Below are 144,179 nucleotides of genomic sequence, written 5' to 3'. Positions count from 1 at the left end.
TGACCGTAGCATCAACATTCGATCAAGCTCTTATCAACTGCTTCAAGTTAGCTCATATCCGTTGATAATGTAGGTAAATAGAGTAATATAATTATACGATCTGTAAGAGTTAACGTCACACAAACCTTTCAAAACTGGCAGAAAGTAAACAAAGTTCCTTATTTCAAAAAGAGGGAGCGGGACTGTCAATGCTGCTTGTGTGAAATCTTAGTACGCTGTCAACGTTAAATACAAAAAGAAAGGGGTGTTATGAATTGATTTGTCCTCGTTAGGTCACTTAATGCCAGGAAAAGACAGCGCCACATTTGGCTTCAACATGTGTGCAGGCAGAGTTCCTTGGAGGTGTGTAACTCCAGAGTTTACAAAAGTTTGATCCAGATCTTGGCCGACTCACTAACCTTCGGGCGCTACCACCTGAACCTAACTTCGACAGCTAGCTGTGTGACAACAGAGGTAACAGTCACACCATCACGATCTAGTCATTCGTAAATATACAGACAGCTCCTCTCGCGTATACTTTCGCCTGGAACTGATTAGACATCAGATAAATCAACCAGTCAATGATATTTATCAATAAGTGAAGATGATTAGCAGACAATACGCATTTTAGAACTGATTTATACTTGATGACAGCTTATAATGGCATTCAGAAAGTCGGTTGGATTTGGTGGTCATAGTGAACATATCCTCACTCTTTTTATATAAAATTCTGGAGTACTTGCAAAGTGTGCGTTAATGGTAACCCATATCTTTTATTTTTTCGCAATATACGTACAACACTATTAAAAAAATGAAAATGGGACATATTCATGGGGAAACAGACATTATTGGAACAATTTATTGATATTTCAACAAGCGCTATTCCAAACATCAATGGTCGTCCGAAGTTTGGAATGACTTTTATTGTTCCTCATTTGTTCCTGACTACAGCTTTACATGAAGCGTCCACTGGTTCTTTTTCAGTCGAGACTGACTGTTTGCGCCAAAACATGAGTTGGGAGGGAGATCTGCTACATTCACATCGGGGCAATAACCTAAAGGTTACCTGTCGCTCCAAGACCGACGACAACAGCGACAAAGGATTTCGACGATACCGGGCCGAGCACATTCCAAGCCTTCGCTTCCGAGTTACCAACTCTTCAAGGACCATCGTTCAGCTTCCCTCACATTTCCGTTCTCCCTCATAGCACGCGCAGCAAGAGGTCATTTACAACGAGAAACATTTAAATGTCAAAAATGACAGATCAATCATTTAAAGACATCTTTATCTGGGATAAACTAAGATTAATTCATCGTCATCTGCAAAAACCCTTAGGGATTCACCTCAAAGACCTTACTAGTATCTGGCGCCCACAGTAGGGAATGTTTTTGTTGTTGTTTTGGAGAAACAGATTAATATGTGTTTTGCTATTAAAGAGCTTTCATCTGTTTTGTATCATGTATTCTGAATACGTATGTCACATGTACAATGTTAAGTATGAGTGATGAAACCCTAGCTCACGGTAATGCTTTTCTACAGAAAACTTGCGTCATGTTTCTTTGAAGCAACAGATTTTCAAACTCTAACATGCTCGTTGCTGACATGCCCGCAATCAATTCATCATTCCATTCTATGTATTCTAGCTCTCCTCATATCTCATCGAGATATTGATCGTAAATTGTTTTGAAGCACGAATATCAAATGTCAACATTTGCAAATTTTGAACCAAACACAAACTATCGAACATTGACTGATAAGCAACTGAAAAAAACAAACCAGAATTACAATTCTAGAAACAATGCCATCATAACTAGGTGCATGTGCAGGGCTCGACATTAGCGGGCCCGATTGCCCGGTGGCCCGGTGGCCCGGTGGCCCAGTGGCCCTGTGGCCCTGGGCCAAATTTCCAAAAAGGCCATCTTTCAATAGGCATATCGTGCACTGATATTCCAAATGGATCGTTATGTTTTCGTTTATTACATTTTTTTTTCGGGCCACCAAAATTTGAAATCTTAATACAAGTGTCCAGAACGGGACACTAGAGAAAAAAAAAATAGTGTAGAGCCCTGCGTGAACCTCCCCTAAATGATAGATTTGCTCTCTTAGGTCAGTCATTTTGTTGCTACAAGAGATATATGCCTAACCACTCACAACCACACAAGGTAGGCCTTTGAAAGCAAGGAAAGATGTGTGGAGAAATATAAACTACTTTGGAGCAGGGAGTGTGAGAATGCACAGAAGACTGCTAATACTAAACGTTGCCCATTGGCCCCGTCCACCCATAGTTGGGGAAAGTCAACTTCTACGGTGACATTAGCTACAGTCAGGCTAGAACCGGCTGTTGAGTGCAAATTCGTACCAGCGGTGACATTTCTTTAAAAAAAAAAGTGCTTTAGGTGATGATCATAATTTTTGATGATCATAAATTTTGATCGTCAGCAGATGTTGGTAACCGTGGCAACAGATGAATAAGGTTTGTTCTACTTCTGTTAGTCAAAATGAGAGCTTTTATTACTGAAAACAATAAAACCCTGAACAAAAATGGTACATGCACGTGGTTTTTTTTTTTTTTTACATTCCCTGCATGCCTGTACTTCCCTTGGAAAATGGGAAAAAAGGGAGAAACACTGATTTAAAAAAAAATGAAGGGTCACTATTCAATTCGGAATGATAAAAGAAAACAAAAAGCGTTCATGAATATCGGACTATCAAGAGGCCTTGTCCTTTCCGAGCGAAGAGATAGATTCCATAATGAAAAAAAAAAAAATTAATTTCAGTGCAATGAATTGTTAATGTATCATTATATAGTAGAAATGTTGTACTGCCTATTTTGTGTGTATCCACTAAACATTCTTTAATGATAGTTTATCCTATCCTGCTTAGAGTCCAACTGGACATCTGCATCATATTTTGCACAGCCATGTATGAAGTCATAGTATTGTATATATATATATATATATATATATAGGATGTTAAGTCACTGAACTACACATGAGGTACTATTCTGACTATTCTGTTCTGTGGATGAAACTTCAACGGTTCATGTATTTACCCCCCCCCCTTGCACGCAATGAGGAGTGAAAAAAAAATAATTCAATTTACATACCATGAGTCGAGGGGGGTAATAATGAAATAGACCATCTACGAATTATGTTTAAATGATCGGATGTGAAGACGAAGAGCAACAAGTTTGGGAGAAAAAGAAAGAAAAAAGTATATTCATTATAAAAGAATAGGGCCTATACTAGATTGAATTGCTCAGCTCAAGGATTAATAAATGCAACCCCCTTCGACGAACTGGTAGATCTTAATAAATTTCTCACTTCAAAATAATTGAAAGTTTGTGATTGCTACACAGACGCTCATTTGATTATGTATTATGTTTTTATCAGGTCAAGAAAAAAAAAACTATATAGCGCTTCGAGCAGTTTTCTCAAAGAACTGCACAAATCATTCCTTTACGACCAATGGTTATTTCCATCAGTATACTACCATCATTAGGCTCATTTCATGAAATCACCTTTATTCGGAACAATTGAGGTTTCTTACTTGGGCTAACAAGCCATCCAAAGTACACCTGGCAAAACTTTCCATGTAGGATCTGGGTGTTGTTGTTTTGTTCTTTTTTCCCGTCTTTGGCTTCTTTTCACCCTGCTAATCCACCAATTGGAAGGCTGCAGCGAGACGTAAACAATTAGCTTATAAAGAAAGTAGCCGGGAACAGCGAGCAAAAAGGGCTGTGAATACACAGTTCCGTATCCGTTGTCGGAGTGTTTTCTTGGTCTCGGAAACGGGCTATGAAACATCAAGCGCGCCGCCTCCACCAGTACGGGACGTGGTGGGCTCCCTCACGTGCAAGCCGCCCAGCCGGCTCGGCGTGGCGGGAGGAGGACGGGAGGAGGAAGGCCCCCACAAAATAGCTGTGGGGCAGACTCACGTTAAATCACAGTTGTAATTGAATGTCTTGTCGGGTCTTTCACGGGTAATGCGCTCACGCTTCAGCGGAGATTCTAAACGTAAATTAATAACAATTTCCTACGCCTTCTTTCGAAAACAGCCCAACTTGGTCGCGGTCCCACAAACCTGCCAAAGTTCAGCTGCACTTTTGTTGTACCTCCTCAACGGGAGCCTAAGGGCTAACACTTTGCACCAAAAAACACTTGAACGGTGCCCTTACTTAAAAGGGGGATAACACGGTGAGAGGCTAAGGAGACAACCTTACCAGGAGAAAAAAAAAAAACCTTGAGAAGTTGATACGATAAGGTAAGGTGGGCGAAAGTACAGAACTTAAAAACGAAAAAGTACATTTCACCTGCAATTTGGGTCCCTTCTCGAATCTTTGCCCCCGGATCAGTTGACACCTTTTGTTGGCGTTTGATGTCGCTGATATTTCCGAACTAAGGATGCAGTAAAGCATGAAGGAAGTTTACGCCAATATTACTCGCTTTGCCTTTTGCCTTCACTCGCAAAATCATACAGTGCACCCGAAAAAAAAAATCAATTCATATTCCTCGCAAGAAAACGGCGGGGGACAAAAGACTATATAGAAAAAAAGTGCAATGGAAGAGGTCGTGCTAGGGAGGTAGACAGCTGGCCACAGTAACAATCTATCGCAATCTAACCAATATGGCGCAATGCATCAAAACTTACCCTTTGATAGCATGTTGGTTAAAATATCTATAACTATGCTCATTCATAAGAGAAAGTAACAGCTCACTCATAATATTCGAGTGCGACTGGTATAAAAACTACGGAATAGTTTTTGGAACAGAAATTCACATAGAATGCCTTGGGTAAAACAATGGGCGAAGGAAATGATAGACATACTTTGATTATCTATACCTAAGATAAGATAGGCTAAGTCATGGCATTGCTAATCTTACTTTCCAGGTTCTATCAAATGATATGATAACTTAGTTTCAACGTTCTTTGTGAAAAACCTGATTGTGTTCTTGTACACTTCTGACCACTAAAGCCTACTTATTGCAATATTTATCAGTTCTCTTATTGCTTACACCGGAGCCTTTCAGAGCTGTTAATAATTCCAGGCATGCAGTCTAAAATTATGATTTTGTATCAAATCACATAAAACAGGCACCATTAAATTCCATGTCTCCCTAGACTTTCACAACTCTCAATCGACCAAACATTTCCTTCGGACCTCATAGTGTTTTACGACGGCCGTACAAAGGACGTCAGTCGCGGAGCTCCTTATAGCCGGCGATCCCGCAGAAATGCGGACTTCGTGCTAAAGATTGCAGTCACACGGGAGGTGCGTACTGCACGGTGTTTGAAAAGCAGCGAGCCTCTGGAGGATGTGGCGCCCCGCTTTGTGATGAAAAGGGGTTCAGCCACCCCCTTGGTAGGCACATCTATACACCAACCCAAGAGTAATTAATGGGCTTCAAATACTGTTTCTCTTTCCACGCAGTGACAGTAGGAGATTGTTTGACCACTAGAATGGAAGAGTTAATCGTGTCGGTGCCTATCGCTGAACACAAACAATCAGCAATACTTTTACGCTGATATTATATACTTCGTGGTAAATGTTGGTGGTTTCTAGCTAATTCTTCATATTCACAGGCTATGATGGCAAGTGAAGTGACGTTTGACGTACCAGCCAATGATTCAGACATGGCTACAAATTATACGCGTATAGCAATGAGCACCATTGGTAAAATGAAATTCCTGGATCTTGTCTCTGGTGATATCTAATTCTCGAGGACATGCTCGCATTCCATCAAACGATTAAGCTTGTGAAATTACGGTGATGAAGATGAGTATTTTCCAGTGGGTCGTTTAGAGCAATTTGTAAAGAAGAATCATAGCTTTTCTTTTTGCAGACCGTATAAAGGTTCCGACGAAATTTTTTTAGTTTAGACCACACTCGATGGCTCGTGCACCATTTCATGCAATGGCCTTCTTGGTGTTCCTTTGACCGCTGAATCGGAGATTTACTTTTGACATTCTTGTGTAGAGATACAATAGATTTCCACGAGTCTTTCAAGGCTATGCAATCCCATGAGAAAATCAAAGCCGAACAGAATACTGGATCGACAGAGACTGATTTTCTTTTTGTTTCTAATTACGAGAAAATTCGAAAACATTCTACATCTATTCAGAATACAATTTGGAGAGTGAATTAGAAACTTGAGGCATGCAGGCGGTAAGCCCATAATTTCATTTGTTCGAGGTAAAATTGCATGTTCAAATAGAATTTGTGCTGCAATGGTACGATGAATTAAGAAGCGCATTAAATGAGAGATTGCCATTTATAAATGCGGTAAAGCCATACAACAGAGGTTTTTGAAAGTATTACTTCATCAGGGGTTTTCATATTCTCACGCCGCGTTGAAAGAGACAATTGGAATAATGCAAGAAATTTGTACAATCGATTCTCAGGCTTCATATCGTCACAATAAAGGAAAATTCGCCGCCAAAAGAGAGTACGTGGTTAGTCGCAACCATCACGAGGCAAGCGATAGGTTGATATCGTCAACACTCATGATGCTATAATCGAGAACTGACAGAAGCTAGCCGAGTCTCGAGTGAGTTGTATAATGTTAATACCCATAACACATGGGTTTCATTAGTAACGAGGAGGGGCTCTCCCGAACCCTCCAAGGAATCATGCTTGACTCAAGGGAGAAAGAAAAAAAAAACAACAGTTTGCATTGATGCGAAAAAATATTGACCAAAATGCCTATTCCCTGTTCCCTTAATTTCTCATTTTCAGCGAAGTATTCAGATCTTTAATAAGATACAACAAATTTCGAGCAGCGAACATCGGAAGAGTAAATGCACTTTTTTTTTTTTTTTTTTTTGCAAGAGGCCTGTTCGGCAAGAGAACCGCTGTTTAATGGGTGCATAAGTTTCTGCATGGCGGCAGAGTTCGGCAAAAGTACAGTAGTCTGAGTGGTATGGCTTAAGTGTTGCTCCGTGGACACAATGCGTACAAAGAACCAAGGGTAACTGAGATTTTGACAACTTCATTTGGATGAAAACTTTTGAAGTATCTTGAGTAAAAGAAAAAAAAAAGAATATTTTGCGTCATCATTTACATACAGTGTATACGATGTTACGGAGATAGTGCGCCGTATCCCACAGGATTGTAAAAACTGTATAGTCTAATGTGAGACAAAGCTACGTTTAAAACTGCGAGTGTCTGTACATAAGTAAATTGATAATAGTTCGACAGGGCTGCCCTACACCCTATATCACAGTGGTGTAAAACTTAAATTAAAGTAGGCCTACACCGCAATTAAAATCTAGCCATTTTGACAACCATTAGATAAGTCACAAGGAAGGCTGCAATTCATAGTCTACTGTCAATGATTTAGATAACAGATTCATACATCACAGACGACATAAGTCATCGAGTAAGTCCTATAACAATAAACTATTTTTTTAGATTAAACAGACGCAAGTCAAACTGATACCACACGTCCTTTGCATATGCGTTATCATCACACTTTTTTGTTTGACATCCTTTTATATTTGTTATTTCTACGGCCATCCTTCACTGGAATTGTGTGCCTCAATCTCTCTTTATTCACCTTGTTTCTCATAGTTGTCTTTATTCCGTAAACCAAACAAAAATTTGTCACACTAAATGTAGATTTTTTCATTCGCGAGTCAATTAGAGAAACTAATTTAGAATGAATTTCATTGACTAATGCAGCATCCCACCAGTTACCAGCGGTGAGAAAAGCGATCGTTGATAAAGCCGTCTATTGATTCGTTCACGGGATGACACTGCAAGCCGACAAATAGCGATACGTATTCTTGTCGCGACGAGGTGGACAAATGCCTCATCTTCCGATTTTACAACGACCGCTGGAATCATTTCAGACGGTTCATCTGGCAACTTTCTATTCATCAAGTGTTCGTTCACGTATCATAGCTCTCTTTCGACACTGATTAACAGGAGAAACAGCAACATCGATTTTTAGAGGGGATTTTTTCATTTTTACAATTGTTCTTGTTTTGTATAAAGTGACTGGACGTTGAAAGTAAATTGACGCTATTTGTTCGTCAAAGCAGTAACCAAAGAATGAGGTGACACCGTCAGCTGGTAGGGATCTTTTTTTTTTTTGTTACCTCTTTTCTCTATTTATATGCGACATTTAATGAAGGGTCTCAGATTTCGATTGCATTTCTACTGCTAATCCATGTCAGAAAATTCCTCGTGAGTACAAACACATATCATAAATACAATGGAACAATTCTTGGTTTGTGTATCTATCTGTTTGTTTGCAGTCAATGGCTACGGTCTCATCAGTGACTTATTTCTACATAAATTCCTAATTTTGAGACACTATGACCTTGACGGTGAGAGAAAGTCTAAAGCCCGCCGCACACTATACGACTCACGACCTCACGACTGACAGACTTTGGATCCGAAATAAAAACTAATATCCTCAGAATAAACACCCCTTGTTTAATTCAGATCCAAAGTCTGTCAGTCGTAAGGTCGTGAGTCGTATAGTGTGCGGCGGGCTTAAGTAAACTTATATGTATAATTGATTAATGGAAAATGTTAAAAGGCAAGAGACTACATTCTAAAGGTATGCAGAGCAGTCCATAAATAATCCAATATTACTAGACAGCTGCAGTCAATCATACAGCAAGTGGTAAAAAAAAATCAATCCATCTCAAATCTTTTAGAGTTGACCAATGACAATAAAGGCAGTACCTTAACGTTGTTCTTATCCCTACCTAACATATTCATTATAACCCGTCACAATGTAACTTCATCGACGTCATCACTTTCATCCATACTCCAAACATGAAATCTAGCTCAAGAAATGAGGACATCCAAAGCATCCTTTGCTTCCTTTATTCATATTACTTCTTGAGATGATATCCCGGCATTGTATAGACTATGGCGCGTGTTTTGACGTATTTTGTGGAGGGAAATGAATATATGCTGAGGTCGAAGGTCATGGATTGTCGCCGATGATAGGCCTGGATTGACTGTCACTATTTATTTGCACTGTGACAGTTATCTTCTGTGCGGTCATTTATCTAACCTCCTTCACCTCTCACAACTTCCATCGATTTTTACGATTCTCGTTCTTTCCTCTCCCTTTGCTTTGAGCTGCTTGCTGGACATGAAATATCTGGACGTCATCTTTCTTTCGGCAATTCGACAACCTTATCAAAAGCAAATGGACGCCTTATCACGTTTGACTTTTATCATAAAGGTATTAAAAACTGATATTTCCTTACGACGGATGCAGATGATTTTAAAAGTGACTGTTGGAGCTAGCGTTTGAATGTGGTCATAATACTCGGGTGACAGGTCTTCAATACAGGAAACCTTAAATGTTGCCTAAAAAAATCAAATCTGTGTTAATTGTTTCCGTCGAACGTCACGTGTTATTATAATTTTTCCAGATTTTGCGAGATGACTTGCATAAAAGTGCGAAAATATACAATTTATTGATTAAGCAACAAATCAGCAGCCTTATACATGATCAGTAGGAAGAGCTGAAAACTATTTCTTTATTTGCTGATGCTGCTTTCGTTCTTTATTTTGATGGAACACACAGGTGACACAAGATATCGACTGTCGTACAAAATCATTAATAACGATGTTATACGACAGTCTATATCTTGTGTCTGTTATTCATGGCTTGATTATCATTCATTACCAGTTTTTCCGAATTTTACGTGACATAATATAAGTAGCTCCAACTTGGCTGCAAGTAAAACAAAACGGTGTAGTCACAACCCCTGCTGGTATATACTGCAGTACAAGTATAGTATTCAGTCCAGTCAACACCTCCCTATACTGTAAAGTCCAGTCCTCCCTGTACGGTTCAAGCAAGGAAGCCCATACAGTTAGAGCATGTAATACTATTATCTACTGTGGTATTCACCCTTCATGATTTAAAGTGATTAGCCAAGTCATAATGGCGTCCATCTTCTTGACAGACAGCCGTGGCAGCATCTGCTGGGGAAACTTGACTTCTATAGGCCTACCAACAATAAAGCCAGAGCACAGGGGATTCTTTGCGGTAGGCTTCAGGCAACTTGCTGTTCACCAAACCGCTCGACTTCCGACCACCAAATCACAACAGAGTTATTATGGCCGTTTCAGACCTCACCCGACTTGCAGCCATCATTTCATCGGCTTTCTTTCGGTGTGGACTGAGAAGGACAAGGTATATAGGAGGGGAGGATGTTTTGGCCAAACGAGGCGCGATTAATCGCTTGCAGACATGCGTGCTGGCTTTGACCGTCTCTCTCTCTCTTGCGATTTACAGATTTTTCCTTCAGCCTTAACCTCTTGCAGCAAGAGGTCAAAGGCGCTGATATGATGATGATTTAGGATTGGAAGGGATGAAGATGGATTGATGTGGGTGAGAAAGATGAGTGATTGGCGCGCCTCTTGAGACAAGAAGCAGTCTACGATCATTTGGAGAACGACTTTGAGGTAGCTGATAGTATGTGACACTGTATCATCAATCCAACGTCATAGACGTCGTGTAATTCTCATCATTCTTTTCGTCATCTTCTTCATATCATTAAAGCTGCATGTCTTCATCCATGCATGCATATGAATTTAATTATGTATTCACTGTGTTGCATAATTAGAAAAAGATTCCATCAGACCTCGTGAATTAGATATGGGTTTACTTTTTCCTTTATATGTACGCTACAAGGGTTACCGACAAAATGTGACGACGATTTATACAAGAGAAACATTCTATCTAGATCTATTCACTGTTGAGAGCACGTAAGACTACAGCATAATTAAAATGCACAAAAGGCAAGTTCTCTGACTTCAAAGAACTGAGTGTAAGAATCTTCCGAGGACATTTCATTGCGTCACATGTTACATTACATGTTTGAAGACAGTCTCATATAACTCGGTGGACAGCAAGAATGTAGAATTAATGGGCGCTATCTTTGTTGCTGTTTTTTTTTCTTTATTTTTATGTACATTATATAGAGCAACTTTGCGCACAATTATCGAATATTGAACATTGAATTCTGCTTGTTCCTTGCTTTAATGTGTGTGTGCCTATCTACAAAGAGTTTGGAAATAATGCGTAAGGGATTGATTTTGATGTCATTTGTACCCTTTATCTCATTCAAGGGGACATGTTGTTTACTCGAGCAATGCATGTTGTAAGAAGTAATTAAAAACACTTTGGCTATACATAAGATGATAAAATATAAATCTAGATTCTGTTGGCTTCGATTTCTTTATCTACGTGCACATTATGTCTTGTTTCAGTTTCAGTTCAGTAAGTTTTATTTTTCCACTTGTACATAACAGAAAAATAAGTATAACAATAATCAAACATATTATTCACAAGTCATGAAAATATGAATAAGATTTCACGTTACATATATAAAGTATATCTTTAAGTGTACAGGTGGGGGAGACCGTTATCAATAAGCAGATTGCTTGACTTGGACAACGGCCTCTGAACATAATGTATGCCTTGTAACATCTTCTTTTTTAACTAAAGGAACGGAACACACACACGTAGAACAAATAACGTAAATCTTTAAAATATTTTAAATGTCATTTGACCAAAAAGGACAACACAAGGTGGATTGCATAAAGACAGAAATATGATAAAAACACTTGAGAATCTTTGCGGAAAGTCTAATGAAAATTTATTCAGAGATCATCTAAGCACGCTGAACGTTTACTTTGATTTTTTTTTTCTCTAACATGTCTAACTTGAATTGTCGTTCAAATTGAACGTGATTAAAGGTGTGCTAAGATGGGACTTAATATACAAATCATGCTGAATGACAAAATCTTCGTTTGTATGTTCTCACCCTACTTATTTTAATCTTTCTAACCAGTTAGAACTTTGAAGGAGCCTAAACGTCTGTTCTACTTCGATGAACGAATTGTACACTGGAGTTTGTCAAGCTTTAAAACTTTGTTGAAGGCGTCCATCCAGGTGAGTTATGGCAAAGTCACATCACTGGTACACCTCCCCCCCCCCCAAAAAAAAAAAAAAATTGTCGAAAAAAAAAACAATTGCCGATAAGAACTTAGTTAACCTAGGGATAATCTCAAATTTAGAGACAGTGTTACAACCCAACAGTTACAACCCTTTTTGTAGAACTATCCTGACAAAGTAGCATTTCATGTGTGGCGGTGTTTTACACTGCGCTATATACCCATGCCTGGCTGACATTTTGAAGAAAAAATCTTTACCCTTGGTAAGAAAAAAAAAATGATTGCCAAAGTAACATTATTTTTGTTTATAATGAGCATGATGTAAAACATGTCACCAAATGAGAAAGGGTGATACTGCTTATCACTGGCATACACGACACCGACATGTCGGTATAAAAATGTACAGAAAGAAAAGGATTTATCATTTGTATATTATGTTCTGTGTCACATCAAATCATTTCTGTATTTGTTCTGTATTGTACGTACACAGAACATCATAACACGAACTAAATTGACCTGCATTAAACACACTTCTTTGAAAGATGATCTTACACAAAACAGATATATTATGTAAGGACATAATATTGTACTAAAAACGATAACAAAAGAGCTCAGAAATAGCGCTAAATTCGACAAGTGCGTTCATAGTGTAATTGAGATTTGAATGTTATGACTTAATCGACACACTTTGAGCATGGAAAGCATTGGGCTTCTTTATGACGTCCTGAACCTTTGTATATAAATATGTGCTACGTGTGTCAGTCGTTTTTTTAATGATTTGTCCGGTTTTTGTACCATTTCAAGTTTAAAAATAATTGTTCAGAGATACCCTCTCCTTCGATTTTGTTTCATATTACTAAAAATTAAAACTTATCAAAAGAAAAAAAAAGAGGAAAAGCTACTATCCTATATGGTTTTATTGTTTAACGACAGGAATGACACATGCGAGAGAAAAGAAAATTGGGGATGAAAATGAAATTTACCCAAGCAAGATGTGAAAATTTCTGCCAATTTGTAATTGGCTAGATAATAAAATCTGCGTGTCCATACAATACAAGAGTTACTGGAGCTTTCTTTTTCAAATAATATTGGCACTGATGTATGTACTTAGTACAATCGTCAATTCGACATTAATTGCGTACTGTTCGGGCTCCGGAAGAGATAAATTGTCACATTATTATATCATCTAGAATGCCTCAATTATAGCAGTCTATGTGCATCCTTAGGACACTCACTCGTCATAGATCATAGAGAGAATGATCATGAACAAGAGAACGCATGTCCTCAATAAGAAGTTTGTCCCTGAAAAAGAAATGAAAGAGCAATAAGTTTGTTAAATCTGATTTAAATTGCCATTTTGTTACAATTTTTGCGTCGGAGATTCAAATCATGCGGAGGGAGGTATCTCACTAGAACTTTCCTTGTTTGCACTTATACAGCATTGGAGAAATATGATTTAGATTAAGAATATTACGTTTATATTCACTTATCATTAAGTTTAGATTAAGATTATTATAATATGTCAAGACACGTCTATGGAAATCAGTGAATTTTCTCCATGCATTTTTTTTTTTTTAATTCGAGTGATAGATAAAAACATATGGAGTACGGTAGTATGGTCACGTGACAGCCATCCATAGTTTGAAAATATCTCTGGAGATGTTTAATGGTTTATACTGACAATCTGACACAGATTTGATTTCTCTCATATTTCTTTTTTTAAGCTTATACGCAAACACACACCAAAAAAAAAAATGCTTCTGTGCGGGCAAATTCTCTATGGAACACAATTATCGCCCATACTTTTAGCATTTGTATTCAAAATGCTCAACTCGTCTCCCACGTTGTAAATGTTCTTCATTCTGTGGTTAAAAAGCTATTGCTATTTCTTTTCATTTTATTTCATTTCCGACGAAAGAATACAATATTACATTTGCATATAAACAGAGTAAAGTACAATGTGACTTTTACATATTCAAATGAGATTTGAATGCACGCCATTTTTTACAATGTGGCAAAACATACTTTTAAATAAAGAAATGCATGGGCAAACTAATGTGTGTGTCGTCGTGCTTTCTCTGTAAGTATGGATGGAAGAGATATTGTACATTCTATTCGATGATATATGAAATAGAGCCGGTATACAAAGAATAAACAATACAGTGTTTTTAATACAATAATTCATTATACAATACTTGCCAAACTAACTTGCGTCTATATGATGGCCCCTGCAATTACAAATGTAAGCGCATATGAGAATGGGTCACTCATTTCCTTCATAGTTAACACTGACCCATCCTGTCGTCTTGTGATGAGGTATATACAAACAACAATAGCTTCATCTTAGTGAGTAAGATGAAATGGTCCACGATGCGCCCCGAATTATTCTTTGGAGTTAAGATATTTGGATACCAACATTATTGAAAGCGAGTTCAAGAATGTGCAGCATAAGCAATTAAGTTAATGAAGTAATCCAAAACTAAAAGAAAATTGTTTCACTGGCTAGAATATTAGGCTTTCTGGCTCACTTTCAATTATAAATTTTCTGTAATTGGCACATCATATATAATATGAAAATATAACCATGCCTTGGTCTACAACGAAAAAAGAGCGTGTGCAGCACCAGTCTGTATTGAGCCGTTTGGACATTGCTACGCGTTTGGCAAACTGGTCAATCAGCCCGAGGTATTTCCGGTCAATGGTCAAGACTTTGCAGCATATGGGAGTAAAGAGCAGAAACTCGCGACCAACACAGTGGATATATGCTCAGATGAGCGAGTGAAAGACGCTATATTGACCGGTACGCTTCACAGGTAATTGCCTAATCTTCGAGCTGGTTTAGAATTTTATGAAGTGCTGGTGGAGTAACAGGTCTGAGAGAGATTTTCAAAACCTTCTGGTGAGATTTTACAGATTTTCTCCGCCTTACTCTAAGAGACTATGGCAAATTAATTCAGTCATGCGACAAAATTTCATTCCGCCCGAGACTTTTAGCCCAGCATATTAAATCGATTATCCCCGCCTTCAAGACTTCCCACCTATAGCGCTCTCAAACGCACAGACAGCTTTTATGGATGCGTCAGCAAAGTCGAATTAATATCGTTAGCTTGATAATCACATGAAATATCACAGAGGATTTAAACGAGCACGTATCACCAACTGTGCGACAACAGTTCTTTATTTGACTAGGATTGGTCGGTCACGCCTACTTGACAACTGTCTCTGCGAATGTGACTATAGTGGAGTCTTAAGTTTTACTCGTTTGCATCTTGTTTAAGTTATAGATAATGATTTTTGGGAAAAATATTTACATGCACATAATTATAATATCCCATTTTCATATTCACTGTCAACTCATTGTAATTACATCCCTCTGCCCCCTAGAATAGGTCACTAGATCGATGACGCATTCCAAATGCTGTCTAGATTATTAGTATTATTGTTATCATTATCCTTATATTCATGATCATGTTTTCTCAATCTTCAAAGAGCAAGATGGGAATTCTGCTCGAAGGAAAAAGGAGATGTTCGTAACTTGCATCCTGTCATAATTATGCACTGCTGAAACAAATCGTGACTTCGGAGTGTTTGACATTCCGTATTTCTCCGCTCAGTATCTTTTTTATGAATAGTTTCAACATTATTTTGCTGAGGTGAGAATATCTCGATAACTGATGTATGATACAATGTGTCCCAGAGACGTGTGCTTCTGTCACAATTTAGTCCCAATTTCCTTCGCCAGAAGGAAAAGATGAACGATATCAGCACTCTGTCACAACTAACGGCTAAAACAGAACTACATAAAATAAAGTTACGCGGGGGCGAGAGAAAAGTCAAGATGCGATATTTACTGTCGGTATCAATACAAAACTGCATGGGAATGATAGGGTAAATACGAACAATATCAAACAGAGGGAAACAAACGCCAAAAAAAAAAAAAAGACACAAGACAATGACAAAATAAACCCCAGTAATTCATGTTTGATGAAAACATTGGAGACATACACTAATGCGTGCTGGATATCTCACGGACTTTTCTTACTAATCATAGGCCTACTATACCACTAGTATTATTTACACTCATAATAACGAATGTGCCCTTCAGATGACGAAGCTTTTCATTAATGTGTTAGAATTTGTGGCACAATACATTTCAAGAGCAACTTATTATATTGTTAATTATCTAATTGTGTAATAACATACACTTAGGGTGAAGCGTTGTTTTTGTTTGTTTTTTTTTTATTCTTAATCTGCCAAAGAACATACAACTATTTCTATACTGGATTTGCTACAAGATGAGGTAAAACTGAAGACTGTTGGAAAAATCAATGTGAATTACTATATGGGGTTTAGTGTGAACGGGAAATGATTTTAGCGGCAGCAACTGCCAAAAAAGAAAGAGAGAATAAGTTACGTACCTGAGACCTCAGGCTGGTTTCTGTAGGGATCGAATCCCTTGTGGGTTTGCACTGCGATTCCATTCATAGCATAGATGGCTCCATCGGTGGTTTCGTAGTATAGTCCTAATTCCTTGGCCTCGTTCTCCTCCTGAGCTTGTTGCCTTCTCAAAGCTACCTGGGCTGCCATCACCCGCTGCCTCTCCGCTATCAGGGTACACTTGGCGCAGATACAGTCCCGCCACCGACAGTACCGCTTGTGGCCCTTCAAAGCGGACACCACACCGTGGTTTCGGCACCGGGCGCACTTCGGTGTACGTGGGTAGGGCTTCTCGGCGCGCAGCAGCAGTCCCGAGGCTTGCGGTGGCGGCATTCCGGGTTGGTGCATGTGAGCGGGTCGGTGGATGTGATGTCCGGACTGCAGCTGGGGCGGGACTACAGGCATGTCACTGGTAGTAGATGTGTTCGGCTGAGAATGAGGATCTACCGCACCGCCAAGATTCATGGCACGAGCACAAATAAACGGCAAAATCACCTAAAAACTCCGCTTTTCCTCACAAACAACTACAATTCAGAAAGGTGGCAGAGACATAACGCAGTTTAAGTCCAGTTAAGTGTCAATGTATTGAACTAAAATCCAGTATTTGTAGTGAGATCAACTCGAAATGGATGATAACAAATGTCATGAAGAAAAGTCCAAAATATGCTAAGCAAAATATATCGGCGAGTCTCTCAACACACTGACGCAGTCTTTCTTGTCAACAAGGAGTCGTTCGCAGCGAGAAATTGCCCGCTTTACAGATTTTCCGCCGTCAGGTAAAATGGCATAGCTTAATAATGATCCATCCAAGGAAAGAAAAAAAGAGATCTCCACCGCAACTTTGTCGCACATGCTTTTCAACAAGAGCTCGTGTCACCGTTTCTTCGCGGCCAGCTTAGTACAAAACACCTTCTTCCATTCATCAGCCTGTGGCCCCGTGCGAATGCAGCCACAGCGCGGAGCGACGGCTTTGTAACGCGTCTTTTGATTGGTCGGACCACACGCTGGGCGGCGGACTGGTAGGCATTGAAGTCTCGTGACGTCACGCGTTTTTGTCGCGCATTATTAGGATGTAGGCAAAAGTCACTGATTACCGCATTCACGTCGGCAAAAACGACAGATAAGTTGGAGATATTTTTCTCCCGGCATTTGTGAGTTTAGTACAATTATTTTGCAATCGCATCTGCGTCCACAATTTTATCCCATAAAAAAAATGTCTTCACGATAATTCTTTCCTTTGCTTAAAAAAATGAGAATAAAAAGATAAAAAAAGAAGCTCTCTTATACCGCAATTTCTCTTCCGTGTTATGAAGGCTATGTTAATAAGACAAAAATCGTTTAAGTACATTGTAATGTAACTTGCTTAGCTTTTCAGCTGTCTATGACATTCACTGTTTTCATTTTTTATGTATCATTTATATATCCACGGTGTATATATATTTGGCGTAATATGTGTACAATTGATATGTATAGTCTCATCGATTTTCATATTTGGAGCTGCTGTGTTTATTGTTTCCATGCCTCTGTTACAAATACCTAGGCTATATCTCGACGTGATAGCATGCATTGTGGGGGGGGGGGGGATTATTGCTGTGAATCTTGACATGACAACAGAATGCGGGTTATGTAAGTGCGTCTCTTTTTTTTACATTCTGTATGCGCACATTCATGCATAGTTATTAGACCACTCCTCCCTTCCAATTTAGAATTGTACTTCTTGATTATCTTGTGTTGTCCATTTTAACACTCCATCTTTCGCATATAGATATAAAGAGGAAATTGATATATAATTTAGGCCTATTATACATAGCTGTCAAAAGTACCTCAGTTGCATTTGATTTACCGAATATAAACAGTGACTTAGCCAGTTTTTTTATATCTCGGGGTTTTTTCAATTGTATTTAAGCATACAATTACTTAGGCCTAGTGTCTTCCCTTTTTTCGTAAGAAAATTGATTGCAATCTAGAGAGAGAGAGAGAGGGAGAGCAGACGTGGGACCATGGATGCGACCTCATAAAGTGGCTAAAGAAGACAGTCCTTTTGTCCCCCTTTGAAAGTGAGCCAAGAAAACATTGACACATCCGTCCGAGAGGCAGAGTGAATGCTTTATGATAAAATTATATTCTTTGTCAGCTGATGCTATAAGCTACATTACCGCTGATCTCAAAACTGTGATATATAAAGAATAGTGTGGTCATGTTTAGCTTCTTTCTCCTACCCCTTTTTATCTTTTTCTTTTTCGTCTTTTTTTTTTTTTTTTGCTCACTGATACATTTTTTTTCACATAACATTTCTTATTCATGCTAACCAATCCTTTTAAAAAAATCATTGTTGATAACTCAGTGCAACATCCTGCCCTTAATGAAATTTCGTTACATTCGTGCTGAAGACGCCGTGCATGGTTTTGATATATTCAGAATGATGTACATCTCATATCATTTCTTAGATGACAAACAACATGCTCGTTTCAATCTCACTTAAAGGGACTATACAGTACTGGCTGAGGTGAGGATTCAGCTTGTAACGTTTTGGAAGATATTTAGAAACCTCTCTATGGAATGTTAAAGAGCATACAATTCTAGGGGGAATTAAAAGTTTATTTGATGAAAATTGTTTTTGAAATGACTGAGATATCCAAAAACAAGGTAAAATAAAGAGATCGTAATAAAAGTCGTGGCCTGTCAATCTTATTAGGATCGCTTGTTTTGATATCTCCGCCATTTCATAACCAATTTTTATCGAATAAACGTTGCATCCTTTTTAGAATTACATGATCTTTAATATTTCATAAGAGGTTTCTTATTATCTCACCAAAAAATGTTATACACCTGATGTTAGTTCTCAACCAAAAATATACAATCCCTTTAAAATTTAATTTCATATGAGGACATTGGATCTATTCACTGTAATGATAAACATATTTTTGCTTGTTGTTCCGATCAACAATTTATGTTTTGATCGTCACCGTGTTTAATTAAAACATGCTCTGATTTTATATAAGACTCTGTTCAAATCTTCAAGCAACACAAGACTCACCTGTTGCTACTTGTATTGTCGAAGATTTGTGTGTGTGTGGGGGGGGGGGGGGTGAGGGAAATAGCGAAATGAGCTGACCTGTAGTTGTTATTTTAGCGCTGTTATCCAGAAGAGAAAGACAAGTGAAAACTTATTCTGTAACATGCAGCTAAAAGTCTAATGTGGACAAGAGACGAAGTTCTTTTGCCTGAATTGTGATCAATTAGAGCTTTCTAGTTGCTACTGTTTTGGTGAAACTTGATGGTTATGCATGTATGTCGTCAAAACAGGATCTCGTACTACAAGAAGTAGCCTTTCTCTTTAAATCAAAATCGTATAAAACATGGGTGAATGGTGAAATCTAAAAGGAAAATGAAGGTTTCAATTTACGTAGCATTAAACGTGTTTCTCCTGTAGAGGCTCTTCCCTTCGAGGAAGCGCTATGTGTTTTAATGACATGATAAACTTTGCACGCTTTTAATTCCTTGAAATACTTTTTTGTTCCTGAAGAAGATCAAACTCATGCGAAAGTCCCTAAAAAGCATCACGATTACCGGTCTTTACACGAGTATAATGTCAGTGAAACAGCATAACTGAAACTTCAACAGGTTAAATGAAACCAAAGATAGACACTCTCTCCCCTTTTCTTTCTTTTATCTCTTTTACTTTCCCTCCTCCTTTCTCTCTCCCTCTCTCTCTCTTTCACTCTGACTCTCTCTTACAAGGAAACACCTATACATACGCATACACTCTTCCATTATTGAAGCATATTTATCCACAGGTATATTTTTTTCGAATGGCAGGTTAAAAACAAGCGCTCTAGTAGACGTAAAGAAAACAGGAGTTGCGCCTTTAGCGAGGTGGGAAGAAACCGTGTTGTGCTAGGAATACCGATATAATTCGTACGAGGGCATGTAATGGGATCGTGGCTGACCCGTGGCCTGCTCCAGCGAGCAAGAAATACGAGTGAGCCAGTGCGGCAGGAAACCCTCTAGCGATCTACCAATTTTTTCCTCCTCTTCTCTCGGCCTCCCTCTTCTTTCTCTCTTTGTATTTTCACAGAACGTGAGACACAGCCAAGTTCATTTGCACTTTATACTTGCCCCTCCTTTTTTCCGCTTTCAGTTTCTTTGCTTCGCGTCATAATCGCAATACTTTGTCCTGTTTGCCTGGCCAGGGAGTGATGATTGGCATGAAAAAACTTCCGATCTGTTCAAGAAAAAAAAAAGAAGAAAGAGGGAAAAGTTTACTCTAGCAGCTAAGATTTGAGCCTGTGCTCTGGACACTGTTACAACGGCGTCTAGAAAGAGAAAGGGACAAGTGACTTTGACAGAGAGAGATCCTAAGCTAGGAAATATATTGAGCAGATGGAATGAAATAATTTTGATAAAAGTTCCTATGTAATTATATCATAGTTAAAATGGCAATTAAATCATGCGTAGTGTGTATGTATGCAATCATTTTCTATAAGTACCCTAATCCACAGAGCCTGCGTCCATTTGAGAACTGTTTCTTCAAAACCACATGTCATGCGTAATGTTGTCATCGCCGGTTCTTGATACTCACTAAAGTTGTTCTTCAAGCTATAAGGAGGTGGCTCAGCTGAATAAATTTCGACCATTTACTCGCAAAGATACTTTAAATTCTTGATATATGTGAGATTTACCTATATCTGAGGGATACAAGTCCATAACAAAAAGGTTTCTCATGGGATTTCACAGATATAACTATCGAGACAGTGCATGGATGATACCTACATAATTTCACTTAGCAGCTGACCACAGACTGTAATCATTACAAAACTGAAGTTTCTTGATTTAATCCACTTGCCACTAAAATAAACTTTGCTACTCCTAGAAACATGGTAATGATGATGAAGACATGGTGATGATAATCCTAAGCGCACGACGTGAGGGAACATTTTTGGCTCTTGAAAGACACCATAACGAGCTCAACGCATGAGTCCTCTGAGATAACTGAGTCTTAGATTACTGAGTTTGAGATTACTGAGTGTGAGGTTACCGAATCCGAGATTACCGAGTCCGAGATTACTGAGACTGAAAATACTGAGTGTGGGATTGCCGAGTCTGCGATAACTGAGACTGAGATTACTGAAAATGGGATTGCTGAGTCTGAGTTTACTGAAGCTGAGATTACCGAGTCTGAGATTACTGAGTCTAACATTACTGAGTGTGAGATCGGTGAGTCTGATATTACTGAAGTTGAGATTACTGAGTGTGGGATCGCTGAGTCTAAGATTAATGAGTCCAGGGGCCCGTTTCATAAATCTTGTCATCAGTGACAACTGCCACATTTCTATGACAAATTTGCTCTCAGCCAATCAGATGCAAGGATTTCAGTAGCTTGTCACATCTATGACAACTTGTCACTGATGACAAGTTTTATGAAACGGGCCCCGGGAAGTCATAATTTCTCTTGCTAAAATGTAAGTTTTATGCTTGAGACATATTTTAACATGATAAGCTCAACTTCTTGCAATTTGATTTGATATTAGATGTAGATTTATTCTTTTGCTAGATGTAGTAACTTCTACAGTTTTTTAGGGGGGCTGGGGAGATGTCTGACAAGCACCATCAGTAACAGCGTTGGGCTCTGCAGGACCACCTAACACCATCCTTAAATAATAACGATGTTTTGTTTCCACTTTGGAATTTATTGAGTAGAGAATGCGGTATCAACGTGAATGGGAAATGAATGGCGTCAACTAGTCCACGTACCAACTCGAGCCGCTCTCCTCTCCCTCCGCGCAACTCACCCGTGGAGAGACACGGGATATGTGCCGAGAGTCTGTACATCGAGAAGAGTCTCTAAGACAAAAAATAATGACCAGGTCATTGTCTGTAATAATACGTTGGGTTGAACTCACGCATGTACTCTATAGCACTTTACTCACAAATATTGATCTCAATATAAAGCAGTCGTGAAGGTTGTACGGTATTCTATTCATAATATATGAAAATGATAAATAAATTGTTTAATGACATCTAATTTTCATCAAAGAAGGTCCTTTTGATTTCGTCTTAAATTTCTTCTGGATGATTATATATATATATATATATATATATATATATATATATATATATATATATATACTGGCATCAAAAGACTTGACCAAAACATGGCGGGCGGTGCAAGAACAGTAAATCTATTGACATCAAATCTTGCACATTTGAAATGTATAGTATATGAGGCTAGTTGAGTTTAGTATGATTTTATACCTAGGTTGATTTTATTTATACGTTGTTGTCATTGACTGTATAGATCCTGAAGAAGGGCTTTTCGCCCGAAAGCTCGATGATTAAAGGGGTGCTACCCAACACCAGCCACGTCTATTAATGTGCAAGATTTGATGTCAATATATATATATATATATATATATATATATATATATTATTTGTACATTAAAAAAAAAAGAAAATTAATCAGTTCTCTCTTAAGAAAATGTTCGGAAGACTGAAGGATGAAAAGGGGAATGTCGCCAAAATGAACTCCTTTAGTGTTCATGTTAAGTCGAAGGCAAATGTAGGCAGATGATTACTGACCAACCAAAAGCCCTCCAGGTCCGTCACAACTGATTGACAAGCACCCCTCTTTAACTGTCTCCAAGAGAACTTTCAATCAAGGTCCTTGCGACCACCACCTCTGCCCACCTCCCTATAATCCCCGAAGTTTGAAGATGTTTTCTATCAACACACCAAGGATTACAGTTAGAAAGTCGCAACAATTACCGTCACAGGGTGCTCACAACAAACAGGAACATTTCTCTTTCTCTCCTTTAACTTCTGTTTCAACAGATTTCTTTCTGTCTCTTACCAGAAGGCCATTATTTTTGGCGTCTCCAAATCGTAAACACTTAAAAAACACCTACCCAAGTCTTCAAAAATCTAAGGATGACTGCATGCCAAATGGTGGCCTCCCCGGAGCGTCCCGCTCGACTGACCCATCAACAGCTCCCGGACAAAGACGAGGCTACAAAGTCCGCCAGCCGTTTAATTTGAGGCCATTTAATGATAGATAATGACAGGCTTTATAATCTCACTGACAATATCAGCAAATCACAACAAGAAAGTGAAATGTTACGTCAGTTTAAGGAATAGGCACTATTAAAGGTAAAACCAAACGCAAATTGAATCCGAAAAAGTCTTCAAGTAAAACCCAGAACCTACCCGTGTTCCTCCACACGAATGTACTATGTTACTACTGTGAGTTTTATCTATAGGATTTCTCCGGGACATGTTACTCTTTTGTCTAGCGTGATGTTAATTTCCTTTGATTCGTTGTTTCAGTAGGATTTCTTTTCGGTTAAGTTTCTATTTGTTTTTTTTTTTCGTGTTCTATGGATTGTGTAAAGATTCGTATTACATTCGTTTGATCATTGTTCCATTGAGAAATAAGCCAACGAAGTTTGTTTGTTTGTTTGTTTGTTTGTTTTTCGTTTACGAAAGTCCCAATCTTATTGCACTGATCTTAATGAGATAACACTGTGGAATAATAAAAAACCTCTGTATTTTGATATTCCTGAGACAGATATTTGATTTGATTTGATTTGATTTGATTTGATTTGATTTCTATATTCCTTTTTCATGCAAGAATATAACGCAGAGTCAATTGAACTTTAAGTGTATATTGAGTTATATCTGAACAGAGGAAATACAGGGAAACAGGTACTAGTGAATGATTGTTTTAAATGTGCAGCACTTTTTTCTTCATAATACAAAACCAGAGTGTTCCGCTTTAACTCGGTTTACTTGCAGTATGTTTGAGTGATAATAATGACATGACTTTCTGAGAGCACAGTGCTTATGAATATCATGTCATGATAAATAAATATTTTAAAAGGAAAAAGATGATAGGATTTAAAAATCGAAACTGATATACCCTGTTTTAAAGCTTACACAAATTACTCGCCAATGTTCTTTCCACTTTTGCTGATTGATACATGACTTTTTGTTACTGTCAACTGTGAAAACTTAATGTTGTTTAAGAAACAATTAGAGTTAATTTCTTCGGACAGTTTCGTAACTTTGTGAGAGCTCTAACATGCCGTCAAGTTCAACACTCGTCGAAAAGCATAAAGTAGACATGGCATGACAACACCTTATAGCATCATAAGTCGATAGAGCCTTTAAACCCTCGCATTGGATGGCACTTCACGGAACATCACTGCCATTGGGCCGATACAAGGGCGTGCTCCTCCCCATAGATTACGGTAGCATCGGGGGCTATCCGCCTTGGTTCTCAGTAGACCGCTTTGTCACCTTATACTATTACGGGGCGCCATACAATGATAGACTATTTAGCGTGACGGAGACTCGAAACGAGCTGGACCACCGGCGTAAAATGTGTCAAATTGAGGCCCTTTGTGGTGAATAAAGCGACCATTGCCTGTTTGACAAATGAGGGTACGTTGAAGTGTTATACTGCTGTAACCGAAAAATAAATAGATTTCTGCTTCCCCTCCCACTCCCCTTTTGCAAGGTGGAGGGGCTGTCATCTTATGAGAGTACTTGGGGAGGTAAGAGTGTATCGAATATTTTCCCCGTTTTAAAGGTGTGATTCATGCGCGTCTTGGAAAATTAGATGGGCGGGGAAAAAAGATAGCCCACTATTCTTTCTCATCCTATAGGTTGCTTATATTAGGGTCTTGTTATCTCATAAAGAATCAGTTCAAATCAAATCAATCAAAGGGCAATAATTCAACAATATGTATTTTTGTAACTTATTGCGTTTACAGGACATTTGATAGTAATCTCATGATTCCACTTGACATGACAATATCGCAGTCTATTCACTATGTCAACATGAGCCTCCCTGTGAGTTATGGTCAGATTGCGTCTCCACAAAATAGTAATATTCATGAAAAGCTATAGGCCTACTTTGATTGCCCGGTATCAAGATTGTTCCACTGTAATGAGGGTCTTCTTCACAACTCTCGAATCTACGACGCAAGTCGCAAGACGCAGGTCTTCTTCACGACTCTCGAATCTACGACACAACTCTCGAATCTACGACGCAACTTTATTGACCAGAGCGCTGAACTTGAAGCGGATTCAACTAGATAACTCATAATAGACAAGGTCCAGAAGGGGTGATAACTAATTCTAACAGAAAAATAAAAGTGGACATAAAAGTTACTATCATCGAATAATGACAATTATGACAGTGAAAATGATAACGATGACAGGAAATGACAAACGGGCCCACTTCCGTTATACCTACGCTCGATGTCGGAAATTTATCATTCTATTTCTTTTTTTAATATTATCTTTTAAAAAGGAAAACACAGGATATTCAAATTCACGAAATTCTTCCGTCGGAAGAATTTCATGAATTTGAATAACAAAGCAGTACCCACTGCATGCTATAAGGATTAGAACCAACACTTGCTGTCGGGCGAAAGCTCGGTGGTCTAGTGGTGATGACGCCTGTCCGGTGATCAGGAGGTCGTAGGTTCGAATCCTGCTCGAGTATGTACGCCCATGATTTTTTATCATGGCTACCACTAAAACACTTATCAATTCAGTGCTTATTTACGTCGATGTAGGGCAATTTGTCAATCAGCTGCAGAGAAAACATCTCGACGGAAGAATTTCATGAATTTGAATAACAAAGCAGTACCCGCTGCATGCTATAAGGATTAGAACCAGCACTTGCTGTCGGGCGAAAGCTCGGTGGTCTAGTGGAGATGACGCCTGTCCGGTGATCAGGAGGTCGTAGGTTCGAATCCTGCTCGAGTATGTACGCCCGTGATTTTTTTATCATGGCTACTACTAAGACACTGATCAATTCAGTGCTTATTTACGTCGATGTAGGGCAATTTGTCAATCAGTTGCAAAAAAAAAAAAAACCAAAAAAACACACAGGATATATTGTCATGTGTCAACAATCCGTTGTATTGGGCGATTATTCATGAAAAAAAAAATTGTTGCTGTGTCTTTAGTTGCAAGTTAAACAAAACTGACGATCATAGTTATTCTATCTTTATCTTCAATGCTCTTTAGACGTCAATCTTTTTTGTTGTTGTCTGTGAATGACGTCTACGAGGTCAATTTGCTTCCACAATGTGACTACACATACCACACATCCATCTTGCGCACACACAAAATTCTTGTCATCATTTCATTCATTTCATTTATTTCATTTCCAACAACATTTTCATACACAAAATAACACAACATCAATGCAATGTAGTAACAAAGAAAAATACGTGAAGTTGACAATACTACGCATCACAAAGGCAAAGTAAACAATGAAAATTGAATTGAAACTAAAGTTGCAGGAAATGGAGGAGACATGCTAAAATCCTTACTAAAATATACACATGTCGTTGCCATTGTTGTATTTTAACTCACTTCATCCCGATTTTGGATCTTTCGATCGAAATGTTGATGGCTCAGATCATTGTGTTCCACTGGCAACCAGTTATTTTATTAGAGCCTGATTCTGTTAACCAAACGGATTCTCTGTCTACATCAGTCATTTTAAACTTGACGGATACACCAGATCATACAAAAAGCTGTTCTGTAGCACGAAGTCGGAGCTTACTGCGATATTTTAACAAGTCACAGTCGCTGAGCTGACAGTCATCCAGATGTCTGCAACATGAAAAGAATTCGACTGGGAAATTATTATCACCTACTAGTAACATTTGGTACAAATTTTCGGCCGACATATAGCCACGAGCATGCATCGCTCCCACGTAGACTGCAGCTTGAGGTGAACGATCATCCTCACGGGATTTGAACCCGTGATATTCTGAAGGGAATCAAAATCGTTCATGTTTCAGATTAAAGGCAAATCAACAGAAAAATTACACTTCTGAGATTCATGTAATTTTATCCATTCCATTCAAACTGTACATTGAAAGAGGTGAACTGTCTTTGGCAAAGATTTGCTGGTACAGTATAGATCAGACGTGTACAACAACAACAACAACAACAACAACAACAACGAAATATGACTTTTATTATTGATTGTAGGTCGTTAGTCGACATTAAAGAGCTTGACATATGAAGAGTTTTATTGCAAAATGAGCTAAACGCCATTTTTAAACATTTCAAAATAAGACCATAATTATATAGAGCGAAATTAAACTTTTCCAGTAACGCCTCACTTGTGACATAACTTGTTATATTCTAGAAGTTATGAATTAGATTTCCTATATTTTCTTATCATTTTCTTTATTTTTAGCAGCTTTAATCACAAATATCTCAACTTAACAAGAATGGAGTTTGCTCGTTCTGCGATAAAACTCTTCATATGTCGTCGTACTCCATAAAACAGCGCACATGAGTGTTCATACTAGTATTTGCATGAGTGATTAACAGTCGGAGAAAACTGAGTGTATTATGTCTATTCGTATACCAAGAGTGAAATGGAGTGAAAAAAAAAAACAACAAAACTTTTGAACAATCAGGGAATGAAACTATAGTGTACCTTTAAATTTCTCAGCCCAATCATTAAGGGTCAGTTGAGCTCATCGACCTTGCAAGGGATTTGCTCACCTTTACAGATCGCAGGTAGGAAGGGCCGTTAATGAGCCCGCCATGTCGGCCCCATACAACAGGTGTTGTCTCGGATATTACCTAGTCAGTGCGCCCTCACATCTCTATGTGTTGAAGTCTGACATTGTTCGGTCTTCGCTATAGATGTAAAGATACTTAGATACAGTTCTCTCCTAGCCTTCTTTTTATAAGAAAGAAAAAATCACAATACATTCCTTTTCTGTCCAGATCACCTTTAAATTTCATCCTTCCTTGGGCACCCCACATGCGGTGATTAATGTCGGATTAGGCATCCCATTGATGTATACTTCGAATACATGATAACTTTACAATGTTATCGACAGAGTCAGTTGATAACTAATGTCAGATTATTAATTTCGGTTAGAATTCAAATTGCAATTTGCTGTTTTCTGTAGATCAGATGAGACAGGGTATAGCCAGGTTATGGTTGTTAGGTAAAGCTGAGAAAAACTGCAAACAATTAACTTGGCGGGAATCAACTTTAAACGCCTGTCAATGGACGCTGCACAGCTATCTCTACCCCTCTTTTTCACACATACACGCACACTCATACACACACTCTCCCTCTCCCCCCCCCCCTCTCTATCTAGGCCATATATGTCTGTCTGTCCGTCTGTGTATGTCTGTCTGTTTAACTATCTATCTATCTACGCATCTGTTTATCTATCTATCTATCTCTCTATCTATCTATCTATCTATCTATCTATCTATCTATCTATCTATCTATCTATCTAACTAACCACCCATCTCCCTGTCTTCGGTTGTCATCTGACACTAAAAGGCGGGTGGCGTTGAATAATTTGATGACGTGAAATCAAGCCCCTGCTATCCTTTGTGTATTCATGCTGTGCGATACGAATGATTATTTAGGGGCAATTTTATCATTTTCTCCAGAATATAAGGTTAGAATAAACCTTGAGATCCTCCAAGTGTACCTGCACTGATAAATCAACGATGACATTATACCTCATGAGCAAGAGAGGGGTTTGCGGTATATGTAAATCCAAACAGTAGAGGGCGTTTGCTTTTTATATCCCTCCACCAAAATATTGCCGCAGGATCTTTTCAGACAAGTTAAATCAGTCTGTGAGTTGAGGATGGTCGCTGTTAAACTGTGTTGACGTAACTCTTTCGACCATGGGCTTATGGCAAGGAGCGGCACTCTTATATCCATGGACTTGGGTTTAACGAAGAGGAAAGATACAAAGTTATATCAAAAGATGACTCTGCTCATATTAGGGCAATGGGTAATAAATTACAAGACATTACACCTTTTGTCTCGGACGAGTTCCAAGTGAGTGTTAACTCAGCAGGTTTAAATGGGGAACATTTGTCCAGAAATCACTCTTTTGGCGATAAAACTGTAATCAATGAAATGTAACTATAGCTAATAAAATGAGGCCAACAAATAGGCAATAAATGGTTAGAGAAGGTTATGGGACAATACGCGACCGTCTTATGATTAATGGTACCACTGACAAGCCAAATTCCTTTTATCGACTTCCCTATAAAACGAACCTTCTCGGAAGTGTCTCAACAACGCTCGAAACTGGCAACATTAAAAACAGATGAGATCCTAATGCATCAATAAAATTTGATGCTGTTTGTGACAATTTCGACAATGTTCATAGAAAAGGTGGGAAGGCTGCCTCCTGCAGCAAATTCGCCGCCGTTGGGTTCAAACCCGTCAAACCTCTAGAGAAGTTCGTCCAAGGAAAAATTCTTGATGTATTTTTTTTTTATTTTTCTCATTACTCATGGCAAATCTACACAAAACAAGATCGTTGGCGCAGTTTACGACAACTTCTCGGAAAGTTAAATCAAAAGACAGATATATTAGGACAGAATCCATCGCTCTCAAAGCCCCATTGTCACAAACCTGCTGTGTTGTTGGATATCAATGTAGAGGCATATTCCATGGCATTACAGAACCTGACTAAGTCGTTCTTCATTATATCAGGGAGGTGGAAGCCCACCTCCCTGGTTATATGCAGTCAATCTATTTGTCTATCTATCTATCTATCTATCTATCTATCCATCCATCTATCTATCTACTTATCAATCAATCAATCAATCAATCAATCAACCAATCAATCAATCAATAAATCAATCAATCAATCAATCAATCAATCAATCAATCAATCAATCAATCAATCAATCAATCAATCTATTTATCTATATGTTTACCCTTTTTTTGTCATATGTTGTGCAACGCTTAAAATGCCACGCATACACAATTTGTACCCAGTAATCAATTAGGGATGATTTTCGTCGAAGCACACAAAATGGGGAAAGTATAATGCGTTGGATCGCAATCATGCAAACGTTGTTAGCAAACTCAATAAGCCGACTTGTACCAAAATGTATTAGGGCAACTTAAATTATGAAAGGGTCCTTCCTTTACTCCCATTTAGGTGTGAAGGAAGAGGAAAAACAGACGGGAAAGAAAAGACAGGTGTGAACAAATTGCCGAGTGCGGGGAACAATCTGAAAAGATTCAAACACATTTCAGCCATCACGCAGTCATCTGGACTAAAACCTCTCTCCTTGTCCTTGGTCTTGTCCCTTTTCTTGTCCTTGTCCTTTGTTCTTGTCTTCTCTCTTGTTCTTATTCCTGCACTTGTTGACGTCCTTGTTCCATTCTTTGTTCTTTATCTTGTGCTTGTCCTTGTCTTTGTCCTTGTTTATTGTCTTTGTCCTTGTTCTTGTCCATTGTCTTTGTCCTGATGCATGTTTCGTGCCCTTGTTCTTGTCCTTTTCCATGTTCCTGACCTTGTCCTTGAAATAGCTTTTCAACATGTCAATTATGCTAGAAGATAAAACATGTTTGCTTCAACGAATGTGTGTTCTTCTTACTCCACGCGGGGTCTAGGAAAATTGTGCTTCACTCTTCTCAGATATGCTTGAATATAAATTTTCTATAAATTAAAATGTTTTAAACATCCACATGTCGGAGCATATGTTCATTATAATCATAATGGTGAATTTTCTCTTTAAATTTGTTTTCAGGTGTTGAAGGACTGTTCCATGATCAAGAGAAAATAAATTCCCCGTTTTCACAGAGTAAATCTCGAAATGGAATTGGCCCTTATCCTGTTTACCCACTATTTGACAGTTTCAAGTTTAAAAATAGGAACAATAAGAATCACAGTATTCAAGTGATTTGTACAAGTCACGCATTCCTTGTCTAATATCTAAATTATGTAACTTAATTCGGTGCTATTTGCCTTTATTTCGTGAATATCAAAATATTTGCACGTGTATGTGCGTGTGCGTGTACACACACACATAGATGCATGTAATACGCATGCATCTATGAATACAGAGCTCGACATTGGCGGTGGGCCAGTGGCGAAAATAGTTGCCGGGCCACCACTTTTAAAGAAAAGATATTTGTTGGTGCTCGGGCCACCAATTTCAAGGTCAGGCCACCAAAAGAAAAAGTTAAGGTCAAGCCTTGTGCATACATGTTTCTTTTTCCTTTTTTTTTTACAGATAATAAATGAGATGAAATAAAAGAAATGATCAGCGTTTTTCATGGGTGACCTTTCGTGGTTTTGTTGCGCGTTAGTATTGTACATTAAAATATACAAATAGGCACCGGTTGTTCTGGATTTGGCAAAACTTTCCCTTTTACTCTGAAATTAATTCGGTGTCTTTCTTCATAATATGTGATGATGAAGTACAGACTTGAGCAGGACTGCGCTTACCTTTAACTGACAGGACGTAACGACAATAGAAATGCCAGACTTCATACGAAATGTTCAAGGTTGTTTGTCTCTTTACGAAATATTATCTACCAAGGCTGAGAGAACACGGTGTTTCCATTCACCTCATCGTGCTGTGTAGCGTAAAGGCGCTCAGGCTTTCAAATTGGCTGGTATCGGTGTATGAATACACAAATATGTCGGCGATTCGCGAGGACAATGACATCTTTCGTGTACCGACATCTCTCTGAGGCTTCCCGAATTTGATGGACACATTCATTATTAATGGTTTGCAGAAAAGATGAGCCACCCAGCCAGGCGGAAGACGCCACTGTATCTCAATTCATCAGTGTAACCGAATTTGAAGGAATTCACTGTGCGGAAAATTAAATCGAGTACTACTATTGTATGGATGAGACACAATAAGAGGACCCTGATAGTCAGAAAGTGCAAACCTGGGACCCGAGTAAAGGACTAGACTTGTGACATACGGCTTCAGAAAGAATGGCGAAGATGACACAAGGCAGTACAACATGATACAGTTCAGCGCAACATAATATTTGGGAATATCAAATGAGACTCTCTAGCACAAGAGAACTACACCATGACAAAATTAGGGACTCCATGATGACATATACCGTAGTGCAAAATGCAACTTCAAACTCCGACAAAACACAACAAGTTGACTTTGATGACTCAGGAAATTTAACCTGATGACACAGGAGAGTACAAGATGATACTGGGGACTATAAAATGACCCTGGGAAGAACGCGTTGACACTGGGGATTGCAAGATGACACAAAGGACTACAAGATGACCCTGGAGCCTACAATAAGACACTGGGGACTATAGGATGACACTGGGGACTCCAACTACAAGGTGACACTGGGGAATACAAGATGACTCTGGGGACAAGATGACACTAGGGACTACAAGATGACACTGGACACTTCAAGATGACACTGGAGACTACAAGATGAGACTGGAGGCTACTATATGTCACAGGGGACTACAAGATGACACTGGAGACTACAAGATGACACTGGGGACTACAAGATGACACTTGAGACTACAAGATGACACTGGGGATTACAATATGACTCTGGGGACAAGATGACACTGGAGACTACAAGATGACACTGAGGACTACAAGATGACATTGAAGAATACAAGATGACCCTGGGGATTACAAGATGCCTCTGGGGACAAGATGACCCTGAGGACAAGAGGACACTGGAGACTACAAGATGACACTGGGGACTACAAGACGACACTGGACACTATCCTCTAATGACACTGGGGACTACAAGATGACACCGAGGATTACAAGATGACACTGGGGACTACAAGACGACACTGGACACTATATAATGACACTGGGGACTACGAGATGACACTGAGGACTACAAGATTACACTGGGGATTACAAGATGACTCTGGGGACAAGATGACCCTGAGGACAAGAGGACACTGGAGACTACAAGATGACACTGGGGACTACAAGACGACACTGGACACTATCCTCTAATGACACTGGGGACTACAAGATGACACCGAGGATTACAAGATGACACTGGGGACTACAAGACGACACTGGACACTATATAATGACACTGGGGACTACGAGATGACACTGAGGACTACAAGATGACACTGGGGACTACGAGATGACACTGAGGACAAGATGACACTGGGGACTAACAAGAAGACACTGGATACTACAAGATGACACTTGAGACTACTAGATGACACCGAGGGCTACTATATGTCACAGGGGACTCCAAGATGACACTGGAGACTAGAAGACGACACTGGAGACTATAAGATGACACCGGGGAGACTACAAGATGACACTGGAGACTACACGATGACACGGAAGACTACAAGATGAGACTGGAGACTATACTATAGGTCATAGGGGACTCAAGATGACAACGGGAAGTACAAGATGACGAAGGAGATTACAACATGGCATGTATTCATACAAAGTATATTTAATGGCTTTTAAACGAGCAACTCTCGAAAAGTTTTCATTATATTTTCAGTAAAGTATGACAGCAAAACCAGGCAGAGTGATAATTGAATAAACATGAATAAACTGTATGGTCCCACATAGTACTCTATGTTGCTGTTATTTTTTTAGCCAAGGTTTGTGATCAAAGCATTACTCGTAAACTGAAAACTCATAAGGACATAATTATGACATATTATGATGTTATAATGATTGTTCATATTGTGAAGAGATAAGAGAAAGTGACCAGAAAAGAAGAAGAACGAAAATGAAGACTCAATATACATAGAATAGGACTGGGAAAATGGATTAATTCAGGCTGAGAATGAATGTTAGATACTTAATTCTAGGGAACTTTCTGTAAATTCTTACCTGGTCGGCTGTTAGCCTATAGTGATACAGGAAATCTAAATCCTTAAATATAACTTAAATCCTACTTATTGTTGCTGGAGTAGATGGTATCATTTTCTGATTTCACTGGGACAAGGTAAGAAGTTACAACGGGGATAATTCCATCACAATGATCAATGCTATCATCAAGGCAATATAACATCCATGAGCCTTTGAGCGTGAACACAATATTATGTTCAAATGGAAAGAGGGAGCTACTAATAATGATTGACAGATCAGGCCAGGAAGCACTGCTACTCAGACAGACAGAAAATATGAGTTCGGACAAGAACAAAAACTTTTCCCCCACTAGTTAATACGAATAGATTCTACGGTATGAATAGGGGGAAGTACAATTGTATTAGGGCATGTTGATCAAAATTATTTCGTTGATTGCAATAGAATAAAAAAAACCCCACTACTTACAACGAAGCTTTCTCATCAAGTATACCAGAATAACTATTTTATCTCCTAACCATTAGAAACAAAACGTTATCATGCATGTTATACAGATTCGTCTTCCTTTCCTGATATTTGGTTTTATGGAAACGTATAAGTGGGAACAATATGTAGAACAAAACTCTATATCTGAGCATAACAAAAAAAAAGTGAGTCAATGAACGGTCCTGCTATTTTGTTTTGTTTTGTTTTTGTAATCCCAAGGGAAACAAACAGAGGAGGAGTGGCATTCATACGTGAGGTTAATCAGCTTGATGAGCTGGTGAGCTAAAAACTGCACAAAGCTCCATGTTAGCTATCAATATCATGTCATTATGGCACGTACCTTGAGCCAAGTCAGCCTCTCTGGTTCTACCGAACCTCTGGCTGTACTTTTCTTGCTCCTAATGACCCCATCTAGCATTCCATCGCAGGTTCAACGACTCCAGTTGCGTCACATCGTATCACGTGACACAAACCTTCTCACAAACAAAAGGGTCACGTGAGTGGAACGTATTCAGCCCCTTTTCACCACCTTTCACAACCTACTTTTTCTTCATTCATTCCCCGGCTAACCCTTATATTTCATACATTTCTTGTAGCAGAAGTTCGAGATTCTGTTATTGAGGGGTTGCTAACATGACAGCCGGTGTTTTGACTTGTGTCTGGACTTTTTTCCCGTTCCTTTTCTCTTTGTTCATTCTTAATTCGCTCTCTTTTTCGCCCCTCCCTATTCAAGCCGAAACACCTGCATTAGAAGATCGCTGTCGCCACCAGAACCTTTCTCAGTCCGCCCGCTTATCACTCAGGCGCACGGATCACGGAGCACGGCTATTGAGTGTGCTTCATTATCACGCTTGTTCACGCCATAAAAGAACCGCCCTCACCTCTTCTATCGTTTTAAATCGGGCTTCCAAGCCAGAAGAAAAAGGGACAAATGCTCTTTTATTTATGGCATCCACATCCACTGAAAAGGGAGCCAAATAATGAATAACTTGCCTTAAAATGTCCTTTATCATCGAGCCAAGCTCAACATCAGGTGAGCATATTTCGTCCCAACACTTCTCGAAGTTTTGTGAGGGAATAATTGAGCTTAGACAACGGTGCGGAGGATGAAGCTTTGTCAAAGATACAAAGAGGAAAGAAAGAAAGGGCGCAAAAGGAAAAAAAGTTTTCAAAAAGTGTTATACTTAACAAACTGTAGGGGGTAATTTCACGCCAAATGAAAAACGATAAAAGATGCAAATGAGATCTACTAATGTGACCGCTAGCGTTACTTCTGTCGTGTTTTTCGTTATTTTTTTCTTAATTCACAAGATTATAATCTTATCTCAAAACACAGCTCAAAGGAATCGCTGCTAGAGAAAAAAAATCTACCTAATTCTAGTTCGCGTGTATTGGACCAGAAGTTTATTTTCCTTTTTTAATACTCCATATTTTTCATAATTCACTTCACCCTTTCTTTCCCTCTCAGCTGACAAACTAATTCAGTTTGACTTAAATTCACACTGTTGCATTTGGTATCAAGCATGAAAAAACAAGTTTTCCTTACCGCATTATTTATCCCCCATCCCTCCTAGTTCGCTGTACTTTTTGGCCGAAAAGAGACGAGTCGTAATTCATCAGCCATACGCACGGTGCTTTGGTGGATCGCATAGCCGAGACCCCGGCGGCGGTTCTCCCTTCCACTCGCACTCGGCAATAGGACAATAACTTGGTATACATGGACAGATGTAAGGGCCCACAAGTGTGCACACTCCGTGCCGAGTGAGAAAGTCAAGCGATCTTAGCTGGATACTTTTGCGACAAACAATAATTTCGACAAGAGAAGATTGCAGCGATAGGCGCTGAAGCTTGCTTGATAATTAACGCTGTAAACAGTTAGGGAGGATTCATGAGTCGTAAGTAGATTGACTTAGCTTCGTGCAACAAGAGAATTGGATAGATAAAAAGGGTTCCATGCATATATGACAGTTGGAATAGACTTAATTTTCTTTCGACGTCGCGCAGTCGAAGAAAAACACGTCGTGATAATGATAACACTAATCGAGTTAGTGGATCTGTAAGGTTGCTCTCCATTCATTTTGCAGCACACGGCACAAAACCAATTCACACAGTGAGCTTTAAGTTAGAATTGAGATATAGTAAATTGCTATAAATTTAAGGGGAGAAAGTCCATTTTTATGAACAAATTTAGGTGACTTACTCTGGTTAAGAAAAAAAAACCGATTATGATTTTGACTATCTACGGTAGATTTAAACCTCGTGTAAGCAATCGGCTAATGACAGACTTTTGCTGCATCCCCAAGGAAGTAGAAGAAGAAAAAGATTTTGATGAAGATTCTCTATATCCTATTCTATGGTTTATATACTGGTTTACAGTATATACATTATATAGAGGGTAAAAGATTTATGTGGAATGGGCCAGACAGCAATCGCGATAAGCTTGGATGAGTTCTGAAAATGAGCAAAAAAAAAAAAAACAACAACAACAACAACAACAACAACAACCAAACAAACATAAATGACATCTACGAAATAAGACTTATGATCTTTTATTAGTGGTTGCAGTATCTGTGATTACTAAAAGTTGTATCAAGTTTCATGGGGGTAGTATACACAAGACAAGCATACTTTTCTGATCACTATGATAGCTGCTCAACCCTAATTATTCCATTTTTCTGTGCATGAAGAGATGAAATGTAAATACTATGTATGTGTGTATATATATATATATATATATATATATATATATATATATATATATATATATATCCATTTCTATCAATCTGTTATATCTTTTAATTTAAAGCTGCTGAAAACTAAGAAAATTATTACAATATGTGTGATAATGTTAAAAATAGCTTACAAAAGATCTCATAAAATGAAAATAGCGTTTATCTGTTTTTGCATCTTCGCATACAACAATACACGCTGAGGGACATTGGTGGAGAGATGATGGAGAGTGCTCTTTGTCTCATCTTCTATTAGTTTGACCGCCTGTGGCCTTACAAAACTTGTGTACATACAAGAAAAAAGTCCTTTGACAATGTGATAGCAGTCTTTTCATACAATCGGTCAAAATGTAATGTTCCAACTATGAGACACTAGAATGTTTATGGTTTGTTGTGTATAGAGCTGATGATCAATGACAACATTTATAGGCTCATCTTGGTAGTAATACTTCGTGCTGTCCTTTGGACTCAAGCGTTTGCTAAATTCATCTCAAGTTTTGTGTATGTTATCTACATTTAACTTGAGTAGATTGGCGATTTTTTTTTTGTTAGATAACCGATGTTTTGTTGGATATAAACTAGAATGTGATTTAAAATGATAAGCATGGCTCCGATTTTTTTTAACTCCGTATTCTTTTCCTCTTTTGCTGACGCACTCATGGATTTTCGCTGTCTCCTTCTTTCTTTCTTTTTTGTCATCAGGAAGAAGACAAAGAAGGCATTCCAGTGGCACCTGCGGAGGAGAATAAAAGTGAATTCTAACGAGTCTATAAAATAGAAGCGCTTTGTAAGAGAAAGTGATGTTGGGAGTCTATAATGTTGTTTGCTCGTCGGTGGCATTCACTAACCAGTCAAAATTCAATCAAAATCCATAATTTAATGTTGACAAGTAATTAGAGAGTAAAAAATGTACCTGCCAAAACTCCAACACTTCCTGCAACATCATACACACATAGCTTTAAGCTGGCATGTACTTTTCTAGCCTCTTATAACCCTAGGCGTGCTAAGGGCAAAACATTGATTCAGGAATTCATGAGACTAAAGAACAAGGGAAATTGTAAGGTATGAATTCTCCAGAAGAACATGGTGTGGGGGATAGAAGAGAGAGGGGAAAGCGGTGTTGACCATAAAAAAAAAATGAATACTGCCGACAGCATTTTGCTAAGAGTTGATGTTGAGACATGTGAGGTTGCCGCCATGGGTTGACTTTCTGCGCGATGAGCTCATTTTCCGCACCGCTAGTTGCGGTCTCCGAGCCACTCACTCGTGCCTTAAAACCTCGCCGACATGTTGCGCGCTTGTGCTCCAACACAGCAGTTCGCGTTTTCACCGACTTCGGGCGATAGAGGACGAAAATTGTTCAAAAAAGGGGGAAAATATTACTTGTCATAGAGACAAGTCAGATCAAAATATCAATGTAATTATTCGTCTCCAGGGCGATTCTCGGAGAAACTGAATGCCTTGTTCGAGCTGTGGCTGTTAGCAATGATCTGTTGCGCAGGCCGTAAAATATTCCCGCCTTCTGGCCGCCTCTTTCTTTATCTTCCGTGGGTTCCACGATCCTTAGATGCTTTCTAGCTCCAGGTGAGGCGAGGCGAATTAATAGGAGGGGATGCATGAAATCAAATTTGTGTGTTCGCCGTACTTAATCGTACGGGCGCGAATGAGGCAGTTACGGCGGGGACTTTGATTTTTCTCTCGCCATCGTTGCGAAGGAGTATAGGCGTCGGAGGCGGGCCCCGTCCGTTTGACGCAACCCGCCGCCTCCTCCATCAAGCACACTGACTTCTTCATCATATCTCGCACTCGTTGAGGCGGGGGATGTTGCCCGTGGAAAGGGGAGAGCTCTCGGGCGGCATGCCGAGAGAACGCTGGAGCTACGTGTAAGCTTGAAGGAAATTTAGGTTAAATGGGTCCGGAAAATGAAGTGGGTAAACAGTCCAGAAGAGATAGAGAGAAAGAGAGAAAGAGAGAAAAAAAAAAACTCGAGGAGAAGATGTGGAGAGAAGGGGAGAGAGGAAGGTGAGAAACAAAATTACATTTATTATTAATGGTTGAGAAACACTAACAGCATCAGCGGCAAACTTTAAGTTTGTCAATGCCCGACGGTGCTTTGATGAGAATCATTTAACGAGGAAAAAACCAAGGCGCATCACTCTGACATACATTGGTAGACAGAGATTTGGAGAAAGAGAGAGAGAGATAGACAGAGCGAGAGATAGGCCGAGAAGTGGGCTACTGCGATATGTGATCAGAGAGATATATCGCAAATCTTGAAATGTTCCTTTTATGAATTCTATGTGTTTAATACTCTGGCAGTTTCCATTTATGTGTTAAACAGTGACACCTTCTCTTTGTTTCCTGCTGTCACTGACAAACGAGAAATGGGGGGGGGGGGAGAGAAAAACGAGACAAATCTAATAAAGAATTGACGCACAAGTAAAAGATCTAATATGCATGTGACAATGGCGGTTGCCTGGGATGAAATAACAAAATGCGGTATAATCACTTTCTGCACCGAGGGTTCCTGGAAATAAAAAGAAACGCAAAGAAACGATGTCGCCTGACGATTGTCGCATAATTGATGCGCATGTCAAACACACACCTATAGTGGTTGACAGCAGTTAACTCGCGCCGAAACAAAAAGAGTAGAAAAATCACCTCTCTACGATAAATGTAGCAAAACTGTGTGCTGTCACCATATTCAAGGAAAATTTTCGACACAGTAATCATGGCGGGGAAGAAATACTTTCAAATAAACCGATGGTCGTATTTCAAGCGATCGGTGACTGCCACTTCATCATGTATTGGATCTAACAGAGAGGGGAATATACATCCAAAGTGAGCAATATTTATGAAACAAATATGCATTATTATAACAAAGAGCTTGTGAAAAAAAAGAGAGAGAGCAAGATGAATGCATAGATGTTGATGAAGAGGTCGTTCGACCTGAGAAGATTCGGGTTACCATGGTTACTGTGATAGTTACCCGTCTCAATTCTATCCATCCCAGTAACGTTACTTGAATACCTTGCCATTGTAGTTGTGATTGTTATTGCAGTAATAAGTTTATATAATAAATAGCTCACGAGGCCTAGCATCAGGCATTACTTAGTATGCTTCTGTCTACATTCGTTTTAAGTAACTTAATGACCCTTTATGTGTTATGGGGTAAATGGCTTTGAAAATGGTTTGCTCGGAGTTCATGAAGATGGATTGTTCAATATGTTCTTGTGAAGTTTGGTCATAGGGAATGTTAGAAAATCAGATTTAGCTTTGGCCAAATCATATATTTCTGAGTTTTTAAAAGGCGTAAATATTCTTTTTTTTTATTGCACCATAATAAACATCGCAACTTGAACATTTTCTACCAACGTATCTTTTTTTTTTTTAGGCCACTTCACATTGCCAGAAAAAAAAAAAAAAAAAAAAACGCAATCGCCTTGTCATATCAATCAGTCATTATCAAGGACATCTAACAACTTTTTTTTTTCCAACTGAAACAGGGTTGTATCATTGGAAATAAAATGTGCCGTTGAGCACTGCGAATATCAATGGCAATTTGAGGCGATGTTTCAATGAGATGATGTCAGGTATATTGTCAATTGTTCCGCACACTGAATCAATGAATTGACAGTTTGTCAACGTGGTCACAGTTTACTCATACACACATGGACCATTTCTGCACACTTTGTTCAGACTGTTCTGCTTCTTTTGGTTCTTACTCTTGTTTTCTCTCTCCCCTCTTCTCTGTCTCTCTCGCTCTCTCCACGCACACACTTTTTTTTTATAATATTCTTTTATTTGAGTTTCATTCAATGTGAAATCCATATTAACAATAAAATTAATACATCCACCAACAAAAGAAGAAAGCAGCTGTATTCTTCTTTCTTGTGCTGCTAAATCATTTTTCAAACATACAGTACAATATATTTGATTCTTTTTACCAAATCATACCCTGTTTTTATAAGGGAAATGACATAAAAATCTACATAATTCTCAGAAAAAGCTATTTTGATCAGCCTAATCAAGCCAATCCGAATGTGCCTTATCACTCACACACCGACTAAGAAATGTGTGCTACTCAATCACTTTTTCACTTAACTTCCTTTTTTTTTCTTTTTTTTTTTGGCAGAGCACGCACTATATACATAAATATATCAGATAAAGTTTAACTCTTAAAGGGAAAAAAAATCTTGATCAACTTGATCAGATTGCTCAATATCCACTTCATTATATAAATTCTCTTACACTCTTTTGAGAATACAGCAGTTCCTAAAACATATAAAAAAGCATTCTTTACTTAACCGAACAAAACTCATCATTTTTTTTCCATCTAACCTATCAACCACCCCTCCCCCCCCCCCCGTACAAGCACAAAATAACCATATGTGTATATCATCAAAACAAACCATATTCCTGCCTGACCCCTTAACCATTATTCTACCATTGCCTAACTACATCTACCTAACCCTAACCATCCCCACCTATTTCCCCGCTAACCATTACTCTACTCTAACCTAACTACATCTACCTATAACCCTAACCATCCCCACCTATTTCCCCACTAACATACCCCCCCCCCCGTAGCCTTCCCTCAACACACACACACACCCATATATGCACTAGACATCAACCAAAACAACAACAACATACCCACCAGTGCGCACTCACAAACACCAACATTTGCACGCCAAATCACACTACATACTTGTGGTATCTTGGTTACCTGTTTCTTTGACAGTTAAACACACACCAATTTAAAACCGAAGCTAACTAAACATTTTACATGGGGGAAAAAAAAGTGACCAGCATAATGCTGATACATACCAATTCCTAAACATTAATACGGCTAAAACCTAAACTGACCATACATCTGACTCTATGAAAGTTTCAACTGCTCCCATTTTTGCAAATGAAAACCGAGCTTACCTGCTTTAACCGCAACGTTCTTTTCCTCCTCTATAAAATCCAGAACAAATTTCTTTATCTTTTCCCTCTTGGGTAACTTATTTTGTTCTCTTGACCGAACTATTACAATTTTCATCAAAATTATCAAGGCATTCACGCATTTGATTCGATTTGAACTACCTCGTAAACCTAAAAAATATCTCTCCATTCTAATTCTTCTAACTCAACTAAATCATAAAACTCAATAAGAAACTGCCATATCGGCTTTACTTTCACACAATCAAAAAATATATGTGAATAAGTTTCCCTTTCCAATTGACAAAAAGAACAAAGATTATCATTCACAAAACCAAACTTAAACAAATGTTCCCTTGTATATATCACCCCGTGTAACAACTTAAACTGAAATTCCCTATGTTCACTAAGTAAAGTCGTGCTTCTAGGTCTAAGAAATAAATTTCTAATTTCCTTATCACTGCAATCATACTTCACTTCACCATATCTTATTTCCAGAGTATACAATTCTTGTAAAGCTGTAACAAAATACTCATACACTATTTTTGATTTAATATTTTGAAATTAAATACACATAATAATAATAATAAACACATAATAATAATAAACACACACACAAACACACACACACACACGCACACTCATATATAGGCCTATCATATACATATAGTAATAATAATGTCACAATATAGAGGAATGCAGTATGCCAATTGCCTTTATTTTAATTCAAAATCAAGGCAATTGGTATTTGATGCATTCCTCTATTGTGGCATCATTATTACTATTTCTAGTACTGCCAATACGCGGAGCAAATACTATGTTTATTATATATATATATATATATATATATATATATATATATATATATATATATATATATATATATATACATATATACATATATATATATATACATATATATATACATATATATGTATATATATATATATATATATACATATACATATATGTATATATGTACATACGTTATTCTTACATGCTCATCTTTCACTTCTCTTTGTGTATAGAAACAGTGTCACACAAAGGAAAGACGAGAAATAAGACAGTGAAGAGAAGGAAAGAGGGAGAGAGAGAGAGAGAGAGGGAGGGAGACGGAGAGACAGAGGCAGAGAGACTGGGGTGGTGCTAGAGGTATTCAGCCATGTCGGTCTGGAGCAGTATTATTCACCCACCGTCCAGGAATATCACTGAAGAATTTTCAACTTCAGAAGGTCTGACTGTCCAGATCTACAGTGCTACTCGGACTCTTTCTTAACATCCTGTCTACATCTTTGATGAAAACTTTACAACCTAAAAATGACGCAGAGAACTGATGTATTGGGTTTGATATATTCCCCTCATCATATCAACTCTGCATCAAGGCAGTCATTAGTGACACTGAGCAAGTTGCACCTTCTAGCTATATTCAATTATTTCAGCATTTTCCAGTCTTCAATCATAATTAAATTCATTTCCTATAGATTCTCATCCCCGTCGCCTGGTAACGTCTTCTTCTTGTTCTTCTTGTTCTTCTTCTTGTTGTTGTTCTTCTTGTTCTTCTTCTTGTTCTTGTTCTTGTTCTTCTTGTTCTTCTTCTCCTTTTCCTTCTTTTCATTTCCGGTGGCGCCCTCATTCTTCGTCTCAAAAGTCGGCATCCAAGCCTGACGATCGCTTCACCTCCACTTCGAGATTATAGAACGCCACACGCGGCAAACTGTTTCTCAGAACAATTTCTTTTCATCATTAACACCGATTGATTTCTGCCCCTGTTTTCCAGGCATTCATTCAATTTGATAAACACACGAGTCTGAGATTTGCAAGGCCCAATTCACACCTTCCCCTTCCATTCTATCATTCGCTTTCGTCTCTTTCATTTGCATTCTCGGTCAGATGCCAAGGGGGGAAATGTAGTATATATAGGCGGCAATCCCAAACAAACATTTCTTGGCCAAGCCGCCACAGCCAACTAATCACGCCATTGCGACACAGCCGGGCCCCCTGCCTCGCCGCATACACAGCGTTCGCCTAATTGGAGGGCCTATTTGTATGTGCAGTCAAGGAGACACAAAAGTTCCATTCCACAATCATGTGAAGAGTCTTTTCCAAGGCATGACACTTCCCTAGTTTATTCCAGCTAGCAGTTTTCTCCCATTTCATCCAGGCGCACATCCAGTGTATCCATAAAAGAATACAAGACAAAGTGCTTTGGGCTTCCGACTCGGACAGATTTTGATGTACACTTCCAAGAATATTACCATTTTTCATATTATCAAAACGTTGACAAATGGGTACCATTTGTGATTTCGTTTCGTGTCTTTTCTTTTTTTCTGTAATGATTATCCGATCTTACGGAGATACATGAAGGCTAACGATTATAATGACGATCAAAGCATCGATTATACTTCTGATTCATAATGGACAACAACTTTAATGTAGTCTGCATAAATCGTAACGTGAGTATTTCAGTCCCTACCAGTTTTGTGTTGTTGTTTTTTTTTTTGATCCAGTGTCTTTATGTTTTTCAAGAAAAAAATAACCAAGCATAGCAAGTTAATGGGGTGTTAACTTCAAGTTTTTAGATAAGAGAAAAGTATTGAGACTATAGCTCTGTATGCGAAGTTCAGGGGTACCATGGAAGGCTCTTACATCATTTCGCTTCTAGGCAAGTGTCCTGCGACGTGGCCCTATGTGAGGTGTATAGTAAGAAGAATTGTGATTACGTACCGGGCTGGAAATGAAGTTTATCTTTTTCACACAAAGACTAGTTTGTGGGTCATACAATCATGTGGATGTGACGTCATTCTGCCCTCATTTCTCGTCTTTTCATCCCCTCCCTGAGATGTGAGAGAAAAAAAAAATGTGTTTCCATCGCCTTGACTCTGTGGTCTTTTCCAGTTGATTAGAAACGCGCGTCAAGGTTACCGCCTAGGCTTTCGTCTTATGAGTTTGTCTTCCGACTGCTCAGCGATAAAAAATAAGCTATCATAACGCTATTTCGCACTAATTTCATCTAAGGAATTGACTTTCTTCGAGAACCCCCCCCCCCCTCCCCGCACTCTTAACATTGCCATCACTACTTCGTTATTTTCTGTTGGTAAACCAATTATCTGATTTGCTTCACTTGCTACGGCAGGTGCCTTCGTAGAGTGTCCTGCTTTTCGATCAGGAAAAAAAATGACGAATTTGATCAAATCAGTAATTGGTATTCAAGATATAAATAAAAAAAATAGGAAACACAAAGTTATGAAATCTACATCATGACATCATAATATATAGAATAATATACGAAGAAAACTTTGTCGTTTTTGTTGGGAAAGTAATGTACATTATTGTGCGTGTGTGTGTCCTCTCAGTTCTTGCATATCGTAGAAAGTGATGTAAAACAAACAAGGGACAGGTCGAATCACATAAAATTAATGAATCGAACCCCAAGGCTTCGCTATGAAGACAGAGATTTTTACCACTGCCTCACAGAGAAGCCGCCCATATCTCGACCTGTTCTAAAAATCTCTTTCTCTTTCTCCAACCTCCGTCATACGGTCTATTGTCCAAATGCTCAAATGCCAGATGAAAATATTATCTAACATCATGTCGAGAAATCTGAAAAGGCTTGTGAAGATTCTCTCTCGACTGTGTTGTGACGTCATACAGAGAATCGAACAACAGGGATGAGAACCGAATCATACCCACACCCATACACGGATACCCGCACCTATACATAAACAACAGGGAGCCCTGATAACAATGAGCATCAGTTTAACCAGCTGTTTGAAAAAAGTGCTACCCCGATCATTTCACATATTTTTTTATTGCATTAATTACGATAACTCAAACTCATCACCTGTATCACAAGCACTCGAGTTCTACTTTTCCTGTCACTTAATGATCAAATTGCATATTCGGAGACAACAATATAATCTTGTCAATAAAGATAATCACATGAATTTGGATCGGGCAAAATATACTTGGTTTAGACTTGAGCGTGGTATAAACAGGAAAAATGCGGTCTACGTGTGCACACAGCTGTCAACAATTGGTGGGACAGCAATTCGTCAAACGCCTTCAGAGAACTTTTCAAGCAAACAGGAATTTTACCTTCCCTTATGAGTGTAATAATGAGAGCGTTTCTATTCACACTCCAACAAAAAACTGTAACAATTTGTGCGCCCTTTGTCCGAAAACCACTTGATTGTGACCCGCTTGAGCCCGACGACAAATTGCGATATTTCGTCTACCTTGTTTTCTTAGCCGGCCACTTCAAAGACAAGTGGCTACCAAACGGGCTTTCATATCATCGTTCATTTTCTGGCGTTACCATCACTGTGTTGTTATTTAATAACATCAAGCGGAACGTCGAAATCCGGAAATAATTACCTTGATATTCAAAAGCACTTGTACTCTTACATCTTGAATTTGCTCTCTCTCTCTCTCTCTCCCCATCCCTCTCTTTCTCTCTCCTTCTATCCCTCTCTCTTTCTATAACAATCCTTTTCTTTCTCTATTTCTTTTACTCTAACCTCAGTTCTGCACTTTTCTAGGATTATCCAGTCCTCGGAATATCAGCGCTACGCGATGTTTAATGCCTTCTTTGTGACAACCCAAATAGAAAACTACTCGTCGGATATGTATAGCGGGACTATCTTCCTCAGAAACCACAAGAAATTAGTCAAAGAATTTGATGAATTTTATTGATACAATTGTACCTGCTACGCTATTAATTAGCCGCCTTCTAAACATCAAAGCAACGTTTGCCATCCCCCCGAAACACTCGGGATCTTGTGGTATTGATTCGTTGTCAGCGAGTATTTTTTTATCCGTGTAGCATGGTGAGGTGTAATACCACAACGCGAGTCGCATTTGCTTACAACAACGGGAAAACAAGATTATTATCTTGCACGTGCACGCTGGCTTTGTATGGATGCAAGGTGCCTTTTTCCTATTCCCATTTCACTGACTGTACTTTGACAGTGAATAATACCCTCGTATATTATCTAATCCAAATGATATTTATCAAAATTAGCCGAACCGAGTGGGAAAATGGCCTTTGATGGGTACAGTGCTCGATAGCCATAGTACTTTATGTTTCCTCCGTGATTCTGACTTGTGAATAATATGGTCTTGATTTGTATTAGCCCTCTTTCAATATTGTGCTGGACGCGCGGTTTTCTGCCGGGCACGCTTTATCAAAGGGAAAACATCTGTTCCGGTGGTTCGCTTTTCACATTTCTTTGAAGATGCGTGATTGAACATAATAGCCTACACATAATAATCATTTACTTTATTGTCCGTGTGCATGAGTGAAAATCCTATATATTTTTGTGCTAAAAAAAAAAAGACTCTTTACGGGGGTGTTGTAGACGCTTTGATCTCTCCACTGACCAGCGGTACCTATAAACCTTTATCCTTCGCTATTGAAAAAAGGTAGCTCAGACACTTCGAAGAGGAGCGTGAATGGTGGTAATGAAATTCAACTCTAGTCTTGTAGCAGGTGTAGGGCCACAAATGTGAAAATAGGAAGGAAATCGTTAGAACAATAGTGATGATGATAATCATAGTAATCTAGATAAGACTATTATGATGTTATTACTTCTACGGTTATCAGTATTACTTATTATCATTATCCTCGTCAACATCCTGATATCATCATCGTCATTGTACCTCTGTATTTGATTGTAATTCCTTTATTTTGCTATACGTTATTACTCTTTGAGCGAAAAAGACCCAGTGTGGTATCAAAAAAATCTACCTTTATATACAACCATTTGCACGTATTTAAGCGCTTTATTAATCTAAAACGTACGCAAATTATGAATATAATAAGCACCACAAACAATCTATAACTAAAGATATGAATAACCTGCGTTACATAACACTAGTGGGGCAAAAAAAAATGATTTAAGAAAACAATATGCAACGTGTGCAATTAAAGTGAGACTGAGCAAAAGATAATTTTCAGAAATGTTTTGAAGCAAAATGAAGGAAAGGGGGCATGGATGTTTGCAGGGCATAGTGCGGTGATTTGAAACACGTCGTTACCATTGCAATAACCATGTTGCCTTCAAATCTGAAATAGATACCTATATTTGGGTGGCTTTTTTCAAGCATTAATAATTTGTGACATAAAGAATATCGAGGGAGCCTGGGGCCTTTTTATTATTCCACAGATAAATGACGCTATGAAATGCTGTAGGGCCTACATCATCATGACCATCCTCCTCCTCCTCCTCCTCCTCCTCCTCATCATCATCATCATCATCATTATCATCATCATCATTGTCATCATCATCATAGAGTGTAGGGTGTGGCCATGGAGATATTTAGAGATGAATGGTATATGATATTACAAATTCTTATATGACCTGATTTCGAACCGAAGGCGGACTCCCCCTTCGGAGATCGATGAAGCTCACTGATATCTATGTCCAAGCATGGAGCTAATCTCTGTTAGTAGCTCCATGGTCCAAGCATGGACCTACGTAGGTCCATGGTCCAAGCGAGGTCGAAGAGACGAGCACAAGTGACCGACTCAAGACCATTTTGATATATGACCACTATCCTTCACACCTTTCGCTTCTACGACCCATTAAATCAAAGCTAAGGCCGATGCCATAACACGTCCGAGTCACACATCAAAGCATTAATGTATTCAACATGTTGCCAATCTGATAAGTTGATGTATGTGTATAACTGTTTTATGACTTAGTCCCTCGACTCAGGTAATAAACATACGGCAAATGGGAGGTCTACCTCAAGAACTTTAGGGCCTGTAGAACTATCACCTACGCTCGATCTCCCTCTCCCTTCCTCTCCCTCTCCCTCTCTCTCTCTCCTTCTTTCTCATTTGCATCAAAGCTGTAGAAAATACGCACACATACGCACACACACACACACACACACACACACACACACACACCCTTTCTTTCTTCTCTTTTCACTACCAAGCCGATTCGTCAAACATTATGGGTAACTCCTTGGTTGAGAAGCCATCTTCTCCAACCACTCTCTACATGTGCAGAGCAGTCATTGCCTTGTATTGGAGACAATGAAAACATCGGACAATGAGTAGATTGATTAATTCTCTTTTTGCAGAGTTCTCACTGAGTTTGTTATGTTCCATGATTGCCAGTAGATCATCTTAGATTGTAAAGAACTGCTATATGCCGTGTGATGGTATAGCCTACATGTACATTGACCTTGCGATTCTTAGGTATTATACAAACTGAACCATAAACGATTGCTCATCATTGTTTAGGATGAAGCTATTGTATATGTAATCTTATATAATTATAGATAATTATTATAATTACATAATATTATAATTATATAACAATTATCTATTCTTTTATTCATTTATTTATTTCAATTTTGTTTATTTCATTCATTAATCTTTCTATCTGTGTAGATATATCAGACGTCTTTCTCACAAATCTAGTGTGCACATTTGAGTCACTTATCTGCCAAATTTGTAAACGCATTATTGCAGACATGAAAACTTCTCCCGTCACGGAAATATCGAGTCAAACCGAAAAAAAAAAAAAATCCCAAAGTGTAATTATACCATTGATATATACAATGATGACTCTTGGTATAAAGCAAATTAATAATGGTTAACTTTCACGCCTCAAAGGATGTTGGTTTGAAGTGAATTGATGGACAGTCACTGAAGGAAGTAATCAGAGTAATGTATAGAATTTTGAATTATATCGATGTTGAATATTGTATTGGATATTAAAAGAATGGATCAGACGTCATTTTACTTCTACTTTCATTGTCTGTTGCCAAAAGGGTTGCTTCTGTGATGTCAAAGTATGCCATGCGAACTGTGAAAAAGGGAATGCCTCCGTTCTGATCAATAAAATCCGATCAGACAAAGATAGAAAAATGAGAGTGATTAGAAAATGAAAACTAAAAAAAAAACAAAGGGACTGACATGGGATCATAACGATGCTGGAGATTAACATAACAGCATTTTAAGGTTTTTTCTATATCAATATAGGTCCTACAGCTTTCTACACACAGAGAATAACCACACACACACACACACACACACACACACACACACGCACACGCACACACGCACACACGCACGCACGCACGCACACACACACACACACACACACACACACACACACACACCCACATACACCCAAGCTCTTGTCACCGCAACATAATTGTAACATCTTGAGTTTCCTGTGGATGACAAACATAAAGAAACCCCAAAAACAATACAGATGAATGGCTGTTCAGCATTCCTTTAAGATAAATTTCTTCTTTAGAGACATAGACTTTAACTGTACATCAATAATATGATAATTCTTGTTTCTTTCATCGGAGATTAAGTGACACATTGCTGAATAATATTGTAAGAAGACCTTGAAATCGGGAAATATTGTGTTTGCTATCAGGGTGGCGCAAAAAATGATATCGATTTGCTTTCATGATCATCGCATGTAAAAGCAAGGTCGCGTCGCATCAATAACGCACGGGTTATATAGACATCGGTTTAATAGACTTGCTCCTCTATTACAATTCGTAAGATAAATGTGTTTAGATTTCTCACATGGAATGGTGTGAAAACCACATGACTAATCACATGATCATTACGAAGAGGTGCGAGTCCCTTTCACTCTACGAAGAAACAGATGGTGTCGATTCATACTCTGGGCAAACGACAGTATTTTACCTCGGCTTTTTCTTTTAAATAGGGGATACTCAAATTAGTGTCACTAATCTGCCTCTGCAATCAGCATTCGTCTCACTTAATAGGCGCAAGTCGAAGAGTCAGTGAGGCTAGAATTGCCTGCTTCAAGGAGCGATCAGTCGCGTGACGTGTGGGTTCCGCGCCCCCTGGTGGCTGCCGTTTTATGATCGCATAAAAATGTTCACAATTCCGCCTCTTCGACAATCAAGTCCAGTTAACGACGTCGTTAAGCTTTCGTGATAATGTGAGTTCTTCTGAATCCGAAGAGGCTATCCTTCAGAACGTGTAGCTATAACCTAACTGATGGCTACTTGACATTTTTAGGTTATTTTCTTTGAAACGATTAAATATTTTGGAGACCGTTAACGCATAACGTGGCATTGTCAATGTCTGTCATGTGTCTGGGAGAAAGCGAATATAATAACGCATCATGACGTCCAGTAGAGAATTGAAAATAAATAGAATCACGGGACGTTTTATTCTGAATGAATTGATTAATCTTAGGGCAAGCCTCTGAATACTCCAATACATATGGAAGTATGATAATAAAGTCATTGGCAATCAACATTGCTAGACTCGTATGACTAAAGAATATTGACACTAAATCTGAGATTTCGCCAAAGAGGGCGACATTTTAAAATAGTAGTGAGTGGACGATCTGTATCACCCAACCCCCGGCCCATATTTCCCCAAGGACAGTCAGTGTGAGAGTTCGATTCTTTGTAAATTATAATAACAGTGATAATGGAAGACGAATAGATATAGAAATAATAGTCCCATGGACTACAAGAAGTGTTTGATACGTTGCAAATTAATTGGATGCAAATACAAATCCATCGGTTTAACTGACTTTAAATCTACCTTAGATGGGGATTCTTTTTTTCCTACTTAAACTCGGTACAAAGGGCCAAGTAAGCCAAATTATTTTCATTGCTGTAAAAGATGGTTGTTGATTGTTTGTGTCTTGTGAATCTATACCGAGACATTGTACAAAAGCTGCATTAATGTATCCAGCTTAACACTCTGTCCTGCACTTTTTATCACTGCGTAAATGAATCTGAATCAAATCTGCATTTGAAGAGTTTTATTGCAGAATGAGCTAAGCGCCATTTTTGAACATTTCAAAGTAAGTCCATCATCAGATAGAGCAAAAGTAAACCTTTCCATTAATGCCTCACTTGTAACATAACAAGGAATATTCTGGAAGTTATGATTAAAAATATCATGTATTTTCTTATTATTTTCTTTGTTTTTAGCAGCGTTAATCACAAATATCTCAACTAAACAAAAACAAAGTTAGCTCGCTTTGCGGTAAAACTCTTCATTCATCGCTTTGTGGGGAATATAATATGCCGTGTATGGTGTTCAGGGAATCGAGTGCACTGAAAGAATAAGACCAATATGCAATACATCTTTCTTCGTGAAAAGCCATAAGATGGCACACTATATTTCATGTATACCTTATGTTTCTTTTTTTATATTACTCCTGAGCTTTGACAAATTCAAACAAACGGGAAACCAAACACAATGAACAGTGCACACAGAGTGAAACTAAATGTAATATATTGTACACAGCGCCAGGACTGATATTTCATTTCATTTTCATTTTCATTTCATTTATTTCATTCTTTCTTTCTTTTCGGCAAACATAACACGAAATGAATCAGAAGATATAACATAGGCATGTATTCGACTTTACATGGTAGAAAATAGTACATGGTAGATAATATTAATAGGATAGAGCATAAGAACATAGTCATCGATATATCAACGGCGTTTTTCATTTTTCTTTTCATAAATCACTTTTCATTGAATTACTCAGAAGAAATAGACAAGCATTACCAGCGTAAAAACAAAATAAATGGGAATGATACGTTCTATGAGTGTGTTTATATCCTTTACTGAACAGGTGTGTTCTACAGCTAGTTGCAGACGACAGTTTGTAAAAAGTGAAAAAAAAAAGATGATATGATTGACGTCAAACATATCCTTATAGCACAAGGAAGCAAAGTACAAGATGAAATGCGATCAGACCCAGGCCGGCTAACAGTCCCTGCCTTAGGCACTCTGGAACACATCGATCTGACAAGACATTTTGTGTGTGTGTGTGTGTGTGGGGGGGGGGGGGGGGTAAATCTGAATGGAAAAGGAAATGAAAAACAAGTTCTCGGTCACATATGGGAAACAATAAATTTCAGTGTCTATATCGTTCACCTGCAATATCCTTGTTTATTTTCTTTGAGATGGAGCAAAGCGATCTGACTTATCAACTGCAGAAATGAAAGCCTCGGGCAGCAGGAAAATCGAGATTTTTTCGTTTTTCTGACTTACCTCATGGTCGCTGAACAGACTCGGTTTTTAAGGAAAGTGGAAGAGATGAATCAGTGATGGACGAGAGTGGAACATTAATTTTTTATTCCAAGACATTGGGATAGTTGCCTACAATTTTTCAATCAAGTCTCTTCAACAGTATAATACAACACTATGACAAAAGGTCGGCAGTAACAACAAACGGCATGTTTTTCTTCAGGCCACTCTAGTTCATTAAGCTTGCTTTAATTTGTAGTGTCCATCCCAATGCATCAAAGCATGTTTAGTTACAAAGAAGGAGACTTCATAGCACTATTCATGTTAAATCATGACAGTCAAAAGTCAAAACAAGAAAATACTAAGCACCAATGAAACCATTTTTTTTTTTTTTGGGGGGGGGGGGTAATCATGATGGGTCCAAGTCACTTGGTCTACTCCCACTTCATCTAATAGCCATTTAGTCTCAACCCACATGGTCTAATCCCGTTTCCGTCCACAAACAGTTTGTCTAATGACCATTTAGTCCAATTGCCACTTAGCCTCATTACCAGTCAGTTTACTTTCAGATGGCCAGATGGGCTAATACCCCAAATTTATTTGACAAAATGAAAAAAAAAAGTCAAGAAGTCAAAATTGTAATTAGACCATCCGGTCATTGGACGAAATGATAATTAGCCAAACTGGACATTAGACCTAGTGAGAATTAGACCAAACGGACATTAGACGAAATTGATAGTAGACCAAATAAGTCTAGCCGTGTTAGACGAACTGGGAAGTAGACCATCTGGCATTAGACCAAGTGGCAATAAACCGTATTAATATCGTGACCAAACAATTATAAATCGTGTCATTTCATTTGTAACAATCTGATCGCTGTCCTGCTCTAAATAATGACTGAGTTGTGTTACTTACGATTCAACAGCCGGGAGATAAAGATTGACAAGTAGCATGGAAAATGGTTTCCTGACCTGCCGAGAAATATACAATGATTGACGTGCAGAGCCACATTTTGATAACATGAACAGGTCTGTTCCAAATATGGCTGGAAATTATTTATTTTCTTTCGGTGTTTTTTGGGATCACCATCCCTGGATTTGTGACGGACTGCAGGCGATAAAAATGATGACTATAATAATTTCTGGATTGGTCTCCCGACACTCCCTGACGGCAGGTGTGGCGCTGCGCAAGAATTCGACGTGCTGCTAAACCAAACACGCCGTGTTGATTCCCATCGGTACCAGAAGCTCCTGGCCCGCTCGATCTTTCAGACTTCCACTCAATTTCCTTCTTTCCTTCCTTTTAAAAAAAAAAATATTTTTAACACCGCATCGCAGTTTATTACAAATCATTTCTTAATTCCCTTTATACGCTTTCTACGACTTGCTGTTCTTTCGAGCGCCTCTCTTTTAGATTCTTTCCTGGGCCCATTGTTTCCTTCAGGCCCTGCCTAAACAAGTTGCCTAGTTTGTTTGTTTGTTTTTTATTGTATGACGATGATGATTATCACATTTACAATCATTATTATTGTCATTACTGTATCATTAATTTTATTCTTATCATTAGAGCCATTATGGTTCGGGTATTTTTATCACGCTAGTGTCCCTAAAGTCGCTTTCTAATCAATTTAATTTGTCTGTGTGAATGTTTCAGTAATATTGTGAAATGCACAAAAAAGCACCGAACACACACAACTTAAAAAAACCCCCAACAACAAACACTCACACAAATAACACAAACAATTAAAGGAAGATCCTTTGGTTAGAACTGAAAATAAACAACTGATAGGCCTATACTAGTATGTGTACAATTTCACTGAATCATTATAATGTATCCTCGCTTAATTCCACAATTACTTTTGGTTATTCAAGACTGTGGACGGGCTGGTATCATAAAAAGAACGAAAAACATCAGCGCTAAATGGCCAGCAGTATACACTCTGCATTTTTCTATTCTGTGTTTCGGGGACCTTTCATTCTGTCACGTGACTCTCGTCAACTTGGCCGTACTTTTATTGGTTGCTAGGAAACCGATGATGATGTTGAGTTATTGAGGAAGAAAAGGAAAAACTGCTACAGATTTGGTTTCTTCACTCCGGAGCCTGACCAGACCCCCCATTGGAACGGCCAAGTTGGTATTTATTTATCATTTTGGCATAATTCGTGCGGGGTGCTGGGAACCTCAAGAGACTAATATGAGTGCCTGTCGAGTGTGATCATCCAATGTACGAAGGCATACGGGTACTTTTATGCTAGCCTTGGTTCAGACGTTTCATTTATATGATGAGTTTGCAGAAAGAAGGGATCTATGTTCATGATACACCACAGCGGTCAGTGACTAGTCAGCCGGTGGGGGGGGGGGGGGGGGGAGGGAGGGGTGAGACCAGGCATACACAGTATCAAGCTGATCGACAAAGATTTAAAACATTTGAAACATTTGTAAGTTTCACTGAAAGAAATACTGAAGATTTTATCCCCAGCTGTCGTGTTATGACGATATTAATTTCTTGGGTTGTTGTTTGTTTGTTTGCTTTTTTTTTAACTTTTCAACCAAAACATTTCGACAAGAAAACATTTGAAAATAGTTGCACTTATCTATTCGTTCATTTGAAGAGGCTATATTATGCACTCAACTCGGAGATATCATTAACAAGGAGAAGAAAAACCAACACCCTACAAAACTTCGTTTATTTCTGATGTCGGTGACGAGGTCGACAACAATCTCTGCCGCTACTTTGACAAGAATCATTGTGGAGACGATGTTCTGTTCTCTCGGAGAGAGTGGCTTGACACTGGCGGAGACTGACATTGAATCGACGGTAGCCAAAGTTTGTCTCGTCCTAATAGCGATAGTCATGGGAGCTTCAGACGTACGTAGAAATTATCATAGATGACGTGATGGTTGTGGAGCATTTCTCAGATAGTTCAGTTTTCTCATTAGTTCAGTTCAATTCAGTTTTATTTCTACATTCCACCGTCAACACAATGATACAAGAACTTATAAATTGTCGGCATCATTGTATGTAAAATTAATATACATTAATAAGTTGAATATATATCGATTAATAGACTTTGAAAGTACTAATAATAACATGTAAAGCAATGTCATGTTGAATGTTCATTTTTATAACGAATGGGGACACTAGGGTAAAGTTGACAGAAAATTATTGGAATGCAGGGGACCATATCCATAAGTATAGCTTGAGTATCGAAACATGGCCCTATTACCATATTTAATCATTCAGTTTTATTTTATTGAAGTATTTATTCTTTTATAGAATTTTCATTTGAAAGAAAATCAGGGGAATAACAATACGGTCCGAGAAAACCTCGCGAAACCAAACCTTGGGTTCGTCTTTTGAAAGCAAAAGGTCAAGGCATGCAACCAAATGTTACATACAGTAATGATTCTAGTAACTCTAGACAAAGGACAAAGTTTGAATTATAGCCATTTATTCTGGGATTGCAGAGCCCTGGGACCTTTTATATGTTTGATATATTTGGGCATATTGAGTAAATTTCAATCTATATGCCTATGAGTGGACATGATAAACAGAGATAGCATTTCATGAACATTATACGCTCGTGAAGTTTATATGAAGAAAATCTTATTGATACATTTAATGAAATCGATATAAGTTGAAATTAGTATGATCTTACATTTTATATGTTCTATGTTTTCTTCTTCTTTTTGTGTAATTAAGCATGCTCATTTTAGCATTTGATTATTGTTGAAGTACATTGAGTAACGTAAATTATTCTTAAGTTTGTAGTCATATCTAATAATGTAAGATTATATTTTGTTTTGGTATAATTATGATATAAACCTTCAAACAACACATAATTATGATATAATATGTAAGGCTCTTAGAAGCTTTGTATTAAGCGCGGTAAAAATGTTAATTATCATAATGATGATGACGGTCGTGGTGTTGGTGGTGGTAATAAAATGGATGTCGGTCTCGTAATTGAGAATGGTAATGCTGGCTTAAAAAAAATACACACAAAACCCTCTTAACATCTGCGATTCAGCCTGCGGACTGCCTCCCCCCGACTGATGGCATTTATTGGAAAGTTGATAATGGAGCTTGACATAGTACCTTTCCAGCGGAGAGCTGGCGGAGCGATGAGGGTTTGAGGAGGGCTCGGGATGGTGATACTAATTTGGGTTTGCCCAAGTGATCTCTCAGGATTTTGTCAGCTTGAATGTGGAGAGTCAGCAGCAACACCCAGCGAGGGGTCGGGTGAGCAAGGGGGTAGCACACCCTCCATGGAGGGGAGCATGCGGTGTGAGGTGGTGCGGAAGGGGCTCGCTGAGGATTAAAAAGTTTTAAAGACTCGGGAGGGGTGATGTTTTCATCCTGGTAGTACGAATCATGGTAGTTATGGGCTTTGGGGACGAAGGGGTGTTTTTGACGGCACCCTTTCATAGTTTACCCGTGGTATATAGGCCCTTGTACCCATTTAGCAAGGAATTGTCATCACAATCATATGATACGAGAGCATTAAACGACATTTTGTGAATAACCAACTACTGTACAAAAATAGGGTCAAGTCGTGACCCAAATAACAAGACTTTGTCGCCGCTCTACAAACTTACAAGCAACTTTACTACTTAAGAAAATTAATTGTGTAAATTGTATCATCATCACTGCCATTTACCATCTACTGTACATGCCTTATTATACTACAAAGTTTTAGATATTCAATTTGTCACTTCTATCTAAATTTTCCGTGGAGACGTGCCCTTTCCAAGAACTAGCTGTCTACACAACGGCCAATAAAAGATCGAGAGCTCTCAATTTGTTTCTTCATATTTAGAGGAAAGTACAGAGACTGGACGCACATGTCAGTTTTAATCTCACGTTTTACAGGTGTCTCCTCTATGGGTCTTGACAGGTCTGTGGCAGTAATGCCAGTACGCTATCATGGGATAAATGCGGCCATTTTATTCGCGGTGGGGGGAGTGAGGCTCGGGTTCAGCACTGCGCAGCAAGCGTGACTACCCTTTTCACATCCAAGATCTAAATCATCATCCGATGACGACACCTATATGGGAAGATGAGATTGACCGGGATTCGTCACATCAGTGTTTAACCATTTTCATGCCTGATTTGTTTTTAAACAAACCGAGGGGGCACTTTGAATCGTATTTGTCTTTTTCCTCCTTATACTAATTCTCGATACGTCCATTCTCATCAGTGTGGAAGGAGGTGGAAGGGCACAGTTCCATTCCAACGAACAGCATTCCCTTTAACGCATGACTAAAACGATGAAACATTATGGAAAGTCTATAGTCGAAATTCAGTATTTTGTATATACCGTATGTCCCCCCCCCCAAAAAAAAAAAAAAAATACAACGGGAGATCCGCAATGATATCTTTAAAAATAGTGAATCAATCTAAATACAAATTCAGAGTATGAAACTATAACTCATTGCGCACATCTTACAGAAAACCCCATTCGATTTGCTTCAGTGGTCAAAGAGAAATGAGGAATTTTGTAGAGGACGTCAGGAATCTCTTCCCTCCAAGTTTTGTCTATTGTCTTCTTACACCTTCATTCACACACAAGAGCATCGAAGTGCTGAACTTGGAAGAATAAGACTCATGACATGCTTTACAACAATCCATATTTCTCTGTGACCTTTTAACCAAATTGAATGGGGTTTTCTGCAAAATAGAGCTAAGATGTTATATTTTAAGACTTTGAAGTAGCATTTACACAGTTTAATCATATTGGGTGTTATCAATGCAAAAAATCTGATTGTATTTTTTGGGGGGGACATACTTATACTAAATGTTCTGATTCATGTCAACGACTTAGCAACAAAACTGTCTATTGCAATAATTCAATTCTCATGATCTGTTGAAGGCTAGAGAGAGAAAGAAAAGTTACTTGATTTACCCGTAAACTTGAAAAAAAAAAAGTCGCTATTCATATCAAATATTGGTATAACGAAATACTGGATGACAACGATCACCAACACTACTCATCAAGTGAAATTACGTGCGTGCGATGTGACAAACTGGGACATTATACTCTGAACAGGATTACTATTCTTAAAGAGACTTTAATTGGTTATATCGGTCTTGCGTATTGGGTGTGATTTGGGCTGTCTTTGCTCCTTGCTAGGCATATTGGTTCGGATATGAGGCGATTTGACCATGTTGACAGTAATTTAGCGTCTGAAATGAAGTGTAGCGAGCCATGCCCACTCAGCTCAGGATGGTAACTGGACATCGTAATCCCTGCAGTGAGCTTGAAAAGGGTTGATATCATTTCCGCGGGAACATCTTGTCGTCTGAATCATTTTCCCGCGGCGTGAACGACGGGACTTTGCAGAAAAGCAGACAATGAGTTAGAACAGACACTCCGGTGACCACTAACTTCTTGTCTTTTCTTTGGAAAAGAACCAAATTTATCAATCAATGATGTCAGGTTATAACATTCCAGCTAGTCTTTGCATTATTTTCAGTTTGGTGTGTCCGATTAAGTTAACGAGTTCACTGGCCACAAAAACGAACAAATAAACAATGAATACAATAAAACAAATAATAAAACGCCATCTCTCTGGCGTATCATAAGGCTTCAGAAAGGCCCTACACCTGATGTAATCACGTGTAAATACATTATGATTAAAACCAAGACCCAGTTTAGTCAGCAACGTGTAATATTTTTATCATGCTTATTTCAGTAGTGTTTGATGGTTTGACATCCTACCCCTTTCGAAGTTTAGATCGAATTCATACATTTAAAAACGATGCGAGGGGTAATCTATATTGCTCTTCTGTTGAAGTGAAATTATGGAAAGCGAAATTATTTTGTGCGAATTAAGATGACAGGTGGGAAATGTATTGTAATTATACTTTTTTTTTCTTATCCAGTTCTTTCCAAATCGAATAGAATTGAACTTTTAATTAAGTGATTTGAGATCTGTTAAAAAAAAAATCATCATCAGCTACAACTGTACTTCTCTTCCGGCAATGAAAAAGGTAGGGCCTAATCAGGAGGCTGAGATCACATTGCTTGATGTCTCGATGATGGACATTCAAATCCTTTTCCTCTTCAGTAGAAACTATTATATAGGAAAGAAGGTCGCAGAGACACAACGTGGACGAGCAATGGAAGAATTGTGTATTTGACTAGTAGGTGTAACTACTATATTAAGTCCTTTATTGGTTTCTTGAAGCAGTTTTCATCTCTCCATGCCATACATGTGTATTTCCTGTAGATTGTAAGAATATCACTTTAAGATACACATTTGAATGAGATTATCTCAGGCTTATAAAGGATCAAGAGCAGCCAAGGATGCACAGACTCTGATCTACACCATTGCTCCGGAAAAGTAAAAGTATAGAGTAAAGTAAAGTATTACTTTATATCATGTCATGCTTATTTTCACTTGAATGGCATAAAAAGGTGCTGTCGAAACGTAGATTTCGAGATAAAAACGAACAAAGAGAGAAACAATGAAAACATGGCTATAGGTTCTTTCAAACTCCGAATCATCAGCTTAAAGGCTGTACTCTTTCACACATCACAGATTTTTATGATGTATAGTCACTTTGAGGACGTGTCTGATTTAAGAGTTCATCAGCAAACCTCCACCCTGTGCAGGATATGACTCTTTGACATCAATATTTCATCATGTTTTAAAGTTTTCTTTCTCGAAGAACAACATAAGCATGAGAATGGCAAACCCGTCATTAAAAAGAAGGAATACACGTATGTCAGTGAGCGCGAAAAGGCTTGACGGGCAGTAATCACGACTACTCGTTGGATCGGCCGATACGCAAGAGAGAAACTGGGCAGCTGAAAGATGCGTGTCGCGGTGATTGAAAGAGACGGAAATGAAATGAAATCAAAATATTGCGCGACGTGACAGCGTTGGGTACAGTCAAGTGTAACAGGACACGGATGATAATGTGTGGAACCGTGAAAACAAACCCTTGGGTATTCATGATAGACATGGAGATTGATGATTACCAGCGTGACTTGAAGCTGCTGAAAAGCGCCACGCAGGGCATGTGAAACGAAGCGCAATAGGCCAGTCGGACTGAGATATAACGGTCATTTGATATATCTCATTTAATTAGTCCACCTGCAAGGCATACCCATATCAAAATATGATTGACAAAATCAATATAGCTAGGTCTTCATTATAGCCTCATTTTCATAAGAGAAGTGTAATCCACATTTAATGAAAAGACCTGTAAGTACAATCAAGTACAATGTATTCCGTTCGGTTGGTCTTAAGTTGTGTACTACATCTTCTTGCGTAGAGGTCGCACTTCATGATTTTAGTCGGTACATCCCGGCAGGAACCGGGATGCCAGTAAGACCGATTGAGCGGTATCTCTGATAGTAGTGGTACATGTATACCAGCAGTTCGATCTGTATGTGGTATCCTCAGAAATATAACACACTTGTGAGCACTGCGCATGCGTGAATTCAATGTGCAAATCTATGAAGACTAGTGGAGATATGACCATATCGAACCAGAAGGGCGTTATCACAGTTTTTGGGGTATTGAGTCATTGGTATCACAATGAGGAGCTCGATCTCCTCTACATTATGGTGTCAATTTTAGATTATTTCCCTTTTCAATAAAATGTTAAAAATAAAAACCACAAGGGTACTATTTTACTTGATATTTTGAACAATGCTTATAAATCTACCCACTTTTGATTAAGTAAACTTTTTTTTTCTTTCATGAAAATTTATGTATGCTAGAATCTTAAAACGAGTCAGCACCCTTCTGGTTCTCAGCCGACGATATCTCAATACGACTGGCACCCGTTAGTATTTTCCCTCATATTCTTCTGTATTACCATTCTCATTGCTGTGTCATGATCACAGAGATAGATACGATGGTTATGATAAATCCAAGCAATGAATAGGTCGTACATGCATGTTCACACTCATACACACATGCACACACTTTTGTGTGTGTTTGTGTTAAAACACGCTGACACTTATTTTGGCAAATTGTATGAAATCTTTTAGAGTTACGACCAACCCATGGGCACACACACACACACACACACACACACACACACACACACACACACACACAAGCAGACAATTAATAGACATACATTACGCATAATTCTACATCATTTCCCAGCACGCACGTGGTACAAGAGTACACACAAAGACACACACATTTTTAGAGCTCCAAGCACCCAACTTTCTAACTGGCCACTGTGATATGATCACACCATACAGACAGAAATGCAGTAGACATGATATCTTGTATAAAATATTTTGTATTGTACACATAATGGTACATGTCCATTAAAATCATATGCAGTTATGTATATACAATGGGAATATACAGTGCCTATTTATGGCTATTGAGTGACATAAATAGGGGTCTACTCTTTAAACATTATGATGCACCTTACAGAAGTCTGTTCAATTAAAAAAGTAATGCAAAGTTAAGCAATAAAAATTACCCTAGTAAATAGCAGGTTAAAATGTCATTTAAAAATATGTTTGTTTGTTTTTTTGTCAAAACGTTTCTGCAGACATTTGGACACATACTACATATAAGACATCACTGATCGAAACAATTGCTTTGTACGTGTGTCTGTCTGTCTGTTATTGTGTGAAAAATGCCACATGAAACTTGCGTCCCCCCGGGTCAGCATGATACAGCTTATAAGTATCTATTTACATTTATACATTCCATTGTTTAATACTGTTTGGGTCATTTTTTCTTTTTTCAATCACCATTTTCATCTCAAAAGTTGCAATCCCAACACTTACTGAATGCCCATCGAGTATCAATTAGATATGCTAATTTCAAGAACTGCTGGATCCCAGTCTCACAGTATTGGACATGTTTTGAGATAACCAGATGGACTTTGCTGGAATATCCTATCTACATGAACATCTAGTCAAAGACCAAACAGAAACACCATGGAACAAACTTTGATTGAGATGAGTGAACAGAAAACAGGAATAACAAATCCCAGCATTGCATGGACTTTCCTTCTACAAATGTTTGATGACTCGACTTGTCTCAGTCTTAGTTTTCTGTCATTTCTGAGAGATATGAGCAAGTTTCCACCCTTGTGCGAAAGAGGATTTAAACCCAAACTACAAGACAACTTATTTGACTATTGGAAAAACAGAGAAAAAATGCACATAACTAACAACACTGGTGCAATATTTACAGGACTGAAAATGAAAAAAAATCAAAGATCAAAACCAAGCCACTTTCATCTGGGCTATTCAACATTATTCATATATCGTTTGCACTGCAGAAGACACACTTCAGCACTGAAACCACTTATGACCACTTCATATATCTTTTATCTCTTCCATATCCAATTCATGTAAACAATTGAAGTTCTGTGCCTAAGCCCCAATGAACGAAAGAGTGTTTGTGACCGATATATATGTCAAAGTCTTAACATGAAAAGCTACTTTGGATGAATTTCACTACATTTGACTAGTCTATACACCATGAGGCACAAATCTCATTGCAGCAATTTCAGGACTTACCATCGCATCAATAGACTTCTTGACACACTCTATAATTAAGTCAAATATTAAAACTCTCTCAGCATGAAACTTCCATGTTGATGAGTTCATCAGTCCTGTTATAATTAACATAGTAGCAACATTTCGGCAGCTGTTGGCTACTGAATGGGTCACAACATGTCATCCTACAGTGAGTGAATAGTTATCAACTCGTCCAATTTTTATAAGCCATAGCTTCCCCAAAAGAGTAGCATCCAAATTGCGCACGAACAATGAGGGCTAATCAGGATTTCTGTTCGGGGTGTTTCCCTTCATGAGAGGTTCACTGGGTGCCACCCCAGCTTCTTCTACCGACTTACGCTACATTGACAGGACCACAAGGCTCCAACCACATTGACCCGAATTCACAAAGGTGGTTTGAATTTAGGCCATGGTTTAAATTTAGATCACAGACATAAACCATGGTCTAAATCTAAAGTCCCTTTGAGAATGTGGACCGAGTCTGAACCAAAGAAGTATGTGCAATATTGACTTGCATTTATGTCTTATAATCATTCACCAATTAACCTTTCCCTGGTATACACTTGGATTAATTCGAAACTTGCTCTTGTTGGATTACAGACAGTATGACAATCTTTTAAGACTGATTTACACTAAAAAAAAAATAGAGAGATTTGTTCAGAAAAAATGTTTGGGAGTTAGTTTGTCAGTGAAACACACTACAAATCACCAAACACGGTGACCGTACGAGACGTTCAGTCTACTCACAAGCACCAATATCTTTCTCCAACTCCCTCCTTTCCCTCATTCTTATCTGCATGAGGCAGTAACACACACAACTAATGGTTCATCTGCATTGCTTTCTATAACTACACATTATTTTCCTCAAGATACAAGTATCACTCACATACTCTTTAGCTTTCTAAGTAAATCAATACTGCTATGAAATATATGACACATAAGAAAATTGAATGAGAAAATGAATAAACAGGAAAATACTTGTGAGAGAACACTAAAATTCAGAGAACAAGACCATCAAAATTAATAAAATGCATCATCACCAGGAAATAAATACTGCTTATACACTGTAATTCAAGATTAAAATTGTTTGCACACCTTAAAGGGTGTGTACAGTTCTGGTCGAGGTGAGGATTTAGCTTTTAACGTTTTGCGAGATATTCAGAAACCACTCTATGAGATGTCAAAAGGCATGCAGTTCTAAGGGGTATCAAGTGTTTATTCGATGAAAATCGGTTTTGAAATGGCTGAGATATCCAAAAACAAGGTGAAACAAAGAGATCCTAATAAAGTTGTGGCATGTCGCCTTTTATTATTAGCACTTTTTTGAATATCTCAGCCATTTGAAAACCAATTTTCATCAAATAAACGTTGAATCCTTCTTAAAATTACATGCTCTTTCATATTTCATAAGAGGCTTTTCATTATCTCACTTAGGAATGTTCAAAACATGAATCCCCACCTCAACCAGTACTGTACAGTCCCTTTAACTCAGTGCAAGTAAACATTTTTCTTTTCAATGCCTATGCAATAATAAGTCTATTTCATATGATTTGAATCACCGCTTACCATGTACATCACAAATGTTTGATATTTCAAGCTCTTATAAAAATATCATATAATTCTTTCATTATACTCTCATTTGTACAGTTAGAAAGCCTCCTTCAATAATGGGCCTATAACAAACTGTATATCCTCTCTCTCTCTTCACCAAATCTTTCACAAAAACAAAGAAATATCTGAATATCAATGCTACAAATGTACATATATATGTTCTAATCTTTGTTTCTTTGTGCTGTATTAGTTACTGAGCAAGAGGAGGAAGAGTGTGGTGATATATCATATCTTTAACTGGAACCAACCAATCCTAGGAACCAGTGAAATTTTGTCATAATGTGTGATGTAAGTAAAACCTTGCATCTATTCTCTGACTACAGATATTGGAGCATGATTGATGAATGTCTGTCATAGGGTGAATACCCTACACAGAAACACCTCTCTGGACACATGTTTCATTTCACGTCATATGGCTATCTGCAAATGTCCTGCATTTAAATTTGAGTAAACTTCTAGTGCCAATGCTCATAGAGGGTGTGATCACTGTTATATCCATGACCACACTGCACTGTCAGCCTTACAGTACTATGGGAAGAAATGTTTAGCCAGGTTGAGGACTAATCAAATCATATAAGTGTATACAGCAAGTTAATAGATTAAACTACAATATACTAGTAGGTTTTCCATTCAATGAACGTTCTCCTTTTATGTCTCGTTGTAGTGATACACTTAAAGTTGTTCTCTGCTAGGATCTGGACTGTTTGGAATGGTTTTCTTCATCTTTGCTTGATTTGACTTCTAAAATATGCAGTAAAACTGCCTCCTGGCTGAACGGTCACATTACTAACTTACCAACATTTTTGTTGTCACCTCCACTTATCAGGTTAAAAAAAATGTAGAAAAATGAAGGGTACTATACAGATAGCATTTTTACAAGTAACCATAGAATGTGCAGATTTTAAAAAGACTGTTTGTAGGATGTGACTATCCAGATTTGTGGCTTGTAGAGAAATTGTGCTCGCCCTGGCCAAGCATAGTCGACTTTTACGGCCACATGGTGTAACATGTGACCAGCAATAGCAAACGTACACATAAAGTGAAGAGTGATAAGTATATATACATTGTGTGTATGGAGTAACTGGAAGAAGATTTTGGACTGCATTCTGTCAACACTACACACATCATGTCCTATAAACTCCCTTTCCTGGTCTTACACAACATCTACATATTCTCTCAAAACACTGGGATTTCAATTACCGGTATGTTCCTCCAAAGGACAAAGCTCCTCCATACAAAATACACAGTGGGTGTACCTATACCAATCTATATTTCAAAGCTTGATATATCTCCAGTACTGAAACATAGGCACTTGAATGAAGAAGAAGAAGAAGGAGGGGAAAAAAAGAAGCAATTCACTCTAAATGTAATGAGTCATACAAACACAAGCTGTGCTAGTGTCTAGTAAGCTCTGCAGTGCGCTATCTTCAACTATGAAGGATGCACTTCTACAGAAGAAGAAGAAGAAGCTGGACTCATTGCATTCTTACAGTAGGAAAAGGTAAGATGGAGCAAATCAATAATGGGTCTACACAGCTAGCTGCTACATGGGAGGGACAGGATTTTACTGGCCACACAGCTAGGGAGGAAACTTGATTGTCGTGCCTGTATAGGAGCCACGAATAATACATGGAGCATGGGGGGTGGGGTACATATGAATGTCTCTTCATTCGCTTGATGGTGAATACTGGCTCTTATAGCAACATAATGCTGACAACATAAAGAACTTAGTAATGATGGTGTCACACTTGACTGAAAGATCGGTCTGCATCTGGTCGTTGGGGATATGTTCCACAGAGACTATGTCTGGCTTCACGGAATCCCCTCCTATACGGAGGAGAACTGTAAATGTCAAACAATGATAAAAAATCTCCTCCAGACAGACAGATTTTTCTGTCTAGTGTCACACTGTTCTGGAAATGGACACAAGATAAACACACAAATATGGAATTTTCAACTTCACGCAAAGTTGGCCTCGAACTTGCTCAACATCCAATCAACAGCCGAAGTAAGTATGATGCCACCAAGACCGCAGACAAAGGTACACAAAGATGTGAATTTTTATCAAGAAGGTTACTTGAATGATACACAAAGCAGTGGCAGATCCAGAGGGGGGCACAACCGGCGCACGCCCCCCTTTTATTTTTCATTAAAAACAAAAGAAATAAAAAGAAAAAAATGAAATGAAACCCGTAAGTGGCACCAGAATATTAGTTGCGCCCCCCCCCCCCCCCTTTACAGAATTCCTAAATCCGCCCCTTCAAAGGCCAAATGATGGCTACACGACGTTCGTATTGAGGGTATGATGGCCTTACGAAAGGCAAGTTGGACACACAAATTCAACATAAAAATGTACCTTAACAAAGTGTACAGGCATTTTATTGGTATGTCAAAGACTTTGCCGCTGCTCACAAAGTTGCTGCTGAATCCTGAGAAAGTCCATCAGTGTGTGTTATACACTGGCTTAAGATACCCTCACGAACAGTCCGATTTTCATACAATCAGAGCTGAATTTGAACATTTTCTTCATCATGTGTCCATCTTTGCTCATTTTGGGAACAGTGTGACACCTGCATCAGGGATTCCCACATACATGACATGGAGGGGATGAACTACATGTATTCACTGTCTATCAGATGACATTGATATATCTACATTAGACCATTCAGGACACCTCTGCTTACGCAGATCCTGACAACTACACATACATGGTACAGGACAAATTACAGTTATCAACATATGTGGAACTCTTAATTTTAATGACAATTTCAGATCATATGATCACTAAGAGCAATAAACATATATGTAGCATCATCTCTGATGTATAAAAAATGGCAAACAATGAAGTTAGAATTTGACATTCAACAAAGTGATACCACACAGTCATCACAGAGTACCATGTCTGCCTAGTGAAGTGTGAGTCTTTTAACTCATAGTGGTCTATTGTCTATTTGAAATAATTTGCTTGTCAGGAAAATAATAAGCAGTAAATGTCTTGACTCCCTGAAATCCTGGGACTCTAACATATGATTGAGATAGCTCTATTAGGAATGTAACAAAGAAATGTGTCAGGTAGGTACTGTTCAGGGTGGGGTCAACACTGCATCTCTGCGATATGACAAATGATAAGAAAATATGAATTGAAACAGCAAAAGCAAAACCTCACTGTAAAACAGCCAAGTAATACATTCTACAAACATGACTACCAAGAACTAGTGATTAACAGTTTTGACATCTGGTCACATCCAAAGTCACAGCTGTCATTGTATTCACTGATGTATTACCTACAAGGGTTGACGAAATTCCATGCACCTCTTTCTACAGACACTGCTGCAGTTTGCCTATTATAACAAATCCTCAACACCAGAACTTGTTAATATCATCAGATATCACTATTCTATTACATAACACACATGAACCTAAATGCTCATGTATTCATTGATAAACAGAACATTCTCCACATTTGCAGGTTTTCAAGATTAACAGCCAATGAATCGTCATGGTCCCCTGCCTTCTTTAATTACAGACAGAGGCCTTTGGTAATTTGAAACACAGCTCCACCAACCAAATGTCATTTGAGAATCTATACCCACACAAAGTGATACCTCCACAACTGCAATTTTTCTTTCCTTCCAAAAATAATGTTGAGAAAAAAGGAACTTTACTTTGCATACCAACACTTTTTTTGCTTGGTTATTTCTTTGTTAGAAGAGTTTATTCCTGCTTTACTGATTACCTTCCTGAGGAAACCTTATAGCACAGCATATTGACAATTACAGTGGATTTTCGTTCTACTACATCAACAGGATAGGTGGACTTCAAACTCTACTGGTCAGCAAATCAATTTTGACCACAAGGCTTTTGATTCTAACTCGCACAATCAGGTTTTGAAACCTTAAAAAGTAACAGAACTCGACATAAGTTCACCTGCCAAGCAGTACATTTGTCATTCATTATGTAAAACTCTTTCATAGAGAACAAAACAAAAACAGCACTGAACTAGGAGTGATAAAGCGTACAAATCAACGTCATCAGAATCGTGAATAGTTTAAAAGATGTAACACGGGTGGCAGAACAATGGAAAAGCACCATAAGAAAACACAATGCACTGTCATCTCTATATAGAGTGAAACAATACGACAAAGTCTTGAGTCTGTGGACGTTACACCGTTCTCAATGATGACATGGAACAATGAGGAGGTCTGAGCGCAAAAAGGACGTGGCTGTGCTCTGGTTATCTGCCTGAGGTAGAGTTGCTGTTGAGAATGGCCTGGGAGCGTCGGCTGGACGCCTGCCTCTGTCTGGCCAGGAAGGACTGACCACTGCTGCTAGTGGACAACCTGTCTTCAGCTGCCTTGCGATGGAGCTGCATACCCTGTAGGACAAATAAAACAATGGTCAAGCAAGTTTTCACATAAGACTAGGCAATCTAACCTCTTTGTTACAGTCCAGTGGCCTTTGATAGAGGTACCTTATGATAAATTTTCAGCAAAGAAGAGAGAAAATCATTGGGAAAATATAAACCTTGCTCTGAGGTGGTGGATAAGAAGCATAGTGAGATGCTCCAGCAATAAATGCTGATATATTATCTATCACTCAGAAGTTAATTGATCATTACACACAACTTTAACGCTCAAGTTTTTAAATATGAAAGATCACATAGTAGGCAACTGGTCAAAGGGATACCTCAGCATTACTAAGTTCTACAAATCAATAGTTAACCATGACAATGATTCAACAGCTAGGCAGATGGCTTCATACAAGGTTATAAAGAAAAGCTGATTATCAGGGTAAATGTCTAAGAGTAGAGATGGAACTCTGCACAAGACTTCATACAGGATGGATCCATTAGCACACTTACTTTCATTACAATGACTTAAGGTGTGTCATTTCTGTTCACCCTCAACACTGAAACCATGCCAACATTAATCTGGGTTCCTTGCTGAGTTTGTGAGTCTCCAAATTCTACCAATTGTCAGGTTAAATTTGGAGGGTGAATGCATGAACTGTAAACCTTCCTATCAGTATCACTATTTCCTAACATAACTCCTTCAATGTTTTCCAAAAGATATGTCAAAATCTTGCATTAAGATGATAAATCAAAGTAAGATCTACTGCTATGATCACCACACATAAAATATCTACCACAACCCATCTGCATCCCTGCTGGATATATCACTCAATCTGTGTACAGCTGGTAAGATACCACGTTTGAAGCGATGTTGGCTCCATTGCACCGTTGCACTGTGCACACGCACTATGTCACAGTATTTTTACTTTCGCGAATTTTCTGAGTCGACTGATGTCTGCCAAATTAGCAACTCACAAAGATACTACTTCCCATAACATAAATGCGCTGTGTTGGTGTCAAAGGGTAGGAAATCATTTGGTTTTCTCCTGAACAGGCATGTAATATTCATTCCTCATCCTGTCACAGTAGTTCTCCATCGCGACTTCCACCGACTGCTTAGTGGTGTTACTAGTTACCAATTTACAAAATATTACGCCCACAAAATATAAGGCGTATACTGTAATACGTATACCACTGACCTCATTTCTATAGAAATCACACAGCATTGATGCTACATACAGTGTATAAACTACTGGAGAATTCCACCAGATTACATCAGGGTGATAAACAGAATTCGTGATGATATCACATCTGTTCATACATCGGTGATTGTTCTCTCAGTTGGAATCAACAGATTTAGACTATACAAATTAATGGAGCAGTGAGTGTGATTTCTTACCAGGTTATACCAGGCTGATACAACAAGCTTCTCTTCCATGTCTCTTGTTGCCTTGGATTTCTCTCGTTCATGCTGCAACAGAGTGAAGAAATTGATATGTAATGTAAACTAAAGCATAATGCGGACAATCACTTAATCTTTGACTTTAAAGGAAAAATTCAAATGCACAAATCCTCCAGACATAAATTGCAAAGCAGATGAATCTTTGCAATTTCAAATCTGTCAGATAATTTCACATGCATATGTATATATTTTCAGAAAATTCATTCCTTTAAAATGGTGACTTTTACAAACACACATCATAGAGTATATTATGTACCTGCTGGTGATTTCAGGAATACAAAGGCATACAGAAATACGTAACATGAAATATCAGATACAATCGTGTAGCTATGCAGAATTCAAATAGATACTTGAGTCCTTTGTAATACATTTTTATATTCATGGAAATACATGAGAAGCACAAGCAGGAACTTTTGGTATTGTCACATCATCCCACCTCCCATTACATTACTTCATACTTATGATTACATCCTCAATTTGAGGTCACTGACCTCTAGATGCTCTATGAGCTTCTGCTTCTCCTGCAGCTGGTTCCTCAGCAGCTGGATCTCTGAGGAGGACGCCCCCGTGCTGTGCTTGGGGTCCAGGGTGCGGATGACGGACTTGGCCTTCTCCAGGTACTTGCGATACCTCTCCTCCATCGACCGCATCTCGTCGTCCTTTTTCTGCAGCACATCCTGGAGTTTGTTCACCTGTTCAGCTGGTATCCAGGAGGACAAAGACAGAAACGAGGAGGTAGATGTTTTTACGGACCATTCACTCGACTGTCGTATAAAGAGACTGGTGTGATAAGCCAACATTTGAAGCAGGACATACTGTAAAAGTGGATATTTTCGCACAACTAATTTTTCGCGCTTGGCAGGGTAAGAAGAGTTTCGCGTGTTTTTAATTCTGCGGAATCAAAAAATCCCACACGGGACATGTGGCAAGCAAAAATATTTGCGTGCTTTTATTTTCACGCTAGTTTCTGGTTGCGCGAAATGCGTGAAAATTTCCACACATTTACAGTAATGGGGGAAGGAAAGTCTGATGTAACTTACTGTACTCTTCCTTCTACAGTGTTTTTAGATTCATAACATCATTCATGTGGATGGGAAAATGTTCTGGACAGGTACGAAAAAACCCGATGTGAAGTTAGATATTCATCACTATGAGTGTGTCTTGAACTGGCGTTTAATCCTGCACATAGGTAGTTTGTTGTTCAGGGTAGGTTGGTAATCGAAGTTGAAGGTTGGACTAATGCCAATACACACAAACTGTCCTTTTGACACATGAAAATGTATTCATTCAACTTTTACCACTGAGATCCACAAACAGAACATGAAGTATTTTACACGCAATTGCATTGTCCTTATATTCATCTATTCTTGAACTCACTTGCTGATGTATATTTCGGCTCTAAGTCATCAATAACGGCCCTCTTGCGCTGAAGCTCTGTATCACTCTCTTGAAGCTTCTCCCTGCAGTAATGAAGGGGAGAGTGTCAGTCATAGCTTGCACTATTCACACAGCAAAGATTTCAGCAAGTAGAAGGAACTATTGATACAATACAAATATAATATAGGTACTTACAGTGCTCTTTCAATTAGTAATTAGTAATCACAGCGCTTCACTATGATATCAAACTTACAATACGGGAGTGGGGAAAAAATACAAAGTATACATAATTGATCAATGAATTATTGGAAAGGAAAGGGAAAGTCTTTAATGATTTTTGGAACATTGGCAGAGATGGTGATTCCTGGATACTTTGAAGGAGCCGATTCCACAGGTGTGGGGCAGCAGCACAGAAGGATTTGTCTCCTCTCCAAGTAAGAGTCCTAGGGATAGACAGCCAGGTTGGGTCTCGGCCAGACTGCATTCCTTGTCTTTCAGACTAGTAGCATGAAATTAGTTTCTGAAGGTAAATTTGGAGCACAATTCTGGAGACATTTGTAGGTGACTGACAAGATTTTGTATGTGAGTCGCTTTTGCACAGGGAGCCAGGGTATTTGTCAAGGAGAGGCATGGTCACGCTTCTTGGCTAAAAAACAAAACAAAACAACAACAACTTTGCTGCTCAGTTTTGAGCATGTTGAAGACGCTGGATATTACATCAGAGAAATTATCCTCACAATTATCACAAGACATCGAAAAGCATGTGATTGATCAATATTTCTTGACTACAAGTACAGCACATTCACTGACATAGTCACTGTATAATTTGATTTTGATATCCGTAACAGTTTGATAGGTCATGCAACACGCTCACACTTATAAATGTGTGATATACAATGTAATTTGGAATATTAAAAAAAAGAAAATCAATGAATTTCATGAAGGTCTACAATGTAGCTTCATCTGTTCTGTGATATCACACTCATGAGAAGAAAATGTATAGATTTTCCAGAGATTAACTCTCAAAGCCACCTTTGACAAACATTTAAGCCTCCAAAAGTAACCCATCAGAGTTAGGTATACAATGTACATGTGGCATCAAATTTTGTCCAGTATTTTTTAAGTCTGAACACTTTGCATTGTCTTACACAGATAACAGTACACAATACTCACTTGTGCTTTTGCAGTTTTTTCCGTAGTTCTTGGTTCTGAAGTTTAGAAGAACATACATATAAATCAAAGATTAGTACAGTGTACATCATACAATATATGCATATTCAACACATTAATGAATATATGATGCATACTGCTTGTAGAAAGCATGTGGTGTACCATTATGTCTGCATCACCATGTAATATTAGGAAAGTTTACCAGCATGAAAGATCCTGGCAAGACAATATTTGGTTTTTCCACCATTCTACAAGCCACTGAGAATACTCCAACCACTATGCACTAAGAACACTGTTAACTATCTCTCACGTTTCTCGAGTTTCACTTTACTTTCATTCTTCCTTGACACAAATCCATCCCATTTGTAAGATATTGATTACAATCTCAAACATAGATAGCAATTACTGTCCAAAAACAGAGCTATTGCAATACAGCTAATCTAGCATGATCTCAAAGAGGTGGGTTTTTCATTTGAAGGGATATATGTATTTATGCTCCTACAGTACTTATGACAATAGATGATAGACTGCTGCTATATAATACACTTTTGCCATCTAAGAGCAAAACAGTCACAAAGAAAAGATTGCTTAACAGTAATAGAAGAATGTGTTGTAATTTTGGCCATAGAACAAAAATACAATACAGAACCACAGCGTGAGTGTCTGTGCAGAACTGAAAGGATGTTGCAATAAGGGATTTTTTTTTTTTTTTTTTTTTTTAAGAAATCATCTATGAATCATTGTTAGTACAGTTTAAAATATTGTACACTTGAAGGCTGGTGGTAGCTGTGAATATTGAGTACAAAGCCATCATGATTAATGAGGACAAAACTCTTATTTGTTTGTGTTGACTCTCTACAGTAATATGCAAATCATAACTTTGTTTAGTTGTGTAGAATAGCATATTTATGAGTAAATTACAGAAGATGAAAATGTCTTTCTTGAAAAGGATGGCTTTTCCTGTTATGTGTGACCATTTGAAATATATGCTATGGGAACTATGAGATCATTCATATAGCACACATACAGTTTTAGACAGTCATCCAGGCCTTTAAATAATGAAGCAATTCATCCCAGATGACTTGTCCACTTACCAGGAGGGATATAAGAATACTTGCTGAAAGCATGAGTAAGATATTCTAATCTTTGCCCTTTGTCAAGTAATTAACAGCAAACCACTCTGCTCTTAATGAATTTATTATAACAATATATATAATGCATGATAATTTCTACTAGATTTTATATTTTAATAAGGTATGTGCACTTCTTATCCTATATTTTTGTTTTGAAGCAAAGTCACATCAACTTATGTTTTTGTTTGTTTGGGTTTTGCAAAAACTAAAAATTGCAATCTATATTTGATTGAGGGCAAACTAAACACCACTCAAGGATATATACTAGCATTGGAAAATGAAATGAAATGCAGCTGGAAATGTGCCATCAAAAAAAAAAAAAAAAAAAAAAAAGAGAGAGAGAAAAGAAAAGTGTGGTGTATTGTAACAGGAAGCAGGATGTGACGGACATGACTCTAATGTGCAGCTTTCTCAATCTTCCAGACCTTGGTTTATATTGTAAATGCAGACATCTAGATCACACAATCAAGACTACAATATTGTCAGACATATCATATCCATTTAGTGATAAAAATTAGTGACAAAAAAAGGCACAAAATGTCTTTCCAGATTTGCATACTTCAACATATATCTATTAAAGAGAGTGCTCATGTCTGCAATTTCAGATATGCTATTGTAAAAGATGGCATTCTAAAATACATATTTCATTATAGTTATCAATTTATACCTCTGTGTATCAATCCATTCATATTTACGCCATCCAGGTCTTTCATTTTGATTTAGTACACACAAAAGTGATTGATGCATTATATTGCCATGGAACAAAGCCCTCTATATATGTGTGCATTGTACATCAGCTGAGTGAATTGAACACTGTAAGATAATCTGCTATGATCAAACTTTCTCCAGTACTGTTTTGAGTTCTATAGTACAACTGCTATAACACCTCAACTCCACTGAGTGTCCTTATAAACAATGTGATGATGTGTCAAAGTTCTCTGTCTGTATGAAAATATCCTCATTGGAGGGTTTTATGCAAAGAGTCAAATACCATTTATATATCAAGGTGACAGGCAAGGTTTCAGGAAATGCCTGCAATATGCACAATGGATTACTTGAAGCCCATTACTCTCCCAGACTGCTGACATGCATAGACACAAATGTCATATAACCTTGGCTTACCCACTGATTCTGAATGCGCAATTACAACGGGAAATCCCTCATAGAGAAAAAAAAAATATCTATGTTTTCTCATGAAATGTTACGTTATCAAAAAACCAAAACAAAGCAACAAAGTTGTAAACTAAAAATCAACAACAAAGCTTTGTGTGGTGATTGATAAAAGTTTGTGATATTACATTACACTGAAATACAGGCCTTTGAAAGAAATGAGTAACAAGAAATACAGAACATTTCCTGCCAGAAAAGTACTTGGTTTACTGTATAGGCCATATATTTAGTGAGACTGATTTTTTGGTAATCAAGACTTCCAGACAATTTTGCAAGTGATTAAGATTTGCAATCGTGGAGTACAGCAATGGATGAAGAGATGCGTGCATACACATCACTTCATGTCTGGATTTGAGTTAATATTTTCATATGTCGTTAAATTTGCGAATAGCGCCTGACTTGCAAAATATATGGCATATACGGCACATCATGAGTAGCTCTGAGTCACAGCGTGGGACATCAGAGACAAGAGAAAATCGTTGGCTGACTGAAGTGGGGCAACGTCAACAGAGCTGAAGAGATCACACAACATGAATTGTGTAGACATTGTGGCGTGCCTACAGACAAACAGACAAACAGCATGCATGGCGTGCAAGCAGTCTTTGGGATGTAACCACTGGTGAATTATGGGTGAGAGAATCTTTGACAGGCACACAAATGCTGACACGGACCATGCTGTTGCAAATTTCAAGATTCATCAAAGTCAAGCAACTACACATAGTTTTGTGGCCAGTTACACGACATAACACATTCACAAACTTGCGCATAGTTAGGTTTTCATTTCCAGTTCCATATTATATGACTACTACTATTCAATGTAAAGGGAACAATGCATATCACATTCAGTTTCGACAGGCATAGTCAAGCAGGACTACAAGTCACAGAGTGGTGAAAGAGTGAATGTGAAGACAGATCAAATGAAAATGACAGATAAACAAACAGACCGCCGACAGTCGGGAGGACAGACGTGTTTAGCAGGCAAGAACGATTCTGCACTCACTTCAAGCAGGAAACATGTGAGACATACAAACTGCAGTTTTCTGACAAGCGTAACAGAGAGGGAATTTAACACAAGTCACTGAGAGGGAGACAGATAGATGAGGAGTTTACATGTAAACAGACACTTGACTGCATCTAACACAAGGCTGTACGATGACATAGGAGAGAAAAACAGGTACAGTGTAGATCACTGATCTCTGTAAGAAGTACCTGGTATCTAGATATCTCATTGGCCCATTCACGCTGCACGAACAGTTGAAGCCGTCGTGCCGCCATGTTACCACGCACACTCTATGGGGACAGGCATGCCTTTTCCAGCAGAGACTGTCATCAAGATCGGGTGATGCTGTGAGCTCCATACACAAGTGCATGGGCCATATGCGTGGCAAGATGGCGGCGAGATGGCTTCAAAGTGATTGGCCTATGAGATATCCAGGTGCTTCCGATAGATATCAATGGTGTAGGTATGCTCGACAAATATCTACTGGGAATTAGTTTAGTCTCAATAACAGGAGTTACACTTTGACCCACACCGCACAATTACATATGTACATGAGTGAAATGAACACACACAATGTCCTGTTCATTGCTACATGAACATTAAGAGAAGGGGTGTACTGGAGAATTCTGATGAATATAACTGCCTTTATCAGAGGCATCAATGCGTCGCGTGAATTATTAGAATCAGAAGTTTATGCAAAATTGTCATTTTATAGTGAAAGAAGTTGCCTGCCTGTATATGTATTGTCTACCAGAGCTTTAGATGGATGCCACAGCAGATGTTAATTTCACACTGAGCATGGCAACGCCTAGCAACACGCAGATTGAAGAATGACCTTTCACCCTGAAGCAAAAGCAATCTATGGAAGAAATCTGAGTCATACTCACAAACTGTATGTTTGGTATGAATGGAGAGGAAGGGAGGTATATACAGCGGCATCACATTGGGAGAGGGAGGGGGAGAACAGGGAGAGGAAATTGAAACAGGATTATCATAGGCTATATATACAAATATATATATAAATGGGAGTAAAATGGGGATATAATGCAATTGGGTGAGAGAAATATGAACATTAGCATTAGTTAACCATGTCAACATGCTACTGTTTCTGCTATATGCAGCCATAAATGAAAATCGTATCAATAGCAGTATCTAGTCATGATAGCTAACAATTTGTTTACAATTACTTTGGAAAATGATTTTCATTAATGTGAATAAGAAATATTTTTCACATTTGATCTTCCCAATATATAATGGTATCTTGTAACAATACTATAAAATAAAATACTATAAAAAAAAAATGTGATACAAACTCATTCAAGCAGCTCATGAAATAATCTATGGATATTCAATTACACTATCAAGCTCACTAATCCAAAGATGGAGCTGTGTCCCATGTTGCTACAATAATGTCAAAGAACACATCTCGCTCATCAGAGAATCTGGGTGCTCGTTGAATCTCATGAAATCCTTGTCAAATAGGTATGCACATACAACATTATATTGCGAAATGAAGCACTTCAAAGATTTCAATCAGTATGTTCTCATGATAATGTTTCCTGTTGAATGAGTAAATAATCTTCAGTTGCTAAATAATGTTTCTACTGTATTGACATTTGGCGAATTTTCTCTATCTTCATAGAAAATTAGTATTGAAATCCCCCTAAAAATGTTGTCCATAGTTTTATTCAAACATGGTGCCACTGTGTGGCACCTTGGCACTGTAAGGGAAAAGCGGCACTTTTTTCTTTCTTTCTTTTAACCTAAATGTGACAATGTGCACAGAAGCTGGACACACTGCAACAGGATATTCCCACAATGCATCACAGCAATGTATTGTGACTTCTAAAAGACCCAAGAGCCAAAGGTGTATAGCCACTCTACTCAATGCCACTTATTCATTTTGACCACAAGGCATGTAACATTGAACATGAAAGGAATTGCCATGCAGTCCTAGGACTATAATGAAGTTATATGACAATGGGGGGGGGGGGGTCAAATGTGCTATTGGAGAAAGTTATTTTACAGGAAATAAACATTTTGACCATTGGTAAATAGCCTTCATAGTCTATCAAAATCAACACTGAATTCAAAAACAAAAGCAGACTGTAAAAGATAAAATGATTATATCAAATCATATCAAGGGCAGGTTTGGGAGTCCACTGGGAAACGAAGTCTGCGACTCAGACTAATATTCATATGAAATGACTTCTCTACCATCACAAAAGTGCACTGAACTGTTTCTATCTACTTATTTCCAATCTAACAACAGCATATTTATGCAGTGTACAAGATTTAGTTTTGCTGATAAGAAACACAGTGCACAAAATTCAGTTTTGTTGATAAGCAGCACAATGCACATTAAAGAGTTCTCTTGGAAGGGCCTCTGAGAGCACATTGCTACCAATGAAGAGCCCACAGGGGTACATACAGCCATATTACATAAGCGTATCCCGCACACACCCATCAGTGTAGACAATACCAAAAGATAGCTATCACTGACTCAACATTTCATAACTTTAATTCTAGAACCAAAATTAATTCAGCAAAGTTTGCCTCTCGTGAGTATATGTTTTATAAAAAATCACGACAGCACAGCCACACATGGGACTGAAATCTGTGTCATGAAAAGACGTCAGAAGATGGTGAGCAGTTAAGTGGACTTTCACATCAAATACACAACACACACAGTTAATTTCAAGAATTTGCTGTCACCCTGCTGCAGATCAATGAAGCAGTATCAATCCTTGATGCTCCAGGCAATGACTTCAATCACTCAAACCTGATTTCTTATCATTCCTATCTCTCATGATCTAGCATGTCGTTTCACTCTCTGCATTGATCCCAATCATCTTCACAGTAGACTCACTTCAAATGTGACCTGATAGAAATACAGGTATATTAACTTAGTTTAACAGATTTTTACGTTTGCACCTTCTATGTGAAATGTTAAGTCTGAAATGCGTTCATTTCTCTATCCAGAAAAGCTATAATGTGTCACATAGCCACTTACAGGAAATAAAAATCTGATCAACGATTTGAAAACAAAACTGAAAATTCTACTAAATTGTCTTTCTTTCACAGCAATTCTATTCCCTTCAAATATATAGATCTTGTATCTCTCTGGTCTAACCTTGGACATTTCCCTACATGTGTGTGTATCACTCTAATCATATATGCAAAGCTAAATTGAAACAAAAATCAAATAACAACGCTCTATCACAAGATAAATCACTCTTTCTTTGGCTGTGAGTTGAAAATACTTCCCGAAGTTCAGTTCATCCTGTTTTGAGGGACCTCTTTAGCAGTACAAGTACTTGTAAGATTGCCTTCAGACTACAGAACATATCCTACATGATTTTCTTGTCATGTATAATGAACTTGTTCCAGTCTGCATGTTATATTTCAAACAAGGCCTACTCCACTTCTAGCATGGAATACTGTATTATAATCTTCCCTGCCGGTCACCTACAACCTCACTCTTTTCATCATATCATATCAACTTCCTGTCAAATTCAAGCTGCCTAGCACACTCTACGAAACTGTAGGAGTAATCAATATGTAGCTACATTTCCAATGGAACACAATAGACAAAGGCAACAATGTTCGGTGGAAATTTGGGAGGAATTCACAAGTTGACATAACATCACATCTACGACACTTGTAATTTGAGAAATTGATAAGCAATAACACACATGCAAATTCACGACAAACTGAATGAAATTATTATTTTGTTAGTGGTCTGTCTTTGTGCATTTCTGTATTTGCCAATTACACCTAATGATGATTTTTGTTTTCAGTATTGCAAGAATCTTGAGAAGTAAGTTTTTATTTGCAAATGACAAACACCACAAACCAAATCACTTTTATCATCTCATTCACAATATTAAATATATAGCTTCATCAAAGTGAGTTATTCCTTCTGGTAATGAAAACAAGGCTTATAATGTTTGCACATCTCACCACCACAAGTGATGACAACATTGTGGAGGTTAAGATTCTACAACAGAAATAAATGGCATTGTGCAATAACGTAAGGAATAGATTACCAAGCAATTGGGCATGAATTCATTGTGCTTTAAGTCCTCACATCCTATAAAAAGAAAAAAAAAATCAACAACTTCTGTGTATACCCAATATGCATCATCATTCATTAATGCTGTCACTTTTGCTGAGGCAAGTTAATAACTTGTGAAAATGTGATGAAAAGGTTACCTTTAAGTACATGTAGCTGTCTTACATGTGTGAATACAGCACTTGCGTTAGCATGTGAGAGTAACTCATAAACTGAAAAACTTCAATGCAAACATTGAGGGGGGAGGGGGAGGGGCGGTGGGTTAGTCGAACAACAGGCTGAATGCAGTCAAAGTGCATTAAAAAAAAAGAGAATGACCCTGCTCTGTGGAGCAGCGGGGTGCAACAATCTACCTCTCTGGAAAGTTCTGCATTCGACGATGAGGATGGAGATGATGCGGGCTTTCCGGGGGAAGACTGCTCCATGTGAGAGAGATTAGAACTGACATTAGTGATGCACTAGACCAGGCTGAGACACTCCAAGCTAGGTAGGTCCTCATGCAGCCAGACACACAGCACACCAATGTCCACTACATTGGCTTAGTTTTTCTCACTACCTCAGTCCTATTTCTATTGTGCATATTATATTTGAAAACGTTTGAGACCTGTGTGTTCAAATGTGTCTTAAAACATCAGCATGTATTCTGCTATTGTATAGATTCAATATCCAAATTTATTCACTCAGAATGAATAATTATTTATATCAAACAGTAAAAGACAAGGTATATCTGAAGGAAATTTTGGCATCAACCAGGAGAAGGGAATTACAATGGTTCAATAAATATTTGTGCATCTCAGAAATATGTAAGTGTATAAGAAAAGTGATGGATAACAATAATGATAATAAAAATAACGGCAGGACTCTCAGTAAGACTCAATAATAGCAAGAATATGCCAAACTTTTGTAACACAGTATTTCTTCAAGGATTTATTTTTAGTCTTTTAATTATATCAACGTCTATTCCTTTCTGAGAGTTGAAGTTGGAACCATCTGATGTTGTGTTATTGTTTTTCACCCAGTACTACTCTACAGATTATCATGGGAGACAGAAACACTCCACTCCACTGCTGACAATCACTGCAAACAGTGACAGGCGTTCCAACACACAAATTTCCTCATGATATACTTCATAGCATCGTTTGCTGGATCTGCTTGAAGCCCTCGCAAAATACTCGAGAAAATAATCAATAGGATGCTGATCCAATTTGGTCATTTTGAAGGGTCAAATTCAGGCTTAATAACTTTTGAGGAAATTATATTAATTTGAAAAAATTTATTCATAGCCCCTGGTGTTCATAACCTGTTTTGATGCTGCATAAGAAATAGTACTAGTCATAAGGATCATAAGGGTACTAGTGGTAAGAGGGATGTCTGGTGAATAAATAGCAACATAATATTAATTTTCCCTGGTTCCACTGCTTTGAGACAACTGGATATGTTTGCACCATTATGCATTCAATTGTGCTATTTCGTTATTTTCATGAGATTAAACTTAGACAGAATAAATATATTGGTGTTATGTACATTATATGATGTATTAGTGATGCATACGGCCCACTATGAGAAGTTAGATTTCCTTTTGTAAAATGATGTTTGCACTATCTAAACAAATGAATTGACAATTACTTCAAAGCAAAGGAGAACAGTTTTGTTACTAAGTACAGAAAATATACACAGAAGGTGGAAGAATGGATTATACAAATAATTCACGAGTAGAACATTCAGAGTAGAACAGTAACTTGCATCTAGAGATACATACATACATCACTGAGCAGATGCATTCCTGAAAGGAAAATATTATTCATACAACAGATGTACCACATAATTGCGACACATAAAAGAGATGATTTAACAAGAGTGGCACAACTGGACATTGATGCTGGTAGTGCACAAGTGCCAGAAATGCACTACTGGCGTGATGGATGTCTAGTAGCTTAAAAAGCTCTGTGCACACTCAAGAGAGTCAATGAACCAACATGGAAATGAGTAAATGGGACTGAGCAAACTCCTTACCTCTCCTACGACACTGGATGATACTCCTTCTTGCTGCTGTTGTTGCTTCAACTCATCCACCTCGGCTTCCAGGGCCAGGATTCGCTGGTTGCATATTCTGTCAAAATTACCAGTAAATGCAGAAAAAAAAAAGCATTTTCAGTTACATTGCTTGCATGTACAGTTAAATTGCAGTTAATATTTGCTAAATTTCAAATTAGTTCAATAACCCAACAAACTATTATTCATCTCTTTGGGTATCTCTACATCTCAGCATAATCATACATACCAAATCTTTGCTAAGGTGAAATATAATACTGAATAAGTAAAAATATGTTTCATTGAGGAGCAAAGAAACACTCACGCCAGTGGCTAATAGTATGTGACACTTACCATAAATTGGTGTATTAAAAAAGAAAAATGGCTGACATAATCATAGAAGATCATAACACACACAAATAAACACAAAAATGATACTATAATACCACACACATTCACGACATGAAATTTTTGCACATTGGAGCCAATGGCCTTTTTCGCGGCATTAAGATTTCGCAAATTGCCACTGGCATTCAATGCATCATGTAGAAGAATAACTTTTGCATGAATTTTACTTTCATGAGTCTTGACACCTTTGCAAAATTCGCGAAAGTTTCACACAAACAAAAAAAATTCTTGTTTTACAGTATTTTCCACACAGGCTGCAAAACAAAGGTAGCTATCGAACCTGTTCTCTGACTCCAAGTCACTCTTCCTTGCGTTAGCATCCTCCAGTAGGCTCTGTAGGAGCTGAGTCTGTTCGTCAGCTGTCTCTCCCTGTTTCATCTTCAGCATCTTGTTCTCATGCTGCAGTCTGATCAGCTTCTCCCTGTGTGCATCAAACCAGCAGCATTATAACACAATGTCCAGTGTAAGATCACTTCGACAGTGACATATTTGCTCCTGCAACAATTGTTCTGGTCTTATTTTCTTCAAGGACTTAGGGTTAGGGTTAGGGTTTTGAGTTTTATAGTTTAATGTGAGGATTAGGATTAGGGTTAGGGGTATGTTTGTGGGTAGAATTTATGTCTGACTTAGCGTGCTGATATTTTATGGGAACAATTGTTGCTGGAGCAAAAGTCATGGAACCATAACAGCTAGTGCTAGTATGTCAATATGATGATTTGACACAAAGCTTTAATGTGTATATCTTATTTCTTTTTCTTTGTCCAAATTCTTTGTGAGAAATAATTATTCCTGACCTTGCCAATATGGGTATTTTGGTGAATAAGACTGCATGGCTTATTTCTGTTACTCACTGCTGTTACAGAAGGAAAGAACAATACCACATTTTAAAGACCAACTAAATTCCTAGCAGTTTTCATGATATTTCTTTTTCAAATCATATAGCATTGCATTACTACTGATTTCATTTCAGTTCTGGTTTCAAAATTTTGTCCAATTTCAACATTCTAAATTCAACTTGTGGTTTGTAATTAATAACTTTTTTCACTTACATTCTTATTGAAATCTCATATGTTATTTCGTCATCAATTATCAATCTTCACGTATGCTTATAATTTATGCATGATAATTTCTGCCCTCGGGCTGCTAATTATGTAATATTTTTACATGACACAAATCATTACGTAAACCTGAGCTTGAACTTTGGTTAGGAAATGAATCATCTGGGATGATTCGAACCAACTTATAGTCACCTGCTTACATAATTACAAGAACACAATATGCGAAATTGAAATACAGCAAGTCTAGACACAACAAACCTCTGCTCAACATTTTGCATCTGGCATGGGTGACTAAACAAAAGACAAAAGGACAGACAGACACAGAATACACTCATGCATTCTAACCTGATTTCTGGAGGTAGCATTGCCGTCAAACTGGCGGTGCCCATGTCCGGACTATCCCCTAGTTCTCCCAAGGCATTGCCCTGTAGCTGGTTGAGTGTTAGCTCCTCATTCGTCTCCTTTAGTGTGTCCCTTTCCACTCTCAGTCTCTGTGACACACAGCAAGAGGTCATTAGGTTGTGTGTTGGATGGGGGGGGGGGGGGGAGGCAACAGACTTTTTTTCCACCGTGCTGAAATCAATTGACACACTGTCTCTACACAGTCATGATTGTGATGCATTTGTTGGCATCACATTCCCTTTCATACTATCTTTGTGATGCAACAAAAAAAAAGTCTCCTTTAGAATTACTTTACAAATTACCGAAGCATTTCATCGATAGAGCTGGCATCTTACATATCATTATCAGATAGCCATACTACACTGTAGATCTTAACTCACAGTACCAATAGGTATGTCATCAAAATGTCTTGGTACACAATACTGTCCCATTGTCATATTCCCTTGTACCTTTCAAGGTAGTACAGAATTGGGTTTAACAAAATACTCTAAACAGACATATTGTTCAACGAAATACTACTGAACATGTTTCGACTGTCTTTGCTAATTACTGCATTTACACTGGTGTGAGTGAGGTACTTTTATTGTGAGATGGGCATGAAAACAGGTACATAGAATCAGCATATCATATATTACTGCCAAAATTCAAAGTATTTTCTTTAAATCCTCTGACCACTGTTTCTGCCTCCAGCTGTGCCATCTTCTCCTGAGCCCTCTTGGCCTCAAAGCCTGCCTTGTCTGCTCGCCTCGTCTCCTCAGACATCTTGGAATGGAGTTCGTGCACCTGACGTTTGTAGGACTCCAGCTGGCTCTTCAGTGCGTTGGCCTTCTTTAGCTCCTACATGTCGCATGACAGACAAAGTGTCAAGATGATACAACAGGTTTTCATGTACAGCCATGACATAAAAGCATGCCTTTCAAAGTGATCAGCTTCATTCTTAGTGAAAGTAAATATTCATTGTGGAGAGGGAAGTAGCTCATTCAGTAGCTCTTATCTAAAAATCAATCTTAACTACTGTAAAACACAATATTTTCGTGGCATGAAATTTTCGCGAATGGGAGCCAACGGCCTGAATATTTTAAGAGGTGCCTCTAACATTCAGTGCATACAGTGTATACAAGATCTTTAGTGTGCATTTTAATTTTGTGTAACTCGGCTCTCGCAAAATTCACGAAATGAAAATGCATTTGAACATTCCTCGTTTTACAGTACTTTCTACATTGTCAATGTGAAAGCAGGCATACATTGTGCACTTCTTCAAATGCACTCTAAATATACATACAGAGTACAATGGATTTGCACCCTGGGATGCATTCTGTATTTCCCTGTACTGTTCCACTGACACCCATCACTAAAAGAGTAAACCTGCCACAGCTTATTGAAAGTGATCACAAGCTGCTCACATTTCATGACAATTGCTGCTGCTCACATTTCATGACAATTGCTGCTGTTTGGGCATCACTACCAGGGATGTCTTTTTTTGGCATAAGTAATGCCACAATTAGCACATTGTGGAAGATTGCTGTAACTTTCACATACTGCTTTTAATTGAAGAGCACATTTCTCATCCATAGTCAGCCCCTTCATCTGGTCATTCACAGAGCATAATAATGCATGCTTACTGCGATGAGTCAAGCTCAGCATTTGTGTAATCAATGCTCACAGCACTGCTAACTGTCACCTTGTCCTATCTTGAAAGAATGTCAATCAAGACATAAAGCAATGCTTCGCTCCATCATTACATGATTGCGATAATCATTTCCTGAACACATTCAAAGCCCCTTTTGCCTTTTGCCCAATAGCTGCTCTATGTTCACAGGCAAACCTACAGTGTTACATTCTTCAACAATAACTAATCAGTCGTGGTTAATAACTGAACCTGTACAGTTTCACAACGTCATGAATATTCCCCTTGACGACATAGCCATTCTGCCAAGGAAAAATGAACACAAACCTCTTCTAGTTCCATGGTGTTTTGCATGTACATCGTATTCTTGTCCTCCAGGATCTTGACCTGTCTCTTGAGGTCACCGAGGTCCTCTAGCTTCTTCTTCAGGCTGTCGATGGTGCTCTCGTACTTGTTGACCTTGTCTGACGTGTGACGCAGGATGTCCATCTCGTCTTTCAGTGACCTCGCCTCCTCCGCTAGACTTTGCAGCTCCTCATTCTACGGATTGATTCACATGCATATACTGAATCACTGGCAAACATATCCATAGTCAGGACTCTTTGATTGCTTGTGGCAAGAAACAATCATAAAGATGCTAGAACACCATGCTTGAAATCACTTACATTTCTATTCTGACATCAATTACAAAGTAGGTAAACAGAATGTCCTCATCTATGTACCATATGTAAGAATATACTTTATCTCAATGCGTTCATCAACCTTTTCTTCAAGCAGCAAGAGGCTATCATAAAGTATGAATGAATTTTGCAACTCTGACACTGTGTTAGGGATTGCAATACAATTATCCAAACAGACAAGATGTCCAGCATAAACATATGGACTGCAACTCCCCGATGATGTTGATTGCATTCTTATAATCATGTGAGGTAAGGCACAAAAAAAAAGGTCTTTTGGCAGCAGGTTTATATACAGTCATAGACTTGATTCCAGCTGTATCTACAAAATTAGAAATGGTATTACATTTTAATTTTTTTAAAATAAAATAAATGACTGATTGATTGATTGAATGAATGAATGAATGAATGAATGAATGAATGAATGAATGAATGAATGAATGAATGAATGGCTCAGATTTTGCTCCTTTACAGGGTTGTTTATGTTCTGTCACAAAGACACAGCAGTGAGGAACTTGATGTGACATGATGATTAAACCAGCATCCTTGCCCCCAGCACTGTGCCTTTTTTTCTCACCTAGCAGATGGCCACTTTATGGTTGATTAGGCAGGTGCAATAACAGAGGCAGGTTATGACCGGTACGCAAACTTGAATGCCTCCGAGACTGACATTAGAGAATGAGTGAAACATGGCGCTCCACTGTAAGGGGTTAAGGGCAATTACCCCCTGGGCAATTACCCCGGACTCTTCCCCTTCCTGTAATCTTAATCCTAATCGTGAATCTAATCCTAACCCTAACCCAAACTCCTAACCCTAAACCTAACCCTAATCTTTACTCTAACCTTACCACTAACCAGTATTTAGCGGGGGGGGGCTAATTGCCCTCTGGGGGTAATTGCCTGGATACGCACTGTAAGACATTGATAATACACTCATCACATGCACTCTCAATCAAGTCTTGATTTACAAAACACATACATGTTCTAGCTCCCACAGGCAAACTGCATGAATGTCTCCGTAACATTTTATGCATACATGACATTATGTTACAACTGATAGACTTGTATAAAGTTCAGAATTCCTTCAGTAACGAAAGTCTTAAAATAAAGGCATGCCGTGGAAGAGGAGGAGAGAAAAATATCTAACCTTATGAACGAGTTCTTGGTTTTCTCTCTCCAACATGTCCACCTTGATGCGGTAGTCATCCCTCGTGCTCTCCATCCGAAACATCTCCTCCTGCTGCTGCTCCACGGTCAGCTGCAGCTGTTGGTATCGCCTCCCTGCAGGGGTGCTGATCAGAGGCAGGGGAACACACAGTCAGGGCATGCTTTAATGTCACACCATTATTTCATGATTGCACAATTGTCCGTATCAATCCGTTCTGTACGGGAACTATTTGTAGTGGCCTGCGCATTAAGTCTATGGGCATTTCAGAATTCGGTATAGAATGGGTTCACAGCAAAAAAATTAATAATAACTTTTTTTTTTTTAATGTCGGAACCTTGCTGGTACTTCCCTGCACAGTTCTTCCACATTATCTCACCATACTACCACTACACATTAGGATGGAGTATTAATACTTGGCTAGAAACAACGGAAAGTATGTGTTGTGTAACACACAATGTGTTGTTTAAGCTGTGCACCAGTAGACCGTACAAATGGCAAATTTGCGTTTTATCTCTACTAGGCACTAGGCGACATTCATCATGAGTATCTATGGCTTACCTTGTCTTTAAACACTATTTTAATGAGAAAGAAGACAATATTGCATAGTAACGTCTAATCTGCACAAGCTTGAAGGACTAACAGCAGAAAACATCTATGTCTTACTGCTACAATGCTTTGGTTTACTTGGGTTACTCTCATACCAATGAACATTTACAGAAGCACTTTGGTGACAATGAGGGTTTGCAAAAGAATAGAATGCATTTAAGATATTTACCTTGGATCACCAAAAGTATCCCCTTGGTCTAGTTTGTGTGTGAGGTGTTCATTTTCAGCTTGGAGGGCATTTTTCTCTTCCAGAAGGGCAGCAACCTGTAAGACAGATAAACAGATGAATCACTTGATCACACATGACAAGTGGTAGTGACACAGATATTTAACACAGTCTTTGCAAACACAATAAATTGTTACATTTTCACAAATCATTTAATTTCCTTACATGGCCATATGGAATTGATAAATTACAAATGATTGCGAATGCAGTTGTTTGAACTCCAGTGACTTAACACCGACGGTAAAGCACTTGGCAGAAAATATTTTGAGCGTGCCGAGATATGCAAGTGCACTGCCTGCAGATGCACATTCCACTACAATTCAATATTTCTCATGAGTGGAGATATATTGGAATGATACCACTGATTGTGAGGTATATTGCTATGATCATCTTTACATGCATACCACAAGGTTTTGATAAACATATCATGTAGCCCAATTCCTTTGTTTGCCAACATAAAAATAAATGTCTTGGTTAAAACTGCTATAAAACAATATTCTTCCCAACAGCTATATACTTTGTACAGAGCAAAAGAGACATGTTACACACACAGAAATCAAGCCAAAGCAGAAATATGAGCACTATTGGCAGTTGGCAATCCAATATTTCACAATTTACTTTCTTCAAAAGTGTATCAGGCTGGCCTTTGTTATTCCATTGTGCACAGTGAATTATTACATTTGCTATAGTGATTTTCACAGCTTGTCTCATTAGAATCCATGAGATGGTTACCTGCTGGTCCAACTCATGGCATCGCTGCAGGGCCTCATCCTTCTCAGCTTCTATCCTCTTGAGTTGACCTTCAACCTCTGCATATGCCTCTGTGGGCGGGGCATTGGTGGGGATCTCTTTGGTCATGAGTTCCTGGATGGCTCCCATGACGACATGTTGGACGGACTCCTCCAGGCCCATGATAGTACTGATGTACTCTGGAAAAGGACAAAATGAAAATTTTTTATGACTCTTGAATGTCTAAAATGTACAAAGAGTTAGATAATCACATTAATCTCAGTTAACACTCTGTACTTCGCTGTTATGAAACACTGTCACAATTCCAGATGTTCCTATTTACGCCAGGAATACACTGTATGCACGACATACTTCACTGTGTTTAATATCATATTTGACAAATTTTGTGAGTCCAGTTACATTTGTGGAATTAATAGCTTATGAATATATTGCCTCCTGCAAACTTAAATGCAGTGGAGACTCAAAGCAGGAAAATCGCAAACTCTTCTACTGGAATGAAATAATTCTCTCTCATTTCGTAAACATGATTCTCGAGCTCTTATTCACCCTGTCTTGATATCGTCTTACAAGTCATTCTTTGCAAAATACTTGGTGTGATACAGTACACAAAATCTTTTGTCTACAAAGTAGCACCATTCCAAGACATGAATACTGCCCATGCACATAAAAACACATCTAAATCTAAATCAGAGACAAATATGACCTGTCAGAAGATTGGAAGTACATTTACCTTTTAATATGTCTCATCTGTCTTTGGTTCTATTTAAGCAAAATATTTTTCTTTTCCGGGGGGGGGGGGGGGGGGGGGGGGGAGGTTGTCTTCCTGTTTGCACATGGTTAGTATGGGTATCCTAAGACATTTATGCTGTGAACACAGTGAAAAGGAAGCCAACTCAATGTAAATGACATCCTCATGTTTACCCAAGTAAGACAAACTAGTTTGAGGTTCCAATGAGATGCCATGTGAGATGGCTTGCTGAGAGTCAAAATGTGGCCATTGATCTCATACATGTACAACTGAACTCAGCCTTTCATGGATGTGTTTCTTTGGTTTCAAAAATACCATTGTAACAAACTGTCCCTTTGACATGGAGCCCCCTCTCTAGACATAATGTATTTCATTTCTAGATGGTGCTGGCTGATATCTAATGTGTTTGACGCAACTTTTTTCTACGTTCTTTAACAAAGCAGGATGTAAAAGTACCCAGTCCGTATTACACACTGTACACTCGCAGACAGGTCAAAGGTCTGAGTGACTACAACTGTATTGTATGACCCTGTAAGGAAAAAAAAGAAGAGGTATTTGCTTTATATAGTCTCCATACTCTCACTTTCATTGAGTGTCGCTATAAACATCCCAAGCCAGATCCTTCAACAGGGCTTTTATCCCTCACATACAGTATATACACGTAAGTGACCCACAACAAGGGTTTCGGGCAAAAGTCGCACAAGCAAGTTCCCTCCTAGGCAGGGTACAAAGATTTTGACCATTATTTTTGTCCATTTTTTTTTTCAAAAATAGAATCTTTGATATATTTTCTACATCTACACTAAATTTCATGGCTTAAGACTGTTTTTTCCTATCGAAAATGGAGTGAATGAACAGTTGCAAGACTCCTGATGAAGGATTTTATTGACTGACAGACAAAATAGTCAATCTCTTGAGCTTGATTTGCAGCTTTCTGTATGCATCCAGCACAATCCATGTCTTTCATGCACTCTGATTTAATATGAATTTAGGATATATTGATTTATCAGGTGGCTTTCCTGTAAACATCTCCTTCCTCTCTACAGTATGCACAATGTCAATTTATCAAGCAGAACCCTTTCAATATCTCCTACCCCCCCCCCCCCCCCCACTTAATCAATATCAAATCAAGAATTGAATTGGTCAGTGAAGCCAACTTTGGATCCGGATTTCACAACAACACAACTGATGCCTAAACTGATGTACCAGGCCATCCTCTTCCTCTTTAATGCATAACTTCCTGCATCATAGAATTCATGTACGATTTAGAAAGTCTGCCGCTACCATAAACACAACCAGAAACATTACTAGTCTTTACATTCAGACTCCTACCATTATTTCTCAACAACTCTTATGGATGACTTCAACAGTATGGAGCCCTGCATATTCAGCTTTGAAGCTATCATTTAGCCACTAGTTTGATATAATACTTCGGAGTCAACATGTGTATCTTGATACATATTGTAAACAAGCTTTAGAGAAAAATAGAATCTTGAGTCAACGTATCAGACAGAGCCTAACATCAAAGGCAGATAGTCCAGTGTTGAATAATTTCAACCTTATATTTTCGCCATTTATACAATATAAGGTTTGGGCCCTTTGGCTTTCACATGAGTAAAAGGATATTTTGAATAATATGCAAAGCTGCTGTTTAAAAGAGAAGAAGAAGAAAAACACCATGTGGAAATACACTAATTAACTGAGGGGACAAAGGGAGGAAATGAAAGATAGTGGTACCTGTTTCAGTGTTATAACAGATCACAGAGTAAAACATCAGTTGTATTTTTTTCTTTTTTTCTCTCTTTTATTACTTTTTAATGTCTTATTTTTCAGTGCTTTGTTCTGTTGCTTCAAGTGTGTTCATACCCATTTTTGTACATATGTTATCTATTGTTCAATAAAAACATTTAAAAAAAAGGTTGTATAAACGGTCCATTTTGGTTTAAAGTTCATTCACTTCACTGAATGAATGCACCACAGCATAGCACTATCCACACAACTTTCTACTAGTCTCATGGTCGCAGAGAGGACAGCCCACTTTAATGCTAACAGTTATCAAAGCATATAGTATGGAAAGTAATCATGTCTTTAATAAAAAGCAGACTCTTTAAAGTTAGTTGGTCTGAATTTAGTGGGAAAAGTGTTTGTAAAGAGGTTGTACACCTTTAACAGCATCAGATATCTTTAACCCGTTGAGGACGGGCTGATTTTGCTACAACACGCATTTCCCATAGACACCTGCCTGAGTAAACTCCGGACTCGTCCTCAACGGGTTGATATCTATATTAATAATTTGATCACTTACATGTATGACAGAAACATGGCATTACATGAACTCTCAAGCTTCTTCTTTCATTCATCCAACAACTAACCATAAATTTAAATTTGAAATTTATTCAGATATCGTAATTTTCATTTACAAGAAATATGCAATAATGCTGTCTTTGTCTAAATGCAACTTTTCAGAATGTACTGTCCAGCATGATACCAACCCTTTATGATCTCATGCCTAATGACTAATACTTAAACAAGACTAGATGAAAGTAAAGATGAGTAAATAATAAAGTTGATTTTTATGGCCGAGTCAGTTCTAAAATTATCTAACCAGGAACGTAATCTGGCAGGGCATCACAAGTATGTGTTTTGTTTGACACAGCAGTTCACTGTACACACAGTCTATACTTGACCTACATAATGTACTGTATGGGTTATCTTTTAAGCGTTGTCGTTGTGTAACAGTCTGACAAAAACGCTATAACCCAGTGTTTTCATTCTGAAGCACAGACTTGAAACAGGTACATTCAATGAACAGACAACTGCCTCTCAAAATATACTGTGAACAAAAGGCGACTTATTAACCTGGTCTGGAGTAAACAATACCTCCATTTGATAAACACCTACACAACACACACGAGCAGTGTGATAAGGGAGCACATTGGCTACTTGCATATTACGTTACACAATGACTGAATGCTGATACACTCTAACCGTAAGCTACAGTGTAATGAGAGCAGATGGGTTTTTACAATGTGAAGAAAGATCATGTTTCAATTCATTTTATGGAAATAGCTACATAAAATGAACAAGAGTGAGAATTACATTATCCCTATGATAAGACAGGAAATACTGAGTGTACCATGCTTTGGACTGAAGCCATACAGATGTATGTGTACATGGTGTATTTCAGATGTTCTTTTGAACCAAGAATGGATTACATACTGTGCCCATCTCAAGCTATTTTCATTGTTTTATTCATTAAATTTCAGTCATGTTGAATGTGACATTCAAATCAGTAATTGCCCTCTTCTCCCCTCCCCCCTCCCCCCACAAAAAAAAGACCTTAAAAAAATCTTTTGTAATAAATGTTAGGCCAAACAGTTGAAAGACAACAAATTTTCTGTTAACATTTGACCTTCATATGGTTGTACAACGTATGTATACATGTAGATGCCAGTCCAGCGTAACATGTATAGTGTACATTTGCAATAAAATTTTCATTTTGGCAAGAATTCTAATAGACTGCTTGTTGAGAAGCAATTTGGGGGGGGGGGGGCAAAGTTATCTCTCATTAAAGTGTTCTAAAAGATCATATTGTATTGAGGGCAATGCAAAATGGAAAGTAAAAATAACCCAACATCCCTGAAATGTCTCCTTTTACTGTGGAAATGTCCATATCTCTCTATTGATATAAAACATTATGTCACACATATTTTGTAATGAAGGTGTCATTACTATTTACATGTACACATAGTTCTCACAAGCAATCAAAACAAGGAAGGCATGGGAAGATCTGTAGTCTACCTAGGCACAGACACTGTTTGTCCAATGTTGCCAAAAAAGTACTTTAATCTACTTTAACACAACTGTAGGAATATGAAGGAAAATAGAAAAACAGTCATAAAGGAGATGTATTTCAACTAAAACAAGTTGTGTGTGTGTCCCCGTCCCCCCCCCCCACACACACACACACAAACACACTATTGTATTAGCCTTCTAAAAATCCCTTGAGTACTGCTGGACTTGTACCCTACGTCAACCACTTACAAGGAATCTAGCTGCCCTCTGGTTCTCAACACACGCACGCATCATCAAATCTTTTATAGCCACCTCCCCTTTTACCTCCTACTTGGAAAACATGCCACCACCGTACATATGCTACAAGGACTACTCCATGTACCTCGACCAGTGCCTGAGGTATTAGTAGCCCATGTATGTTTTCAGTAGCTACATTTGTAGCTACTGTCTGTAAGCTCGCGTGATTTTATGATGCCTATTGAGGTTTGAATCCTGTACCTTCTTTGTGGTCACAGTTGACAGCACAGCCGAGGACCAGCTGTAGCAGCCTGCCCAACTCCACGGGGTCTCCATGCTCCCCCACCTTACCCACGTCAGGCAGCTGGAAGTCTCGTATCTGCTGACCAAGCTCCTGCATACAGAAACATACAGAAGACAAAAATTGCATACACATTGAACATACCAGTACACCACACTTGCTGGGTATTCTGTGCTTTAAAGGCATAATTTACCATTTGCAGGTGAAACAAAAACCCAGCATCATTGCTTCAAAATAGTTCCAAAATGTGAGTTAGGGGCAGAAACAACCAATGTTAAAATTTGAACCAGTATAATCAATGTTAAGTATTGTTAAATATATGTATACAAAATGTGAACAATAGTCATAATAAAAATGTTTTCAGACTAAATCATCTACAGTTATGGTTGAATGAGAAAAATGGTGATATCTCCTTATATTTTAGGCTTTATTGCAAAAAATTTATATGGTAGGATGTTTTGTGATACAACTGACCTATAGGCCCTACATATGCATCAAATGTGATACAACTGACCTATACATACCTATGCATCATATGTGATATCTTGCAATTTTTTAAAATCATTGCTCCCACAGGTAAACAGGACCTTTAAGAAAAGTCACTGACAACCGATTTACAATCACTAAATGCAGATCATCACCAGGACATGTTGTATCTACGCATTTTGGTTTTGAACTTGTTACTAAGAGAAAATGAAACAAAAGACAGTTTGATGATAGAATTAGGACGCAAAAAGATGCTGGTACAAATGTATGACTTCAATTTTGAGCACTATCACACGGTACTCATTCATTCTAAAAGATTTGGGGTTTACACAGGAGGCAATATCCATGTATACATGAATACTGCAGGACACACAAGGCCAGCATTAATCACATTTTCATACTGTATAAAATATCTTGCAACACTAAAGAATTGCCAAAGTGTTACATTGTTCATGCCAATGAGAACAGTATAATGGACAATTGACGGACACTATGCCTTACGCATTAAACATAATCAGTATGTACAACATACCCGTTTGTATGTAAATTTTAGTATTCAAGAACAAACATAAACATTATTTGATAATAGTCAAGATATCCTTTAGACCAAGTATGCTACACAGTATCAATGCATGGATTCTTAAAAAATAAACCACAACAACAGCACTTATGAAGCACTTCAACAATAAGGAAGGAAATGGACTTTACACACTCAAGACTGTTAACTGGCAGTTCAGTATGCTAGAACCCTGCTGACATTGATGCAATAGCTTTCATACATAGTTGTACATGATAAAGTACCGTAGTATCTACTACTGTAAAACGAGGAATATTCGCGTGCATTTTAATATCTCGAATTTCGCGAGCGCAAAGATTCGCGAAATTAAAGTTCACGCGAAAGTTCTTGTCTACACTATATACACTGAATGCCAGTGGCAGTTCGCGAAAATTTCATGCTGCAAAAACGACCGTCGGCTCCAATTCGCGAAAAATTCATGCCGCGAATATATCATGTTTTACAGCATATACACAGCCCAGTCGCTGTAAGTAGCGCAGCGTACAAACAGCATCTGGTCGGGCTACGTAGTATCATATCTTATCACATCACACTCATTGCACTCCGTACTCCCGGCCACAGCTCATCAGCATGCTATCTAGCTAGAAACCCTCACAAATTCACTGCACAATCCATTCATTACTTCACTGAGTCCATCCAAGTTTTATCACTATCGATGAAAACTGCAGTGCTGTGTATCGTTTATTTTATCACCAGATAGGCCAGCCGGCCTAGTCAAGACTTCGACTTAGCCAATGCCTGCGCATTGCATAGTATCTAGTATTAGCGATCCACATACGCCGAATGTTTTTATTTTCGCCAATTTCGCGAACCTGGTGCTATTTGCGAATTTAAAAACACGCGAAAATACTAACTCTCTTTCCGTATATATTTCCCCCTTCCATAGTGTACTCCACAACCACAAATTTAAGCACTTGCGAAATTATTGGCAAGTGGTCAATTCCAGCGTAACGGACATGACATTCAGACCACTTTTTTGTGATTCAAACCATCACACAGTGAAATTGGGAGTCTCCAAAAGATTGTAATTGAGTTTATCAGACACATTTAAGTATATGTAACGTACACAGAAAATTTCATGGAAATCTATCAAGTGGTTGTTGAGAAATTGCATTTTTAGCGAGCGTAACGGACATGACACTAAATGGACAAGGCATTTTGATCTACTTACCATTATGAAAATTCCTGTGAATTTTTGGATAAGATGCAACTGGTTTTGGTCTTGATTAAAGCTTTAGGTCATGCTTTACTCATAAAGTCCTAATTTAGAGTAGTTTTAGTGTTCATTCTTTTTTAATAGTTTAAAATATTGTGTAACGGACATGACACTTCGAGTGTAACGGACATGACAGTTTTGTCCACTTTTTGTAAGCTAAGATAATTTTTTTATTACAAGGTATAGCAGGTATTCAATTGTTGGCATAGTAAGGTTAGAACATAGGGACACACATCATAACTGCAATCATGTAATATTTCTTATATTTATATCATTTTAGGGGGGTTAGTCTTTTTATATATTTACAAAACAAACAAATATAAAACAAATTCGCTCCTGCACCAGCTAGCTACAATTAGTGAGAAATTTCCAGTTACTACCACCCACCATAGCAAAACAGGACATATTACTATCTTGTACTATGGTTATTTTTTTCTTAGTGGCCTAATATTTGACACTTTGTATTATACACTAGCGTAACGGACATGACACCCTTGTAGAGTGAACCATATTTTCACTTCTTTGTTTCAAAATAAAAAGATTAAAATAACTGCACACTGCTAACTACATTATGTTCTTGAACAAAACATCAAAAAGTCCTTTTGTTGCAGGTTTCAGTGATCTAACAGCTACTCTAAAGCACATGGAGTACAATGCCCAGAGTACCACAATGGCATACGTGTACAACACAAAACCATGTCTCCATATCTGCGGATAGGCAAAGAAAACAGAACAAACCAGATCTGTATGAAATAAAAAGTTTGACTTCAACATCATTAAAATGCACTCAGGATTGCATCAACTTTCATGCAATGAAACAGGACCACAAAACTGTTTGCTACCATTATCAAATTAGTGTTATCATCTGAAAGAAATAAGGTATGTATATTTCATTTCTGCAAAGTTCTTTCATTTGGCATTAATGTCATTCTTGGAGTAGAATCATCCTCTGTTATCCAATCTTGGATAGACTATTGTAAAAACTTCCACTGCTAGTACCAGTACTTTATCATTGCCAACAAATGCTTTCTTTTCTTGGATAGAAGTGAATGATCAAGCCCCTTTTTTTCTGAGAATTTTCACAACATATAATCCATTTCCATGTAGAGTGGCCACCTGGGCAAAAAAGTATTTCTTGTTTTCTTCACGGCAAATTCAACTCGTACAAATTGTAAAATCAACTTACTGCTTGCTCAGGCACTTCTTGAGGCTTGCCAGAGTGGTGTACTGGTTACATTGTTCTCACCAGCTTGTGAGTAGGACTTTTTGAAATACTGGATGCTTTCCCTACCAACTGGTTGTAACTGATTATACAGTGTGCCTTTCAGTGGATAAACATCTTCTCATAGCATCTCAAAATTGTGCTTTGTGTACGATGCTGTGCGCTGTCATATATACCGGTATATCCCTTGGCATAGAGGTACCAATAGTTGTATTGATGAAATAGATCTAGGCAGCATTCAGACCGACTTTCTGTGACGATAGAGCTACATGTACTTTCAACACGCTAAAGCAAACAATTCCATTGTCAGCCCTCTTGGCAAGTGATATCTCATTAATGCGCCACTGAAGGTGTGGATTTATAGAGTCATAGAGATGAGAGAGGTACATGTGGTATAGATGCAGTACAAACTTTTTGTTTTAATTATGAGGCAACACCATCATTATAGACATTGATGCTGGTGACATTTGGATTCTTTGTTGCTGTATCATCAGTGATCATGCTCATTGGATGTACAAGGATCTATTTGTGCTGGAGTTCCTGGCTGTTGTATTGACTCCATGGTGGATACGTGTTAAATGTGGTCTACAATGTACTTATATGTAGAAAGTGCTCATTTTAAGTATTAAAGGGAAGGCCAACAGTGAAAACTCCATTGTCTAAATACTCCTTGGAATGACAGCTACTGTTTATCAGTCAGGATTACAAGAGGTGGGAATGGATCAAACCGGTGTAACAGGGTAGCAAGATCATCTAAAATCAACAGTCTTCCAGTGGCAGAAAGCAAAGTATGCTTGTTTTTGTTTTATTGAGTGATGTGCAGACTTAATCATTTACTCAAGTATAGAAATGTCCTACTATCCTCAAGCAATTAAAACTAATCACCACCCTGTTTCCCTAGGCCACAGTGTTATTTCTCCCACTTGTCTAATACGAGTTGTCATGTCCGTTACGCAAAGTGTCATGTCCGTTACGCCGTTTACAGGAAAACTAGAAGTGGTATAGAAAAGTGGTTTCCACACATGCAAGGGGATTCAATCCTAACATAGAAAATGAATTTGCAGCAACTTTACACTAATTTCCTCTTAGCTATGAAAACTTATAGTAAAAAATGTAACGGACATGACGCTTCAAATGTTATAGAAATCACACAACTTTGAGGATCAATGGGTCAAAAACTGATGAATGCTAAGGAAGTTGGTTGTGATTTTCCATTGATATATACACTGGACTATAATCTAAAAGCTGAACAAGGCCTCTAGGACATATCTGGTCTTCTTTCGAGACAGGAACACTAAACTCTTTAAAAATGGCCAAATTTTTGTGTCATTGCAACACATCATACAGTATTTTCATTGACTGAGAAAAATACAAAATTTTGTAATGACAAAGATGCGACTAGTGAAAAATGAAAATATATATGTTACTTTTTCAGAATATTTGAGAACTTAAGTGAAACTGAAAACTTCATTTTTTCACTAAAGTGAACATTTCTCATGGAATTGCCCAAGTCCTGATTCGCGAAAAAATAAACTCGCTGAATATATGGTGTACACAGTTGTAGTAGTACCGTACGTACCAAAGAGGTACGAAGCCCAGGCTTCTCTGCTCTTTGATATCCACAAAGGCTACTGCACTGCGACATACGCGGCCGGTGATGGGCGCATGCATGTGACTGATCGACTACGAAGCACCCACTACAGGCACTAGGCCTGACAACTTCTGTATTCGTGGCCTAACTAACACGTAACAGACTTTATCTATATGAGGAAATGTATGATTTCACACGAGACTTGAAGTACATAGAAAACAATTTTATTTCATTTTTTTTAGACATTCTGATAAAAAATGTCTTGGGATTTTGGAGTACAAGCCTCGACATCTCGCTCTCATCGGGAGCATACATAGGTAAGCTCAGGCTGTTGTGTGATACTTCCGGGTTTGCCCTTAACCCCATGACGTCATGGACACGCCCCCAAAATAACTACGGATCTTCCGATTGAACATGATTCAGGATACAATTTTCTAAGCAGCCGTTCTCCAAAACTCAATTTTCTAAATGGATGAATTAAAGGCCGCTGTGTTTATTATGCTCTATTCAAGCTTGAAATGGGTATATAATCCAACAATATTAGCTTTTCTTTCAGTATTCTGCTTTAAAAGGATGGTCTTAGCCTACAGATGTTGACTCCAACGCTTTCTAAATATTTTTACTCACTGTAGTCTGTGTCTTGCATATTCTATATGTGTACCTGTATGCTTGATGTGTGTTTATCAAATTAGTGGATATAAATTGAATTGAAATGAATTACACGTGAATTGAGTATTATGCCTAAATATCACTGCAATCCATGATAATTTATAAAAAAAGTAAAAGTTGGAGAAATACAAAGAAAAAAATAGCTATCCACATAAAGTTTGACAAATCTAAGGAAAAATTTAAATTACATTTGTTGATCACTGAATAATATTATTTCAGGAAATTCACAGCCATGATACAGATTACTCACAGCCATATTATCTAACAGAAGCATATCGCTAATAGAAGATTCATGGGGTTTCACAAAGTTAAACAGCTTCTTTTTATGGTGTGCAAGCACTTGATAGAGCAATGTTGTGCATTCCTTCCCATCGTTTACATTCCACCACAGCTATACTGATACAATTCTACACCTTATTTGTGCACTGGTATACGTTTGGTGTACACGCACTCTTATTTGACCCTTCTCTCTAACTATGTACAGTCTCCATTTTCAACCTTTGACATTTCCTGCAATTTATAGTAGGGTCCCACCCATTAAAGGAAAATTATCTCAGACAAACAGAACAGTTGGTCTTACTGAAAGAGGGGAAAAACAACAACCAATAAAAACAATGTGTACAGACACACAATACATTGTATAAATTGAATGCAAACTGGTAATCTCACATTTCTAGTATTCATTAAATATCTTTAAGCAAAAAAGAATAGAATAAAATATTTTTCAAGATACTTGAAATATTTGATGTTTCCCTTTAGAGCTACTTCAGTTTAAGAAAACTACAGTACAATGATATCACCATCACATTACCATGATCACTTAATTGACATGCTAATTAAATTTCATTATAACTGATAATTAATAAGCATTTGGTGGTGATTGAAAGTTTGTTTTATGAGTAGTTTGAAAAATGGTCAACAGTTTATCAAAGGAATGCACCTTTTGCTAGCTTTTGTCCCTATATCTTCTCCAACAAAAATTGCTGTTATTTTCATCTTTACTGCATTCTATTTTATTTATATTCATTCAAATACGTATTAGTAGATAATCACTTTACATTGTAATCAACTCGACTCTCGGTACCTGCAAGTTATTAACACTCTCTTGGGGTCAGCCCTGGGCATCAGCAATGTAATATAATCTACAATTTGTATTAAATGTATCATAATAATAGTGAGTGCTGTACACATATATTCGCAATGCACCAGTGAACAGCAGGCTAGCCTACATTGTATATCAGTAGATATTATATCCACATCAGGTATGCTGCTTTGTACATGTAAGGCATACAGCATACCTAATCAATATCAACATCACTCAAACCTCTGAGGTAGAAATTAGACTCTGATACACCATGTCCAGAGCAATGATCCATTGGCAGCGTTGATGATATGAACACACATATCTTACATCACTTGCCTCAAGCTGTATAACCTATCTACTACATATGTTTACATGGGATGTTCCAAGTGGCTTTTCACAGCAGTTGTTGGGCTGCAAAGTATACCTGTGATATGGTACAATGTATCTTTTGCCTTGTGTGTCCCATCCCTTTTGATAGTTTTTTTTTTTTTTTTTCTGCCTCACAACACTACCACTACACACTGGCGTGCATATACACAACCACACAGTTTACACACACACACAGGGTACACAGAATGATACAGAATTGCCAAATTCCTTATGTGTGCGACACATCTTCTTATAGAACCTGGCTTTAACCATGGAGCTATACATGTGGCGAGTGCTTTTAAGGGGTCTTTTGGCCAGCAGGTTGTTTGGCAGTAAACAAATAAATAAACAGCGTAATAAAGAAACAAACTGAATTTTTAAAAAAAATACTTGCTTGAAGGCTTAATCTACAATTTGCAGATGAAACAGAAATTCAACTATGGTGCTTCAAAATAGTTCTAAAATGTGAGTTAAGGATAGACACAACCAATGTAAAAAAATTTAATCAGTTGAGCCTATAAACGTATAATCAATGCAAAGTATTGCAAAATGTGAACAGTTAGTTATAATAAAATTGTTTATAGAATAAATCATCTACATTTATGGTTTATTGAGAAAAATGGTGATCTCCTTATATTTTACAATGTACTATAGGCTTTATTGCGAAATATTTGATATGGTAGGATGTTTTGAGATACAACTCAGCTACACATAAATGTGATACCTCGGAACATTTTTTTACCCCAATGGTCCCTAGACATAAACTATGCATGCTAACAATATGAAAGAAGTATGTGCACTGTATCTATCAAATTCCTCAATCTTGATACTTAAATGTAGCAACTTTGTACCCAATTCATTGCATGCATTGATATGAAATAAACGAAAGCAGGTTGATGGAAGTTTACAAGACACATCACATGTACAAGTAATTCAGCAATATTTGTCAATCATCATCTAAATAATGTACTCGTATCAGTTCATGTGGACAATGAGACCTTTCAGAATTAAATTCAAACACTACTGTTTGTATCTGTACAAGATGAAATGTGCAGGATCTACTAGATAATGCTACAACATCTTTTCTGAACACACATGACAAAAGACAAAAAAAAAAGAAAAAAGAAAAGACCTTTGGCCTGCAGGATATCAACTGTAAGAAGAAAAAGCTTGTGAGGTTGACAATGCTGTCACATCTTTTCCTCCCTGGTTGCTTATTGTGGTACAAAGGAATAAGTACAAGTGGTTTTTATCAAACCATGCTGAAACACAATGCCATACATTTCCTTCTCTCTCCTCATCTCCTTTCCACTTCAGAATGGATAGCAAAAACTAAAACTTGCCCATAATTGATGCTGTTTGTCTTCATTGTCATATCACACTCACAATGTTGTGATGTCACAGTGATTGACAACGATGAAGCCAGAACATCAAGAAGTGTTAATGCCAAAGGCAACCCTACACAACATGTCACACATGGTGTGCTGAAACCGTGGGTAATTTAAAAATGGAAAACCATTCTGTCACTTGAGGAAGGTCCACAGGCATGAAGGTCAAACGACAATCCAGTTACTGGGTACAAAGTGTAAACAGTACATTGTACATGGTACATACATATACACACTGTACATGTACTTGGTGTTCTTTATACATGTAGCAGGGAGGTGCATGTACCGCATTGATCTAAACCCAAAACAAAATGCTGCTCTTTAATTGTAAAGCAAGAACTGCCAAACATAGAAAATAGTCTCAGATGTTTACAACAGGTAAGAGGCACTTTGTTTACATTGTAAATCACTTTACACCTGTGGGTAGTGTACATGTACAATGTACTGTAAATGTGGATATTTTCGCGCGACTACTTTTTCGCGCTTGGCCGTGTCAGAAGACTTTCGTGTGTTTTTAATTCCACGGAATCAAGACAACAAGTACTGGAACATATGGCATGCAAAAATATTCGCGTGCTTTTATTTTCGCGCTAGCTTCTCGTTGCGCGAAATGTGCGAAAATTTCAACACCGCGAAAATTTCCACTTTTACAGTACTTGCATATTCCACAGCAATTGGTTAACTTGCATTACATTTGCCATTTACAGTGTATGTAATTCATGCACTGCATTTGAACATAACAGTTGGTTTTACTTATTCCTGAAGCAAACCTGGGCCCTGTTTTATGAAGAGTTATAGTTAATTTCTATCATAAGTCCATGGCAGCCTGTGTGTTGACAAAATTTATAATTGATTACATCTTTTGATAAAACAGGGCCCACAAGCTTTTTACAATGTAGAACATAATTGCAAAAAGTATTGAAACACTAAAGAGTCATGGGAATTTTGTGTACAAATTTGTATAAATTATTAAATGCTGTATCTAGGGATTTACAATGTACCAAAGTTTGTAAATATACCGTATGAATTTTTTTTTTTCTTTAGCAAGTTGGTACAATGGAGTAATAACTCCAAGACATTTTTTTTTTTCACTCTTATGATGCACAGGTATCTTCTGCTCTCCATCTTCCTACAGTCATGATTAACATGTACCTGTGTAATGACTATAAAAACTAACAGTGATCCTTACAAATATACACTACATATCATAATCAGCATTATTGTTCTCATTAGGAATATGATCATTTTTATTATTACTACCATCAGTACTATTTTCATTCCCTGCTATCAATAGGCCTAATGCTGTACTGTATTGCTGTACATTATATTGTACTGATACCGATAACATGATTGCAACACCCCTTTCTAAAAGCATCAATAATTTTGACTACGAAGCAGAGCAAATAAGATGTAGGCCTACAACATGTGCCTTTAGTGCTAGCCTGGCACTCAGCACTAAACATTCACGGAGCCATCTGTCCCAGACAGAAGTCTGTCAGATCATGTGTAAGCAATGAAGAGCTTCCTCTCACAAGGTACAATGCTTGGCACAACACCGATTCCCACAGGTTTGATGGCTACATACTGTATGCCATGACTGTTCACTCACACACACAGTCAGAAGTGACTGCCACAGGCACAAACATAAAATTACAGCATTGACTACAAATTATACCCTGCCTTCACAAAGCACACTATCAACACCTCACAGAGATCCCACTTACACTTTTCTTTGCAAAGAATACGTCAGGTGTACCGGTAAATGGGTTTCAATGGGCCAGCGCACACACTGGCAAACAGATAAATGATCCTGACCCCTCGTGATTCACTCTATTAAAAGTGACTACAGTTGTAGTAATAGCCATCATACAGTACGAACCAAGCACATTGTACTACATAAATGAAAGAATAAATTATTACAAATGAAAGAATATGTTATTACATATATATTACATAAATCAACACGGTTACAGTGTACTAGTACCCATGGACCAATATGGACAAATATAATGGATATCTGCTGATGTAATATGTGAAGCATTCTTGAAAGAACCTAGCCAAAGATAGAACTACATTGTACACTGTGCACCTATTACACCCATCATTGTTCTAAGATAAAGGTAAAACCAGGTGTGATTGATATACCATCACAGGCATTAGCGCTATTCTTTGTGGATTGTTGATATTACAAGGATATCTTCGCTCAAGCTGCATGTCATGAACTTAGCGAGCTATTCAGAAACAACAATGCAGTGCTCCACTTTGGCATTCATGCATGGTTGCTCCTCTACACCTACAGGATATACACTATCATGTCCTTGAATTCTTTGTAAATAAAAAATTGCAGGTCTGCATTCCAACTTTCCAAAAGAGTTTTTGCTTTAGAATACTTCCACAATGACATAATGGTCGCTGAATACCACAGCTAAATTAAAAAACTTCCACGAAAGTGATATGTGAGGCCCACTCCAACATATTCTACATATTTTACATTTGTACATGTACACACCTGTACAGGATACCATCACAAACAATAACAAAAAAACTTGTGGATTACTGAAGATCAGCACAATTTGTACAAGTACCGGTACATACTATCCGGTTTACACTTAAATGCTGATCAACTGACAACACAGAAACTATTCTTTTCTTGATTTCAGAGTAATGCTATGGGATCACAAGACTTTACAAAATTGTACTTTAGCAAGTGAATGAAGCTGGATTACGCTCGTAATCGAGAAATATGTGTTTTAAATATATATTTCTTTCTCCACGATTTACAATGTAGTCGATTTTGGAATGATACAGGCACAAGAATTTGATGAGCATAATTTGAGCAGGTACATAAAGACTTACTATAGAAATCAAATGTCACATTGAGAGCTGAACATTGAATGCCATGAAAAAACTGCTGATAAAACAAAGACAAAAGGACTTTCAACTTTAAAAATGCACTACCATGTTTATTTAACACAGCACCATTTGCCTGTATGCACCATCAAGTGCAAGCTTTCTCGTTGGACAAGTCTTATAGGCTGCATTCACATACCTGTACAAGAGTTAATGGTTTTAGCATTGTGATGCAAATCTTCAGTATATTTGCCACCATTCACTCACACAGCACAGTAACAATTATTACGATGCTTCAAAAAAAAAAAAAAAAAAAAAATGATAGTTGACCAGAAAGTGACCCTGGGAATCCAAGTGTGTAGAGGAACTGTGGCGAGTTGTATTGTGGGATCAAAAACTTGAGATTCTCTTCAAATTGATTTCAGCATAGTGATGCAAAACTTCAACAAGCATTATTTTGAGTGTGTGTAACTGCAAGGTACATGTACATGTACATAGATGATAAACTTTGATAGCACTGTACAGTTTGCACGATGTACCAACAGTGAGCAGCAAAAAAACAACAACAAAACATAACAAAAAACAAACAAAAACACAAATAAGTGAATAAATAAATAGATAAGGCATAAGTATACTTAGGAGTGGAGCCATGTGATATACACTGTAACAAACCTGCCCTCAATGTTTGTAAACAAAACTGCAGTGCAGAAAGGAAGCCTTCATAATCACCCTTAGCCCAGTTCATTGGATGGCCAGTCTATAAATACCTGTCTACCATGTACGTCAGTGTCTTGTCAAATAGCTCTCTAGGGTAGTCAAGGTGCATGTAGAGGGGGCTTTTTGACATGAGGCTGTAGCCTTTTCATGTCTCCAGAAACATTAAATCATAAGTTAAGTATTCAGAGCACACATACAAACTCTGTAGTAACATTTCACAAAAAAAGTTTCCTTCTAATTTGACATTAAAAAAAAAAAAATCTTGTAACTTGAAACCGTAGTATAGAAAATATATTCTACCTTGTACAAACAAAGACCATTTGGTAATTATCATCAAATGCTCATAATTTTGTCATCTGTAAAGCGTCAACATGGCAAAGCCACAGGTCTGTTTTTGTTTGTTTGTTTGTTTTTAAGGAATGAGACGGAATGAAACAAAGGTCTAAAACAGAGTGACTTACAATGGGCAAAGATATGTACCATCACTGGGCTATGCTTTGCATGTACATGTAGTACCCATCCCACATAGCATATCCTCAATGAATGAAAGTTCAAACTGCCTTGGGGAAAGAAACAGTGAAAACAGGAACTCTCGTAATCGGATGTATTAGGGAGCCACGTCACATAGGAGACTGGCTGACAAAATCTATTCTAAGTCAGAGTCTAAAAATAGGGCATCCTCTGTGATCTGGTAACAGCATGATAAGCACCACATTCAGCTTGATGCGATGATATTGGTAGCGATTTGGGCTGCCTTTTAGGCTTATGAAGACTTCCACTTTATTTAAGAAACTTAATGCAAAGGATGAAAAATCTACCATGCATTAGAACATAATTTCACTGAATTGAACAGAGTCATGTATGACTAGAGGAATATATTGCTCTCTCTGATTTGGAAAAGTACATGCATGGTCATGATTCCCCTTACTCACTGCTGCTATCACAGAAATACAGATCATCCCAACTAACTGGAGCAGCCTCTCTTGACTGAGAATACAAGTGGCACTCTAATGCTAGGTTTGTTCACACATGATGTTTTGAGAAAAACTGTACATTCCATGGTCATAATGATTGATTGTCACCCTGCTCTTTTTTTAAAACCAGCTTTAAGTCATGTGGACTTGTAACAGCAAAACTGAGTTACACACAATTTTCTTCCTGAAGACATTGAGTGCCTAAAATTGTAATTAAAAAAAAAAAACAAACAAACAAACAAAAAACAAACAAACAAACAAACAGATAAATAGAGATAGTTGCATTTTTTTTTTCATTTATAACCAAAAAAAAAACAAAAAAAAAAAAACCCACACACATAAGAATTGGATTGACACAAATCTTGGTTGAATGCAACTTTCCTGTCTACACTTGTATACTAGTTTCATGATTTCCTCTGCCATGCAAATGAAAGAGAAAGGCAGTTTTATTTGCTTAGTTTGTCTTATCTTAAATGCAGTGCTCTTTTGTAATATTGTACAGTGCCTACTTTTCATGACCAAATGAAATTTACAACATAAAGACACTTTCCCCTAATTTTTAATAGGCCCTATACCATAAATCTTTCTACCTGGTACATCCATCATTACAGGAAATATTCAAATCATTCTTATCAAACTTATTTCTAATTATTTATCACAGCATCCTGTCGTTCTTGAATGGAAAGTGTTTAGTGGTAAGGAATACAGATATCCTCCATCCTGAAAATCACCTTGAGATAAATTAGGCACACAGCCAGACATAACATGGGTTGAATAAACATATCTCTACACATTTCAAGTGGCTATGCTTGTGAACATGTGCCGGTACATGTTTTTATACATTGTACATCATACAAAGAGCATCACCTTTTCACAAACTTTACTGAATGAATAAAGCTTTATAGGCATCAAGTATAGGAGCCTGCATTGTTCTTCATCCAAGTGTGAATCCAGTGCTCCCCCCCCCCCCCATGGGGTACTGAAGACACTCTTTCTACCATGAATGACTAAAAACAGGGTTTCTACTTGTTAAAGAAAATAGTACCTGTGTGATTGGTGTAGTCTTACTGGTACTGATACAGTGTACCATTTAGCAATCACCAGTTACTGCACTGGTTGTTGTTGTTGTTGCTGTTGTTTGTTTTGTTTTGTTTTTGTGCATTACCATCCATGGAAGAGAATGCTGAAAACTTGACAGGGAAACAAATTTTGAAATGTTATCATCAAGTGTCACATTTTAGAGGCCATTACGCCTTTGAACAGGCAAAATGTTAGGTAGCGTAGGCATCGATCACTATTTTGTCTTCGAGCCAAAATGAGCAATATGATTGTACAGCTGAGAGAGTGGTTCCAATGCTTACACACTGTTTGTGGCTAAAACTTCACTACAAAAGAGAAACTACTAATGTTTGTCACCTATCATTAGACTATACCAGCACCACAATGAAGCCTTGTGCAGATCAGAGTGACAACAAACAAGAGTATTTTACTTCTAACTACATATGGAAGGCAAATTCGCTATCTCCTCCAAAATTGTAACTAATTTGTAGTGCATAATGTTTGTAGACAACACCTCCATCAGGGGTGTTGTATATAACAGGGTGCAGTACTAAGTACGTGTAACTGGACTGGACTCCTTATAATCTCACTGACTTACAGGTCTTCAATCAAACCTTTGTTCACGCCATACAATAAGACCCATTGAAAGCTGATTCAATAGTCTTAAGACAGTTACGGAAGCTTAGCTTAGTTCCAAGAGCATGCTCCTATTTCTTTACAGTGACTTGGTCTGAAACCATGTGACTCATTTGATCCCTGATACATTTCTCCACAAGGGAAAACACACTACTAATACTGCAGTATCTGTTATGACTGCTTTCAGTTTCAGCCAGTTTTGGATGCAATGATCATTGAAACATTGTATACTTTAACTTTCGATAAGACAGGATATCATATCCTGTGCTACCTATGGTTTCCTTCACACTATTAAAGCAGTACATATTTGAGGTACAGGAAACCAAGAATCAGGGGAGGGGGGGGGGGGGCAATCCACTAGCATATAGTCCATGTGAATCTGGGAGAAATCTTTTCTTTCCTTTGATAGGGTTAGATTAGATTATGTGAATGACGGCATGATTCAGCATAATTATATTGCACAGAACTTTCATTTGATCCAAATTACATTACCCTATTTTAGCAACCCATATGACTTTATACAGTGTCTTGTCATTATTACTTCCGTCAAGGAAGGAGGTTACATTTTTGTTGGTGTTGGTTTGTCTGTGTGCAAAAAACTCAACAAGCTGTGAATGGATTTTGAAGAAACTTACAAGAACAGTTGATAATGACAAAAGGAATAGATGATCATATTTTGGTAGTGATCCAGGAATTTTTATGAATTCTTTAATGATTAAAAAAAAAAAAAAAATGATTGGGCAAATAGGGTCAATGAACTTGGGAGTTCAAGCTGCACATTATGTATGAGGTTTGCATGCATGCGTACTAAAATGCGCACTCTACTTGAGGAGTCACGCAACAGGAAGCTGATGAGGTAAACACTTCTTAGCTTATCGGTATTTATTTTCATATCTTTTTCAACTATCATTGGGAAATTTGGAAGATTTTCAGGATGTGTGTATGGGTGGGAAAGAGCTGCTTCACAGAGGTCTGCACTCTCCGAGTGCTATTAAGTAGGGTTATGAAAATGTTCTATCCTTCATCAGTATTTTATAGTTTGTTTCTTATTTCGTGCTCTTGTTTCTTCATGTACAACTGATGGTAGAGATACCAGATGCCCCAACAGAGCTACATAGTATCAAAATGGACATTGTTTCAAGATAAAGTGTACATTGTATGTTATTCAAAGTCTCCAGTGAACAGTGACAAAGATACTGCAGTTAGTCATTCTCACTGTAATGGCTTTACTCACCTCATCATAGAAGTCTAGAATGCCTTCCAAGACCTTTTTCAAGTTGCTGACTCGAATCCTCCAACTTTCCCCAGCATCTTTCTTCAAACGGCCGAACCATGAAGGAGTGAAAAACGACGGTCCACTAAAATAAAAAGCAAACAAATATTTTATACATTTGTTTGTTGCTGTTGTTGTAATAGTTATGCACTTATGTGGGCCTGTGTAAAGATCAATCAAACTTTTTCAAGTACATTCAAGTTTGACCGATTAGCATGAATGTACCTGTACAAACTGTATGTATGATTCTTACATTTCTGAAGCAGCTTTCTGATTGCAGTGTCAAAGGTCAAGAAATCAGTGCATGCTACACATTGCAACTCTCAGCTGCATGTAGTGGAATATGAATAAATACACTGAATAAAAATCAGATGGTTGTCATTTTTAGGCATTGGCAGTGTGACTCCAAGCTATTATGAAAGGACATGATCTAGGATCCTGTAAGATGATAACAAGGATTTGTATTTTCCATGAAATGTCACAAACAAATATAGTGTATCACATACTGGTACAGTACTTACATTTGGCACAGAATCTCTCCCAGTGCAACTCCATCTATAAGTTCGGCTACAGTTTCACATGGAGCAGAAGTGTGGAATGTTTGAACCTAAGAAGAGCAAGAGGAATTCAGGAGATCAAAAGTTGGTATTAACTCAGCATGTGTCACAGCATATTAAAACAAACACCCCAGGCAATCATTCATAAAAAACAGAGGCAGGCTCACATCATTCCTGTTGTTATTTGCTACAATGTAAGTATAAATGGAAATGAACTTTCAAAATATGACATAGAGGTTTACCAATATGACTTGCACATGAAATTTGTTTTGTTTTGTGCTTAAATTTGATTATTTACATTTTTATTAGGGGTGGCAATAACATGAACAGGCAGTTAACTGCTTTTGTTGCACTTGTACATCTGTGCATCTATGCAATACAATTTATCAATGAATGGGAGCTGTATAAAGTTCAAGAATCTTGAACATTGGTTACAGTCCTTACTGATTAGTTGATGATTAGAGTAAGTACATGTACTTGTAACAGAGATAGCACAAGCCTGTATAAAAAAAGGAAAAAATGGACCATCTGTTGGTCTTTACCCCAATACTTACTGATTGACACACTCGGACTCAAAATCAAAAGGCAATCTAGTCACTTGAATTAGAGATTGGCAAGTTTTCTGATGTCCACAAAAGTGAATTTTCCAGGATGCCCTCAAGACAAAAAAGAAACTAGAAATGTCGCTATGGCGACTGGTATGCCTCCGCCATAATGCATGATTCTCCTAATAGGTCTATAGTACATGTTGACAATGTGTGATTACATTTGCACAAAATTGGCAAAATATTGAAATGACATGTTTGTCACAAATGTGTTGAATGTTCACCTTCCTTGACCTATATTTAATTGGCTGAATAGGAGAGCATGTATTTGGGGATTTAAGAACATTAACTTGACTTTGACCCTTTCATATTTAAAGTTTATGCATTGAGTAATTTTCAAGGTATGGAGAAAAAGTGAAATTTCTGTATTGAACAGTAAATTGTTATCATTTCATCTGGCCTTCGACCCTTAGATTTATAAGAGAATCACTGTCAGGCAGAACGTACATAAATACGTACTAAGTTTCGAGATAACTTGAGCCACTTCCGAGATATGGAGAAAGAAGTAAGTTCAGCACTTTCACTTGATCTTTGACCTTTTGACCTTTGACCTTCTTGGCAAAAAAAAAAAAAAATCCCAGAGAATCTCTATTGGGTTATACATGCATACACCAAGTTTTAAAATAATGATCCTGCTGGCATTGCATAAATTTAAGGAAAATATTAAATTTTTTAAGTATTGCCCTTGACCTTTGACCCCTGACCTTTGACCCCATGAACCCCAAATTCCCTAGATAACCACTGCCGGTCAGTACATGCATATATACTACGTTCCATGAAGACGCCTTGAACAATTTCCAAGATCCAGAGAAAAAAGTGAAATTTTAACATTTTTACTTGACCTTTTGACCTTTAACCTTTGACCTCATGACCCAAACTTTCACCAGAGAATCTTAATTGGGTAATACATGTATACACTAAGTTTCAAGAAAATATCTTCAGGCATTGCATAGATATGGGGGAAATAGTGAAATTTTAAGCATTTGACCTTTTGACCTTTGACCTTGAGCACGTGCACCCAAAAGTTGATAGGCATAACTTCACCCCCTAATACACATACATGCCAAGTTTCATTAGGATACCTCAAAAGGTTTTTTTAGTAACGCTGCCTACAAAATTCATTACGGACGGACGGAAGGACAGACGGACGGACAGACAACCTGAAAACATAATACCTCCGGCACCACTTCGTAGCAGAGGCATAAAAAGGTACCACCCTAAAAATACCATTCAGTATCATAAAGCAAAACAAAATTGAACTCAAATCAGGGAGGTTGGACTCCCACCTCCCTGCTCAAATTAAACCACATCTACAGGCTATATAAACACAAGAGAAAACTAGACTTGGAATTTGTCAACACTGACAAATTAGGTGATCCGATCTGTTCGTAAATCAACGATTTGAGTCTCCTGATCCCAATAAGCATGACCATACCGGTTTCATCTGTGTTTAGTGGACATTGGCCGTGTGATGTTTGGATTCTCATTTAGAAAAGGTAGTCAGACCTGACATCTATGGTACACAATTCCGTATACACTAACGAAAATACAGAATGAAGTACATATGACCTTTGACCCCACTTTGCACAGACAAGATGGCATCTGAGCAAAAAGTGGTTATTTTGTGAAATGATCCTTGTAACATGGTCTTTACGTGTGCAAAATATGGAAAAGATAAGACATGTATTCACCAAGATACAAGATGATACATTTATGACCTTTGACCCTAATTTACATACCCAAGATGACGTCTGATCAAGTAGTTGTTATTTTATGAAATAATGTACGTGACATGAACTAAACATGTGCAAAATATGGGGATGATAGGGGGTGTTTTTCTTGAGTTGTTGCAGAGAAAGTTGCAGAAAGAAAGAAATATCTCAATACATCGAAGATAAGTTTGATTTCAACCAAGTTTTTTGACGTAATCTCGGCGTCGTATGAAAAAATAGAGAAAACCTTGACGACAGCTCAAAGTCTCAGCTACAACATACTAAAATCTGGGAGAAATTCACCGAAGAGTAAGTGAGCTAGTGCTCGATAAAGACCGTCATGTCAATTTTCATTTCCAGAAAAATTCCCTCCCATAGAGATAACACGTAAACTGGTTAAATTTGACAAGGTTACATTATATCCATTTTCACGAGGTGAAGACATCATCCGATTAAAACTTTGATTGAACAAAACTTAAAGAGTATTAAATTGGCTACAACATACTAAAATCTGGAGAAATTCACCGAAGGGTAAGTGAGCTAGTCGTCGATAAAGACAATCAGGTCAATTTTCACATCTAGAAAAATTTACCTCCCATAAAGATAACACGTCATAACGAAGATACAGGAAGAAGTACATATGACCTTTGACCCCACTTTGCACAGACAAGATGACCTCTAAGCCAAAAATGGTTATTTTGTGAAATGATCCTTGTAACATGGTCTTTACGTGTGCAAAATATGGGAAAGATAGGAAATGTATTCACCAAGATACAGGATAAAACATCTATGACCTTTGACCCTAATATACATACCCAAGATGGTGTCTGATCAAGTAGTTGTCATTTTGTAAAATAATGTACGTGACATGAACTACGCCAGTAAGGAGGACACAGCCACACGATTCTACTGCAATTCTTCGATAACTTTATTAGGACGTGAAAACCAAATCTCCAGTAAAAAGAACATAGCCCCATCCGACACAAGGGGGCGACATAACCAATGGCGTAATTTCTCTTCTTTTCTCCCCTTTGTGTTTCTCCCACACTGAATTATAAACCACATACACAATAACTGAAATGTCTTGGTGTAAGGCTTCTCACAACAATTATCTAAACAAATAAACGACCTTACAAGGATAAGAAAGGTCTTATTGTAACAGATATTTTGAGAACTGTGCCGAATGTGTAACACAAGATATGTATACAAATGTATTCCGTGGATACAGTGAATGTGACTTCATGATATTACATAATGACACCTCTATAAACTGTGAACTCTATAACCTGTCCTAATAATACAACACATCCTGCAAACAGGCAGTATATTACTGCCAATATAACTACTAACGTAAGCGGTATTGACCTTCAAAAACTAGCATACATAACATATAACAAAAAGGACAGCTTACTACCAGAGCGAAGGAGTACACTATACCACAAATGCAATAAAATGTATTAGCTTTTTGCAACTAAACCAACTCTAGTACGTATACGTTCAAACATACTGTTCCCAAAAAACAACCACTGTGATGGGGTAATGCATTATCTCATTACATCTAAAAATACACTGGATACATCTAAGTCACAAAAGGTATGTAACGTTAAATGGCATAGTATGTATGGCCTACAAACAACCAGGTATATAACCACGAAGTATAAATACAACTGTAATGACACTTTGATCACACAATCGTTTGAGATGACAATAGTAATCACATGTGCCTTCAGTAGGACCTGTGTAGAATACATACATAAGAACTAATCTCAAACACAGTGTTTACTCGAGTTCAAGGACATAATCATGCAGCCTCACAGGAAGCCGTCGTTCACGTCTGGGGTATCTACCAGGATCAACAGGTACCTGGATAGGAGCGGGCAGAGAGTCAGAGACAGAAGTGTCTGCTGGAGTGGCGAGTTCGGTGGGAACTCGAGGAAGGGCATCCAAGGGAGGGGATGGGGGAGCAGGGTCACCAGCCGGGTAATGGGGTCCATCGGGAGGTGCAGGCGGAGGATCGGTGGCAGGAGGAGCGCGAGGCAAGGAACCAGGAGGGGTGGACGGGTATGGTGGGACGTCAGCGTTGTCATCTGGGTCATCATCAGATTCCACATGGTGTGGTGTGGAATGAGGAGAAAGGGTAGAAGGGACCTTCAAGCAGTCGGCCAGTCGGACACGGTAAGACGAACTGCGTAGCTGGTTGCCAACGAACTTCCGGATGTTGCACCACTCGCCGTCGATTGAGCAGACCAGGTAGCGTGGTCTGGCATGATGTTTTGACCGATCAGCACGGAGGTATACGAGGTCACCAACGAAGATACGCGGTAGAGAAAGCATGGGGCCAGATGTAGTCTTGGACGTCTCGCTGTATGGGTGATTTTTCAGTCGCTGAACATGTTGGGCAGAGATGATATCCTTGTCCGAAAAGGGGATCTGCTCGCATGTGAACTGATCACGTTGCATTAACATTTCCCTTGCCGACAAGCCACGGGATCGAAGACGACTATTGAGGCGGGCAGTGGCAACTGACAAGGTCAAAGACGTGATGGGGGCACCAGATGAGTCATGGCGGAGGAGCTCGTCCTCCAACTCACGGACTGCTTTTTCAGCAACAGGGTTCTTGTCCTTGTTCTTTGCATGCCCAAGCTCAATGCGGATGTTGTGGGACGAAAGGAGGTCATCATGGCATAAAGCAGAAAATCCAGGAGCTGGGTCTGTGCGAATAACTGCTGGTGGGCCATCAAGAGGTCTCAATTCAAGGCAGAGTTGGAGAATGGCAGCACGCAGGGTCTCCTTCTTTTCATCAGTGATAAGGCGGGTGACGGTATATGAGGTGACCGTTTCGCGCAGGATGAGGATGAGTTGGCGAGAGCGTTTCAGCACATCAGCTGCAAAGGAGATACCAACTACATCAGGAGGGTCATTTGTGGACTGCGGATGGACCAGCCGAGGGAGAGTTTGGAGAGAGACACAGTGGTGGCAGGATGAGGTGACCTGTTGGACGGCAGATTCCATGTCCAGGGCATAGAAATACCGGGATGCAACAGTCTTTAATTGGTGAGCAGTAGGGTGGTCTAGTTGGACATGGATGGTCGTGAGGAGACCATGGAGGACAGACCGAGGGACGACAATGGCTTCACGAGGGGACACAAAAGCTTGCTCTTGGCGGACAACCAGGAGACCATCTGGGGCAATCGTGGCAACCTGGAGGTAGCGTTTGACGTCCCGGACATTCGTGAGTTTCTTGGAGGGTCGCGTACCCTGGACAAGATGGGCATGGGTGCGTCGTAGAGATGGGCATTCAGACTGAATCTTAATCCAAGCTGGCCGTGATGTGTAAGGGGGGCGAGTCTTCCCAAGGAGGATGTCATCTGCAGAAATGCGATGCACGACAGAGTCCTCCATCTGTCTCACAAATGTGCACACTTGACACGATGAATCAGTGCAGTCTGGAGCATTGCAACTTGCAAAATCGGATGGGACATTTGCAGATCCAGAGAGATGGCGCAGGGACAATTGGTATCTGCTCACCGTTGACAGGAATGTGGACACGCGGGGGCTGGCAGAAAATTCACCCCGACACAACTTCTCAAATGCCTGGACACATGGTTTGCTGTCCGTAAGGACACATGTGCGGTGCTTGGACTGAACAATGTATGGGCTGAAGTGCTTGATAGACGCAGCAATGGATAATGCTTCTACCTCGCATGGGAGCCAGGAAACTTGTCGTCCCCTCAGCTTGGCACTGAAAAAACCAGCCACAAGAGGCTTGTGATTCCTTGTGACATAGAGAGTAGAGCCGATACCATGCTTCTTGACTGATCCGTCTGTGACGAGCCACAGTTGGTCAGTAGTGTGGGGGAGAGTGATCGTGCGGGGGGAGGTGAGGGCATGCTGGGCTTCCTGGAATGTAGAGCGGAGGTCATCAGTCCAGGGAATAGTATCCTGAGACTGTCGACCCGCAACAACGCCATCTAAGGGAGAGAGAAAGGAAGCGCAGTGGGGGATAACGCGGGCAAGCATCTTAAAAGCTCCAATGAAGGAACGCATGCCTTTGACGGTAGATGGTGGGGGGCATGCTGCTAGGGCAGCAATACGATGGGGGCTAGCCTTGAGGGTGCCCTGAGACCATATCCATCCAAGAATGGTGGTGGTCTTCGAAGCAGAGAGGTTGAGCCCTGACCTGCTCAGTGCATGAAGGACACGACCCCAGTTATTCAAGAGGTCTTCTGGTGTGTTACCGCCACAGTACAAGTCACCAGCAAGTTTGACGACAACACCTTCCACCAGGAGGTCACCCAGTACGCGACACATGAGCTCTTCCAGAGAGGTTTCTGAGCCAGGCATTCCCATAGCCGAGCGAGTGTATACACGCACTCCACGGAAGGGTGTGGCAACACCACAGTACTTCAGTGACTCATGAGACAAGGGGATCTGATAAAATGCATTGGTCAGATCTGAGGCAACAATGTATTTCCACTGGCTGATCTTGCGCAGAGTGGAATCAACATCTGGCATAAGTGATGGTTGGGGTTTCGAATACCGACCAACATCAGCGAAGGCAGTCACAAGACGGTAACCACCACTGGGTTTCTTTACCAGGAAAGAAGGATTTAGGTATTCCACAGTTACTCCAACATCTTCTGGGCGAGCAAACACACCCAGTGCTTCGAGTTCATCGAACTTGGCTTGCAAGTCGACCAACTTGTCTCTGGGGTATAAGGGGAGGCGACCTTTCCTCTGTGGGGGTTGAACAGGACCCATATTTACGACTGCCTTGAAGGGACCGACGGCACCATTGTAGCCCTTGAAATGGGGGTCAAAGACGTCATCGTACTCAGTGTGTAGGTCCTTGAACTGCTGTCTGATGTTCGGGGGAAGAATGTCATTAGGATCTGTCTTCACCAGAGCAGAATGGTTACTGCTAGAGGTACGACGGGAAAAGGCTGCCGGAGGGGAGATCTCATCACTTGGAGTGTATTCAACATCCTGGGGAACTACTGGACGCACCTGACAAAAATGTTCATTACGACGCAGAACTCGTGGCTCGATGGAAAGATTCGGAATCCGGATTTTACCATCGACACTTGAAACAATGCAAGGGGTGGGCCAATATCTAGGTGACTCCAAATCAGCAGACCGGACCAAACCATGTCGGGGTTCCAGAGCAACACACTCATCAGCGTGAAGTTCAGGAGGAAGTGGTACCTCAACAAACTGTCCAGGAAACACGGTGGTAGTTTCAGGAGGTGCACGGAGAACATATGCGCGACGAACAGCAGGGGACAGGTTGGTTCGCTGAGAGGACCCATATGAGTACACTGTGCCATCACTTAGGGTGATTTGACGTTTGGCAGGCCGGATTGCAATATCATTGCATTCCATGAAGGGTGTACCAGCCAATACTTCAACGTCAAGATTCTCGACAACAAGGCCATCGAACAAGAAGCGTTTGTCATTGCGAGTGAATGTGAGACGGGTCTCGCCAATGACTTCGAGAGGGGAAGACCCATCAGCCTGGTGAGCAGACTGGCTGCTGTCAGTAATCTGACATCCGAGTACTTTCGCAGTTGATGCACGGATCATATTTCCGGTTGCACCGCTGTCTACAGTAATGCGCACAGCATGGTGCGTGTAGAAAGCATCAAAATACGGGGACTGTCGAATCTGGATACGGCGAGTAGATGGGGAATCGGAGGAAAAGGATGGGGGAGGATCATCCTGACAGTAGGCGGGTGGGGATTCGGCCTTAGTGTGCCCTTCGTCGTCTGTGAGGTCATTGGTGAGGTCGTCGACATGACCCAAGATACTTGCAACCTGTCTGACTTTGGCCATGTACCGCCTGTCCTGTTCTGGCAGGTATGTGCAGTCACTTAGAAAGTGATTGCTAATTCGCCCAGCCTGGAGACAAAGAGGACAGGACCTGACAGGGCTTCGACGCGATTGAGGCTTCACTGGAGATTGAGATTGACGACCTCCAGTGGAACGAGGGAAACTTCTACGAGGTCTGGAGGGTGCAGAGCGCAGGACTCTGGGAGATGCGGCGCAATTCAGTTCAGCCAACAGGCTATCAAGTGCCTGTGATATCTCGGGCTTGAGTGATGCGAGAGTCCGCGTACGCAAGTCGGTGCCATAACGCTGCTTGACCAAGCGAGGCAGGTCAGGATGTACCAGCCGCAACCACTCAAGTACGATAAAATTCTCTATAGTAAGAGATAGCTCCTCGTCTTCAGTGATTGGGTCACCATGATGTGTGATGCCCCCATTGACTGTTAACAGGTTATCTTCAACAAAGGCTAGCATCCGCTGGTATAAGTCTTCAGGGCGTTCATCGGGGCCCAGACTTATGTCGCAAAAATCCACAAAATGTGCGCCTGTGGATTGGAATCCAAAGTGCAATCTGATTGCTGCCCATATGTCACTGAGTGAACAGGAGTTCTTGACAATGGTATTGCGGGCTATCACGGGGCAATAATTGGCTATCTGCCCTAGCATGAGCTCCAGCATTATGACTTTCTGCCGGGCAGTCTGTCTTTGTGTGGCAGGGATGTCTGAACCATCATCATGTAACCCACGGAGAGGTTTATTCTTTGTTTTCTTTTCCCATTTGACACTATCGCCAAGGAAAGGAGAGAAATTGGGGTCGAGGTTGAGGGTATAGAGCAAGTTTTGACGCCAGCTCTCAAAAGAGGTGATCGTTTCAACTTTCGTGAGGCACCACTGTTTCGGTGCTTTGGGAGCAGACGCCATAACGTATGTGTGGGACTGCTAGGGTAGAGACTGCAGTAAAACTTCGTACAAGAACTTACTTTTTGTCCGTGTGACGGCGAGGGTTGCCAGTAGTATCCTTCTTTATAGGTAAATAGGTGATCGATGCACGGGATTCAAGTTTCCAGCTGCCACCACGCCAGTAAGGAGGACACAGCCACACGATTCTACTGCAATTCTTCGATAACTTTATTAGGACGTGAAAACCAAATCTCCAGTAAAAAGAACATAGCCCCATCCGACACAAGGGGGCGACATAACCAATGGCGCTAAACATGTGCAAAATATGGTGGTGATAGGGTATGTTTTTCTTGAGTTATTGCAAAGAAAGTTGCAGAAAGGAAGAAATATTTCAATACATCGAAGATAAGCTTTAATTTCAACCAAGTTTTTTGACGTGATGCCGACTCCGTATGAAAAAACGAAGGGCACACTTACGATAGCCCAAAGTCTCAGCTACAACATACTAAAATATGGGAGAAATTCACCGAAGCATAAGTGAGCTAGTGCTCGATAAAGATAGTCATGTCAGTTTTCATTTCCAGAAAAACTGCACTCCCATAGAGATAACACGTAAACTGGTCAAATTTGACAATGTTACTTTCAATCCCTTTTTACGAGGTGATGCCGTCATCCAATCAAAATGTTGTTATTATATGACTGAAAGACCATTTAATAAGCTACAACATATTGAAATTTGGATGAAAATCAACAAAAGAATAAGTGAGATATGCTTGAGTGAACTTAAAATTCGATGACGTCATTTTGAAAATTTACTTTTTTTATTTTATTAAGAAATTTGATATCTTTTCATCATTTTTCCAGCATCGCCAACCCATGAAATGACATGTACAACTCATCAGCTTTCAGAATATGTAAAAAAAATGGGGGGTCACCGTCCATCCTGACGAGTAAAATCGGATTCAAAATTGGCGTTTTTTTTGCATTATTGCACTGTATATCACCATTGACGCGCGCGCGGAATTTCAACTTTGACGGGCCCGTGTGACGTCATATTGAGTCGGATCGACTTGAAACTTGGTAGAAATATTCCTTGACATTATAGGCATCCGATAAATGTGAAAAAATGGGAAATTTCTATTGCATAAGAGCTGTGCGTGCGTATATGTGCGCGCGCGTACGCGTCCGTCCAATTTTTTCAATTTTTTAAAAAATGCTCCGATTGGTCTGAAACGTGTGCAAAAAAAAGTTGAGCTCGATTTGAGCATACAAATATTTCAACGCGCGCGTACGCGCACGTTTTAAGAGAAAATATGAATTTTGATTATATGAGTAGAATGCGCTTGACGCGAACTATATGTGACGTAAATTTCATTGAAAAATTCCATTCCATTAATGAGATAGGAGTGAAAATGTGTTTTCATATAATGACGTCATAGTGACGTCACGGTCGACTGATCACTATGATTTTATAAAATTTGTCGTCTTTGGGACATGATACATATATGGTATGAGTTTGAAGTTGATACTCTGAGTACTTTCTGAGTACGTAGATACACAACTTTTGTCCAGAAATAAAGAAGAAGAACAAAGAATCCGTACAGATACAGAAGGTGATCCGAGAGGATACTCGGATCACCTAATTGTAATATTCTGTGATGGTAGGCACACAGCATTTCATACTTGATACAAGCTTTATGGTACGTGTAAACTGTATGTGACTGAATGTAGACTGGGTTCATCAGTGACAGCATAGGAAAGCTTGTAATACCTACTGTACCTATCAATTGGTGTAAGTTGTGATTCATCCAGGTAACGATCAATAAAGGAACAAAATTAAATCAATTCATCTGGACTTACTGTTTTTTAATTCCGAGAACGGTTTCACGTCCGATCCTGGACACTTCATCAGCTCGTCTGTGCGTTCTCGGAATTAAAAAACAGTAAGTCCAGATGAATTGATTTAATTTTGTTCCTCTACTGTACCTACATACATGTACTTGACAGTATGTACTGCATACACATGTCAGCCACAGCTCAAAATGGTGTACTTTTTATGGTACATGTACATGTAGTTGGAACTCAAATCCATGGCATACACTTTGTAAATTCAGACCATGGGATTATTCACACTAAAACTAAAAATACACGTACGATATAGGCATACGACCTCTCACACGTACAGTACGTGTTCACATATACACTGTATGTTTAGATACATACTGTATGGCGTGTTGAATGTGCCAAACTGATTGTACATGATCGAAATGTGTATAATCCATGGACTATCCAATAAACTACATGTAAATAATATTACATATCGTCCAGCCATTAGAATGCTCACCCCAGTTGACCTCAACACTGGGAGATGTGAGAAAGCAAATGACAAGAAGTAGTGTATCATTCAAATCATTTTTGTACATTATACATTGTATACTGTATACTGTACAATTTATAGAAGAGGCCTCAGTCAGGGATTACCATAACAAGAGAGTTCATTCTATCAATGCATTTATAAAGTAAGCTTTCTATATCTTTACAAAAGTATGTCAAAGGACTAGAGCAAATAACTAGAAGGCACTGGTACATTGTAAGGTTCATGTCAACAATCAACTACCAGCATAGATGTGATCACAATTGTTTAGTGATATGTACAGCTGGATGTAGCAGCATGCACAATGTATGTGTGTAAGAGAAGACAGTGAGCTCTTGCCCACTATGGTGTCTTTGTGTTGTGTCTTCATGGTCTCTTTCTTTTCTACCTTTTACACCCAAACAAAGAGAAAACTAATTCCCATGACAGTGACATACAGATTAAATTATTTAACAATGGACTAGTGACTTCACGCCTACCATGATCACTCAACACTTTCGTTCAAACAAGAAAGGGAAAATGATCTACATGTACACATACATTACCCTTCAGACTTTGCATTGGGGATATGTGACCAAACATTTATGATGGATAGGTCTACATGACTGTAAACTTGAACTTCAGCAATTTGCATTTGTAGACCAGTCAGCTACAAATATTCTTGCTTACAGCTTAAGAAGTACAACTAGTACATGTGTAAGAAACAACAAGCTGTAATCAGCAAGGAAAAGGGAGCTGTTTATTATTTAAAAGAGTTACACCTTGGATATCACATAATGTTATGAGAGATTGATAAAACACTTAAATTCAAAGAATTGTTTTATTATTATTATTATTTTTATTATTATTATTATTTTTTTTTTTTTTTTTTTTTTTTACAATCCGGAATAAATTTGAGAAAATCAGTAGAACACAAATTGTATTGAAATTATTTCAAAGCTGCTTGAACATTATATGTAGTTTTATTGTCAGAATACCATGTGAATTCCTCTGTGTGGAGTAGAAATCTGAATAAAGTGACCATCATTTCAGCTGACACACTTTTCCCCACTGAAATTCATAGTACTGTAGTCATAAATCAATGTACATGTACATGCATTATGTGTAAATCTTATTTCATTTGACATCAATTTTGCAATAGCAGAAGCACTGTACACAACAGCTTGCTGGACGATCATGAACAATGAAGGTAACAAATCATCAGTGTGCCATAGACTGCCATGAAATACATCATTTATGTGCACATGATAACACAGTGAGTCAGTGAGAACATGTTCAACCTCAGTTAAACTATATTCGTATAATACTTTACATGTACATACATGTACAGCAAAATACCTCACCACTTGCCAAACATGCATTTGTGTGTGCGTACGTGTATGTGCATACTTGTAGTTTGAGTAAGGTACATGTGTAAGGGTAGTGTAGGGTGATTTCAATTTGCAACAGCGCTATACTTGTACCAACAGCCATTGAAATCTCAGTGACTCAATGCAATTACATATTATGTAGATGTTACAAAGTGTATGTTTGATAATTCAGACCTACATACATGTAAATCTAATTGTGATAATTTCTGCTTTGTTTTGGTGTTGTTGATTTCTGCTTCTTATAAAAACATTTTACAATTTGCCTAAGAAATGATGATTTATTGCCTGTCTGTATACTGTAGTTCACTTTTCTCAACTTGGTAGTAAGGCAGAAGTTCCCTGGAAGGCAATCGCTGTGCACTTTAAAAGGTCACATCCAAGCAGCACGCTAACAGAAAGAATTGCTGTGCATAGCAGATGACCAAATGCGATGCACAAGAGGTGCTTGCTACAAAGCACTTTGACTTAGGCATAGAATAGTGCATCGATGGACAGGTTTACAGTCAGCAGCAGCCAGTCAGAAATGCTAATTTCCCCCATGTAGACATTACCTGATACATTTGTACATGGCTAGAGCTCTATGCATGGATTGTAATGCTAAATAGAGAGTCCAAGCAATAAATTAATGAATGTCAGTTGAGGTAGAAAGTAAAAATTTTCAATGTCTTGTAGCTAACGTTAGTGTTACGAAGGGGGTCTCCACTCAGTGAATACAGTGAAAGTGTATGGTTCCTCGTACAGCGTCTGGTTGGCAGGCGCAGTGCTGGCTAGGTATGGCATCTAAATAGGGAGCTTTAAATTTGCCGCTTGGACATTTAGATGACAATTGCATCGGCTATTCTTCTCTCTCCCTCTGTCATGAGGCAAAGCAGCTTTAAAATACATTACTCAAAGACACGACCTACCCTACCCATGGCATATGATCAGTGCATCAAGTGGCACCTGATCGCTCTCTGCTGGCCGCGTTTCACTTGAACTCTTTTGCTCGCCACTACACAGCAAAAAAGCCTTGTCCAAAGGCTAGAAACATCACGACTTTAAGGCATATTCATATCGCCGATGCTCAATGTGCCACGCAAAGGTTGTTTTGAAAAACGAAGGAAGGAACAGGGGGCATGGAGATGAACTCGTAGAGTCATAGAAAAATATCTTTTCGAGACCATGGGATCAATGAGTAAGTGCACAACGGGTATGAATTCTACAGAACGTAGACACCGTATGTAGGTCCCTAGGGTTCTATAGAATTCTAGATGTAGTTTAAAAGTTAGCAGGACCAGACACCGTGCGCACGGCGTCACCGTGTGCCAGCGACACTCGTGTACAGTGCAGCGACAGCGACAGGGCTGTGTTATTAAAAGTAGGGTATCTAAGCCGTTTGCTGGTACATTAAAACTATAGTATAGACCCTACTGTGTGAAGGAGCGGGGTTTAGACCTTTTTAACACTAGAGTAGTGGACCCAGTTTGCGGCAGGTTAAGGCCTTTTCAAGGGTTTTGAGTAGTATTCTGGTAAAACGGGCAACAGAAATTAAATATTTTTTTTTCTTTTTTCTTTTTTCTTTTTTTTCTGCATCTCAATTTTGTATGATGGACAATTACCTAGTCATAATAATCAATTTTATGCAGAAAATTTGCAACCACCAAGAGGACCCGGTTTGCAGCACCCCACACAAAAATGTCCCCTGATTTCTTCAAACATTAAAATTTTGCAAAAACCAAATATTTTTTGATGGTCCAACCAGTTTTCAGCTTGTTAGAACACTCTATTTAGATTCAATATCTCGATCCTTCACGATTTCATAGTTTTTCAAGATCGCATAGTATATCATCAATTTCCACCCATTTTCACATGTAAAATAGCGCTATAGATGTGTATAAATCCCATAGGGGTGCCGCAAACCGGACCCATCCCCGACATTTTGGTCACTGTTGCAATCCTCAAAACTGACAAAGGAAATGAATTTTAGAATATTTAACACAGCTACACAAGGAATCCTTACCATGCCAGGCCTCTTTTCATAGTAAGATTTTGCATAAAGATACAAACAAGGGATGATGGTGGTTGCCTGGCAACAGAACAAAATCTTAACGTTTGTTAAGAAAGTCATACTTTTTTAAAAACAATGTGACACAGATGGTTTAAATTAGAATCATGAAGGCCATCATCCGAGTTATTTCATGATTCTGGTATCAAAAGAAAGCTCTTCAGTTGCTCTTCAAATAAAACTATTTGGCAATAAAAATACCCTTCTGATCTACTTTTGAAGATATGGACATATGGTTAGATATTCCTAGGGGTGCCGCAAACTGGACCCCTGCAGCAAACTGGTGCCCCGACTCTAGAACTCTATTTGTGTAAATCCCATAGGGGTGCCGCAAACCGGACCCATCCCCGACATTTTGGTCACTGTTGCAATCCTCAAAACTGACAAAGGAAATTAATTTTAGAATATTTAACACAGTTACACGAGGAATCCTTACCATGCCAGGTCTCTTTCCATAGTAAGATTTTGTATAAAGATACAAACAAGGGATGATGGTGGTTGCTTCGCAACAGAACAAAATCTTAACATTTTGTTGAGAAAGTCATAGGCCCTACTTTTTTAAAAGGCAGTGTATACAACCACACGTGTGTGTCTTTACCATCCAGCCACACGAGTGTGGTTGTAGCCATGGCTTGAGTCGCTGGATACAGCCACACTCGTGTGTATTCAAATGTACATATCCACACACACGGAGCTTTATACTGTATTGCGTAGCGGGGAACACGCTGTGTGCAAGTGTGTGTGGCCACATACAACACGCGATATGATGTAAAATTTACCACCACAAAGCGATGAACCTACCTCCTTTAACCTCATTTAATATTATCTCGCCATCTAAACAAATTTACTTTTTTTCATTTTAAGCTTTATTCTCATTTTCTTTATTTGATAAGATGAATTTAAAATCAATAGCAAAGTTACAATTGATTTTGGACTTTGATTTACGATTGATCATGCATCGCGTCGTTATTGAGACTTCACCTTCGTTCGTTTGGGTACTCGCAAATCGTGCACCTAGCGTACACAGGCAGCCGGGGGGCGCAGGTCCCTGCTGGGGCGGCCTGCTGGGGCGGGCGCGGGTGGCACAACTGCACTGGCTAGGCTGCAGCTGCGCTGGGCGATCGCTAGCACCCGAAGTCACGATGTAGGACCCACCACCAGCTGCAGTCTAGCGATGTCAATTCGAAGTCCCCCAATTTAGCGGCAGTTGTAACTTTGCTATTAATGCTTAACCCATCGTATCAAGCAAACACGATGAGAATGGAGCTAAAAAAAAAATATATGTAAGAAAACAATATCAGAAGGTATGAAAATGAGGTTACTTTCATCGCTTTGCCAATTTAGTAACTAGCTGGTTGTGTGGTGTTCATGTGCTTGACACGCACGCACGCACGGCGATCATCTTCTCCGTGTGTTATGTGTAACGTGTAGACGTGTAGATACACATGAGTGTGGCTGTATCCAGCGACTCGGGCCATGGCTACAACCACACTCGTGTGGCTGGATGGTAAAGACACGCGTGTGGTTGTATACACTGCCTAAAAACAGCGTGACACAGACGGTTTAAATTACAATTATGAAGGCCATCATCCAAGTTATTTCATGATTCTGGTATCAAAAGAAAGCTCTTCAGTTGTTCTTCAAATAAAACAATATAGAAAAAAAAAACCCTTCCTACTTTTGAAGATATGGTTAGGTTCCTAGCAATGGTTAGATATTCCTAGGGCAGTAGGGGTGCCGCAAACTGGACCCCTGCAGCAAACTGGTGCCCCGACTCTAGAGGGCTGTAAAGTGCACAATTGCCAACTATTTCATAGGGCTCATCAAGCAGACCTAGCTAGCTCTCGTATGTAGAGGCTACACTGTAAAAATACATCAAAACAGCAAGTTTACATCAACGGCAGAACGCACACGGCATAGATCTAACGTTAGTTCAGCGGATCTCATGTCACAACTGGACTCGAGTACCGCACCGGCATAGTTTTACAGTGCAGTGTTAACATCATGCTGACATCTGTGAAAAAAATAGTCGGCCAACTACCGGCAAATAGTACAGTCAACGTGAATGACTGAATCATAATTACATCGACAAAAGACTGCTCTTACAGAAACAAGGGCCTTTTTCATACATACCCATATTAGCAAACTATCACATAACTCATCATCTGCCATTCTAGGCATTGGGAAAGATAGGGCAGCAGACTGAAGAGTAAATTGACGATCGCGATCCGGGAGGCGTATAAGTTATCAACAACACCAGCTTCGAGATCTACGGTACGATTCGTTGAGCTGGCTCCGACAAGTGATTCCTATAATTAAATGTACACTTCATGTACCGGTAATGATACATCGAGCGGCCAGTAAACCGGGATCTTCCGCAAGCTTTGCAGACCCCAGTCGGAAAAAGGTTAAGCAGCAACGAGAATGAGCAGCATACACTGTCTTCAGTGTTTACGTGTACACAAGACTGTGTGTGTATGCGATATGATTAATGTGTCCTTCGCTTCAATACGTAGGGCACCCGGCAGCGAGTATAAAACTGTACAAGATACATAGGGTCCTACGTACAGTACATCTGCCGTCTTGATACATGGAAAAGTAATTTCAATATATTTCATATATAAATCTATTTCATGTTTCCATCAATTTTATGGAAAATATTCAAGTTTTACTGATTTTAAATTTGTAATATGGTAAGAACATGGGTACTTCAAACTTTAAAGAGTAATTAGACTAGAAAATGTCAATCCTTCTCATCAAATTGGCTTTCAAACTTTACCGATACAGCCAAAAGATGGCGACATTCAAACCAAGGCTTCTCTGAACCATTGATTGGGCCGCGCCCCGTCTTCAAATAAACCCTGGGATAGAAAATTAATTTTACATGCCAAACTTGCGATTGTGATTTTATTGCAAATATCAATCTTGATATAAAGATCAAACTCAAATTGCGATTAGTAAGAATGAAATGTAATATTTATCTTCTTTTTTTTTTTTCTACAAAACTGATGCAAAATGTTACACCTAACTTTGGTATTTTCGTATTCCCAATAACCTTGAAATCTACTTTCCTGGGAAGAGTTTCATGAAGAGTCTATTGAAAAGTCAATCTTACACTTTAAGGTCGACTTAAAATCATGGTATACTGTGTGCATCTAAAATGAACGTTTTGAAGAGTCTTACATGCAGCCATCGATATACAAAATAGAATGAGTGACAAGGAAAATTTTCTGTAAATTTTAACAACAATTTGAAGTAGATTCTGAAAGTCTGATAAAACTAAATATCTGATAAAACTATATACTATTTGATTTCAAGTTGCTCTTAACTTTAGGATTGACATAAAATCTTCATAGAATACCCCCCTGGAAAAGAGTGATAGGATGTCCTCTCTCTAATGATACTCTATTTTTAATTATGATGTTAAAAATGTCTGATTAAGGGCAAATTCCTCTGCAACCTAGAATTTGTGATTAATTTCTTATTTATTTTCTTGACATTTATTACTTATAGAATCAGGTGCACCGTTATTCACTGTTGACGGATTTGCAATTAATTTGGTTAAAAAACTTGCAGTTGTTATCCAGCGGTTTTGTTTTGTTTGTTTGTTTGTGTGTGTGTGTGTGTGTGAGGTTTTTTTTTTTATTAGGAATCAGTCATAAAGTTGCAATTAATTGGGGAAATTAATTCGAAGCAATCACGCTCTTTATAAGATGGGGCCCTTATGCTTTATAACAGTATTATTCTCCCTTACCTTACCTATTGCAGTGTTGCATGGGGCAACAGTTTTAAGACTTATAAACTCAAAGTATTACAAAACAAAGTTATTCGGTTTGTTACCAGCTCCAGCTTTAGGGAACCTAGTCAGCCATTATTTCTTAAGATGAAGTTGTTACCCTTTGATGAACTTGTGCCTTTAGGTAGTTTGATGTTCGATCATGTTCAAACTCCAGTTTTAGCTCATATATGTCTCTTAAAAGACCTATTTTCTTGCAACTCCCAGATACATACTTACAACACACATCAAAGAAACCTTCTGCATCAACCTTGTGTTAGGACAAATGTTGCATTCAATTTCTTCCAAATCACATGTATTAAAGATTGGAACTAGTTACCTGCAGACGTTAAGGTCAGTAGATTACCAGATTCAGGATTTTATGTAAATCATATGAAGGGTTTGTTTGCAAAAACCGATAAGTCCATTTTTAAAGATTTTGAAGTATGGTCTCTGTCAAAAAGTACAAAATAATACCTTTTAAATGATATATTGGTCACTACATATAAAGGTATAATTTTGAAGTTATTCATATGGTCAAAAGAAGCAAAAATTTTCTTATTTTTTTCTTTATTTTTCTTGAACTTTAATCGCAAATATCTCCATTTGGCAAATATGGACTTATCGGTTTTTGCAAACAAACTCTTCATATTTACTCGCTAGAGTGAAATAGATTAGCTATACAGTTATCATTCTTTGAAGATGTAATACTGCTACAGAGGAGGCTTGGTATGCTTATTGTGCCAGACATCTTGTCATCACTTGTTATTTTCTAAAAAAGGTACAAAACTGCCCTTGGAAGTGTATTTCATTGGGACTGATAAAATAAGTTTGTTTTTACCAGGCTCTGTTACAAGTGTATTTTGGATCTATTTACAGTATAGGCCTATTTGTTTTCCTCTGTATAGTGTCGACGAATCACTGTGTGTGTGTGTGTGTGTGTATTTGTGTGTGTGTGTGACCAATTGATGCTCTAGCACATTTCAAATATCATTATCGGGGGAGGGGGGGGGGGGACTTACATTATGTTATGTTCAATGTTTCAGTTTTTTTCTCTTTTTCTTGTACATCTGTATATAAATATATGTTATAAATTTTATAACTGTTATAAATGTTATAAATGTTATAACTGTTATAAATGTTGTGAATGTTATGTTATAAATGATTTTATATGTTATAACTGTTTATATGTTATATATATTACAGTAGGTCCCACTCACAAGCTGTGCTTCTTGGGGACTATGTTTCGTTTGGTTTTCAATAAATTGAATTGAATTGAATTGAATTATGTAAAAGTATGTCTGTTCAAATTCAGTGCCCTGAATCTTTACAATTAGAACTGAAAGATTGATGGTCCATTTCCTTTTAGTAATTCGTATGATAATATTTCTCTCCACTCTTGTACTCCTTCATGTTATAATCGTCAGGTTAGTGTACTTTCTGGTTAAAAGAACAAACAAACAAACAAACAAACAAAGAAGAAGCCATTTTTATGTAACTATGTATCATAAACATCCCAAAAGGGAAAAATGAAAAGACGGAATCTTCAGAAAATATTGGTGCTTTGATTTATTTTATTTTATTTTATTTCATTTTTATTTTTACAAATCCAACAAACCCCCCTTCTGTGGCTCGCCGTGCATTGATAACTCCAAAACAGAAGTTATTCTTGTGAAGAGGACTCGTGACGCTGACATTGCTAGATTGTTAAATCTCAGTCGGACATGTGTTGTTTACACAAAAATGTCATATAGTATCAAACTTATGCCTGTTTGATTGTTAATAGCCTGCTTATAAAGTGTGTATCTGGTAAATCTAGTTGTAAACATCCAATCAATACATGATATGATATGATATGATATGATATGATATGATATGATATGATATGATATGATATGATATGATATGATATGATATGATATGATATGATATGATATGATATGATATGATATGATATGATATGATATGATATGATATGATATGATATTATATCATATCAAATCATATGGGAACCTGTTGGTCTGTGTATTATGTCTATGGGGGATTCAGAATTCAGTATGGAACAGGTTAAATGTCTCTGTTATTGTTTTTGTGTGCAAGAAGTAATCAGGCACTTTCTTTCTTTTTTTCTATCTTATCTTTGTATCTATTTGAATCGAGTGCTTAGAGTGGACAGAAGAGTTTGTTCAGTAACTTTAAGAATTACAACCAGTTGTAATACGTCATCACTTGGCCGTGTTCTACAACCTAATCTTCTAAAATATGTCCTCAAATTATTCTACAATAAGTGACGAGTTTAAATGAAAAACAGATAAACAATATTTTCAATTTTTGTAATGTAAAGTCATCAAATGGAGAAAAATAAAATCTTTTCAATGATACTGCACCCGATACAAAACAAATATTTTTGAAAACTTATTGAAATCATCACATATATTTTGATTATTTTCTGTTTTTCAGCAGCTTCAATCTCAAATATTTTAATAAAGAAACATGGACATATTTTCATTTTCTCTTTCCGTGCCTTTTGCAAAAATTTAGTAAGTCATTCTGTAGAAGAAATGACAGATGATTTACAGAAAAAAAAAGAATCATAAAAAACCTCTTTGTAGAAAATTAAATGTTTTAGATTTTCTATAGAAAAGCTGTTGAAGAGTTTCATAACAGAAAAATGTCATATGTACATGTATTTAGACATCGATGGGCTTGCTATTCATTTCACTCCTGCACACACTTTGGATCCAACCGATCCATCACTGAAAATCTGTTAATTGCAATAAATACACAGATGCAGACAGAGGCAGAGGTGGACGGACATATTTATTCAAGCGTAAATGGTTTGTGGGAACAAAGTCTTTTTCACATCGTTATGCAGAAATATATATTTCAACATGATTAGAGTTATTTTATTGATAAAGTATTGCTCTTTACAGTAATTATGAACAAATTATTTGGTCATAATATTACATGCAGACAATAAATTTCCAACAAGCATACTAAAGTGGCTCAGTAGGCAGTCCAAGTTCCTCTTGTCCTGCAAGTGTCAAAAACATTTACTGCATTATGGACGGTTCACTCATTTTTGTTCTAAGTAAGGGGATACATGTATATTGCTTTTGTTACATGATATCAACAATGTTACATCCCCCCTTCAGAAATTATCACAAAATATAGGACTTAGCGAAGAATTACTTCACTGTATTTGTATTAAGCAGCTTGACATGTCATACTTCTTCCAATATGAACACACATTATTATCACTACAATAAAATTTGCATACACATTCCTCCCTGTAAATTGCTATATGTACAGGAGGATGTGCCCATGCTAGTGGATTTGAAATGCCACAAAGGATGCTATGCTTGAATTGTGCAAAAGTAGTTTTACATTTTCCTATACTTTATCTTCCATCCCTGCATCGATTGATATCAGCCACAAATCACATCAGATTCAATATGAAAGCCTTCATTACTTAAAAAGTAGTACACTTTACCTCAATATCACACTTTTGAAAAAAAAAAACAAAACATCAAATTTCACAGCTTGTACATGAAATATTTGAGTCTCTAGTCTACTCTTTACCAAGTACCATTAGTTGCATAGTATGTATAGACAAATCCACATCTTATCAGAGTTGCTTGGAAAAACACAGATGTCAAGAGGAAATTTCAGTGCAATTTGTAAAGGAGTTGAATGTGGAGACAGTGAGATAAATTCAGAACTAGAAATGCCGCCATGGCGACTGGTATGCCTCCGCCATAATGCATGGTTCTCCGAATAGGTCTATAGCACAATGTCTTGACAATGTGTGATGACAGTTTCACATAACTGGCAAAATATTAAAATGACAGGTTTGTCATAAATGCATTGAGTGTTTACTTTCCTTGAACTAGGTTTATTTGGATGAATGGCTGTACTGTCTAAGAGTGCAGGTATTCGAGGATTTGGGGATTTGAGGATTTGTACCCAACTTTTGACCCTTTATAATTTAAAGAAGAAGTGAATATTCAATTGGATTTTGCCCTGGGAATTTAACACTTTCACTTGATTTTTTACCTTTTTGACCTTTGACCTTTTGGCAAGAAACTTCCAAGAGACTCTGTATTGGGTAATACATGTATACACTAAGTTTCAAGAAAAAAATCCTGCAGGCATTGCATAGATAAGAAAGAAATAATGACATTTTGATGAGTTGACCTTGACCTTTGACCCCTAAATTCCCTCATGATCACTGCCAGTCAGTACATGCATATACTAAGTTCCATTAAAATACCTTGAAATATTTGTGAGATATGGAGAAAAAAGTAAAATTTTAACATTTTCACTTGACCGTTGACCCTTGACCTTTGACCTCATGACCCAAAGCTCTCTCTGGGGAATCTTTATTTGGTAGTTCATGTATACACCAAGTTTCAAGAAAATACCTTCAGACATTGCATAGATATAGGGGAAATAGTAAAATTTTGAGCATTTGACTTTGACTTTTTGACCTTTGACCTTGAGCAGGTGCACCCAAACGTTGATAGACACAACTTCACCCACTCATACATATACATGCCAAGTTTCATTAGGATACTCTAACAGTTTTTTAGATACGCTGTCCACAAAATTGATTACTGACGGACGGACGGATGGACAACCCGAAAACATAATGCCTCCGGCGACACTTCGTGGCGGAGGCATAAAAATCAACAAGTAAACCAGAGTGAGCTTGACTCTACACCATACTAAGCATAGAGTGGACTGGATGATTTCTACATGTATACAAAATACCTGATGTGCACATAAAGCCTCATTGCAAGTGATCATCTACTTAACACTGCCAGGACAATTTGGTTTATATTGTCATCAATTCACAGAAATCAAAGCATTGAAACTGACTTCTTTTCTAACCAAATTTCAAAGTGCATTGAATACACACTAAAAAAAAAAAAGAAAAAAGAATGCTCCATGATGAGAGCTAAAAACATTATTACAATCACTGATGCTAATAACACAGAAGAGATGAAAGTTTAACAGTGAGTCTTAACACCCATGACTGAATATCAATATCTCTTGAATCTATTAATTGCATGTGATGGACTTTCATGGACTCTACTCAAAATGGAAAAAAACCCCAAACAAACAATTAATACTTTATTTCATGATCAAACACACAGCACACATAAAAGATGCTATACACTACTGTCAACATCCTTTGATATTTAAATAAGCTGCATTAATCACAGTCTGGGAGAAAAATTTTCTTACATGGGTGAGGTACATGTACCACTGAGAATTTAAATACCCATTATGAAAGCTGGAAACATTTGCTGTCATTTGCTTTTGTGAAACCATCAGGACGGAACATATACTTGCATGTCAGGCATCTGCCGTTCCAGGACGTGAATACTGCTCTTGACTTGGCAAAATGGACATCATCCATGAATCACAAATTGAATCCATACAAGTTCGGTTTATGGTGTATAAAAATACTATTAACTGGACAATTTCTGTGTTTCCTAAAAATATACTGTATCTGTAAGTATGCATGTACAAAGAGATCTTTCTGATTGGATATAAATTTCTGACCAAAAAGAAAAAAAAAATATCAAAGCATACTCTATTAAAATTCTCTTCTTCTGTACTCCTTAAAGCTTTATAAATGATTGAATACCATATAAAAGCTACTATCTCTCTTATAGTTTGTCGGCATGGAGCTATGGCTAGATACATTGTACATTACTGAAAAAGCGGACATTTTCGCACATTTGGTGAAACCAGAAGCTAGCATGAAAATAAAAGTAGCGAATATTTTTGCATGCCATACATGTATATTCCAGTGATTAATGTTTTGATTCTGCAGAATTGAAAACATGAGAAATTCATCTCACCCAGCTAAACGCGAAAGATTACTTATGTGAAAATATCCACTTTTACAGTACATATTACTCACAAGTAGTTTGATAATCATAACCACAGAGATTACTTTTTTGTCCTGTGAAAATGCTGGTCATATAAAGACAACAATATCCTACCTACAATACACACACCACTCAAAACAAAATATGTACAACAGAAAGGAAACAATGCATACAAGTATATATAGATGAACATAAACACCCCCCACTCCCCCCCCCCAAAAAAAAAAAAGAAAAAAAAGAAAAAAAGAAAAAACAGAGCATTAATTTATGTGAATGCTGCAGTTTCTGGGTTGTACAAGACCCTTTTTGATGACAGCCAAAAAAGATATGACCGTCTTCAATAATCACTTCACACAAAAGTTATACTTCTTCATTTCATAGAATCTGCATACAATGTATCTCTTAATATATTTGGTACATCTTATAGGCTATATTACCATGTTTTCACTATATATTAGTTGGGCAGACATACTGTTCACAAGGAAAATTTGTCATGATGAATCATCCAGTACCAATGAAATGCACTTGTTTCTGAATTCACTGATAAAATTCCTGCGCACACGCTATGATATCCAAATATATGTCTATGTTCTTATGCATTCACTAGTTCAATAGAGTGCAAATTCAACAAATTTTCTGCACTGCAAAATATTCCATATAACAGCAGTATGTTTGCTACATTTTTAAAACTTTGTCTTCAATGACAACTGCATCTTTCTCACTTTCTCAAACATTTTTCTCATAAAATAAAAAGAAATGTAACATGAACTGGCTGTTTATTTTTACTTATTTGGTAAATTTTACTTGTATCATGAACAAGTCGGATTATATAACTTGATGAAGTGAGTGAAGGTCAATGCAATATCAGCCTTAAAATGAGAACTATGAATAATGCAATACCCATGTTGGCTCTTTCTTATCCTTCCATACAGTACATGCTAAGATGCCAATGATGTGGATCAAAACGTGCCATGATACACTTTGCCACGATACACAAAGAGCCTGACCCCATTCAAATATTCAACTTTAAACTATGTACAACAAGAATTTCAGTCAAGCAGTGAGTTATACAAGAGTGAGGTGACTACTAAAGAATTGTAGAAGAGTTGCTGACTTTATCTATGCTTGCGCAGAAGTTCCAAGATGTTTGCTCTACTCAAGTTTAGAGTTGATTCTCTTTCATGCTTGAAAGTGCATTGAAATGCATTACTATAATCACCTACAAAATACCAGTATTATCTGACAGCCACTTGCACCATATCATACTGAAGGTATTGCAGTTGATAAACTAAACTATTACAAGCTATGATCATGACACATACCCTGCAATTTGTACAAAGACTTGTAGTGATTACAGTAGTGTTCAAACGCAACATATATCATAATGACAAAAAGAGGAAGAAATAAATAAGATATGTAACAGCATACTTATCACTTTATCTGTGAGAGTAAATCATTCTCTTCTATAATAAAATCTGCTTATATATTAGATAAGATGATTCTGCATATGTGTTCATAGTTTTGACCAACAATGTGCATAAAACAGAAATATAATCTGCATACCTGTGGAGGTGTCGTGGCTGAGTGGATAAGAGCGCTCGTCTGTGAACGACATGAGCGTGGTATGGTTCGTGGGTTCGAGCCCATGCCAAGCCCGACACGTTTGCCCTTCAGCAAGGCACTTTATCCACATTGCTGCTCTCCACCCAGGAGTATAAATGGGTACCCGGTAGGATGAGAAAGCTTATGTTGGTTGATAAGCATGTGCGCACCTGTAAAAATGGCTGCGACTGGCTGGAATGCTCCCCAGGGAGTGGAGAATGAGCACTGTTAGTGCTGGTTGATAATGTATCCAGTGACCGGGGTAATAATAGTCTGTAAAGCGCATTGAAACCCTGAAGTGTGTGAAATGCGCTATATAAAAACCAGCTATTATCATTATTATTATTATACCTTAATTTAAATCAAATTATGTTCTGTGAATCTATCCTGTATATTATTTCCAAGTTTGTATAATATTACCAAGTTATGGAATACACAGTAGCTATCCAAGACCTTAAACAAAATTTAATAATTAGGGAGAAGAATGCTCACAATGTACTCTTGCAAGCAAACTGATTATTTGGTTGGTTCTTTTGTGGTAAATGTTGACTATTAAGTCTACAATTCCTGATATATATGCATAGTAAATGCTTGGCAAATGGTGAGCGCTAAACTATACAACACCTTCACTTTCTCTGATGCATGATGAACCTCTTTTCAAAGAAAAAATTGCTTCCAGAAAAATGTGTAAACTATTTTCTTATGATCTGTCACACAAATTACATGAACTAATATCTCCGCTTGAATCATTGCACGACTTGGATAGTGCTGAACCGTTTGCTGTTCTCTCAGAGTGCTCGTTGATGTACTAACAGCAGGAAAAATAAAATGAGAGCATTCTTCTTTTTTGTTACGTATATATATGTATGACATGCATTCTTGTTCTGCATACATGCCCATGGATAAGCAGTCAGGTATAATCAATGAAACAAGTGAAGGTTCAGAGCAATGTGACTACCTTCCCATGCATTTTACAATAGGAGTGATTTTGATTCATTCCATGTGTGTGTGTGTGTGTGTGTGTGTGTGTGTATGTATGTGAGTGTGACATAGCAAATGCTATTGCTACCAAATGTAATCTAAACACTCTTGCATCGCCATAATAACAAACGTGTCAAGATTTAAACACAAACTTTTTCCTCTATGGTGTCATATGAGATCAAATGAATAAATAAATAAAAATAAAGAATGAAAAAAATAAGAAGACTTTGGTATTCTCAGCAGCAATGGATAATTCTGTATACCATAGATATCAAAACAGATCAAAGTAGTATGTATCTTTATATTTCTTACAAGGATAGAAATGTAATTACTCATAATACACACCATACACCATTGCAACAGCAAAGAGACTGGTGTTTCTAAATTCATACGATGCTGATGTGTCATTGGAGGCATCCCACAGACAGCGACTGCTGACCTTTAACCCCTGGTCTTGCAGCTGACCGATGTGAACGAGGACTATAATCTTGTAGCGAGGCAACATGAGATCCTTGACCTGAGCTTTCACATCCTGCCAAAAGAAAGAAATGAATACAAATTATTTGTTTTGTTCAGTACTCGCACATATTCCCGAGAAATGGAAAAATTAACTACTGCTTAACTGTGACTGTTACAGCAATTATGTTATTTCTATGTGTGCATGTGTGCATTTTATAATACAGTACACAGTTATAGCTTTTATGATACATACAGTTCGAGTTGGAACAAAGATTGATATGGTATATGCATCTTCAGACCAGGTATTCTATTCATATCTCCTGATATATATGATATACTACGTACTCCAAACTAACTACTATTATAAGCATACTTATGTTATAGGCAAGACATACACACATTTGAGTCTCAAAGTATTTGACCAAGTAGATGCAGATGTTGCAAATCAGACAATGACCGGTTACCAAGTTGTAGTCAAATTTCGTACCTGTCTTACCTATGTAGATGCAGGTTAAAAAGTTCCCGTATTGGGATGTAACATTGTTCACATAACCTCTCTGGCGTCAGAACCCCATTTTCATACTTTAAATCCTTCCTTCTGAGTTAGTACTTCTCTGAACATTTTGCTTTTTTAAGCAGCTCCATCTGCACCAGCTGTCAATATCATGCTTCACCCTTGATGACTACTATCACCACCATTACCAACCAGGATAATCACTACCAGGGGAAAACAGCACATGGAACATACCCAATCAGGAAAATTACCACCTATACAATTACAACCCAATCTACCACATCAGGAAAACCGGTACCATGGAAAATACTATAATCTAAGCAGAGACTACTACCTGCATTCAGCATACCCCCAAAACCAGTATCCATGGTGTATTCTGGAATAAATTTAGCAAGTATACAGTGTACACCATACTACTGTACACCAACGCTTGCTTGGTGTTGCTAAAATTCATTTCAGAATAAGTCAACTCAAACTGATTCAGAGTACTATCATTTGTGGAATACATGTCAGTGCTGTTGTTATCTGAATGTGGTAATCCATGGAAGTAGATGTCCTGACAATACCAGGAAGCATGAGCATTAACTCTTCGTAATCATGTTTGTTTGTTTGTTTTCTTTCTAAAAAGTTTTACGTACATCTGAGATGGTCTTGGTCATCTTTTTGCACAATTCTGGTTCATATTTCTTGTCCAACAAGTAGTTCTCTAGTGTCTCTTGTAGGATGCTCTTCACAGTCATGACAGGGAACTTCTTAACAGGACCAAGCTGGTAAGTGGGCTCGAGTCTAACAGGAGGACCAGGCCTTGTCCCATCGCCTGGCTCATCAATAAAGGACACAGTGCTCACAGACCTGAAAAGACATCACAGTTCCATTTATGGTGCACATACGAAATGTACCTTGACAGTGTTAGCCAATTGATGAGACATACTTGAAATACAGATGAGAATTATAACAAATGTAAACATTTTTGCCGTAGGTTTTAGCAGCTAGACTGATAGGGTACGTTGGGTCATCTCTAAATAACTAACATTTTTAATTTTGTATCACTTGCTTTATTCAAGAGAGGCAAGGTTCAAGGACAAGCCCACCTTCATAGACATAAGGATTGAGAGAATGCAGCAATATTAGTAGAACACATCAGTGAAAGTTTGAGGAAAATAATATCATATGATCTGTTCAAAAGTTATGAATTTTTAAAGTATCTGCGCAGTCACTGCTGGATGAGAAGACTACTATGATGTATGATGTCACATGCCTACAAGGATATAAGGGAAATAAAAAGAGAATTTCACAAAACTTCACTTTTTGAATAAAGTGCACATTTCTTTGACTTGTTACTGCTGTATGTTAAGGGTAATATTATTCCCCCTGCCTTCTGAAAGAGAGAAGTCGAGTGTTCTTTTGTTATGCAAGAAAAATGGAAATATGTTGAATTTTCTTTATTCTTTCTTCATGTCGTTGTATACATGTGACATCACATGCTATGGTACAATGTAGTCTTTTTATCCAGCTGTGACTGAGCAGAAACTTCAAAAATTCATAACTTTTGAACAGATTGTCCGATTTTCCTCAAACTCTCACTATGTGTTCTACTATTGCTGCATTCACTCAACTCACATGTCTATGACGGTGAACTTGTCCTTTAAATTCTACTTTTGATGCAGTTACTTAAGGAGATATAAATCCATTTTGAAAGGTGATGATAGATGAAAGGGCACTATTTCTGTAGCATATATATATTATTTTTTCACACATGCATCACAAAGGTAAGGACAATAAAAAAGACTAAAGATGAAATAAAGATTTCAAACAAATATATTCTCCGTAAATTTATCAAATAATTTTGAGCTAATGTAAATAAGACTTCACCTCTGTATCATGAGAAATGGTCCTTCACAGCTTATTTTTCCTCAAGGAAATACATGCATAAAATAATATATATTACATCTTATCTTCATGGATATTTCTTCTGTTGATACTTCTGTATCTAGCATTACTATCTCAGCTCCACTTATGATGATCTTTTGTTTCTTCCAACATCATGATATTCTAAATTACAACATCATCATTACAGCTGGTTACACTAAATCAAGGACTATAAGAGGACTTTGATAGAATAAGGCAGACCTACCCTGCTGGTTTGAATCTCCCTCCAAACTCACTCCCACTGAGCAGGGAGGAAGCGCTGCCATGTCTCTTCAGGAGCTTGGCTGCTTTAGTCCTTGCCACATCTTGCTTATCTGAAGCCATCTCGGCAGATCTGCGACCGGCAGACAGTCTGTTTCACCAGCTATTCTCAGGATGGTTACAGCTGCAACGACATCACCAAGTAACAATGCACATCAACATACACTTTTGTAAATTGCATATCCCAGTTTCCCACATTGGGGAAAAAAAGAAGAAAGGTCATCACTTTACTCTGAAAAATTCACTGCAAGACTTAGTTTAATCTCATTTATATGTTATACAGATGTAGGTTCTACCTAGATACAATTTGTATGTAGAACAACCTCTACTGAGGCTCTAATAAAATGGAAGCACTTATATATCCTCTTTTCTACAACAATACTATACACTTTCTCTTTCAGGCATATCACCACAGCCAAGCAAAGGGACATATTTGTTAAATGAACGATATTGACATTTCAGTTTTTGATTCCACGAATGTGTTATCAACCCTCACTTCGTATGATTGTGTGGAGTCGGCTGATGATCGCGCTGATGACACAGCGTCAATGAGTTGAGGGCAATGCACTGTAGGTAAATAGACCACTACACTGTAGTGTAAGTAGTTATACAGTTTTACACTTCTTTTATCAATGTTTATACCAAAGACACTTAGATCTAACTAAAAGACAGGAAAGTGCGCGCTAATCCTGTACAAAACAAATGGACAGCGCGCGGTCCTCAAGCGTATTACGCACATCACCTGAGACGCGCTGTCTTTGAAGTTAATGGACAGCGCGCAGTCCTCAAACGTATTACGCACATCACCTGAGACGCCCTGTCTTTGATTCTGGTTGTTGTTGCTGTTTATCAAGTGTCGTTGATTGTTTTTAGATCACGTTGTTGCCAAATTTTTACCTCCATGAAATAATCCTTAAGCTTTACTTTAAAATCTCATTCTTCAAAATAATCCCCTTAATCGAAAAAAAATTATGGCTATAATTTTTAAATCTTTTTAAGATAATAAACAATAAAAATACCACTAGAATTTATAGAAACCTTTGGAAATGAATGATATTTCTAGGTGTACTGAGTTTGTACTTAGCTATCTTTTGTATCGTCATGTAGGGTAGCCATTTTGTGTCCATTTTTATTGTGCGCCTTCTTATCTTGTTATATACTATCTTTGGTTTATACTTTCCTTTACTACGCACAACTAGATCTAGTAAATTTTAATTAAGTCATCGAAGTAGGCTGTTGCAGTACAGTAGATCCACACTCACCACATCACACCAGTAACATTTGACAATGTTGTTATCAAACGTCGTCGGTAACTTTAAACTACTCGCTCTGCTTGTGGGGATTCATCTAGAATTCTAATTTAGGCCCCCTATGTATCAAATGCTATTGAATGAAATTTAGATCTCGTGTCTAGCTATAGATTTCTAGTTGTCCGGCCTTCGGTCTGGTGCCAGTGCCGTGTGGTGCTGGTGGTATTATTTTCAGCAAGTCGAATGACAAAAACAAGAAACAAAATCAAAACAAAACGTACGAATAATGGTGTTCATGACAGAGCCATTTTAGTATTTACTTACTCTTGGTATTGTAACACATCAGCCAGTAATATGTTTATGATTCTTGATCACTCTGTCATCTATATCAGGCGTATCTGTATGAAAAAAGCCAGGATTTCAATTATCTTACAGACTCGAAATCCAACAGGTGCATCGCTGGCTGGCCGGCCGTCGTATCCCGATCGCTAGGAAACAGTACACAATAGGGATTACTTCCGTCTTCTCGTGAAATGGGTCACACGCTCCGCCCTCTGCCAATGCGTAGTCTTACTATCCAGGTTCTTAGAGGAAGAGAAACCCAAATAAAATAATCTGGGTTGAGTATATGCAGCAATATAAAGCACGATCAGTGGAGATTGAGGAATCGGACACGCATCCTTTCAAAAACCTTATTTTTTTTTTTAAAGTTTTGGTGCCGCCCTGGCTGGATGAGGAGACCACAATAGCTCTAGATGTCACTGCAGGACAATGAAAAGAAAATACACATGTATAAAGAGAAATTAGCACTCGATCACATTGCCTGCTAAAATAGTGAAAAGACATTCACTTGACCTACCTTGTTAAGAAAGCAGGGGGAATGTTTTATTACCCTTAAAATATGCTAGTGTAACAGTTGAGGGAATATTCACCTTCATAAAAAATGTTACTTTGTGGAATTCTCTTTCTTCTTTATATGA

The 144,179-nt window shown here is 38.2% G+C and overlaps 3 protein-coding genes across 3 annotated transcripts in view; all 3 read right to left on the bottom strand.

The window, feature by feature from the left end:
* Positions 1 to 16,817, bottom strand: part of LOC140236460 (doublesex- and mab-3-related transcription factor A2-like) — a 26,725-nt gene extending 9,908 nt beyond the window's left edge. Inside the window, exon 1 of the mRNA XM_072316384.1 lies at positions 16,334 to 16,817. Within this exon, the coding sequence (XP_072172485.1) occupies positions 16,334 to 16,817 (484 nt within the window). The remainder of the gene's footprint in view (positions 1 to 16,333) is intronic.
* Positions 16,818 to 68,643: 51,826 nt separating this feature from the next.
* Positions 68,644 to 128,800, bottom strand: LOC140237337 (protein Hook homolog 3-like). The gene is made up of 17 exons (XM_072317273.1): positions 128,659 to 128,800; positions 111,659 to 111,744; positions 111,099 to 111,222; positions 94,987 to 95,119; positions 89,928 to 90,124; positions 89,139 to 89,233; positions 88,343 to 88,487; positions 86,846 to 87,058; positions 85,564 to 85,728; positions 84,835 to 84,980; positions 83,712 to 83,852; positions 83,006 to 83,102; positions 73,618 to 73,652; positions 72,445 to 72,527; positions 71,559 to 71,767; positions 71,005 to 71,076; positions 68,644 to 69,629 (listed from the first exon to the last, which is right to left on the bottom strand). The coding sequence occupies exons 1-17, from the start codon at positions 128,704 to 128,706 to the stop codon at positions 69,489 to 69,491; spliced, it is 2,130 nt and encodes a 709-aa protein (XP_072173374.1). The 5' UTR covers positions 128,707 to 128,800; the 3' UTR covers positions 68,644 to 69,488.
* A 10,314-nt stretch (positions 128,801 to 139,114) lies between these two features.
* Positions 139,115 to 143,649, bottom strand: LOC140237320 (dynein light chain Tctex-type 5-B-like). The gene is made up of 4 exons (XM_072317257.1): positions 143,524 to 143,649; positions 141,894 to 142,073; positions 140,398 to 140,611; positions 139,115 to 139,318 (listed from the first exon to the last, which is right to left on the bottom strand). Exons 2-4 carry the CDS (start codon positions 142,010 to 142,012, stop codon positions 139,115 to 139,117), a joined length of 537 nt encoding a protein of 178 aa, XP_072173358.1. The 5' UTR covers positions 142,013 to 142,073; positions 143,524 to 143,649.
* Positions 143,650 to 144,179: the final 530 nt, after the last annotated feature.

The sequence above is a fragment of the Diadema setosum genome, chromosome 13, assembly GCF_964275005.1.
Source record: "Diadema setosum chromosome 13, eeDiaSeto1, whole genome shotgun sequence".
Taxonomy (NCBI): Eukaryota; Metazoa; Echinodermata; class Echinoidea; order Diadematoida; family Diadematidae; genus Diadema; species Diadema setosum.
The sequence above is the reverse complement of the archived record's forward strand: the minus strand, read 5'-3'. Positions and strand labels throughout refer to the sequence as shown.

Bases quoted from the DNA above. Each gene is read 5' to 3' on its own strand.
- LOC140237320 (XM_072317257.1), bottom strand. From the start codon at position 142,012: ATGGCTTCAGATAAGCAAGATGTGGCAAGGACTAAAGCAGCCAAGCTC. The intron at 140,612-141,893 runs GTAGGTCTGCCT...ATGTCTTTTCAG, and splicing joins GGGAGATTCAAACCAGCAGG to GTCTGTGAGCACTGTGTCCT. The intron at 139,319-140,397 runs GTACGTAAAACT...TTCTTTTGGCAG, and splicing joins TGACCAAGACCATCTCAGAT to GATGTGAAAGCTCAGGTCAA.
- LOC140237337 (XM_072317273.1), bottom strand. From the start codon at position 128,706: ATGCCTAGAATGGCAGATGATGAGTTATGTGATAGTTTGCTAATATGG. The intron at 73,653-83,005 runs GTAAGGAGTTTG...TCTAAACTTCAG, and splicing joins CATCCAGTGTCGTAGGAGAG to AACCAAGAACTACGGAAAAA. The intron at 71,077-71,558 runs GTCAGTGACCTC...ACTCTGTTGCAG, and splicing joins AGCTCATAGAGCATCTAGAG to CATGAACGAGAGAAATCCAA.